Consider the following 144179-nt stretch of genomic DNA (forward strand, 5'->3'; position numbering starts at 1 on the left):
AAACCCATATATACTCTATTTTATGTTCACCAATTTCCAAAATTGTGCCCCATATTTCCATACCATTAGTACCGTGTGTCCTAGAGCGTGAGCTAGGCTCAAACAAAATTATGATTTTATTTGGACCAATGGGAATCTCTAAGTTGAATTTTGTAACTCTTAAACCATTGTTGTGGTTAACACAAGAAAACTTTGACAGGCAAAAAGAAAGAAAGTAAGCTCCCACGAAAATGTATTTGTTTTTATGACATCACGAAGATCGAGACTCACAAAAAAAATGATACTACATTACATACTACTTTAAAAAACCAAGATAAGAAAGATATTAGTTTTGCTTTTTAAATGATGGAGACAACCTGTATGAGAATTAGCACTGGGATGCATATTCACCAGATCGAGTTCATAAACAATTCCAGCAGTATATATTGGAACGGTATGTACAGAACGCTAGCACCTACTATGGGCAGGAACAAATGCAGAAGAAAAACGTAGAAGCGGTAAAGTGTTCAAAACCACATTGCACAACAGGTGGAGATAGTTGCTTCATTATTGGTTGTCTGGCTGGTTTTAAATCGAATTTCAGAACTTTAATTAACTTTTATCAAGCTGTGACAATGGGAGCTAAGTACCTTTCCCAAGGACGCACAAAGGCAGGTGACCTGGATTTGCATGGGCAGGTACGGAACATGCTACGATTGGTCTGATAATCAACTAAACGAGCTACCCGGACTCACACATTAACTACTTGTTCCAACTGAATGATATATTTCCACATTTGTTTTTAATTGGACTATTGGTAGGCTTTCTTGTTTCTTAAAATGTGCGTGATTTTTTTTTTACAAAATCTGTCATTGTTTGGAATTAGGCAGAGTTGAGAGAATCGCTTGTACCGGACATTACACATTAAGCCAATGGCTAATAATACAGACAAATATTTATTGAATTACATTATTTACATTTGAAAAACTCTTTGTTCACATGATCTTTGACTTTGAACATTTTTTATTAAAGAAACATCGTTTGAAGTTTATATGTCACTGCACAATTCCATAGTCACTTATGATCCTACAAAAGCATCACTTGTGCATTTTCCAGTTATATTATAATTTTTAATCACGTACATATATTTAAAAGTGGGATACAGTATGACGATAATCATAGGGCTGTTTAACCTAATTTGTCCTATTTACCGCAGTTCACCACAAAAAAAACAAGTGTGTGTGTGTTTTGGATTTTTAACGTAGCTTTAACAATTTGTCAGTCATATCGATACGATGTCTGCAGTGTGACTGTTTATAGTGATGTATAGCATTGGAACATCTTGCCGCAGACATGTAGCATGATGTCAAACACCAGGCCGACCAGTCCTAACAGTACAGTGAGTCATCTAACCTCTTAATGCTGAGCGCCAAGCATGTCATCTGTTAGCACCATTTTTGTAAGTCTTTGGCATGACTCGGCCGGGGATCGAACCCACGACTTCCCGCATCCGAGGCGGACGCTCTAACCACTAAGCCACCGGAGCGGTTCCAAAACATGAACTGATTTTAATGATATAATGGGGAATATGGCAAATAAACTAAACACAAGTTGAATGAGGTAGAGCACGCACCTAGTCAATGTCTTACCTATACATAGTTGTCAGATGTACATTAAGTCTCACTAGCAGATGGACAGAAACATAACATTTCTAATTGTTTAGACTAAACTGCAAAATTTATGTTATTATATAATGTGTGCATGTTTAGAAACTGTAGCAAACACTGCATCCTTAGGTGAGAATAAGGCAGACACAGGTGGAAATGAGACAGCCAGAGCTCTATTGGCACTTTTTGCTTTTGTGAGAGTTATTTCCCTTCAACCACCAATGTTTAGTTGCCTTTGACGATAAACAATTTTTTAAAATATAAATCTTATGATGAGATGGGTTCCTTCCCCTTACATAAAGTACAGTGATGTCATCACTTCATGTCCTCTTGTATTAATTTTAGTGATAAGATGGTTTCCCTTCCCATTATCTTCAGTGAAGCTTACTTTTCTTGGCATGAAAATTATTCCAAAATGGCTCTACTGTGTTATCCATGTTCATTAAAATCAATATTAATCTACAAAAAAAAAAAGGAATTGATCTATACAGTCCTATATAAAAAGGCAAAACAACCGCCTATTTTACATGTTGAGATACCTACATACAATAAACAATGAAGAATAACTTGTGAAAGACTGCAGCGTTAACGTTGGACTAGCAATAATACTATAGTTTAAAAATAAAGCACACGCTGTGTTGAATGCTTTACTGTGTGTAAAATATGTAAAGTGTACATTCAGGTAAATCTGTTCCGATATTCAAGTTGCTCCTAATAAAAATAGGTCCTATCATTATGATAATTTTTCAACAGTCAACATGAGCAAATTGTAATACTGGTACTTTTAAATCAGATTGAAACTAAAACTGTTATTGTCAAAAATGTGCACGTATGTACATGGACTAATTTTTTAAAACGTTCACTTATACTATTTTGCTGAATTCTCTTATATTTCTACTTGTCATTTTTCATTGTGTTACTTTGAACGTCATCAATATTGCCATAAAAGTACCTATTAGTTCCCAAAAGACAAAATAATGTTAAAAACTAAATGTACAAGTCAATCATTATTGTAAATAGGTGTACCATGTATACGCAAGAAATCACCTCTTAATTGCCATGTGAAAATCCCAAACCGGACCCACCACCACGAGGACAACAGGACCAGCAGTTTACTTCATGATTTACTGCAAAGGAACCTTAAATACTGCATTTCCTTCTTGTATACAAAAGTTGTCAATGTCGATCCATGCATATCTCAAAAATTGTATGACAATAGAATCACCACAGAATTATACAGCTTGGAACGTTTCCTCCAGAAACGAAAATCTGAAATGACGAATGGATGGTTGGACAGACCAAAGGAGAAACTGAAACTGAAGTATTTTGAAAAAGCAAATATGTCGCTAGTCTAAAATAATTATAAAGATTCACAGTGATATTTTGGAACAATTTTGAAATTTTAAAAGTGCATGGTGGACGAATGAGCAAACGGATGGAAAAGTTAAACATATTGTATTAAGTACAAGACAAATCGAGACCAAATGTTCAATATGTGTATTAAGTGTAAGGAATCATCTCTTTTGGATTTATGGTCTGGTAATAAAAAACATGATTGACGAAGGGACTGACAAATTGAAGGAATTCATTTCTAAATCCCTCACTAACTTTGTTGGGTCGTTGCTAATGATAATAAACCTTGATGAATACCATAATTCTCAACTGATAAATGATTCTAGAGCATACGCTTATCCCTCATTTAAGATGCATCCCTAACTTAGGACGATATGATTTCCATATGTTGTTATGGACACTTTCCAAAATGATCATTTTATCCTATTTCAAAATGCAGCATGGCCTAAGTGCTGGATAACAATAACTACGAATTTCTTGTTACAAGTTGTCAGCTATTGGGTAAAAGCAGCAAAACCTAATCCTCAATTTAGTCGTAATGATTTTGTTATCATTTCTGACAAGATTCATGACTTATTAGAGTTGCATCCCTTTATCCATCCATCAATAACTTTTAAGCTGACTCAGAAGTCTATTTTAATATTGTCTACATCTCAATTCATTTTTTTTTTATATTTTAGGATTTTGCGCAAAATAGTTATTAAAATAGGTTGTAAATGAAACTGAAAAATGAATAGATCACTTTATAAAAAATTAAATCTTACTAGGAGTCCCCATTCGAATCAGTTATAATTATACTCGGTCTAATGTTTATCTTATTACTTTGTTCTGAAGCGGGGCCCCGAGTGGCCGAGTGGTCTAAAGCGCTCTCCGTTCCGGATCACTGCCATTTCACTTCTGTCTGCGTGGGTTCGAGTCTCGGATTCTGCCAATGTGGGTATGTGAGAAAGCTTGCCAGAAACTTCTCGTGGGTCGGTGGTTCATCCCTGGGTTTTCCAGGGTTCTTCCTCCACCGGTTATACTGGCCGCCATGTATAGCCTATCTTGTGCTGAAAAATGGCGTTAAACCCTAGAACAACAACTTTAGCAAACTTTATTAACGTCAGCTTGACCAAGGCAAACTGTCTGGAAAACTGAACGTGTCTTTGGGGATTTGATCTTGCCCAAAAATCTGACAAGATAAGTAAAAATATATAATGTAAAAGAAAATACAATACGGCACGTTTCAATGACATTATATTACATTTGTTCTAGAATATACCATACATGTTTTGTTTTCTTTCGATCTTTAGTTACACCTATAAACCATATGTCGATATTAAAAAGTTATGAAATAAGATACATGCAAATGGCACATGTCGAAGGAAAAGAAGACAGGATTAGAATGCAAATATAGTTAGAAGAGAAAGAGCAGACATGCATTTTTACAAATTTGGGAAATCCATTATCAGGATAGATAGATCCGAGCTAAAAGTACTTAAACTAAAATTTTATACAGCCAATTGCAGAACTGTTGAAATTATTATCATATATATATATATCATGTGTGTGTGTGCGTGTTTTCTTCAGGTAGTGTTGTTTCCATTAACATGTTTACTTCAATGTATATATCATCCATTTTTCATCCTGAAATCGGCGACATGCATACAAACAATGCATGACAAGCCAACTTTTGGCAACGATTTGATACCACCCTTTCTATCTATTTAAGTATTTTCCAAACAGTATATTACTCTCCTGTAATAATTACGTAAACGATAAATTATAAATTCTTATTGATGGGTATCAGGTGACTAGTCGTTAGAGCCTAGTGTCTTTTATTTCCTAACACACCTGTAAAAGTAATCTAACGAGTCCGTTGATTAACAATTATCACCTAGTCAACTCGAAATTGGTGTCTTGCAACAACCAATCTCTGACAAGCTGTTTATATAGAATCGTCTATCTCTACGCATTCGGAGCTCACAGTTGTGATCCTGCCTAGGTTAGAACACGAAATTAAGCAACTGCCATCTAACATACACATTTTGTAATTAAAACATATCTGATAAATTAACATATCAATATTTATTTCCTATTTATCAAAACTTACTTTAAATAGTAAATATTCATATTATCATGTCTGCATGAGAAAATGCGAGACTGACCCTGGCAATGAATACAGCATAGAAATGAATCTTAAACATTATGTAATATGAAATAAAGGATCAGTAGAGAAAAAGAAAACGAAAGAGAAAAAAACTGCGTGCAGCTATGTAATTGAAGAATACGGCCTATATAAACGCTAAATAAAGGTCTTTATATATGTGCTGTGGCAATATTGTGGAGAATAAACGTTCCAGAGCATAAAGCATTATGAACTGGACATTCTCTCTCTCTCTCTCAATTTGTTGATTTTACTACTCACAAGTACCTTGCAAACTTGAGTTGCCAAGCCGAATTTCACCCTGTACTTGGCATCAGACAAGAAGATTTGTAAACCCATGTGCAGTACAAATAATTTAATTAAAATATGATAATAATTTCAAGAGCCCAAAGTTTGCAAATTTTGTAAAAGAAAGAAACATTTTTGCACAAAACTTTAAACACTGATATTGTATGAAATATTAGAGCAGATGAACACACTAATAGACACTATTGTACTTACATAGTCACTTATAAGTGACATTGATCTGCTACATCATAAATCACCGGCAGATCAGGGTCTATGTTTTTCTTCTACTGATTACTCCTTACAAACCGAATAGATTCAGACCTGTCAGTGCATTATGCTACATAATATCTGGGTCTATGTAGTTAGCAGCTGGATCTGACTTAAACACAACTTTCCCAGTTGTCTGGATAATTTGCATAATCTTAAATATAGAATATACTTAGCATATTATCCACATTATTTTCATGCGTCTTGCATTACAGTTGACTGTTGGCCACAATATGTTTTAAAAAGTCAATATAACAGATACTGAAACACACTATTTAAAAATAAAACCATGCCTAGCATTCTTATTTAACTTTCTGCCAACCAGTCAATATTTGCACATATGTATTAACACATATTTATTAACACAAAATGTTGTAATCATCAACAGTTTACAGGTAAATGTCAAAGGTCAGTGTCATTTGGGTAAAGACTAAATTCTGTTCCATGCAATACAAATCTGGTTAATAAAGTAATTTCTACCTCTTTGTAACAGAGTCATTTACAGTGAATACCTGCTATAATCCACTTTGTAACAGAGTCATTTACAGTGAATACCTGCTATAATCCACTTTGTAACAGTCATTTACAGTGAATACCTGCTATAATCCACTTTGTAACAGAGTCATTTACAGTGAATACCTGCTATAATCCACTTTGTAACAGTCATTTACAGTGAATACCTGCTATAATCCACTTTGTAACAGAGTCATTTACAGTGACTACCTGCTATAATCCACTTTGTAACAGAGTCATTTACAGTGAATACCTGCTATAATCCTCTTTGTAACAGAGTCATTTACGGTGAATACCTGCTATAATCCACTTTGTAACAGAGTCATTTACAGTAAATACCTGCTATAATCCTCTTTGTAACAGAGTCATTTACAGTGACTACCTGCTATAATCCACTTTGTAACAGAGTCATTTACAGTGAATACCTGCTATAATCCTCTTTGTAACAGAGTCATTTACGGTGAATACCTGCTATAATCCACTTTGTAACAGAGTCATTTACAGTAAATACCTGCTATAATCCTCTTTGTAACAGAGTCATTTACAGTGAATACCTGCTATAATCCACTTTGTAACAGAGTCATTTACAGTGAATACCTGCTATAATCCACTTTGTTCAAAATATAGCATGGTCATGACATGGCTCCCTAAACTTTAATACAAAAAGGCTTTAGTGCCCCCCCCCCAAAAAAAAATGAGAGCTGATTGAAGGATTTGGCAAGATGTGATGTTTTCTTTAAGACACAAATATCATTGCTTCTTGCTTCTTTTTAATGATGCTCGCTAATAATATTTAGATGAATTATTATCGAACCATCAAAATAAAGACAGGAAGTATTCACTGTGTTTGTCCTCAATGCATCCTATGTATAATTATTGCTCAAGCCATCCAGTATTTGCCCAGTCATCCGATATACACAATAAAAGCACCAACCTATGCTATGAATAAAAGTTTCTCATCAGAATTAATAAATTAATTAAATTACCTACTATTTATGGGAGCATGGACCACCGATGTCTGCACTAATCAGTCTTCATACACATCTGAATTGTCAGGGGCAGTTTTGGTCATTACCACATACATACACCCCTTCCCCCTTGCATTAGTCCTTTCGTACTTACCAGCAACAAATTCAGACCATACATTCAGTTTGCTATAATATACACAGGCTACATGTCACTCTAAGGCTAACACTGGTTGGAACAGAAGTATTTAGGCTGCAGTGTTGAAGAGATTTACTATTATAATAAAATACACTGTTCCCTGTATTTGCTCTCCACTTGTAAAAGTCATAGTTATAAACAAAAAAGGTTCGATGAAAACTAGATGTGTTTTACATATTTTTCCTCTTTTGCAGAACGACTCCATTGTTTACGCAGACAAGTCTTCACCCATGCAATAGAATGGTTCAGGTCGTTATACCAAAAATGTTGAATTGTTCATCTAAAGTGCATTATGAGGACAATAATATTCACCTCCTATATGAATTTCAGTTAAAAGTATTTAAAAGTCTAAGTACATGTCTCTTGAAAGTTCCACGATACTGCTACAAATACATTGAGATTAGCTGGTCAGTACTTGATGGTTGACACGATACTGCTACAAATACATTGAGATTAGCTGGTCAGTACTTGATGGTTGACACGATACTGCTACAAATACATTGAGATTAGCTGGTCAGTACTTGATGGTTGAATGTTGTACTGCAAATACTAATCTGTTAAAAAGCAAAAAACACATCCTTGCCTTACGATAGAGCATAAAATGTAGTTTTTGTGGCTTAAAATTAGTTTAAATAATGAAAAAATGCACCTGCCACGGTTGCCTAGCTTACCTTTTCTGGGATGAAAGTGCCCTCTTCCACACTCATAATTTCATCCTTCCATTAGGTGGAATGTTCCAAAATTTAGAGAACAGAAACAGAACACCTCCTATTTAACTCCCATGTCTAAACACATACGGAATATCTTCCCTATTTTACTTCGACCTTGACTACTCTTAGGATATCAGAGTAGTGTGTGTATGGGGCAGTCTCGCAGTAGTCACTGACAAGTATTACATTATATCAAAATTTGTTTTACCCCTACCCCACAATGACATTGTTGATGACAATAATACATGTCACTATTAGCTTCCTGAATTTGGAATTCCCCAGTTTGAAAGGTGACAAATTTGCTAAAGAAAATATGGCATAACAATGATATAATTTCCAGTATGGTAGTCCTTTACTGTGGTTTGGCAACAGGTAAAAGGAGAAGAAAGAAGTCTGTAATTACCAAAACGCGGCTCTCGTACCGTCCTTAGATGACGAATGATTAACATAGGCCCATGAATCAGCAGTAACCGTGACTACATGAGCCTTATTTCTCATGAACAAAAAGATCCCTCTTCGCGATGGACTGATAAGTTCTCTTGATAATGAGGACATTCCACCTGGAAATGGTAAATGTTGTTGTTGTTGTGGGGTTTAACGCCATTTTCAGCACACGATATGCTATACATACGGCCAGTATTAATGGTGGAGGAAGAACCCGGGAAAACCCCGGAAAGAACAACCGACCCACGAGAAGTTACTGGCAAGCTTTCTCAAATACCCACGTTGGCTGAATTCGAGACTCGAACCGACGCAGATAGAGGTGAGATGGCAGTGATCCGTAACGGAGAGCGCTTTAGACCACTCGGCCACTCGGGGCCCCTACTGAAAATGGTAAATGTTGAGATATATCGGAGGCCATAAAATGTAGAAAATGTGCTTCTGGCCCATTAGTGTTCCTGTTTGAAGCGGCCAGACGGAACCACATAGCCCTGATTGCACAGGGAAGTCTATCTTGACCATCCCCAGTACATATACGACTGAAACTTGGGATCTTGATAGAGAGTGGAACTAATGAGGGAAGCTGGCTTCCTGCTGGAAATCCAGATTGGCAATTGGCAAAGGAGAAACAAGCTCATAATTACCAATGAACCACAAACAACCATTTCTATAGACGAAAACATGAAGCACGTGTATTTCCTCGCAGATCATAAGGAAAGCATGAAGACAGTTTGAAGCGTAATGTTCCCGAAAGACGCTACATCTTACGGTTCATTTGCAGAGGTCAATGTTACTCAGTGGTTACGTGTCAGACTCGCGATTAAAAGAGTTCATGGACGAATCCTACCATCATAATAACCTGGGTCAGCTAATGTTGTGTGTCCTTGGACACAATGCTACTCCAATTGTCTCGGCACTAAACAACCAACTCGTGCCGTAAAGCGCCAAACCAAAATGTTTATAATGCGGTTTTCATAAAGCCCACAACACGCAGGAGAGATTCGAGATTCCATCTAGGTATCAATTTACAAAACACCAGTCTTTGAAGATCACAATACTTAAAAGGATCAGAAAGATAACGGTCCCGACGAATAACCAGATCCATAGAACTTGAGCACTTTAAACACGGCTATATTATATCCCTTATTTGTACAGAGCAAACGATCTGTCTCTTTGAACAGGAAAAAAAAAGAACATCTGCCCTGCGCGTAGAGAGCGACAGCTAGTATCAATGTGTTTCCTACTGCACGAATCATAGAAGACTCTACACTTTGTATGGTAGACCTTGGACTACCGACGTGGTGTCGATAGAAACCACGAAAGAATGATTCCTTATTTGCTGACAGACCTTTGTAGGAATTAAAAATAACCCCTCATTTACAAATTGTTTAATTAAAGTGTCGCGTCTTAATGGAACCACGAGCCCTTAATAACTACCCCTTATCGCCTATCACCCGCATCAGTGTACATATAGGAGTGGTGCTCAGCGAAGGCAATGGAACTTCAGTCAGAAACCAGTCCAGACTGGTCCATCAACTCAGGTGTTGAAAATCTGACCCTAGAAAATCCGAACTGACAGGTGATCTTTGTACAGCTTTTTTGCAGTCGGCAGTTTGTCATAAGGAAAAACAGGAAAGGGCACACATAGGAGGGTAGGTATAGGAGAGCCATCAATATCTTGGCAAGATGTGCCACCAAAAGAGGCAAGACTCTGGCTGTCCTGTCCAGTGGAGCACGAACTCGCCCAAGGTTGGTGAGAGAGTTCATCCTCACGGAAATAAACTCTCGGAAATGGATGTGCTTCGACTTATACAGGCTAAATCCTACAAAGATCACTGCCAACCAACAGTGGAGAAATCTCGTAGAAGGGACTCTTTAAGCCATTGTGCAGCAATCACTTGTCTAAATACTGGAATATAGGGATTCCCAGAACCCTCTGATGGGTGGCGACTCTTCAAATCACCCTGGTAAAACACTCGCCAAAATGCGAAATGTTCGATGATAAGCCAAAGGTTTCTGCCTTCTTGACAGACCAGTTTATTATGAAAGTACAAGATGGAGACTGTTCTTTTTCCACCCATTCAATTGTCCTTTCTACACTTCCCTTGACAAAGGGTTATTCTCATCTTCTCTTATTTGAACAAGTGTTGACTGGTAAAAATGATGATCTCGGACATGAAGCCGATAGCCTTAGTTAAAGCATAGCAAAGACCTGAGCATCTTCTGTGATGCCCAATCAGCTTCTGAAGAAAGGCTAGCAAAGCACGTATGGAGATCCCGGAAAGACGACAGCAAAGCAGGAGTGAACTACTATGATTCGGTCAAGGCATTTGCATGCATAGCGTCGTGAAGTGGAAGAAAGATTTGCTTCACTGAATCAATGTCCCCATATCCCAAAGGGCTTAAAAGGGATATTAAAAACGGGGGTTTGCCTACCCAATCCCCCTTTCTAGTCAGACGAGAATATACCAACTCACAATCCTCAACATGATTTAATGGTAGCATACAGAGAGGGGGTGTATCAACCGCTGACCTCTGACTTGTCACAGGGCAAAGATCAGTCAGGTGACTCTAATTTGACGGAGGAGCCATCCTCATAAATTATAGAGTGCGATCCCTGCTCCCCCATTCCAGGCGGGAATGATTTTCTCGTCACCTTCACTAGACTAAGAGCCATGAAAGGGAAACCCTCCATAACTGGGGAATGCGACTCAATACCAACACGAGTATTTCCAACCTTGATATAAAAACCTGAGTCAGATCATATCCAGGAGTGACATCATCTTAAAGATTGTCAGAGATTCTTCGATCTTATTCTCTGAAACAGAGAAGATCCTATACCTGCCTGAGATCAACGAGTCGTACTCCGAGACCCAGAGGACTCACAGAAAGGATTCCATACCTTTCTGGGATCAAAAAGTACTCTTCTATAATTAAGAGAAAAGTCCCACAACATCCTGGCATTGAAGAGAATGAGATCCTATACCCTCCAAGTATCATGGAGATGAAAAGCGGGAATGGTATTTTATTTTACCCTTATAGATACGCCGACTCTGTGCAATATCCCAAACCACATCAGATCAGAGGCATAAAAAAAGACAAACATTCATCGTAAGTGCGCATAAAATACACGCTAAGCATGTGCAGTGAGTTTCCCATTAGGCTTTATTGTACCCACTTTCACACAACTTTTAAACAACTAATACATAGCTAAATTATCCTCTATATGTATGGGTTAATATCTAGAAGAAGTAACGAAGTTTATTTGGGTCATGGTTTTGGAATTTCCAAAGTGAATTTTATAGGTTATGGTTTTGATTTTGTAAACATCAGGATCATTCTAGATGGTTATTTTCCATTAGGTAATGAATTTTTTGGAAAATGCTAATTGTGACCTGAGGTCAAGTAGAGAACTATATAATCTTGTAATTGTGAGGGCTTGGTCATTCCTACTTTAATATCTAGCACTTTTAAGCTGTATTATATGTTGTGACCAGGAGTTTTGGGGTGAAATCCTTTTTGTTCAAATTATTGAATTCAAGTGAATATTTTCTCTGGAAATACAAAAGTGACCTGATAAAATTCTTGGATAAAGACATTCACTGGAATCAATATTGAAATCAAAGCTGGAACTATATTTCTGTGATTCAACAAAAGACTGTTGACACATCAATACTTCAATAGCTACCACACACACGTCATCGACTTCAGTTATGGTATATTTTCTGGACTTTTACTAAATTTTATTCAGGACTTTAAATGTATAGGACTTGTGTCTCCGTAAATTTTTTATTATTTTCGGATTTAATTCGCAATACCGTATGTTGTTTTCCCTCATTTTTACTTTGTATTTAAGGGAAATACATTATTTGTTAAATTTTACAAAGCTTGTTGTCTTTCGTTCTTTTCTGTTGCTTATTTGAAGAGCATCGACTCATATCAACTGAAGCGAGCTTGTACAGGAAAAAAGTGAAAAGGTAAAATAACGAAGTCCACTCATAAACATAATATCAATCGAGAAAAAATAAAAAGTCATTGATTCAACTTTGATCTGAAACTGAATTAACTTTCAGAAGCAATAATAAGAATAGGAATTTTAAAACATGAAAGATTTTCGACTTGAAATTGGACTATATAAGCCCTACGAGTAGTAAAGTTGACGAGTGTGAAACTGTCTCTTTTGCACGGCACTTACCTTCAACCACTGCTGGCGTCAGAAGGAAATTGTGTTACAATCGACGACGACGACGACGACGACGACGATGATGATGATTGAAATCGATACGTTTTTGCCACTTTGTGTGCAGAGGCTCGCAGAAGAAAACGTGTGATATAGGATAGAACTTTATTGCACCAGTGTTCTACATCGGGAAACAGGATCATACGCATTTGAGAATTATCTACTAACATTTTATATGCACATTTGAAGAGGAGGATTCCTGTGCTGTTATACGAAGGAAAGCACTACTCCAGGATGGACACCATAATGCAGGGAATTCATCATAACTGTGCGTCTGAAATAAAAGGAGTTCTTGCTTAATAGTTTTGGTTTATCTACAAATTTACACGTATATATATATATATATATATATATATATATATATATATATATATATATATATATATATATATATATATATATATATGACACCTCTCATATTGTACTTGTAAAGGAGGAATTGTTTATTGTTTACCAAAATCTTGAAACACCATAATCAGTGTCCCCACTACTTTCCCAGGTTTATAACTTTGTACACCCTAGGTAGCTCAAACTGGAGCACAGCTAAATATTGGGAGTGGGTATTGTGGAGAAAATAAAGTAGCATCACTCAGTGGCGTCACTGGGGGTGGGGGTGCGGGGGGGTGCGGACCGCACCGGGTGACACCATCAGAGGGGGTGACACCCAAATGACTGTCTATAAAATTTTCGACTTTTGTGCAGGAAGTGTTCCATGGGGGTGACACCATGAGTTACTGTACATGACTGTCTATAAAAATTTAGAATTTTTGTGCAGGAAGGAGGTCCATTGGAGTGACATCATGAGTTACCGCACTGGGTGACACCAATCCTAGTGACGCCACTGGCATCACTGCACTAGATTAAAGCAAAATAATAAAGAAATAAATAAATCAGCAAATAAATAGATACTTCATAGCATGTTTGCAATATTTCTTCAGAGGAGTAATGCTAGTGTACATACGAATTTGGTAGTAAGCTATTTAACATCACAAAATTTTACAACTGTTAGTCCCATTTTTATTTCTTCAGTAAGTAATAACAAAGCTCACTCTAATTATTTTTTTTCATCTTCGTATTTCTTTACTTTCCGGTTCCGGACTATGCAACGATAACATGTACATACAAAAGAGACAAGGTGCCAGTCTACCTGTAATGACCAACATGGCGACTGTACGTGTGTTAACACCCATGAATGTCAAAACAATTACACAGCCGTACTTGCTCATGTTTTCTTTGTTATGAATTAAAAATTGGTAGAAATTGAGTGACGACAATATCACGATGCAAATATAGCTCTTATAATTAATTCTGTGCATACACCGGGTTTCATTTTTTCTGGACATGAACGGCATGTATACGGCCGATGTTTTGTTCTGGCCAGGTGCGTACAATGCGTGATTCACATGAACTTTTGAGTGAATGGGAACAATGGTGATTATTTATCAGGTCACATTTACCTATTTACATTCCGGTTAAAATATCCAAAAATTGGGACTTTAGATGATGATATGCAGTGTATTGATACATCTATATGGTCCATTCTGTGCACAATGAAAAAATGAAAACAAGATGAAAGCAGTCATTAAGACAAAGTACAAAACTATATATTTACACATATGCAGATGGTTGCTATAATAGAGAGAGAGAGAGAGAACAAAAATTATTTTGTTTTTGTTGGTATAAAAGCATTTTGAAAACAGTACTGTCAAAATCATGGGAGGGAAATGGGAACTAAATTTTTTTACTAAGGACACACCGAAGCAGCCAACCCAAGCTAGCTTGGGTGTGTGTCAAATCCGTTACCATTGGATCACAAGTCTGATGTTCAACCATCTGAGCTACTGCAGTTTCCCTGATAGAAAGACGTGCAGACAAATAAAGGAGCAACACTTACTATTTGGCATCTTCCCTATGAATACCTCTGTCGTTCTGTTGATATGACTCTAAATTCATACAGCCAAACCTTCTAAAGTGACCATTTGCGTTTCACTCACCGATGAAATCCAATGTACTTCATGTAGAATTGGCACATAAATCCAGTCCATAATCACGAAATTTCGTAGAAACGACAAAAATACCAAAATCTGTTCATTCCAGATCAAATGGAAAAGTTGTTGCAATGCACATTGATGCACAATATAACTCATTGAATTTTAAGTAGACCAAAACGCCATATTCGTTCGAAAGTTATGTCTAGCGTGCGACTAAGTTCAGATTTTTCTGGGCGGAGTTAAGTGCGCAATAATGTTGTTGTGTAATGATGAATCTGCACTTTGTTTCGTGTAGTGTAGCTTTGTTTACATAATTAAGCCTTCGATACAATAATAAAATGAGCATATAATAAAAAGGTTACTGCAATTGTATGGAAAAATTTGAACTCGTTTTGTCGGCAGGATATACTCCACTCCCAAGGTCGTGCATTATTTCCATCAGAAACACTCGTTCATATTTTCCCATACAAATGCAGTAACCTATAAATACTAAAGACGTAAAAAGGATACCTGGTAACAAAATTGTAATAATCACACCTCATTCAAACTCGGTTCCTTAGAATCATTGATTGTTGGTTCAATGCAGTTGAAGGGCGGAAAATAAATGTTTTTGTATTATATTTTTCTGACTTAATAATTAAAAAATATCAGTAGCTTAAATGCTATATGTGTATGTTGACTAACTGTGTACAGCTTAAAGTTAAACAGGAGAAGACAAAAATAATGTATAACTAACTTAGTGATTCAATTTTCCGGGATGGAGGCTGAGAGGGAGAGGGAGGAAATCACTCACGCAAAGGGATAAATAGGGTCGATATGGCCCCTCCAGGGTCCTTTTCCTCCAGCTCTCAAAGAGAGAGAGAGAGAGATAGAGAGAGAGTAAAAGAATAATACTTTTACTTTTTAGCTCGCTAAACTGACCTCCAAAAAATAACTAAATCGGTACACTAAAGTAAGAACGCAGGGAAACATGGGTTGTGCTTATCTTGGTAAGGAGCAAATGAAGGTATGATGCCAAAGTTACGAGGCCAACGCAAGGTAGATAGCTCCCGGAAAGATGGCACAAAAGAACAAAAATATTGCATAACACAAACACCAAGGGGATCAAAAGCAGTTTACTAACATCTGCGAGAAAGCGAAACTTAACATGTACGGCAAGCAATAAATACGTTGTATTTTCTTGTTTGGTTTTGTGTTTTTTGACAAATATTTCCTTCTTCTTGCATATGACAATGGAAATTTAGATAGGGAGGAAAAGAATACGGAGGCCCTTGAGACAGAAACAGATGGAAAAATCGGATCCATTAGGGGAGTAGTGGTTATAGGGCGCCCATCTGTTACGAGCCAAACTAAGAAATTCTAGCACAGGACCTTTTTATTTTCTAGTTAGGTTTAAAAAGGAATAAAGTTAAAACAATTGAAATTAATTTTACAGATCATTTACCAGTCCATACAAATATACCGGGGGAAAAAAACACCGTTACAGTACTAAACACATATAACATACAATGAACAACAAAATTATTCCAGGCAAGGATCACAAATATTAAATATATACGAAAAGGAAACCAGCCGAAAGGCAAATGCCTGAAGAAGGGAAGTTAGATTCTTTCGACGTACTTTTGGCCAGTTTGCAGAAGAAAAGAGACCTTGAGAAAGAACCCCAAACGATTACGGACCTATTTAAAAGAAAAATGAACCCAATTAAAAAAATTAAAAATACAAAAATTGTCTATTCGAAATTATTTTTGATTTTTTTTTACATATACACACAACAACAGTCGAAGGGAAAATACATATATAAAATCCTTTAACATTGTTTTAGAAGAGGGTCTCCTCAAAACTTTCCAATTTAATATAGCTGGAAAATAGAGAGTAGTCCATAAATAAATTTCAAGGTATTCTATCTCTTATTCATTTTGGTTTCTAGGAGTATATTAAACAAATTATATAATATTTATTTTCTTCTATTAATCTGTCGATGCAGCGCATATAATATATGCTCATAGCAGCAGCGCACATCTATGAAATGTTTACGAAAGCTATATTATATTTATTACAATATATACTTTCTCCTTAAAATTGCGTCTTTCTTTGCAACAAACGTTTGGGATCTAATGTAGCTTTCAGTTTTGAGAAGTTTTCGGTTTGCTGAGGGTTTCGCTGACGTGATAAAGTATATTTATAAGTGCTAATGTTACAAGAGAGAGGGAAAGAATGTAATTATGATAGAACATCTTTGTATCTGTATCTAAAAGTGCATGAATTAAACAAGCTGTTTATTTCTTTTAAAAACATTTAATGAAAATAAGCTGAACAACGTATATTCCCGCAAACAACAGTTGTTCCACATACACATTCATCGTCTCAAGAAACATCAAGAGAACTAGATTATTTTGAAACTTTACTGTATGTCTATTTGAACTATCTATGTTAATCCATTATGTATAAATAATCTATAAAATGCTGTATCCTTCTCCTAGTTTCTTGAACGTATATTTTGGCATACATTCATACTCTGGTCAGACCAATTATACCCCGTAAGGATATTTCAATATCACTTATAACACTTAGCTGATCGTTCTGACACATTGACAAACGAGTATGTATGGTGCAGGGCCGGAACAGGTCAAGTGTTTATTTTGGGTGGGTGGGGAAGGTAGCCCAAACATATCAAAAGGGACCTGACTTTCTTCGAATTGCACTAAAGCAAACGTCTCGGTCTCTATTTACTCAAAGTATGCACAATACCCAATAAACTTGCGCAAGAATAAAACGATGGTCAAATTTCAAGTGACCAGTGACTGTACGTTCGTTTGTGTGGGGGTATTTTTAGTCTGTGGGAAGGGGTCCGGAAACCCTGGAATCTCCAGCCCTGAGTTGGGTGTTGGATAGTCAAGGTGGTTGATGAATAGTCGTTATGCTTAGTCATTATCATTCTACCTAATACTTTTCATGACACTCTTACGCATAGGGTTGTTGGTGTAGGTATTGGTCAGTACGGGTTAGTGTGTGTGTGTGTGTGTGTGTGTTGGTGAGTAAGAGTGGATCCTCCTCTGTAAATAGGTCCTTTTCAGATATAATGAATGTTCAGTTTTCTCTTTTGGCCAAATAATAATTATTATGAGTCTATGCTCTTAAAATAAGTAACAGAAAAGAATGAAAGACAACAAGGTTTATAAAATTTAACAAATATAATTTATTTCCATTGAATACAAAGTGAAAATGAGAATAAAGAACTTACGGCATTGCGAAATAAATCCCAAAACAATCCAAGAATTAGAGACACAAGTCCTAGTAATTTAAAATCCTTAGGTCACAATTAGAAATTTTCTATAATAATAAAAAATACCTAATGGAAAAAACCTTCTAGAATGATCCTGATGTTTACAAGACAATAACCTGGATTATTTATAATTCAAGTAGGAAATTCCAAAACTTTGACCAAACTAAACATTTTTACCTGTTCTATTAACAATAATCATGATATTAAGCACATACACAGAGAGAATAGTTTAGCTACGTATTGGTTGTTTATAATGAATAAAATAAAAAAAAGTCAACTTGGGTCAAGCAGAAATGGACTCATTTTTGGACAAGGTCAAGTCCAGCATACAATGTTACATTACAATAGCATGTGATGAAATAATTTAAAAACAAACAAACAAACAAACAAACAAACAATTAAATTTAATAGACATAACATAATATTGACGATTCACACCTTGTGCAAGGTTCCTAAACAAAACGTTCTGAAATCTTTTCAAGTTTCGTATAGGGAACCACACTTTTGAGTGATTAATCCAAAACAAAGTTATAAATAATTTAAAGAAAATTAGTTTATGCAAATGAATTATTAAATAAACAAATAACTAGAAAGATAAAATTGGATATAATTATTTTTCTTTACCAAAGATAATACTTGCAGTGCATTTATTGCGCTATGAAATTAACAAAATAACAATAACGATTAAAATTACACCTACAACCTAATAAATAAATTAATAAAGAAGGAAATAAGACTATATGCTTTTATAGATTTCTTTTCATGATACCCCGTAAATTAGTTGCTTTTCCAGTGGAAACGATTTTGAAGGTTCACTGGATTGAATTACGAAATATATTTTTGTCACCGCTCTCATTATACATCGATAACATTATAACCAAGAAAACCAAGAAATCTGATGCGCCGGTTTTTTACTCATTCGGTTCAGTGCTACGTATAGCCTCATCTCACGTAGAAGTACCGTGTACAACCCCTACAAAATGCTAATATTTTTCTTCATGTGTGTTTGCTTATGACATTTTATTGCCAAGAGTTAGAAATGAGAGTTATGTTTCTATTGCCATTTTCCATGCGAATATACACTAAACACAGCAGAACACAAACGGTGAACAAGTGACCTTACATGGACTACTGTAATGACTCTGCTACTTCAGTCTGTTAAACATGTTACTAGTCAATACCTTTCAGCCTATTATTTAAAAAATCTGCTTGTTCCGAATGAATAGCAGATATCTTTCATGTCGTGGGTGAAAAACTCGACTATCGCCATTCGTGAAACTACTAAATTTATTACCCACTCAATCAAATAATCCGTTATTCATTCGAGAAAGTACATATCCGCTATGAGAGCGATGATATTCGCGAGGGTGCCGTGCAGAGACTATTTGCACGACCACCGTGTATTTAATTTACGTATTGTGTGATTGCTGTGTACCTGATCTGTGAAATATATAAAGGATCTAAAATGGGAAGTGATTTAATATTGAATTTATGAAACGAGTTGAATGAAGTCCAGCTTTTGAGAGCCATTTATTTGTTGTGTGTAAAAAAAGATAATTCCAAACAAAGTTGAACTCCTAAAAGTAGATTATACGTATCTCTAAACTATAAATCAAAGAACAAGCGTCCATCTGATTAAACAGAATATTTTCTAATGACAAAATCGTTATTTAATAGAGAATGTCCAATGCTTGTAATGTCACATTGTTTGATACGTTGCACAGTACCAGTTATTATCACTTTCACAACTAAGCATTACATTGTTGCGATATTTATGTGAAAAGGGATTACTGGATGCAGAAATTCCCATATTTACTATAATGTATTTGTGACCGGACATTTGCAGTATTTAATTTGGAACAGTAGACTGTAAAGAAGACGTAAACAAATTTCTTTTTGAGCCGGATTTGCATCACATATTTACCGCGTAAATATGCTGTGGTTGGATAAAGCTCTGTCAGTTGGGAGACCAGTTATGTCCACATTCTTTGTGAACAGATGTGAGTTTATTTACTTCTGTAAGTTAACATTAAAACTAAGCTTGTATATAGGGGATTCTATGTTACAGGTATACCTCCCCAGCCCCTCCATCCCCAATCACCCCACACACCTACTGTCAAATGAGCAATACCCTTAGTTTTATTTCTTGTTATTGTCTTGGGGTTTTACACTATTTTTCATATGATGATATTTTTATACATGACATAACAAACCCCTGTGTGATAAATTGGCCTTTACAGATCACTCACATATCTGAGTTCGACATTTTCGCCTCGACCAACTTGGGTATGTGTGAAGGTTTGGTTTTTCCGGGGATCTTCCTCAACCAAATAAACTGGTCGACATGTATAGCCTATTGTGTGCTGAAAAATGTCATTTATCTCCACAAGATCAAGTATTTCGGGTTTTGATTATTTCTAACGCGTTTTTTATGGTGTTTTACATATTTGATTTGCATTGGTTTTTATTTTTATTTTTGTTGTTCTTTGTATCATATGGGTCATGTGAAACTTGTATTTTGTAGCTGACCTTGTCCAAAATCAAATTCAGTATCTACCTAACGAGAATTATTGGTTCTTTTTAAATATGTTAACAACTAATCCATAGCCAATGCTTACTCTGTGAGTGTGGGTTTAATATTATGATCATTATCAATAGAAATAAACATTTTTATCTTGGTCTGAGTCAGGGACATTGTGTTCATCATGTTCTTTACTATAATTTTAGTAATAGACCTTGTCTAATTAATAGCTTGGATTGTACTGGAAATGAACTTTTGACCAACATCCTTCTGCTTCTTTTCTATTCTTTGAGACCGTAAAGTCGTACTAACAGGTCCGTCCATTTAACCATACTAATTTAGACGCCTGCCTATTAAGATTTATGTTTGAAAAGCGTCTTTGCCCTTATCGTAAATGTAAACTCAAAGTATGCAGCATAAATTAAGAACATAAACATGCCGAGAATGTGACCATTGTGTAAAAACCCAGAAGATGTCCTTGAAACTTAAATGCGATAGACATGGAGGCGCCCTAAAACAAATTGTAACAATGCCAAAATTAGCATGCGTTCAAGCAGATACATTTATATCTTATAAGGCATTAAATTACACCTTTATCATGTGAAAATCTGAAAGAAACTTTCTGATAGTGTCTGACTTTAAAACTCGTCGAAAAACCACACCACCCAACTTCTCGAGAAAGAGTATTCCAACTTTGAATTCCAAGATGCGGCAGAAAGTTCTTGAGAAATGAACATTTCCAAACTATTGCCCAATAACTTAATTGTTTTGTCTGGGTTCCTGCTTTGATTACGTTCTGGGTTGCACTCCGCTCTGTGCTATTGCTTCGTATAGGACAGTATGCTCCGGACAGTATACAAAGCAGAGAACCAGACTACTTAATTTTCGTCTTGCAAATATTCATAGCTTCCATTTTCCAAACATAAGGCAGGTTCTATTTACCTGTGTATTTCGCAGAGAGAGAGAGAGAGAGAGAGAGAGAGAGAGACAGAGACAGAGAGAGAGACAGAGAGAGAGAGTACAAGTTAATTATTTTGCATTTTAATTGTTTTCTGGTACGTGACTGCATTAACAATTAGGAATCGTAAATGCTCTGCGATGTGTTGACTCACTTGGGGGTCAGCTATGGATGACTCATTTCAGATGACTATTAATAATTGTAGGTTTAGCTCTTTAAGTATATAAACCTACAGTACGTTCTCCACAGAGTTATAAATTATTAGATGGGCCTTTAGATGAAGTACGATTAACCGCCATTCCATGTATACACGTGATTATGCATGTCAGTGCTGCGACACCATAATTGGTTATATTATGACCGTTTCTTTCATTTTTCAGGTCGGAATCGAGAACTGTAGAGACTGAAGGCATCAGTGGAGAAAAATAACCATCCTTCATACAGATTTTATTAACTGCTTTTCCATGGGTGCTACAAGGCAGATTTCATTCTTTTTATTTTTGTGCTGTTCTCTCTGGTCAGTTCTGCTTGTACAGTGTGATACCAAAACACGTAAGTAACACAATTTATGTAAAAAGTATATTATGGCAAGTTTATCAGTTTGTATTGATGAGTTGTTTGAAGCTATGGTTATGGTCTTGAGAATTGCATTTAATTATTTTCTTCTTACCCATGCTATGGCTATACAAAAGTTTATGCTATATCCAGTGTTGATAAGATGTTGGGTATTTTGAGCATTGTATCCAAAATACCATGACATGAAAATGTTATTATTAAGTGTATTGTTAGTCCTTGTTTTTGGATACATGTATGCTTAAAGAAGTACGTTTCTTCTTTGGCACTCATATCTACCCAAATATTTACTCGTAATTACAAGATGTAAGGGTCAATCTTAAAGAGCTGCTAAGACAATTCTAGCCTGTAAAATATTACAGCTTTGTCATTTAATGTTAGAGTGTTAATTTTTATTTTGCAGCGGACTTTAAATATAATCGGCAATGATAATGACCATCTTTAGATTTTTGCAGGGCTCAAAATTACTAGCACCACTTTGATGGTTGTAATATTTACCAACAAGCACAATTCAGATAGTTTTAAATGTCCACTGTCATATTTTATATTAAAAAAAATTAAACACATTTTTAAAATATCACTAGCAACAAACTTCTAGTTCATTTTTTTCAGCTATTAGTATCAGAATTGTAAATAGCAATCGCTTGCTTACTAGCATCAATTTTGAACTTGCTGCTAGTCATAGACAGAAGAATTTATGGGATAGCCAGTTGTTGACCATCTGTTGTCTTATCCTGCCATTAGCATAAGTTTTAGACCGCTCTGGTGGTCTAGCTGTTAGAGCATGTACCTCGAATGTGGATGAGGTTTTGGGTTCAAACACCGGCCGCCCTTTCTTTTGCCAAAGTGACCTACCACTCTGATTGGCCTAGTGGTTAGAGCATCCGCCTCAGTTAAAAACATCTACAAAAAAAAAACAACCCACCCCCAACATAAGTATATTATTACTACTCCTTAACTACTGGAGGATTGCCATGGAATGTAATACACAAATTACATTGCAAGGTCTTGTAGGCCCTAAATGAAAATGGTACATATAGAAAATCTTATAGTCTTTTTGAATTAATGAAAATATCAGCATGGGGTTTCCACTATGCATCTTCTCATGATGTCTAGTTGGTCCTAAATTAAAATGGTGATAATATGGGCAATCTTGAAAATCTTACTCCTTCTTGATGGCTGGTCATGTAGGGGTTTTCAGCAAAAGACTTAGAGAGTTTTTGGTACCAAATGCAAATGGTGCCAGTCTAAAATCTAGTATGGTTGCAATGTTGAGAATCTTGTTGTTGCTCAGAAATATCAGAAATGGTTTCAACACTCAGCAGTTAAGAAAAAACTGATTTGTCTTGGATTCTGGTAATTATAGGCCAGAAAAACTTTGGGGATGGTGTGTTTTCTGCCATCCATCTGTCCATTAGCATGTTTGTTATTGCTACTCTTTCTAAACTACTTGGAGGATTGCAATGAAATTTTACAAACACATTCATCCCATGGTCTAAATGGTCATGAAACTGGTGCTGCACGCACATCTATTATGGCTGCCACAGTGGCCATCTTGGAAGTCTCTATTGCTATTCCTACTACATGGATGGTCGTGTCAGTATGGGAGTTTTCACTGTAAGACTTCTTGCAATATCTAGTTGGTCCTAAATGAAAAAATGCCAGTCTGACATACTATATGGCAGCCATCTGTTATTGCTGCTTCTAAATGGATGGGCATATCAACATGAGATTCTCACTGATGAAAAGACCTTTTGTGTTGTATAGTTGGTCCTGAACAAAATTTGTGCCAATCTGACATCCATTATAGCCTCTTTGGCAGCCATCTTTAAAATCTTTTTATAGGTACTGCTTCTGAATGGATGGTCATATTATGATGGTTTTTTAACTAAAAGAATGCTTATGATGTCATCTGTTTACTCTTTAATGAAAATGGTGCCAATCTGATGGCAGCCATTTAAAAAATCTTGTTATCTTTATTGCTCCAGAATTGATGGTGATATCAGAATGGAGTTTTCACTACAAGATATTTTATGATGTCAGCTTGGTCCTCAACAAAAATGGTGCAGTTCTGTGGTCCACAATGATCTCCACAGTGGCCATCTTGAAAATCTTACTACTACTACTAATAATAATAAGTAGTAGTGGTAGTGGGAATGAGACTTGCGGCTTTATTATTATTTTTATTTTTAACATTATTATCATTAGTAGTAGTAGTTGTATTTTGTTACTGCTTCACGGGGTTTTCACTAAAGAGTTCTTATAATGTTTTGTTGATCTTAAATTCATATGTGGCCATCTTGAAAATCTCCTTTAACTACTCTTCTCAAAAGGAAAGTCATTTTGAAATGGGGTTTTCAACAGAAGAGATCTTACAATTTCTAGTTGGTTCAGAAGGTAAATGACTAACGCTCAATACGGCCACCATGTTGGCTATCTTGAAAATATTGTTATCACTACTCCTGAACAGATGGCTATATCAATGTTGAGTCTCCACCAGTATGCTTCATATGATACCTAGTTGGTCCTAACTGAAAATGGGGCCAGTTTTACATCCAATATGGCTGCCGTGAAAATCATTTTCTCACTACTCCTCGAGAATGGATGATCATTATAACATGGGATTTTGACTGAAAAAGACTTCTAATGATGTCTGCCTGTCCTAAATGAAAATTAGGCCGATCTTACATCTAGTATGTCTTCCACAGCAGCTTATTTGAAAATCTTATCACTGAAAAATATCATAGTTTCAATACAAGCAGTTAAAAGGAAGCAGTGGTATTATTTTTGATTCCAGGTAATTCTCTTTGCCCAGTAGAGCATTAGTTCCCTAAAGGGACTATTGTTCCTAAATGTTGTTGTCTACTGTATCAAGCAGGGTAATATAATCATCCTTTATTTAATTAGCATGTTCTGAATCTGCCTCTAAGTACTTTCAGTTTGATTTTCCAGCTCAGCTTAATTTAAGATGTTTGACTATTGTGCAACAAATGGTAGCAATTGATTGCTTGTTATCCATACAAATGTGAATAAAACCTTTGCTAAAACACTGTTCAGATTCCTTGCAAATTTTTTTTCCTTGAGTGTGCATATTCAGTTAAATCCCTGTACAGCTATATCTTGACATTGTCTGTCTGCCTGCCTCTTACTTAGTAGGTATGCATGTATTTGGCACAGCATTCCTTTACTATATACGTAAAATACATGTGGAGTATGTTATTTCATACTTCACAGAATTTTATGAAGGTGTCATGCTAAATGAAAATGGTAAGCAGGGTTCTCGATAACCTGGCAACCCACGTATTCTGCACATATTTAAAATTCTTGCACGAAAATTGTGTGCAGTTAAATTCACATGTGCAAATTTCCTGTAATACACATGAAAGTAAATAAAAATTTATAAGCATCTACAGCATATACTCTCTTTTATGTCTAGTCAAACTACAAACTGCATAGACCCAGATTTGCTATTGCATAATGCACTGACAGATCTGGGTCTTTGCAGTTAGTTAGGAACATTCAGTAAAACAAACAACATATACCCTGGTCTGCAGGCACATTATGCAATGGCAGAAAATGATCTTTTATATTTACCGCTTTATTTGACCTATAAGTGTGTATACGTGGTTATCAGTCTTAGCAACAGAAGTAACAAAAATGAAAAAAAGATGTATTTTCTCCAGCAGGATGAATGTTAACAAATCCAGAACAGTGGTTAAGGAACTGTCCACGCTAGTGAGTAGTCTAAAGTCATAGTTGCATTGCAGCGTGGCTGTTTATACCCATTCAGTATTTTACTGTTTGTGGCACAGCATGGCTGCTGGTAAGCTAACACTTTGCCGTAATATTACATGTTACAGATGGTTAACAATTTTTTGGACCAAAATTATGACATGCACAGCCATTTAAGAAACTGAATAGAACTGGAAGACAGAGATTTATTGATCACATTGGTCATCCACTGAAATTGCCTTGTTGCCACTATATCACCTTGGAATCAGAATACACCCTTCACTGATTCATTGATATACTACTTTCAGTGAGCACATCTTTACAGGTGACGTTTGATTTACAGCATAGATATTGTATGTTTCTGATATTATGGTGTAATTGAAAGTAAATTTCCTAAATTATACTTTGTAAATTAAGGAAGTTCTTGGCAAAATTATAACTGAGTGTTAAAGTAATGATTTTTTATGCATTATTTTCAAAGTAATTAATGCATATATATATATATATATATATATATATATATATATATATATATATATATATATATATGTGTGTGTGTGTGTGTGTGTGTATGAGTCACTGTACATGACACCAGTGTCACATATTGAATATTATTATTATAAATGGTCTTAAAATTAAACCATTTAAATTTAATTGGCTTATATTGCACATTACCTTTATCTTATTTCTTCTGTCCAGATTTGTCAACATTTGAACACTCAGCATTTAAAATCACATTTTCATTACACATACTTGATTTATCATAGCGTAATGGCTAATTGATAAATTGCAGAGTAGATAAATTAATATTTACGTATACATACAAATTTTAAAGAGGCAAGCAGGTAAAAAGTTTGTGTGGAGTGAATAAACTGTTGTGATTGTCACAAATTGTGGAGAGTAATGAACTGTCGTGATTGTTACAAATTGTGTAGAGTAATAAACTGTTGTGATTGTTACAAATTATGTAGAGTAATAAAGTGTCATGATTGTTACAAATTGTGTAGAGTAAAAAACTGTCGTTTATGGTGATTGTTACAAATTCTGTAGAGTAATAAACTGTCATGATTGTTTCAAATTGTGTAGAGTAATAAACTGTCATGATTGTTTCAAATTGTGTAGAGTAATAAACTGTTGTGGTTGTTACAAATTATGTAGAGTAATAAACTGTTGTGATTGTTACAAATTATGTAGAGTAATAAAGTGTCATGATTGTTACAAATTGTGTAGAGTAAAAAACTGTTGTTTATGGTGATTGTTACAAATTCTGTAGAGTAATAAACTGTCATGATTGTTTCAAATTGTGTAGAGTAATAAACTGTCATGATTGTTTCAAATTGTGTAGAGTAATAAACTGTTGTGGTTGTTTCAAATTGTGTAGAGTAATAAACTGTTGTGGTTGTTTCAAATTGTGTAGAGTAATAAACTGTTGTGATTGTTACAAATTATGTAGAGTAATAAACTGTCATGATTGTTTCAAATTGTGTAGAGTAATAAACTGTTGTGGTTGTTTCAAATTGTGTAGAGTAATAAACTGTTGTGGTTGTTTCAAATTGTGTAGAGTAATAAACTGTCATGATTGTTTCAAATTGTGTAGAGTAATAAACTGTTGTGGTTGTTTCAAATTGTGTAGAGTAATAAACTGTCATGATTGTTTCAAATTGTGTAGAGTAATAAACTGTTGTGGTTGTTACAAATTATGTAGAGTAATAAACTGTTGTGATTGTTACAAATTATGTAGAGTAATAAAGTGTCATGATTGTTACAAATTGTGTAGAGTAAAAAACTGTCGTTTATGGTGATTGTTACAAATTCTGTAGAGTAATAAACTGTAATGATTGTTTCAAATTGTGTAGAGTAATAAACTGTCATGATTGTTTCAAATTGTGTAGAGTAATAAACTGTTGTGGTTGTTTCAAATTGTGTAGAGTAATAAACTGTAGCGAATATACCTAACAGTTTATGTTGGGTTAAGAGATTATACTGATTATGAAAGTTTGTGCATAGTGAATTAATATACCAATTAAATAAGTAATGTGTAAGTTTGTGCATAGTGAATTAATATACCAATTAAATAAGTAATGTGTAAGTTTGTGCATAGTGAATTAATATACCAATTAAATAAGTAATGTGTAAGTTTGTGCATAGTGAATTAATATACCAATTAAATAAGTAATGTGTAAGTTTGTGCATAGTGAATTAATATACCAATTAAATAAGTAATGTGTAAGTTTGTGCATAGTGAATTAATATACCAATTAAATAAGTAATGTGTAAGTTTGTGCATAGTGAATTAATATACCGATTAAATAAGTAATGTGTAAGTTTGTGCATAGTGAATTACTGATATCAGGACAGTGATGTGATTATTAACCATCTTTATACCTGTGATTCGAAACTGTTACTCCTGATGTTATTCCATTGATACACATATCATGGATTTCCTTTGATCTGAGGGCCTGGGTCTCTGGCATTTCAGTCAGCTGCCAGGATGCATGTGTTTAAACCCCAGCATCTTGATAGATTTCCATTTTTGTAGTATTTAATTTTTTTAAAAAATACTGTATTAGCTAAAGGCTTTATCTGTACATTGTCCCCTTTTGAAGCTTTGATAGGTCGATTGCCCCAGTTACAGATGCTGAAATAGCTGTCTAAAAAGACCTTTATCATATGATGTAACTCCTCAGCAATGCAATTCCAAATTGCATTGTAGGGTATTATCAGTGACTGATGGAAGCTGTGTAGCTTTCTATAGATCGAATACTTGATTTACTACTGTTGTCATTGAAGTCTTTGTTTTTCCTGGTTTTTCCTGATATTGTTACTCAAGTCTTTTTTTCTGTTTGGTTTAGCAAGTTGTAAATTTGCTTCCGATTTATAAATGTCCAACGAGTTTTATTTTGATTGTAAAAAATAAACTTGTTGGCATTAGGTGGCTGCAAAATCTAGAACTAAGCTGTCAGGGCAAAAATTAGTCGGAAGTCAAACAAAAGATGGTGCTCAGATTTGCTAGAAAAATTCCCTTTACTAAGTAAGAACCAGTACCTTGCAAGAGATTTAGGCTGTTTGTTCTTTATATGTGTGAAGTGTGGAAGATTTTTTTCATTAACAGAAGTGTGACATTGAAGCTTATTGCAGTTGCTTTGAACGTTGCTGAGAGGAACATACGTTTTTATTTTTTGTAATAAATTCATATTTGTCATTTATACATATCATGGTTTTCATATTTACAGCACTGAAATGCCCCAGTAGTTTCTCTGTGTCTCTTTTTCTATTTTTTGTTTTCTTTGCACAGCATACATACACATTTAATTAAACCCAATCTTTTGCAGCAAAATGGTTCTGTTCACAAACATCACGGATACAGCTCATTTTTCTTTGATTCCTTGTTTGCCTCTCCAGTGTTGTTATAAAATCTCTCTTTGAGCAATACAACATTAAAACCTATATTCTTATTATATTATGCTAAAAATGTGAAAAAGAAAGGTGGTAATTTAGCTCAGAACATCGATTTTGACAGCGGGGCTGTAATTTTATGATTTGGTTGTAGACTTGCAGAATTTTCCTGGGGACTCCTCTACAAGTCCTTTACTCTCGGTTTTCAACAAAAGGGAAATCCTTGCATATATGTATTAAAAAAGTTAAAAAAATTTACTGCAGTATTTGTAATTGAGTTTAATAACCCAGCCATACCATGATGGTGTTTAATACATTTGAAAATAAATTTGATGTAATTTACAGATGTTACATTTACAGTTACAGGAAGTAATTTATTTTTGTAAAATCTGTTAAATAATACTTGTATTAAAAAAGTATTGGAAATATTTATTTTAAAAACTTTTTAAAATTAAAACTCGTAAATGCAGATTTGGAAATATTTATGCTTTCTTTCACTTTTTCTCTCTTTATCAGGAATTTAAACTCGAGGCAGTTGCAGTAAATGGAGTTAGACACTGACCTAAAAAAAAAACAACTGAAAAGCCTAAAATTACATTTTTACCTTAAAACCTATATAAAAAAAACCTAGTAATAATGATGAATAAAACATAAATTAAAACAAAACAAAATTTTAAAAAAATGATGAATGACTACCCTGACTCCACATTAAATTGCTTGTTCGTTTTAATTTGACTTGTTAGACTAGCCTAGTGGTCAAAAACTCATTCAAGTTGTGGAAATTAAAGACATCATCATTTTATTCTATCATTCATTTGATAGACTATTAATAGCATATCATTTTTTTTTTAAATCAAGGGTGTTAGCATTACATTCTTTTGAATCTTTGCATAGTTTGAAGTCCATTTGTTTCTACCTTTGTAAGGATAAAGTGTTTTAAGACTGTGAAAGTGACTAGCAATAGTAAAACTTTTTCGCATCTATGCTGGCTTTCAAAACCAGTCTTCAGACTATGCTTGATGGTTGGAAAGCCATTGATGATGATATCATAGAAATAAAAAAATAAACTTGTGCTTCAAAAAGACATTAAAACATTATAAAGCAGCAGCTGACAGAATGAGCCCAGTATTACATTCATCACCAAAACAAATGCTTTTAGAAAGTTTCCATGGGATAAAGTAGAAGAAAACAAGGCTTTTGAAAAACACCTGGATGAGAAGCTTCAAGAGCTGATAAAGAAATGTACCAGTAATGGCCCTGGCACAGGTTAATGTATACAGTGTAGAGCAAATTGTGTATAGTATTAACTGTATAAAACTGCAGGCCTAAATATGACATTGGCTAAATGTTGACATTTCTTTAATGGATCATTTGCTGGACACTATGCAAGAGGAATTTTAGTGGAAATTTCTTAGCATATGCAGGTATTTGTTTTTTTTTTCTCTTTCTTTCTTAATTATTAATTTTCACTTTATCTATATTTTAATTTTGTTTAGAAGCAAACTTAGAATATACATTGTCCAATTTCTAATAAATGTTATGTTCACAATGGAGATAATCTTGTAGCTGCTTGTCTTAAACGTAAAAAAGTTAAAACTGTGACTTCCCCCACCAATCCCCCTCAAATGTTAAAATTTAATTTCACTTCTAGCCCATTGTAAATATACTACTTTTTAGGACAAACTCTTCATACCATGAAATTGTATAGTGTTGCTTTCTACATGTTAAGGAACCCAGATTACCGCTGTTATTCATAAATGTAACTTGTATGTCTGTAATCCAGCCACTGTTATTCATAAATGTAACTTGTATGTCTGTAATCCAGCCACTGTTATTCGTAAATGTAACTTGTATGTCTGTAATCCTGCCACTGCTATTCATAAATGTAACTTGTATGTCTGTAATCCAGCCACTGTTATTCATAAATGTAACTTGTATGTCTGTAATCCTGCCACTGTTATTCATAAATGTAACTTGTATGTCTGTAATCCTGCCACTGTTATTCATAAATGTAACTTGTATGTCTGTAATCCAGCCACTGTTATTTGTAAATCTAACTTGTATGTCTGTAATACAGCCACTGTTATTCATAAATGTAACTTGTATGTCTGTAATCCAGCCACTGTTATTTGTAAATCTAACTTGTATGTCTGTAATACAGCCACTGTTATTCATAAATGTAACTTGTATGTCTGTAATCCTGCCACTGCTATTCATAAATGTAACTTGTATGTCTGTAATCCAGCCACTGTTATTCATAAATGTAACTTGTATGTCTGTAATCCTGCCACTGTTATTCATAAATGTAACTTGTATGTCTGTAATACAGCCACTGTTATTCATAAATGTAACTTGTATGTCTGTAATCCAGCCACTGCTAAAATATTTTGGTCCCAATACATTTTTTGTACTATTTACTAAACCTCAAAATACTAACTATGAAGTTGCTCTGGATAATGACTGGTTTGGATTTATATGACAATATGTGATCATTAAAACCTATCAGAATATTCTAATTAACAAGAAAATCTTGTGATATAATGACACCTTACAAAGGTGTGATGGAGCTATGTAGATGGAGTGGCAACATGAATTAAGAGAGTGCTGAGGAAAACAGTAATTGCCTTTTGTGGAATTTGTTAAAGTTAATTATTGTTACCTGCCTGCAGTTGCATCTTGACAGACCCTTTATTATCTAACATAAAGTGCACATCGTGTGAACTACATTGGAACTAGGAATGCACTCAAATTTGTATACAAATTACTGTTGTCTGGAAATTGTATGACATTTTTTATCAGTTATTTTGTCAGTTGTACAAAAAATTACAGACAAGTTATTGTTTTAAGTTCTCAAAATTGTACATGTACTAAGAATATATAGATTACATACCTGTACCAGAAAGTAGAGAAGAATATGGATTGAAGGTATGGGAAAATGTGAGGGATTGGAAATGTACAGACATAAGAGTAATAGAAAATGAATATGGATGGATGGTGTATAAAAAATATGAGGCCAGGGATTATTCCATCAAAAAAGATTTTGGCTCCCTCTCCCATAACCATGAATTTGGGAATTGCAATTAAACAAGTATTGGGGGCATTTGCAACACATTTATGCTTATTGTTTAAAGCCTTCTAACTCTCATTACTCTTTATTTTTTGTTTCAGTTTCTTTTTAGATATTCATTTATGGCAGACTAAAAGTTTTATTATAAACCAATATTAGATAAATTTAGTAGAAGTTGCTGATGTTGTGTTTTTGTATTAAAAACATCTTTTTGATAACATGTTCTTAATATGAAACATACAAGTTTATTCCTCTGACGATATAAATTAGTACTGCATCATAATAATTATGTTTGTTACTTAACATGTGTCATTGGAATAAAGGTTCCCTATGATCATATGGCACAATTAGCTTAGTTCTATTCACAGGATAGTAATCTTTGCAGCATATTTATAAAGTAGATACAAGTCAGCAAATTAGAATACTGGCCACTTTTGAAAACTATATTCCATTTTTAATAAAATTACATGACATAGAATGTCAAACAAACATGAGCTTGGTTCATTAGAAGTAAGATAGTGAAAATAGTTTTTTTTTGTATCTCATGCATGACCAAGCATTACTTGGCAGACTAGTCTTAGGCCATATGCCGAAATAAAGCACAAATTCTACCAACATGCACATTCAGCTATCCAAACAGCTGATCCAAAACAAAATATTATAATTAAGGAAGGGCTATAAATCCATTTTTATGAAAATGGGGAGCCGCCTGCTTTCAGAAACCATTTCATCAGTGTATAGACTGGGTATGATGGAAAATCAAATACTAGTATTATCCTCTTACTATGGCATGATTGGGGGAAATAGTCACCGAAACATGTCCAAAAGGAGAAATTCACTTTTGCTTCAGAATGATTTCATGACTACCCCCCTCCCATTTTGTTTCAGTTCAGTGCATTAATAATCAAAATGAACATTTTCATGTTAGTTTTCCTTTAATAGCAGAAGATGGTCAGAAAGAAAAAGAAATCTTATGTTCTTTAGCTGATTTTGGTGCTATTTGTTGATCATAAATTCCAGAAATTACATTGCTGTCTGTGGAATTCTTGCCAAAAATTTAATTTTCATACTGCAATCAGAAGCAGAGTGTGACTCAGTGGACCTATTCAGATTCAGATTCGCTATTAATATTACTAATTTTATAGGGTATTTTATCATATGGAAATATGAGAAGAGAGCATCTGTTGTGGAAGATAATGCAGATTTGGTTTTTACTGTAAGCCATTTTCAGGGTTGATGTTGACTTGTACAACAACTGTAGTGGAGCAAAATAAGAAAAAATAATGCTACATGTATCTGTATAAATTTTTATTAATATTTCGTTGTCATTTTAATAATCTGACATGAAAGTGTGCAAAATTATTAGTGACCATTGTTTACTTTCTACACCCTGTTTATTTTTGTTAACTATGACATTTTGTGCTGAAGAGAGGTAATTTCACCCAAATGTTATTGTACAGCTTGAACAGTGACTTATTATGATCAAGACACTTTGCCAGGATTTTGTATGATTAAGATAATTTATGGTAAAATAAAGGTAAACGTACAGTTCATATTGGGTAGCACATATTGCAGGTAAGAATGAAATAAGAGGAAGGTTCTGGCAATCAAGATTTACAAACTTTTTATTGGGATATTTTGTAATAAATATTTCTTTGCCACCAATGGAAATTAGGGTCACCTGGTGGCCCTAATTAATATGGCAGACTCATCCATGTAAGGAATGGAAAATTACAGTCATTATTATAATATAAAAAGAATAAACTATTGATGTTGGTGTATGAAAATTGTGAGAGAATGGAAAGGTACAGACATTACAGTAATTGTTTACACCATATGCACAGATGTTTAAGGTTCATCTTAGCTGCACCATTACACAGTTCATTGTTGTTTTGTACTATTGTCATTTCCTACGCACATATTTTATTTTACATGTTGTGTAAATCTTTGTGCCATAGTGACTATAACAACTGATGGGGATTGTGTTAATGGTGGTCAGACTTTGGAAGATGACGATGTGATGTACATCAAGTACGACGGCGCCATTGTTCACAATTGTGAAATTTCTGTCAGAGCAGAGCACAAGCAGGGCAAACATGACGATGAAGTTATATGCTTCCAGGCAATCAATTTTGATGTGCAATGTAGTGTGCTGGTTCAGTATCAGGATGGAATAGACGTTTTTAGTTTTTATACAACAAACAAGGTAAGATCATATATTACATTACCTTTTAATTTTACATGCTTGATACAGCTGTTCAGCCCATATTTCTCTATCACAAACCCATGTTTGAACTATTTAGGTGCCTTTTATGGCCTCACATTGATACTTATAGATGCATTGAATCAAACTTTTATAAGTCCCAGTGTTGTTTTTTAATTCATTCAGTGAAGCTAAAAAGATTTAGAAAGAGTAAAAATAGGGGTATATAATAAATACAAAGCCGCATTCATGTTTTGTACTGCATTGGGGCAAAGAACTTGTTTGATATAGCATGGGAATACATCTCAGCCTGACAGCTTCGACATATCCCAACACCATATCATACTTTTCTTTCTGCTGCGTAAGGACAAAACTGAAGTGATGTTTTGTGTATTTCAATGATGATGATGATGATTATAGAACTTTTACAAATTGAACACTTTTTATATATTAAAAAATGCTTTAATGTTTATAATGTGCCTTTTTTGAATAATTTCAATATTTTAATTTATCAGAAATGGCCATGTTGAGGTAGCCAAAATGCTGGATAATCCAAGAAAAGAAATACAGGACCCATGTTTTGTCTGTCTGTTTGTAGTATTATGACTCGGTGGTCTTTAACTAAGTAATAGAAAAGAGTAAAAGCCATCAAGTTGAAATCTGTAAAATTCAACAAATAATTTATTTCCCTAGAATATAATGGTAAAATATAAAATTAACTTATGTTATTGCAAATTAAATTTTAAATAATTCTGTTATTTCTAACACAAGTCCTAATGCTTAATGTTCTGAATAAACTTAAGTGGGATTCCAAAATATATCTAATTCTGAATGTGTTGATGTGCCTGTAGTGGCTGGTAGTCACTAATGTACTGATGGCCTGATTTGTAATGATGTTTAAGTCTTTTGTTGAATCATAGAAATATAATCCAAGGTTTCCTTGTTTGAATTCACTATAATTCCCAGTTAATTCTCTTTCCAGGAATATTATACAGCACTTTGTATTTCCAGAGAATAACAAATAATTTCACCCAAGTCACAATCATAATACAACAATACAAATAATTTCTGCCCAGATGTTATTGCAAGAATAAATAATTTTTCCAGTAAAAGAAGATTGTGTAAAAAAAATTAAACAAGACTAGTCAGGATACAGGACAAAAGTTCATTTCCAGAACAATCCAGGCTATACTTAGACAAGGTCTGTTACTAAAATTATACAAAGAACATGACAGATAATGTCCTTGACTGAGACTAGGTTAATAATCCTAATATTTATCCTGTTCTCAGCATATAAATATAAACTTTGTCTTAGTTGTTTACAGAATAAAAAACAAAATCAATAATTATGGTCAGGTAGACAATGAACTTTATTTTGGACAAGGTCAAGTACAAGATAGAATTTTACATAACCCAAGGCATATAGTGAATTTTTTTAAATATAAATTATTACAAATCATATTGATTGCTGATAATACATTTATTTCATATTCAGTTTTTTTGAACGTCTTTCCTCTGTTCTTATTATTTGAAAACATTTATTTTTGTCTGATAATTGCATTGAACCAGCAATGTGTGATTCAGAAGTACAGTGTGACCTCGCTATAACACGTTAGTTGGGAGCCATAGAACCTAGCCATGTTATAGACTGAACTGTGTTATAAGCAACCAGGTCAGTTAGCCGAAGATCATGCATGTACCCAAAAAAATTTGCGGGGGTGGGGGTATTAAATGCTGGCGGTAAAATATGTGCTTCATCAGCACAGTTACCATCATAAATTAATGCATATTAAATGAGAAATACGCCTGTAGTAAAACAGAAAGCATAAATATTTTTTTTAAATTTAGAGAACCATGGATTGGTACGTATACATGTATACTGTTTATATATACAGTTTAATGTATAGCACCACGAATCTCGTCACAGACATTGAATCCACAATACAAGTAATTCCATCAAAATATGCACACACACATTTAAAATATTCAATAATTTTGCCACAGGTTATATAGGTCTGAATTCAGTGGAAAAACAGCACAATCACATAACAGATGATGAAGCACATATGCCCTAAGTCGGTAAAAGTTAGTTTGCAATTTAAGCCACCGGTGGTAGCATTTGTAAGCATAAACTTTATCCCTGCAAAAAGGAAACTTTCATGGGATAGTAAATGTGTTTCAGTCACGTTGGAAAATCAATAAAACTCCATCAGATTCCAGTTATTTATTTAAGTTTGGTACTGACTTCCTTTGGTGAAAGGTTCTTTCTTTTTGTTGAAGATTATATATAGTTGGCTTTCATTGAAGTCACCACTAAAGGACAGCTTTGGAAAACCAGACAAATGCCCTTTTCTTATTGTGGTGGCAACATCAAATAATTGTATTGCATGATTGAGGCTGATTTTTTTTTCTTCATTTGCTTAGTACTTTTTCATAACAATCAGTACTTCAACAATAATCTGTTTTCTTTGAAATTTCAGCAGACTGGTTTATCTGGGTAGGTTGAAAATCCCATGAACGAAAGATTACGAGATAATGCCATATCACTTGATCTCTGTTACCAGAAATGTCAACAACAAAAAAAAGCAGATATCTCATAACATACCGTACTAATGCTAGATGTCAACATAAGCGGATTATGATATAACATGCACTGTTAATATGATTTGTCAATATGGACAAAGAATTTGTTTATGTGACAATAGATAAATTTCAGTGCATTTTATATCAAATTTGTGGCTTAATTTCATGGGGCCTCTGAATTTCTCCACTCCAAACCAATGGTTGTATATACAGGTTTAAACAGCCAACTATGTCGGCAATAAAAAAATAATCAGCAGGTGATATATTTTGCCGCCAATAAGGAAAAAATCAGTTTGCGACATTGGCAAAAACTTACACGATCCAAGAAAAACTTTTTTATACTTTGTTTTCTACTTTTAAGAAGAAAAGCTATTTTGTGGGGTGGGGTACGAGAAAAATACATATAAATTTCAGGACCCACACCACGATAGTCTTGTGTTATTCATAACCCGATCTCTTCTCCAAAATGATAATAAACTTTTTACAATTTTTTCATACTTTAAGAAAGAATTTTTATTTTCTGTGTATGCCTGTGTTATATCCAAATTCGTGTTATAATGGAGTGTGTTATAGTGGGGGTCATACTGTACCAATTATGAATGAGGTGTGATTATCCTAAATTTATTACCAGGCACCTTTGGTCCATTGTGCATTTGCTATTTACCAATTATGAATGATGTGATTTATCAGGCTTCTTTTGTACTTATGTTTATATCTGCAGTGATAATGCAGACTTATTTACAGTGAAACCTGATTTACTGACCACTGACAGACGCCTGCATAGAACAGACATGTCTATAGAGAACAACATTTATGAATTCATTATGGCAAACTTTTGTGTTACCTTAAATGTACATTATAGACTGGTTTCCTTACATTTATTTAGATACGTAATTCCATTTGTAATGGTTATAATAATGACTAAATTGTAATTATGTTTTTTTTTTCTGATATATCTTTGTTTAAAATCTTGTACTTTTATATAAAAATATTTTCAAAATTCAGTGTAATTATATAATGCATGAATAAGACAATAAACCCTGTGAATAATGGCCAGTTAGGGATGCATCTGGTTTGAATAAACAATTGAAATTTAGTCTGTTATATTGTTTATAGTTTTTGCATACATGTAGTTAGACCTATTGAACTTCACCTTTGTACACGTCATTGAAATACAGTCTCTGCTTAATAAGAAAGAAAATCTGATTGGACATAGTGGTCTGCAATTATTATGACCACTCCGGTGGCCTAGTGGTTAAAGCATCCACTCGGATGCAGGAGGTCGTGGGTTCGATTCCCGGTCAAGTCATACCAAAGACTTACAAAAATGGTTCTAACAGCTACTTTGCTTGGCGCTCAGCATTAAGAGGTTAGTATTAGGATTGGTCAGCCTGGTGTCAGGATAATGTGACTGGGTGGGACATCATGCTACATGTCTGTGGCATGATGCCCCAGTGCTAGACATCACTATAAACTGTCACACTGCAGACATCGTAGCGATATGACTGAAAAATTGTTAAAGCTATGTTAATCACCCAAATCACACACACACACACAATTATTATGACATACATTAGTGGTAGCATGTTTACATACACACACACACACACACACAATTATTATGGCATACATTAGTGGTAGCATGTTTACATACACACACACACACACACACACACACAATTATTATGACATACATTAGTGGTAGCATGTTTACATACACACACACACACACACAATTATTATGGCATACATTAGTGGTAGCATGTTTACATACACACACACACACACACAATTATTATGGCATACATTAGTGGTAGCATGTTTACATACACACACACACACACATACACAATTATTATGGCATACATTAGTGGTAGCATGTTTACATACACACACACACACATACACAATTATTATGGCATACATTAGTGGTAGCATGTTTACACACACACACAATTATTATGGCATACATTAGTGGTAGCATGTTTACAGCCTCCATATTGGCTGTGGCGGTGGGTAGACTGGCTTCTTGTCTCTTCTACACTGTGCTTTTGCTGGACAGTACAGAAGCCAAAGTAGCATGCATATAAACAAATTTTGTAGTGAAATACGAGATTTCAGACTTACAGTTAATGGAGGCATTGGTGTTCCGTAGTTTTTTTTATCGAAGAAAAAATAGGACTAACATTTGTAATATTTTGAGTTTTTAATAAGTTACTGCTAAATTTGTCTGTACACTAGCATTAAATGCAAGGCTGTTGTGATTTGTTTTGTGCTAATTTATTTATTTCTTTTTTCACAATGCACATCCCCACTATTTGTGCTGTATGCCAGTTTTAGCGACCCAGGATGAAAGTAGTTGGAATGCAGGTACATAATACAGGGTGTGACAGATATATATGTAGACTTTTAGGTAAAGGCAAGCTGTTTAACAAACTATTTTTATTTCAGACATACAGTTGTAATCAATTCCCTGCATTGTGGTGTTCATCAGGGGGTAGTGCTTTACTTCGTATAACCGCACATAAATCCTCAAGTTCAGAAGTGCATATAAAAGCCTATGTAGCTGGTAAGTAAATATGATGCTCACATTCTTATATGTGCATGATCCTCTTTTCCATGGTAAAACACCGGTACAGGATATCTGAATCCTACCTCACACAGTTTCTCCAGTGACACAAAGTAGCAAAAACATTTCGAATTCCATCATCAGTTGAACATTCTTTCACAATAATTACGATAAACAGTAATAGCAACATATTTACATTCAGCATTGAGCACCGATTGAAGTTAATTGTACTGCAAATGGGCTTTTTCACACTAGTCATCTTTTCTTGATGAACCTCTTCGTTAGTTCAATTTCAAGTTGATAAAGCCATTGTTGTATTTGTTAGTTTTAAAAATATTATTTTTAAAGGTAATTCAGTTTTGGATCAAATTTGAATGAAGAACTGTTTTGTTATTTTTTTGGTCTATCTTGATTAATGATATGGATGACGGTAAACTTCATTTTTTTTTACCTGTTCACTTTTTTATCGTTGCACAAGCCATCTGCCATATACAGTTCAGACAAAATATTTTGGAACATCATTAAAGATTTATACTGAACTTTTCAGTGTAAACCCCACATTTTAATGGCAGAAGGACATACCTGTCACTATTGCTTTGCTTACCTTTCCAGGACCAAGATAATCTCACCGAGGCTCATAATTAGATCCTCCAACTGACTTCCATCTCTTGTTAGATTTTAGGAGTCTAGGAGTCTTCAAATTCAATTATACCCTTTTCCTTATTTGGTAATAGTGTAAATATTTGCTACCCAATGTTAATTCTGTAATTTTTGTTTCATTTCTCCAGCAAATTATTGTATTTACTATTTTCATTATATTTCCTCGTTAAGTGTGAAATAACGCACACTGTGGGAAAGAGGGAGCACAAAAAAGTTCAATGGGACACAAACTATACCTGTTTGGTGTGTACTTAATGTGTATGCTATGCATTCTGCTGTCTCTGGTCTGATGAAATTTGAGGCATTGTTGAGAGTCTGTGTACCTGTAAGATTAGTGAACCCGGGAGGGTATGGGAGTTTTCTCTTTATTAGAGAAGAGTACTTCTTGATCTCAGGAGGGTATGGGATCCTTTCTTTAGTCATGTGAGGCATAGAGTAAAACTCCTTGCTCCTAGGCAGGTATGGAATCATTCTATTTCAGAGAATAAGAAGGGCCAAGGATCCCTGACAATTTTAAATATGCAGTAAATATTGGATAGGATTCGATCCAGGGTTCCTATAAAGGGAGGAAATACTTTTGTTGACAGTAAATCACATACCCTGGTTAGAGAGAAGCCATCTGCTAATGTGGAGTCATAAAACAAGGAGGGTAGATAGTCCCTCCCCAAACAATCTAGGAAGGATGAGAAGCATTCTGGTCCTTAACAACAGACATGCAGAGTGGACACAACACTTTGAGAGAAAAAAGGCGTGAATTTATTAATGTTGAAGTATTTCAGTGAGAGACTCAGTTCTACTTCATTTTCTCACTGTTACCTAAATCTGCATCATCAGTTGAACTTAAAGTGGAAACAGAGATACAGAAAAATATTTATTAAAACATAAGTTTAACACAGTTCTGTACTTGGCTGTTTCATTTTTCAGTTTAAGGTCTTTTATCTAAACATCTCTTTCTGTTAAAAATCTAGCTATTTCTCAAATCCTAATGTGCCTAGCTATGTATATATTGTTATACAGGTATATGTCTGTCTCTGCTCTTCTAACTATATCAGCATTCCGATCTTTTTCCTTTTTTCCCCATCATCCATGTATCTGCATGTACTATTTATGTGTATCTTGTTTGATAATTTTAATATTGAAATATGTTTTTAAAGTGCAAGCAAAGATGAACAAAAAATAAAAGGCCAAAATTTTTCTGAATTAAATATAATGTGATTTTCTTCAAACATCCTGTATTTTATTTTGCCATATATTTTCACTTTAGTTGTGATAATAATTTTGTTGTCATATTTTGGGGCAAGCTCGAATACCCAGAAAGCAAGTTCATTGTTAAGTGCTTCAGAAAAATTAACAAGTTAGAGCCTACAAAAAATATCATACAATAGACAATGTTTAATTTATTAAGCATGATTTGCATGGGGACTCCAGGTAAGTATTAATTTTTTTTCAAAGTAATTTATCCTTTTATTTCAGTTTCATTTACTATCTATTTTAATAATTATTTTGCTAGATTGTTTAAAAACCTTAAATAGAAAGTCAAATGAGATACAGAAAATTTAAATTAGGGTTCTGAGACAACTTAAATGTTATTTGATGGAGAAGGGATGCAATTCTAATAAGTAAGGAAACTTAACAGAATTAACAAAACCATTAAGACTGAACTGTGGATCAGGTTTTGCTGTGCTTGCACCCTACCTACAGATGACAGCTTGGGATAAGAAATTTGCATTTATAGTTGCTCAGGAATATAATTTTTTTGAATTCCATTTTCAGATGGAGATGAAGCTTTCATCGAAATTGCAAATAAAGCTGTCATAGCTATTGGAGTTGTGATTGGAATTGTTGTAGGTGTCATAGTTCTTGGTGTTATTGTTGTAATTATCATCATATGCTGCTGTTGCAAGCGTCGTGGGTCTAGGGGTAATGTCTACCGACAACCACAGCATGCAGCAGCCATGACTGTAGTGCATACGCCCATCTCACAACCTGCCCCACCAACTCAGCCTGACTACCCCACCCAGCAACCAGGTTATGGTCCTCAGACAACACCGGGCAACTATCCCATAGGGTCCCAGCCACCCCCTACCAGCTACCCGATGTATCCATCTCAGCAGCAAGGCTTTATCGTCTACCCACCCATGCAGAATCAAATGCCCACAGCAATGCCAGTGCCAGATCCATTTACTAAAAAAGGAGACCCAACAGGTAATGTCTGTTTTTAATGCTATGTCTTTTGCTGCATTGTTTTCAATTTAATTACTTGGAGGAACTACTGGCCTTTAATGTAATCGTCAGTTTGGCTTAACCCCCTTGTGTAAATCTTCACAAATAGGTCAGTGGTGGTAGTCATGCTGCATTTTGAAATAGGTTTAAAGGTCATTTTAGAAAGTGTCACTAACAACATATGGAAATCTTATCCTATGTTTAAGGTTAGAATATATGAAAGTGTCACTAACAACATATGGAAATCTTATCATCCTATGTTTAAGGTTAGAATATATGAAAGTGTCACTAACAACATATGGAAATCTTATCATCCTATGTTTAAGGTTAGAATATATAATAGTGTCACTAACAACATATGGAAATCTTATCATCCTATGTTTAAGGTTAGAATATATGAAAGTGTCACTAGCAGCATATGGAAACCTTATCATCCTATGTTTAAGGTTAGAATATATGAAAGTTTCATTAGCAGCTTATGGAAACCTTGTCCTGCTAAGTTAGAGGTGCATCATCTAAATGTGTGGTGGCTTTATGACTGGAATATTTATCATGTAGAGTTCCCATACTGCCAGGACATGTGGGGGTGGGGGGGTGAGATGGGAGAAATTGCATTTCTTCACGACCAGCAAAATTACTTAAATTTTGCAAATATTGATGAAAGTAGGCAAGAAAAAGCCCACATTGTCCTGTCCTGCTTGATAACAAAATGAAATATGAAACTGGGTTGTAATTGAACTGATTGTAAGTTAAATTTATTGAGTTCTAACCAGAATATTCAGAGGTTGTGGTTTGGATTATTTGGGTGCTTGTTGTTATCATATTTGCATAGTGCATCCAAACACCCAGTCGATTAGATTTGTCTAGTTGACTGGTTGGTCCATAGGCAGATCCATATTGGTGTAACTCCACAACAGATTAAGGTATCTCCCTTTAACTTGCTACACATATTGAACTCTTGGTTTAGTTTTGCCTTTTGCTGTTCACAGTAAGTTTAACTATTTCTTCTGTTCATTCATTCACAATTTAAAAACTCCAAAATTGTTCCAAGATATCTCTGTGAATTTTTATCATTATATTAGACTAGTTGTCTATATGATCCTTCGGTTATTTGAAATTCTTCAGTTTTAGTTTTCTCCTTTGGTTTGTCCATCCATCCATCCATCATTTTAGACTTCTGTGTTGAGCCATATTCCCAAACTGCTGTAATCTAGATATGCTTTTCTGTTGAGAAGGTTGATTATCCCCTGCATCCAGGCTGACAAAATTAGAAAGGCTTTAGTATCTTTGAAGTACTTTTTCTATCCATCTGTATGTTCATCCATTCATCAAGCACATTTTGGTTTCTTGAGTAAAATATGCTAATGATACCAATAATGCATTGAACCAAGTTAAATAAGCACACACACACACACACGATCCCTTTTGCTTCCCTATATGCTTTGTTAATGTGAACTTCCTGCAGATTTCTTCTGTTTTTGAACTGATATTGGGAGAAAAGGCATTGAATATTAATGGCAGTCTTCTTCTTGGTTATAAACCAGGGGCTCAACTCAAACCACCCTGAGGGCCACACAAGGGCATTTTTGATGGCCCAAGGATTGCACCACCTTTATTATCTCAAATGACACCTTGTGATGGCAATCATTTTGCTGGCCACAGGATATGGCTTTGCGGGCTGCTTGTTTGAGACCCCTGTTATAAACCATTGTCTGATTAAAATTGACTAGAGTCGGATGTAAGTGTAACCTAGAGGAATGCTACATCAGGCTCACTTGTAGCTCTTGTTACTAGTCTATGAATGATTATGTTGCCAGTATTTTTAAATTGAATATTAATGCATGAAGAACATTGAAGAAAAATCTGTGACTATGTATTGAATACTTCTGTTAAAATAGTATCAGATTTGTAAAATAACTACTTCTAGCTTTTATCTTTTGTAAGTGATTTCTATTAGGTGGTAGATGGATTGAGTTTTCATCGAATATAATTAACTGCTTATCATTTCTATGTCATTTTATCACCTTTTATTTAAGAATCATTTGGCAGCATCAGTGGCAAGCTTTTTTCAAAATACATATATTCGTACAAGCCTTTAACATACCTTGTAGCATTCAATAGAAGAGTTGCAGACTTAGGCTGGGAAAAGGGAGACATTGTAATCTGTGGAACTCTTGTTTATATTTTATTTTAAGAAATCTTTCTTTTCTTTTTAGCATCACCTCCACACAATGATCTACCACCACCATATCCTGGCAGTTAATCCATCTATTGGAAGCCTGTCAGTTGGAAAAGGATTATGTGCTTAGATTAGCTGTGTCATGGAGCAGTCTTGAAATACTATATGTTTGTTCTAAAAAACGGGATCTTATAAGTTTGAATTACTATTTAATGTGCCATCTGTTTGTACATCACCCACCAATATGCCTTAGCCATAACATTGTGAATATAATGGAATCTGTGTATGACTTTACACTGAAAAAAAAAAAATCTGTCAAAGAATCACATTTCACATTTCTTTTTTATCTTCTATAACACTGAGACTGGAATTTCCTGCTGTAAGTGCAGTTGTATGGCATTGATTAATTTGTCACCTGTTTGTTATCAGAAGCTAAAAGAAATCAGTATTTTATATTTATGTTTCTGTTGTATAACCTCATTGATTTGCTTTTTTTTGTGCAGATCTTGGAGTGATATTAACATCATGTCAAAGAAATGCTCCCAAGGTGTGCGATCATGAGATTGATTAAAAATTTATACAAATCTGTGCACTTGGAAACTGGTTGTACATGAGAACTACTTCAAATTAATTTCAAGTCACGCATACAATAATGTACTTGGTGCAGTATAAAACTTTATTCAGCTGTTCACTCTTAAAGTACTTGTAGAAGTGGTAAAAATATTGTAGCGCTTGTCGCGACTTGTTTTGTCGTAACTGTTGACATATCTGGTTTCGTCAGCTTAACTTAAATGGTTGTTAATCTAAGTCAGGAAGAATATCAGATTATATGAGCTTGGAAAGGTTAAAGGATATGCCAGTGAGTGATTTTGAACCCTAAAAATGGCATTAATTTTGAAATTCGATGTACATGCTGGATGGACCAAAACAGATGGCATGACGGTCAAAGGCAGAAAAGGCAGACAAACAAGCCAAATTAAAATACAATTTAAAATAGAGTACACTCTTAATTTTTTTTCTACTCATAATTTAGCCCAGTGGAATCGTGCTACAGAACGATATAGCCTTAATATAAAGGTTACGATAAGTCTAATAAATAAGTATCTAAAAATGAAATTAAAAAGTAAAGATATTTCTTTGATTAAAATACCTCTGTTTGAACAAGTAGACCATGGCAATAGTGGACTTACAATCCTAGTACAGCATTACAGAATAGTAAATCTAGCATAGTAGTCAGTAGAGTGCTAATACAAGAAAGTTAGACTTTGGCAGAGCTTATGTTAGTGAAAAATTACTGTGAGCTTTGAAAGGGTGTTCTCAGTACAGAACAATATTCATACACAGATATGAAACCAACTAAGCTGAGAAACAATGAACAGATTAATGCCTTTACAACTAGATGCAAAATCTGTTAAAGATTTTGATTTTAATAGGGGTCTTAAAGTGGATAAGGAAGAAAGAGATATGGATATTTTGAAGTGTTATGTAAATAATGAAGTATGTCCTTTTCCTTCTCCCCCTCAATTTTGTTCTACTCCCTCATATTTGGAACAATGGGGGAAATCCCCCCATATGATAAAATCCTGGGAGCATCTCTGATGTCATTGAAGGGCATATTAACATGTAATGACACCAACAAACCATGAGACACAATCAGAAGAAAATGAAAGAGATCCAAAATTAGAAGATTAAGTCAAGAAAGCAAGATTTGCAAATCTGCCACATTTGTTTTTACCTAATTGTTTTTTATTTTCATTTAAGTGTTTTATGTTTTAATCCCAGTATGTTTGATCAGTTTCTTTTAGTCATATGCATGGGCAATAGTGGCACATGATAGAAAATGACCTACACACTTTCCCAGTGTGGTAACATGCATGTGACATGGATTCCAAACTAATTGTGAAATAAATAAGCTTGATCATATTAACTGACCTAATTGTGAGATGAAATGCTTAACATATAAAATAGGTAATAAAGCATGAATTTTATGGCTGTGTAGAAAACTGGCCCAAACTATTTGCGCTTCATTGCAATTGACAACATGGAGGTCAGCAACACCTCAGGGTAAATGTGTATACTGTCACGTTGTTGGACCAAGCATGTCTAAGTAAAACATTAACACTATGTACACACTCTGTTTCACCTTTTCAGTGCTGTAAATTTTTGGCTGACAATTGTCGAAACAGTTGCAAGTCGCAGCTCTTTGTATACTGTATTGGCATATCATAGTTCTTCATTGTATTAATGTTGTCCATTCAACTATGATGATTCTGTTGACAGAATATTTTTTTTTCAGATATCTATGGATAGCTATGAACAATTTTTATGTAGTATTTGAGGTTCCTTTACAGTAAATAATGAAGTAAACAACTGGTCCTTCTGTCCTCATGGGGAGGTCGGTTTTGGGTGGATAGGTAGTTTAATAGTTTACATGTCAGCTCAAAAGTTAAATGTTGAATGCACATGGTGCAACTATTTACAACAGTTTTTGACTCGAACAGTTCATTATTTACTTTGTCTTTTGGGAATCAGTAGGTAATTTTATGGCAATATTAAGGACATTTAAGGCAATACAGTGACAAATGATAGAGTGGGAAGAAAGTACAGCATGATGTTATAGAAGCGTACACATTTAAAATTAGGCCAAGTACATTTTTAAAATAGCATTTTGAGTTTTAATCTGATAGAAATGTGCCAGTAACAGTTTGTTCAGGATGACTACTGCCAAAATCATGTAAAGATTGGACCTTTTCTGTTTGAATCAAGTTTACTTCCATTACATAAAAAAAGAACCAGTAGTTTTGCAGGGTCTATGCTGGACTCGGGCTGAAACAACTTCTCTCCTGCCAGAAATAAGACAAAAGTTACATAAAATTGTGTGGTCTAAAGTGCTGTCTGTTATGGATTACTGCCATCTCACCTCTGTCTGCATGGGTTCGAGTCTCAGATTCAGCCAATGTGGGTATGTGAGAAAGCTTGCCAGTAGCTTCTCGTGGGTCGGTGGTTCTTTCCGGGGTTTTCCCCGGGTTCTTCCCCCACCATTAATACTGGCCGCCATGTATAGCCTATCGTGTGCTAAAAAATGGCGTTAAACCCTACAACAACAACAACATAAAATTGTGGGGAAGTGAGTCTGGTGTGGTTTGAACTTGCAATATTTAAATTATTCCCTTGAAATATTCATTTTGCTAAACCTTTGAGTCAAATAATATGAAATTTAAGGAAACACTCAACAGACTTTCTGAAAATGTTACAAAGTTTCATTGTTTGACTCAGCAAAATTGCAGTCTGATTTGATTCATGTGAAAGGTGCTAACTTGAAATAGGTTATTCTGAAAAACAGGTCACATTTAAGGTAGAAGCTTTTTTGCCTTCTTTCATATGAAATAAACTTGTTTTTCTTAAACTAGGAATCAGTCAATAATTCTCCATGGAGTAATCGTTTCTTATTGATTAGGCTGCCAGTGCATGGGGGGCCCTGAGTTGCCGATTGGTCAAAAGCGCTCTCCATTGCGGATCACTGCCATCTCACCTCTGTCTGCATTGGTTTGAGTCTCGGATTCGGCCAGTGTGGGTATGTGAGAAAGCTTGCCAGTAGCTTCTCATGGATCAGTGGTTCTTTCTGGGTTTTTCCCAGGTTCTTCCTCCACCATTAATACTGACGGCTATGTATAGCTTATCGTGTGCTGAAAAATGAATGTTAAACCCTACAACAACAACAACCAATGCATGGAATTTAACTATTTCAAGTTTAGTGTCTAAACTTTTTGGTGGGAATCATATAGATTGAAGTATAATTGCAGACATAAATAATCATTACATTGACAAATTCATAAATGGAATAAAAATACTTTAAGTTTTGTTTTATTGTTCTTTGAACAGAAAAGAGACACTAGACATAACATTGTACTTGCAACACAAAAACACTCAAATTCAGCTTTGCTTTTTCTCTGTTTAATCACCCCCTTGTACGGACCTTGCTTTCTGTAATGAAAAGCAAAATTGTGTTTAAAAGACAGTTAATGTCTAAGATGTAACATTGGCTTCTTCTGTGGACTATTAAATCCTAGCTAATCGATGAGATTAATTTTTTATTTACGACTACTATGCCAAGTGTTGTCGCTGCCTATCTTTTTGCTATTTTATTATAATCTTTATTTAATGTGATGTACAGTTTGGTGGATAAAGTTGATTTTTATAAATAGTTGTGATTCATTTTGTTGTTGATTTGCACACACACAAAATAAGCACACATAACTTTCATGTATTCGAACATGAGTATGTATGTGAGTGCACCATTGAATTTGATTAAGTTCTGTGTTCAAGTTATTTTGGCAGGGACTAAATAATATATATTGCAAAAGAAAGGGTGGCATGGCATTTTTATATCATTTACCTATAGAAAGGTTGTATATGTGCTGCAAGCTTGCAGATAATGTGTAATGTGTTTTATGAAAATTAGTACAAGTTTTGTAAATAAGACCTGTCTAATAGGATTTTTTAATCTTTTAATTAGAAATGTCAGAAATTTTTTAGTATCATTTGTTTCAATTGTACCAGGGTAACGACTGTTATCACTACACAAATAGAGAGAACTTGGTTGTGGGTGAATTTCCACATATTCTTATATGGTGGTTTCTGCAGTTGACTTTTTAACTTGTGACAGCTCTTATTATTCAGCATGGATGGTCCTGGCTTTTAAAAAGTTGTTGCCAAAAATATCGCTAACCTCAAAATTTTGTCACCAATTTTTTTAAAATTTCACCAAAACAAGTAGTGAATATTTTTCCAAGTCTATTAATGTAATAGGCAATGAAAATTGAAAAAGATGGGAAAGTTATTACTTTATTGACAACAAGCAATACAACCATGATATTGCAAAATAAATTATTACATGACTGTTTTGCACTACAATTGGTCTTTGCATCCTGCATCACCATTACTGCATAGGTATGACTGTTGTCACCTGAAATAAATGCATTATCAAATGTAAAATATCTACTTTATTTACATCTACAGTCTCTCTCTCTCTCTCATCTTTTTAATAGAAACATCAGGTATTAAGCAAATCTATGAGATTGTGACTTCCTTTTGTGGTCCCATTGAATGTCTTCACTCTAAATCCATGATTGTATGTACAGATTAAACAGCCAAAAAGGTTGTCGCCACAAAAATCGCCAGATGATATATTTTGTCACCAATAAGGAACAAAAATTGCAATTTGCGACATTGGCAAAGCCCATGATGATCCCTGATTCAGTGTTTTTAGAATTTGTATGTTTGAGTTGCTTTAACTGTAGTCAGCACAATCTTCATTCAGTTTAATGTATGTCTTCTATCTGAAACAGATAACATTGTTTGGTACATTTTCTTTGGCATCAGAATGGTTCTGGAAATAGTTTATAGATGGTCACAATATACTTGGGACTCATACAGTTGTATCTACTTTAGCCACGATCATTATTTTAAAAGTTATTTCAGATGGTATTTGGAACCATTTTGATGTCAAGAAAGTTGCATTGAATATAATGGAAAAGTTATCACTGCACTTTATACAAGAGGGAGGGGAGTGAGCTCAGAACCATGCTTTATGCAAGGGGGAAGGGATCCATCTCATCATAAGATTTTAAAAAGTTAGAAACTATTTTCTTCCTTCATTTTGATCATCTAATGCAACCTTAGCAATGGCTGTTAAAGGGAAATAATTCTCATCCAAAATGTGCCAATAGAGCTCTTGCAGTCTTATTTCCACCTGTGTGTATACTATTGTTGCAAAAGGATGCAGTGTTTGCTACAGTTTGTATACGTATACGGTAACCAAAATTTGAAGTTTAGTCTAAACAATTAGAAATTTTATGTTTCTGTCCATCTGCTAGTGAGACTTAATGTACATCTGACAGCTACTTGGCTGTAAGACATTGACTATGTGCGTGCTGTACCTCATTCAGCTTGCACATACCGTTACCATACACACTGCTGGAATGTTTTATGAACTCTTATCTGATGAATAAGCCTCCCAGTGTTACTTCTCATACAGGTTGTCTTCATCATTTTAAGAACAAAAAGCTCTCCTGTCTTAATTTTCTTAAGCAGAAAGTTATGCCAGAAAGTGATTAAATGTTTTTTTCGTCTTTAATCATATTTTCTTTGTAGTTCACCAAAAATTCATGATATGGTTTGTGTACTTGATAAATTGACTTTAAAATATTTTATATAAGAATCCAATATGCAAAGGATGTGTGTAAATTCTTGCTGTATTGTCATTATTGAGGTATGACATAAACTTATGTTATTTGTATTGATCTATGCTAAGAAGTAATTTTGTACTAATTTTTCAAACATGCCAGTACATAAATATATTTTTCCGTTCATTTTTTTGTGTGCAGAGAACTTTGGATTTTAATCAAGATTTTGCAATTGATTTTTCGTCTTCAAGAAGTCAGCAAGCAATTACTGTTTTATTTTGCCTGTAATTGATTATATCACCCCACCCTAAACCCAAGTAAAATAAAATGTACACAGTTTACATTTACTATGGTAATTGCAATAAATTTTGGTTGTTTTGATGGTTCTTTATTCTTCCAGACAAATGGAATATGTTCTTACATTAATAAAACATTTTTTACACTATTTTTATTGTCTTTAAATGCTGTCATCCATACACAATTTATGACTGCCAGTGATTTTAATTAATCTTTCATTGATATTGTACCAAACATTAAAATATTTGACATGTGTTATAATTCCAGTAAGACCTCTGCATGGAAGGTTTTGACAGACTGCTTGTTTTCTGAATACAGTAATTCATTTTATGCAAGTTAAGGCACAATAGTTCACAGGTTTATCAAAAGATAAACACCTTTCATAATATTGAATTAAATCATAAACACCCATATTTTTATAAATACGTTTCATGTTTTGAGGTATAGTGACATTTATCATTGACAGCAACACTTTATATTTTTAAGCAGTTTTTGGCAACTTTTTAGTTTTGTAGGCAAACTGAAACTGTTCATTTCAGTTGGTATTGAATTTGGCATGAGCATTTAGGATATTTTATATTTTGTAATGTTTTTATGTGTGCTTATTGTACAGGTTATATAAAGATATCTTTGGGCACCTTCATATAATTGCTTAATTCAGTAGGATCATTATTAGTTATGATATAGTCTCAGATGTTTCTCTTTTGCAACCTATTTTATTTTGCATTTAATATCTCTGTGTTATTGCTTCTTTCCTTAATTTTGAAAATAAAGTTTTAGGTTTTGAAATTTACGCTGTTTTTGTGCTTTGTATCCCTTCCTCCTAACTGGATGTACAGGGGGATATAGTGAAAGTGATGTCCATTTCTCCATCCATCCATTCATTTGTAGACGAAGTATTACTTAAGTTTCCTGTGGTCTTTTTTCTCTCAAACCATATATGTAGCTTTCTCATAGGTATAAGGCAGAAGCCTATCAATTTTGGCACGACTACAACCAAGATCAGGGGAGCTGAAAATGTGATTTTCTGTTCTGCATAAGTTAATTTTCAATTTGTAACATCTATGGTCAGTCAAAATGATCAATTTCCTTTTTCCTTCCATCCATCACAGGTTGGGTAGGTTTTAAATTCAGGTCATTTTCTCATCACACAGAGAGGGATGATGAGGCATTTGTATCCATGTTGACACAATTCTTACTGCATGTAGAGACCTCACAAATCTGTTCTCTTTCAGGGGAAATGTTAAGTATTATTTTAGCATATCTATCATCTTAATGTGTAACAGGCTTTTTGATTGGTTTAGTGCACATCAGAAAATGCAACAAGCTATTTGATTGGTTTAGAGCACACCAGACATCAGAAAATGCAACAAGCTATTTGAGTGGTTCAGTGTAAAATAAGTGGCATCAGAATCCTCAATTATCTGTTTAGAATTTTGATTCCAATTAAAGAAAAAGGTGCATTTTAAGTAATATCCGTATACGGATTCTGGAAATGTGTTTTTATAGCAGGGATTATAACAAAATATAATATGTAAATGATGGTTTTAGTTTTGTGAATATCCACTTATATCCACTGGTTTCACTTCAGAAAATGTTAGTGGTAAAAATATTTGCAGTAGATTGTTATCCCTGAATGACTTATTTTCATGTAAGAACTGTTTTGCATCAAACACTTGGAGATATAAATTTGAATTCACGTGTCTTGCATGTCAAAGAGCTGATATGTTTTGTGGTTTTCTTGTGTTGTTGTTTCCTCCAACATGTATGTGCTTCGGCTATTAATTTGGCATGAAAGTGGGTACTGGTAGAAAAGTGAGGGCATTTCACTCTTGTTGTTTTTCATAGTGAAACGCGTTTTTTTCAATAAGTCGTATTTTTCGTTTCTTGTGTAAACAAAGAAATGATACAAAACACTATTTCATTGATATCTTATGTTGCTGAAAATAAAAAACTAATGAAATTTTCAATAATGAAATCACCTTAAAAGCTTCCCAGAAGAATTTGTTTCAAGGAACTTTAGGAAGGGCATTTTTCATTTTGCAGATGGGAGGAAGGTAGGGACTGAATCACAAGTACAACAAACAGCACTGACCCAGATCTACAGTTTCTTAATATGCCAATATATCAGAGTCTACTGTTTGATTGAATCACAAATACAACAAAACAATACAGAGCCAGATCTGCCAGTGCATATGCAACCATTACAGCAGATCTCGGTCCATGCTCTTCATAGCGTGTTTCACATTAGGCATGTATAAGTACAGTAAGTTGAAAGTATGACTGAGAATTTGGCTTAGAGATAATAAAATTCTTAAGCTTGAGTCTGAGTTTGAGATTTGTGGTCAACCCTTACAAGAGACTTTATTTTTTAAACACCTTTTCTGATTGGCTAGATGTAAATCTCAAACTTAGATTCAAACTCTGTGTTTTAAGATCTTTATTCCTGATGTCAAAGGAGAAAATTCAAATTTTCAATGAGAGGTGAGTTTAGTTGTTACGTGGATAAATACTATCTTAAGTGATTCTGTTGAAAGATTAGATCTTTGTAAATGATAAGTTCGTAATTTACTTGCAGTGGACCTGAATAATTATTTGACCTGTAACAGAAAGAGAGAGGTTGAAGATGATGACACACTTTATATCAGCTTTAATGGACTGATCGCAGGTGGTCAGAGTTCATGTGAAATTAAGCTGGAGGCTGAGCAGAAGTTCTTTAGTTCCTACAGACTCTGTGTCGAAGCAGTGTCATATCATGCCAGTTGCAAGACGAAGTTGAAATATTATGATGGGATGTTTTCAGGAATTCCAAGCCAGGTAAGTTTGTTTTGCGTTTTACATTTTGATCATACTTTGTCTAAAGTGTAGTGAGTGCGCCTTCATATTCTCCTGTCTGTCCCTCTGTAAATCAGTCTTCATTACACCGCCTACATCATCTTGCCGATCCATCAGTCTTCCTTACAACCCCATCATCATCCTGCGGATCCATCAGTCTTCCTTACACCCCTACATCATCCTGCCGATCCATCAGTCTTCCTTACACCCCCTACATCATCCTGCGGATCCATCAGTCTTCCTTACACACCCTGCACTGTTGTGCCCATCCATCGGTGTTCCTTACACACCCTACATCGTCCTGCCCATCCATTATTCTTCCTTAAACTCCCTACATCATCCTGCCAATCGATCAGTCTTCCTTGCACTCCCTACATCATTCTGCCAGTCCGTCAATCTTCCTTACACTCCCTATATCATCCTGCCAGTCCTTCAGTCTTCCTTACACACCCTACATCGTCCTGCCAGTCCCTCAGTCTTCCTTACACTCCCTACATCGTCCTGCCATTCCGTCAGTCTTCCTTACACACCCTACATTGTCCTGCCAGTCTGTCAGTCTTCCTTGCACCCCCTACATCATCCTGCCCATCCATCAGTCATAAACTCCCTACATTGTCCTGCCCATCCGTTAGTCCTTCCTTACACTCCCTGAATTGTCCTACCAGTCCGTCAGTCTTCCTTACACACCCTACATCGTCCTGCCAGTCCGTCAGTCTTCCTTACACTCCCTACATCATCCTGCCAGTCTGTCAGTCTTCCTTACACATCCTACATCGTCCTGCCAGTCCATCAGTCTTCCTTACACTCCATACATCGTCCTGCCAGTCCATCAGTCTTCCTTACACACCCTACATCATCCTGCCAATCGATCAGTCTTCCTTACACTCCCTACATCATCCTGCCAGTCCGTCAATCTTCCTTACACTCCCTATATGATCCTGCCAGTCCATCAGTCTTCCTTACACTCCCTACATCATCCTGCCAGTCTGTCAGTCTTCCTTACACACCCTACATCGTCCTGCCAGTCCATCAGTCTTCCTTACACTCCCTACATCATCCTGCCAGTCCATCATCCTGCCAGTCCATCAGTCTTCCTTACACACCCTACATCATCCTGCCAATCGATCAGTCTTCCTTACACTCCCTACATCATCCTGCCAGTCCGTCAATCTTCCTTACACTCCCTATATGATCCTGCCAGTCCATCAGTCTTCCTTACACTCCCTACATCATCCTGCCAGTCTGTCAGTCTTCCTTACACACCCTACATCGTCCTGCCAGTCCATCAGTCTTCCTTACACACCCTACATCGTCCTGCCAGTCCATCAGTCTTCCTTCCACACCCTACATTGTCCTGCCAGTCCGTCAGTCTTCCTTGCACCCCCTACATCATCCTGCCCATCCATCAGTCATAAACTCCCTACATTGTCCTGCCCATCCATCAGTCTTCCTTACACACCCTGCATTGTTGTGACCATCCATCGGTGTTCCTTACACCCCCTACACCGTCCTGCCCATTCTTCAGTCTTCCTTACATACCCTGCATCATTCTGCCCATTCACCAGTCTTCCTTACACACCCTGCATCATCATAGCTGCCAACCCTCACGAATTTGGTGTGAATTTCACAACTTTTTCAGTGATTCACGGATTCATGCCGCAAGCCAAAAGTTCACAGATTCTCCAATCCTCAATTTTTTTAAATCTGTAATAAAATAACCAGTTTCCCGTTAAGCGCTAGTCGTGATATTCGCAGTTGCCGAAATGGTCCGGTACTGCTGGTCATGATATAAGTAGATCTACAGCTGATTAGTACAGTTGGCCTGGTAGTAAGCATTTTAGCCTATTTTAATCTATATGTATAAGAGTAGTTTTACAAATGCTTTTGAGAGACACTGGGGCCTAACTGGAATTTTGCTCAGCGCATGCATCACCAAAATGGATTTGAGTTACCATTCAGCATCGCATGTAAGATCTTGAAAATGTCTTCACCACCAAGGAAAAAGAAATGTATTACTCAAAAAGTCAAGTTTAATTTGGAATATATCAAAAATTGGCAGTGCATTCTGCCATTAAACCTTGATATTCATCATGCTTTTTGCACTCAGTGTGCCATCGCATAGACGACGTGAGGAAAGCACGTTGGTTGCAAAAAACACGTAGAAGTTAGGAAAATTAAGAATTCGCAGATTTCAGCTCTGGAATATTTTAAGCCATCGGCGGAAGACCTGCAGGCTACCAACACCAAATCATTATTTGTAAGTTTTCTTGTCAAACACATTCTACCTTTATCAGCTGGAGACCATGCTAAACATTTGTTCTGACAAATGTTCCCGGACTCGAAAATCGCTTCCATATTTTCCAGTGGAAGAACCAGATGTGCTGGAGCTCCTGTGCATTCCTCACAGCAACAGTGACAGAGAAAGAGTATTTTCTCTAGTGAGGAAAAATAAGACAGACTTTAGGGTAGGGCCTCCTTATGTGCAGAAAATTTGTCAGCAATTTTAGTCACCAGTATCATGTCTTGATAAATAAATATTTCTGCATATATGTCGTGTTTTAGTTTTATATTGCGAACTTGATATAGTGTAGTATTGATGGTCAGAGTGGATGGAGTTATTGTCATGGTATTTTTCACTAATTCATGAGCAAATTCATGACTTTTTATCCCTATTTTCACTAATTGTGAGCCTGGAAGGTTGGCAGCTATGCATCATTCTGCCCATTCATCAGTCCTACACTCTCTACATTATCCTGATCTTCTATTAGTCTTCCTTACACTCCCTACATTGTTCTGCCCATCCATTAGTCTTCTTTACACTCCCTGCATCATTCTACCCATCCATCAGTCTTCCTTACATGCCCTGCATTGTCCTGCCCATTCATCAGTCTTCCTTACACTCCCTACATCATTCTACCCATCCATCAGTCTTCCTTACACTCCCTGCATTGTCCTGCCCATTCATCAGTCTTCCTTACACTCCCTGCATCATTCTGCCCATCCATCAGTCTTCCTTACACTCCTTACATTGTTCTGCCCATCCATCAGTCTTCCTTACACTCCCTGCATCATTCTGCCCATCCATCAGTCCATGTGTGCTTATGGCATGGCCTTGGGTCTGTACATCCATGTTTGTTTTTTACTTTCTAAAACCTGCATTGTTAACTTGGATCAAACTGGGCTGGAATGTTGCTTTAATAGGTCAAGCTGTATAAGAACTGTGTTTGGAATGACTCCTTTAGCGACATTATGTTTTCTCCATTGAATAGTTTCCCAATTACATTAATGTTAGGAAATAAATTTATGAACTCTCAAATCTAGCTGTCATGGACAGATCAAAATTTAATCTTTCATGTCTGTACACCTTTCAGACAAACGGAAGCAACTCACCAATTACCTCCCCTTCCCACTGAAGGTGTCTGTCCTTGTATTAAATGCTTATTATTGTAAGTTTTTGCTGCAGTGAGATCAACATTGCACAACACTGCCTCGTATTACCTTCAGAAAATCAGTTTGAATTCTATCCATCTGTGTAGTATTGATTATAAGAGTATCTGCTACATATTGACAACCTTATGTTGGTAATTGAGTCAGTAATTGTGTAAATGTTTTCAGTTTGTGGAGTTTCCTTACCTTCCTGTCCAGTGTGGTATGGTTGGTATTTTCTTTTGGGTGTCTTACTCATGAACACTGCTGGGATTTTTGTGCTTGTATAATGAGTACGCTGTTGTTGAAATGAATACACATGGATCATTTTCCATCATTTTGGCCATTCTTGTGCAAGAAGTGTAAGGTCATCACAGGTGTTGAAGGGACATTCAAGTAATGCCTGACGAGGACAACCCCCACAATGAATGCAAAGATAACCTTTGTACATGAGCTTTCAATACTCTGACCTCACCATAGAGCATAGTTTCAAAGCAGCTGTTGAGGAGATTTATAAAATCATGTCTTCCTTTGAATGCCCTGAGCAAGGTATATGCACATAGACTTTGGGGATGAGGATGGATACCCTACATTCAGTATACTTCTGTAGTCAGTGAGGACTAAAGGAATGTCTGACAATTCATTAGACAAAATCTGAGACCCATACAGTTCAAAGGCTATCTTTTCTACATGTCAGTTACCAGCACTATTCCTATCCAGTTGTTACCACACACATGCAGACTTGGTGCTGAGGTGTACTGAGTTTGGACTAGAACATCACTTGATCTGGCATCATTTGCTTTCCAAAGAATTGGGCAATTAGCATTCATTGGAGTCTACTGCCCACATTGCCATAGTGATTAAATGGACCACACCCTGATATCTTTTTGCAGTTTGGATTTTGGTGAGACAAGATGCCTTGTCTTCAGTTAAGCTCAGTTATTCATATGCTTTATGCACACACTCCTTTGGTCTGCCAGTGCTCTACTGTGGCCATGTTTTGAAGATGTGCAGAGGCAGGTGTCACAAGAACCATCTCTTCAACTATCCTTACCACCTCTTCCAGTTTTTCTCCCATTCAGTCTCAGAGATAATTGTAGCAACAGGAGACAAGGCTGAAACTCAGCATAACTTATGTCTGAAGCAGGTTTTGTGTTTCAGAAGTTGTATATTGAAAGGGATAAAAACAAAAATTCTCCTTCCCCAACCATGAAAACAATCTCTTATCACTATGTCACCTGTTCTTCACTCACCAGACAGGCAATGGAGAGATTTAATAACTGAACTTTCTGGGGTTCAGTTGCAGACTCTTTCTAGTACCTAAGCCACTACAAAGCCCAGACTGGTTATAGACCTCAGCTGACTCAAAAATGACATAGTCACACCAAAGTTCAAAATGCAGATAATGAGTCAACTACCTTAACTCCATTCTGTCTGAGCTGGGCCTTCTGGTGAATTGGGAGAAATCGAATCTCATCCTTTCCTAGCATTTTGTCCTTGACCTATCTCAACCTATATAGTTGCATCAGTTTTTAAATTTGTAGAGTGGGATTCTTAGCAGGAAGTGGATTTCTGCAAGAGCTCGTGCAACTCCTCACTGAAACTGAAATGTGACAAAACATCTTTCTTGATAACCCAAGCTTTTTTGAGCAGAGTGATTGAGTGGTATGCCCATTCAGTGGACCCAAACTATCTCCAGATCAGGTCATACAGTTCTGTGGTCCTAGAATAGGTTGCTATCTGCAGGCAAACAAAATGTGGCCATTTTTGTGCACTCTCCTTGATCAATACATCAAGAGAGATGACAATGCAATATCTTGTTTTTGCTCTTAGGCTCTGCCTGAAATGCATGGAAACCAGTTATAGGACCTGAAAATGCCTCTTGTTTTTCCTTTTAGGCTCTGCCTGAAATGCATGGAAACCGGTCATAGGAACTGAAAATGCCTCTTTTTTCTGGTAAAGGCCAGGAAAAATGACATATCTCCGTGTTCTTGTCAGTGGTACACTCAGGATATGCTGAAGTCTTTCGGGAGCAGATGCCTCATTTAAACTTTGGCTTGTGAGAAGTTAAGTGAGCTCTGCACGCTTTGCGTTCAAAGCAGCATTTTGATAGAAAACATCACTAAAGTGATTGACTGGCATGCAGTCAATCTTCTCATCCTTCTGTCACCAATAACTAGTATCACAGAGAAGTGAAGTGAACCTGGTCCAGCTGCCATCCATCCTGTTGACACAAACCATGTTAGTTGCCTGGTTGCCAGTTTAACTGGTGGGTCTGGTGTTGGTTGTCTGTCCGGTGGATAAGTACATCTCTCCCTTGATAACTCATGCACAACGGGGTCCAGAAACATTGACCACACTATAAGGGAGGGTGCAATTTATCGAGGGACCTCCATAACAATATGAAATGATACACTACTCGCTTTACATTGAGAAAACTGGAGGAGCAAACTGTTCTGTTTAATGGCTGAATACTCGTTTTCAAATCACATTGGGAATACTTGTCACTAAAGTTATTAGTTTTTATGCAAAAATGAAATTCATTATCAAGATGTCCAACCGCTGAGAGATCTTTAACATTATACCAACTGGTTTCAACAACCTTCATGTGTATGCGAAAACATTGTGTATTACATCACTGCTTTATGTTGAGGTTGAATAGTCTGGTTCCCTGATCCATTTGCTCCCTGCCTTGCTCTCTACTCTTGTGGAATGCAACTCAAGGAGCATACTAAGGAGGGAACCACACTAGTTATTGATTCAAATTCACAATCAAGCAAGATTCCTTTTATCTAAAAAAACAAAAAACAAAAATGGAACATCTAGTTTGTGAAGCAGCTTTGATCTTTAAAAGTTAATTTTTTGTTCTGTAAAAGAATATTGATGTTCCATGATTTCAATGCAAGTAATAGTGAAATTTCTTCTTATCTGTGAGGAAATCTCTGAGTGCCAAATCAGGAATTACAAATTAACTACAAACTCTCAAACTAACTTTTCACTAATAAAACGTATCTGTGAAAAAGAATTTTATGTCATCACATATTCATGTCAATTGGTTGTCATGCTATCTTTGATTATCTTTGCGAATGAGTATGGTAATTTTTTTTGGGAGGGGGGCATCCCTTTATATATATATTTTTTTTAAACTACTGGCATGCCTCCTCCCTAATGTATGATTACCAACTGGCATAGTGTTCTGTGAATGCTTTATGATCTTTAGAAGGATTATTTTTCTAAATTTATTTGCTTTTGTTTCTTTTGTATTTATCAGATTTTCTGTTTGTATGAAAATCTCTCTCTCCTTCTCTTTCACGTGTCAGGTGTGTCCATTATGGATCTTTTTTTAACTATTTTTATTCAGACGAGGGAAATATTGGGTTCATGGATTTTATCTTCTAATTCCTCATCATAGTTGAGTAGGTAGGAGCTTTTTCTTTTTTCCTCTAGTTCTTTTTATTTCCTTTTCCTTATCTCCAAGCCTTCACTATTCTCCTGTGTTTCTTCCGTCTTCAAAGTTGCATAATTCCTTTTAGCTTTCATTCTTAGTCTTTTCTTTTTTCACTCTTTTTATGCATTTTATTCTTTAAATAGCCCATGTTTCTTTTTAGTTGTTTTGTGCTTCGATTGATGTTGTTGTTATAGCATCTGTGGGTTTTTATTGAGTTGCTGCTCATTTTCTTGGTGTTGTTGTTTTTGTTTTATCTGCTTATTCTGTCTCCCTTGGGGTACACAAACTGTTGTTTCTTGTTGTTGTTGTTGTTGTTTTTGTTTCTATTGTGCCTGCACATCTTGTAGGTTTTGTTTCTTTTATTGTTTGTTTCTTTTGGTCCTTTTGTTTATAAATGGGCCACTGTTGTTTGTAAGGGTATTTCTAATGGTAAGACCGATAGATGTAATCCTGTAGTCTTTTTCTTAATTCTCTTTAATAAGCACTCTCACACCTATGATGGTCATTTCCCTGTACAGGAATATTGGCTGAGATCCTTTGGGTCTTGGTATATATCCTTTAATACCATTCCTGTTTAGTGCTTCTGTCAGTTCTGTCAGGCTAACAAATTCTCATTTCAAATTTGCATAGCTGCCATTACTGTTGTCATGTTTGGTCTTTTTTCCAAGGTTATTCCTGTTATATCAGTTTCCTGTGTACCTTCTTTGCGTGCACATTCTAAAAAAGTTCCATTCTCTGTTTCAATCCCCCATTCTATTTGCAGAAAAAGTCAATCCAAGCCTGCTAAACATATAAACGAGTCTGGTGGCTTTCATGAGATTTGTGGTGGATGTTCAGAGAGTAAGAGAGGCAGCACCTGTGCTCTTTGTCTGATAGGTGTTATGAGATCATAACTTGTTTCAGAGGGTCTTTAGGTTTTATTTATCCAGCCCCAGCCCTAACCCCATCCCTTCATCTTTCTCTTTTACAACAGAGGTTTTATTTATCCAGCCCCACCCCTTCATCTGTCTCTTTTACAACAGAGGTTTTATTTATCCAGCCCCAGCCCTAACTCCATCCCTTCATCTTTCTCTTTTACAACATAGGTTTTAACAGATCCTCAGAAGGAGGAAACTCTTCAGAAAATGATCAGCTCATTGCTCTCCAAGTGAGTGGACTGAGTTTGCAGACTATATTCTTTAGGGTTTCATTCCGAGCATTTTCCTTTGCCAAAAACATACTGGTAAGCTTCATCAGGTGAGAGGTCTGAGCCAGCTCAACCAATACAAAGCTACAATGAAATTCAGCATGGAGATGACATGGGTGGTAAGGCTTCCATCAAAAGAGATGAATTTGCAGTTGGTCTTGATAATGAACAATGCATGTTTCCATGTTCCTATCCATCTGGTTTAATGCAAGCTCTTTCGATTTGCATTTCAAGGAACAATATACCATATTCATGCACTCCATTTGTTCTCAAGCTCAGTTCATGGATATTTATAGCTACTATTGACTGCATCTTAATCCTGTTTGTGTCAGCCAGGTCAACAGCGTACTGAAATGTATGTAGAAGACACATTCACCAAAACAGGGTAAGTTATATTTATTTCTTGCAGGACATGCACAGAGTTTATCCCTTTTCTCAGAGCAGGATTTCATGTGAATTGGGAGAAGTCATACCTCACTCCCACTCAAGCACTTTGTCTATCTGTGTATGGAATTTTGTAATCAGAACTTTTCTGCAATGCAGATTGCATGGATTATTGTGCTCATAGAGTCTGTTTCCAAAAGGGAATGCATTCTGTGAGTTTTTGAAACTTTTGTGGTTTACTCAGTGCAGTGACAGATCTAATCCTCCTCAGCTGTCTTTTTAAATGTGCCCTCTGCAGAGTGCCTACTGACCCCTTAGGCATCCTGTTTCAAGTTGTCTCGATTTTATGACATTTTACTCAATGCAGAGACAGATCTGATCCTCCTCACATCCCTCTTTATGCACCCTCCACAGAGTTGCTACTGACCCATTGGGCATCTCCTGTTTCCGGCTCTCTAGATTTTGTTATGATCTCAACAATGGTTCATGTGTCAGTGTCTTGACAAGCAATCGTTATGGCAGGAATACCTGTGGATAAATCGCAGTTGGAGATTACAGCCTGTATGATGCCAGTTTATATGGTGGGGGGACCCATCTGTTGCCCAACTTCATTTCAGCAGCAACTGTGAGTTGGTCCCTCACATTAACCTTCTGGAAATAAGGCTATATCAATGCCCTTCATTTCTGGAATGATAAACTTGAAATGGTAATTTATGTATTGTCAGACAACTCAGAGGGGCTAACCTAACTCCTGAAAAAGGTGGTGGGGTGGGTCATATCCCCCTATCATTGTATCATGGTCTGGGATAATTAATGCAGCTGCAAGAAGCACAAGATTACAGTCCATCTAAGGCACTTTCATGGCAGGCTCAATACAGTAGCTGATTTGTTGGCAAGAAGGGGCCAGACTCTTCACACAGGGAGGTCCCTTCATACATCAGTTTTTCATTGGATTTGTACACTTTGAGGCAGCCAGTGACAGATCTCTTGTTAACAAGGTGGAACCACAAACTGCCCAGTCCCAGACGCAAAAGCCTGGACCCTAAATGCTCTGTTGGTCATTTGTGATGGGTATTGGGGCTTTCCCATTTCCTCTGAAGTGTTCTCATTAAAATTTCAGCTAATGAGATGTGAGAAATTTCTGAAAACTCCACATTTGAATGCAGTGTTTCAATCTGAAACATGACCGTAGCAATTGAGTGGTATGCACAGTTATCCTTTTCTAGCTTTTGTGAGATTTAGTATTTAGGAGAAGGAAACTTAATTTGGTGGGTCCAGTGGCTGCAGCTTAATTAGCCTGTAATTTTTCTAGGTGGGAAAACACCATTCATTTCTCATTACTAGAGTATTTATGACATTGATTGTTCTGCCTACATGTTTTTCCTTTATATAGGGACTCCAGCCATATTTCCTTTGAAGGTACCTGTTCTCCAAAAATTAATGTATTATAAATTGTATAGTATATTACGTTTCTCTAAGAATACTTACCTGATCATGTTACTATATAGCCCTCCAATACCTCCTCACAAGTGCAAGCATCTGTATTGATGTTTCACTCATGCTTAAACTGGAAAGCATTTTGCATCTTTCCACGAAGGCTGGATTTGAAAGGCAACAGAATTTATTTCCTAATTTAATGTGATTGGGGTGACATAATTTATTAAAAAATTGTCTAGTATTTAGCTATGTCTGATTTTATGTGTTGGATGTCTCCCTAGCTGACAGTGTGGCTTACATAGCATCTACATTAACAACTCCATTTTAAACTTCTTCTTGAGAATGGTTGAGCCAATTTTGATCATATTATGTTCCAACACACTCTTGTTCCAGGATGACATGTTACAATGGTGTGATACCACAGTAGCTATATGGAAAACACATTTTCAGTTCCTCTTTTGGATGGCTCATGAGGTAAGGTGTAAGCAACCACCATTTCACATATTACTTAATTGTCTGATAATAGCCACGGTGATGTGTTAAGTCCTTTAAAGACTGCTTTAGGGGAGCCCATTTTGCTAATTTGCATAGGTAAAGTTCACAAAGTGGAACAACTCAATTCATTATAAGTTACAGGTATATCATAGAGATGCTAGGTGTGTGTTGAAGAACAAAAACGATTAAACATCACTGTCTTGAATGAGAATGTATAAGCCATCTGTATTAAAGATTAATGGCATGTTTGTGAACACCATTTCTTTCAAGTTTGAAATGACTGAGTAATACTTGGTAAAGTGGCAAGGCAGAGAATTGAATTCTTGAGGTAATTCTATGACATCCATGAAAATAGTGGCACCACTTGTATGAAGCATTTAACACGCTGAATTGAGCATTCAGATTAGTTCATTTATTATTATTTGTTATTTTAATTTTTAAAAAAATACTATTAATTGACCCATGGTTTTCAGGATGATTTCAGCCATGAAGTAGATTGATTGAAAGACAACAATAAGCACATGCTTATGTTTGCATAGCTATTTGTTTTGATAAAGCATTAAAACCCATACTGGAAAGAGTTATTTATTACTGTTAATTACCTGTAAAGTTCCCATTAAACTTTAAAATATTATGTCCCCTCCTCTCCCTCCTCTTGCCCCTAATGAAATGGTCAGTCCCAAATGTTTATGTTGCTATAGAGACAAGCATATCTTATAATCATATAGTCAAACAGAAAATGCTAATGGTATGGTTGTCAAGATGACTGCTCTGGTGGCCTATTGGTTAGACAACCACCTTGGCTGCGGGAGGTCATGGGTTTAAATCCCAGCCGAGTCATACCAAAGATTTTTAAAAATGGTACTATGTAACATCTGCCTCACTTGGCACTCAGTATTAAGAGGTTAGTATTAGGACTGTTCGGCCTGTTGTCAGAATAATATGACTAGGTGGGACATCATGCTACATGTCTGTGGCACGATGCCCCAATGCTGGACATAACTCTAAACTGCCACACTGCAGACATCATTGCGATATGACTGAACATTTGTTAAAGCTATGTTAAAAATCCAAATCACACACATGGTTGTCAAGAACAACTCAGTTTTTACCAGGATTTTCTTATAGAATCCAGCTGGAAAGTTTAAACACCAGCACCAGCCAGACTAGTGAGTGCAGCAGTGAACCCTAATGACACTTGCATTATACTCTTTGAATATCCAACACTGTCTGGGAATATGGCAGTATGAAATTGACATCCATAAAAGTAAATGATTTCATGGTAGATTCTTTTCTCCACCAAATCAGTATTGTATTAGTTTAAAATGAGATACTGATGGCAAGAATCAGATCAGCACAAGATGTACTTTGCATTAATTGATAGAAAAAATATACATTTTTCAGACCTACAGTTGTGAAAGCTCACCCCCAAGATGGTGTTCCACACAGAAGTATATTGTCATCAAGGTGGAATCCAGTGGCACAGAGAAGCAGACTGTCTTTCTTAAAGTCTATTCTACAAAAAGTAGGTTTCCATAAATATTAATGTTGATGTTACAGTTAGTTTGCATTATGCTCTCTTTAAAAATATTGTGATCATCCATGTTTCTTGAGCAAATTATTACCTGATCACATTACATTACATTAGGGTTAATTTTCATTGATACCTCTGAATCCAGGCACCAGGCAAAGACAAAAGAGTCCCCTCATTTGGACATATATATATATATATATATATATATATATATATATATATATATAGACACATACATACAGTAAAACCATTTATGAGAGAAATGCCCCTTCTGCCAACAAAAAACGGTCTCTCTAGACAGGTGTTCTTTCATATCAGATTTGTACAAAAAGACCAGTTTCCAAGGTCCAGTTTCAGAACAAATTCAAGAAAAATAACCACAATCACTGTACATATTTTCTATTCTTTATTAAAAGTTCTTGCTAAAATATTGTATGCATTCATCTTAAAACAAAATTATATCACAATAAAGATATTCTTTTATCATTAAACATGAAATCACATTTACATTTGAAGATCACATATTTTAGGATATGAAATCATTTCTGAATTACTTGTTTTCCTTTAAAATAACCTAAATTGGTTTACACTGACATTTAAACTGCTTTTTTGCAAGTGGTCTGCTTTTCTCTCTCACTTTTTTCAGATCCAATAATTATTTTCTCAAGCCTTAAAATTTGTCTCTTTTTAGCTGGAGGTTTGACTATTGTTATTAAGGTTCTAGATCTTAAAATTATTAGTGCTCAATTGTAATATTGAACGTAAAGACGGTTTTGACTGGGCTGTGGGAAAATAAAAAAAATCTATAATTGTTTTGCATATCTAAGAATTAATGAAATAAAAAGAAACAGTTATCTCATCCAGAAACAGAACCATTTACATAGAAACAAAAGTCAATGGCTTCATTCAAAGATGACATACAGAGATTAACTCTATAAGCAAACTGTATAACCCGGTCAAACCAACTTGAATAGAAGACAGCTTTGTGATTGGGTTGTAATCACTTAACATTGGGGGGGAATACAACAAAACAATACAAGACTTGAACACTATCAATCGAATCCCACAAACGATTCTCACTTGCTGGTTTAATAGACAATGACCTTATTCACCCCTGGCAATACGGATTAACTCTAAAGACAAACAATATATGCGACCACTACTTCAACTTTGGCACTACAAGTACAACAGCAGTTCGTGACATGTACATTAGCCTGGTTTACAGACTCTAGCATCTGTCATCGGCAGCAACAATCCTTTTTTTTAAAATATTCCTTTTATGTTTGTTTTTTTCTTCAGAACAATCATTAATAATCAAGCAGTCTTTGTAGCAATTGATTACATATAGGTCAGTGGTGTCTGTCTGTTCTCACGATACGGTCATTGATAGGGATGCCGGGTCCTACAATAAGGCCGTGAAGCAGGCTAAGTGCAGGAATAATTAGTCTGGTTCCCTGCTTTTTATGCTCCCTGTGTTGCTCACCCCTATAAGAACTATGGAAAACAACGCTGGGAGCATACGAAGCATGGAACCAGACTGGGAAATAATCTACACATACTTTAGTCTGGTTTATGGCAGAAACTATTAAACACTATAGGCATAGCTATAAAAAAAATCAGAATTTGAAGCCAGCCTATTTTTTAAGAATTTTTTTTAAAATTTAGAACGGTAAGAGTGTTTGTTTTTACAGGGATTAGATAAAGGTCATTGGGGTTTATCCTTGTTTTTGTGATGCGGTTGTTCATAATAGTGTAAAAATGCATATCTGGCCAAGACATTGCGCTCACTGGTTGCTCATAACAGCATTTATGTAATAAAATCAATCTGTGCATTATGATTGTGGTTGGAAATTACAGGTGATCATTCATAGCAGAGGTCGCTCATAGCAATTTTTACTGCATGTATAGATATATATTTTATGAACAAAAGGAAGACACTCTTACAGATTAATTTGCCTCTGCTTAAACAAGTTTTTACTTTTGCTGCCTAATGCTAAGATGTCCTCTAAACAATCCAGCTAAATTCTGTAAATCTGTAACTTAAATTTAATCATTCATATTTGTTTGTCTGTGGTACAGTAAGTCAAAGTTTAGTTTTATGTGGTGCATATAACATTTTTGTTAAATCCGATGAATGTATACTTTTTTAAAAACAAAGTTGTGTACCGTTCATTATTGTAGCATGTGATTTAGATCGGTTGAATTCAGTTTCACAGGAAAATGTTTGGGTGCTCTGCTTATATTCTGTTACACTTCTAAGTCATACCAATAATGTGGTTTACATTATTTCGTATATATATATATATATATATATATATAGCTAATGTCAAGGAACAAATGTACACCACTCCCAACTACATTCTCTCCAGTCGACCTATCAGACATGTTTGCAAATTTTCTCCATGACAAAGTACAGACCATTAGAGATAAGCTTGACACCACAATTTCAGTTGACTCGTCATCACCATACAGTTGGGATACAGAATTTGAGCAGCAACCATTAGCAGCATTTGAACCTGTCTCTATGGATTTTGTACATACAATCCTTATGAAGAGTGCACCAAAGTCGTGTGAACTTGATCCAATTCCAACATCACTGCTGCTTGAGTGCTTAGATCCAGTATTGCCTTCACTAACTGATGTTATAAATATCTCTCTCTCATCCGGGTAATTCCCGTCATTTTTCAAAACTGCCATTGTAAAGCCTCTGCTGATGAAACCAACACTAGACCAAAACTATTTAAAGAACTACCGCCCAGTTTCTAATCTCCCAGTCATATAAAAAATCTTAGAAAAGGTTGTTCTATCTCAGCTTGTATCTCATCTGAATTCAAACTGTCTTTTTAGCAATGTACAATCTGCATATCGCCCTTGCCACAGGACTTAAACTACTCTTCTAAAAGTAGTTAATGACATTCTCTCTGCTTTGGATAGCGGAAAGATTACAGTCCTCACCCTTCTTGATTTGTCTGCAGCATTTGACACAATAGACAATGATATATTACTTCACTGTCTCCAGCATGTATTTGGCATTCATGATACAGCCTTACTGTGGTTCAAGTCCTACTTGGTCAACAGGACACAAATTGTGCCTGCAAATGGAATACACTCCAGCCCAGTTAATATATGTTGTGTTCCACAGGGGGTCTGTTCTTGGACCTGTTCTCTTCATTCTATACACTCAGCCACTCGCAAGTGTCATAGATCATCATCCAGTGTCTCGCCAATTGTACGCTTATGACACCCAAATATACAAATCTAGCCACCCAACTGAAGTTGATGCTACCATCCAAGGTGTAGAGAGGTGCATTTCTGATGTGAAATCATGGATGACATGTAACAAGCGGCAGATGAATGATGATAAAACTGAGGCCATTCTGATCACAACACAAAGACTTTCTCATTCACATCCTTTACCTCAAACAGTAAATATCAGCAATGCCAACATTAAATTCACAGTCAGTATGAAACGTAGGTGTTACTCTGGACAGTACTCTCACATTGCACCAACATGTCATGAACATATGTTAGGCTGCATATATTGAGCTGAGACACATCAGCTCCATTTGCAAGTATCTTTCAGTTGATGCTACTACAACACTTGTGTGTCCATCAGTACTTTCAAGACTTGACTATTGTCACTCAGTTTTGTCTGGTTCATCTCAATATCTACTCCAGAAACTTCAAAAAGTTCAAAACACAGCTGCTCGGATCATACTTAGAGTACCATGAACAGAGCACACTTCCCCGCTGCTCTGTACCCTACACTGGCTATCCTTTCGATCCAGAATCAAACACAAAATTTGTTCTCTGTGCTACGTTTCACTGATGGACTCCAGTCCAACATACCTAGCAAGATACTTATGCTCTTCTGACAATCGTATACTCATTATTCCCACTATGAAAACAAAGTCATATGGACAACGTAGTTTTGCATACCAGGGCCCAGCAACATGGAATGAATTTCCCATTGAACTTGGACACAAATACACAGTGATCCCATTCAAGAGCTCTCTAAAAGTCACTTATTTTGACTGCAAGAACAAACTTAAAGACCTAATAATTCCTACCTTAAATATTTTCAGCATGTTTTTTATGTTTTCTAATTTCATGGGGTTTGTTTTTTGTAATGGTATCATTATATATGTGTTTTATGTTATAGGTGTTGTTTAATGTTGTAAAGCGCTTACAGCACCTAAAGATTAGGCCCTATACAAAGTCCTCATTATTATTATTATTAACATATATATATATATATATATATATATATATATATATATATATATATATATATATAGACACACACACACACACACACACACACACACACACACACCACTGCCACGATAACTTGTGCCCTGATAACTGACAAACTTGCTTATAACATGGGGCCTGGTGTGGATCCCATTTTGTAAACCAGAAAATATAAAAAAATGGTCCCTGTTTGTTGAACTTGAAGAAACCCATGATCAAAACTGGCAACAAAAATTTGATAAATCACTCATTTTGTTGTCAAAAACAGTGGATAGGACCTGGAAGTTTAATCAACATTATGAAATATCAACTTTTAATAAGAAGTCATATAATCTGTTATATTTTCTTTCCAAACAACATTCTTAGTACACTGTAATTAACAAAACTATGATCAATGAAAATGTTACGCCTACTGGAGGAAGTACTTTAATTAATAAATACCATACAAATAATTTTTTATCAAGTGAAATTTGTGTTCTAGTTCTATCTTTTAGTTCCTTTAAATGTAATCATCATAAATGTAATGTGACCTTTCTTGTAACTTAACCTAAAATGTGTCAATCTACCATAACATCTATGCCCGCAAGTATTTCTCTGAGAACCTAATTAAGTGCTGACTGTGTTTTGATATCTGACTAGAGGAAGCATTTTTTGTGTTGTATTGATTTAAAAGCTGACATCATTTGTATTATCAGGTTAATTACATCTTTTGAATCAAATAAAGGAGGCAGAATAAAAACAAGTTAACAGTCATGCAAATCCTACATTCTTAAGATCTAGCCACCCCAGTCATATGTTGAGTGAACTCTTTTCAGTTGATCAGTCAGACACTGTTATAAATATTATTGTGTACAGAATCTAATTAAATCTAATTAAACTACCTTAAACTGACCCACTCAATCAAAACTGTGATCAAAGATAGCAAGGCAACCAAGTGAAATGAATACTTTGTAAAATATAGAGCTTTGTTTCACAGATACGGACCATTGTGAGGAAAACAAGTTTCAGAGAATTCCTGAATTGGCACTTAAAGATGTCCTTGTGGATGATAAGACGTTTTGCTATTACTTGCAGTGAAATCACAGACTCATTATTTTACTAATTGAACAATACAAAAACTGAGTTTCGACATAGACGAAGGTCTCACGAAATAAAAATATCAAATTGTTTTAAAAATAGGAATCTTGTTTGGTGGAGTATCAACAGTTAGTCTGGTTCCCTGCTACCCAGAATCCCCGTTTTGCACAATAGTATCTATCCCACTCTGGGAACCGGACTAATCAACAAAACAAAAAGCAGTGACATAATACACAAATGTTTTTGCATTCATGTGGTGGATGTTACAACCAGTTGGTATAATGTTAATGCTCTTTCAGATGTTGAACAATTTGAAAATAAATATAATTTGTACAGAATAACAAACGACTTAATCAGAAAAAGCACTTTATTGACTATTATTTCCGATGCAGTTATAAAATGAGGATTTAATCATTGTACAGCCCAGTTCCCCCTCACCCATGCATTTTTTTGGATGTCTAGCAGGTTTTTCAGGAGGTCCCTTTTTAACTCACATCCTCGCTTATAATGCGGTCTATGTATTTGGACCCCATTGTGCACGAGTTATCGAGGGAGAGGTGTATATATGCTGGACGTGTTGTACCTCATCTTCATTCTTATTTGCAGAGATGACAATCATGTGCAAAAAGTGTAGATGATCGAAAGTCATGGATGAGAGACACAAAACTTGTCTATGCATACAGTTGCTCCAGACTGCTCCCTTTTCCTCAGATTTGGACCAAGAACAAAATGATGTTCGATCCAAACTGTATTAGAGGGTATCTGGATTTAATTATCTAAACCCCTTCACTTTCAACATCCTACCTTCCTGAAGGAACTCCCAAGAGATCACTTGAAGAGGTTTATTTTTATGCAAGAAAATTGTAGTACTTTTTGTTTGTAAAGGGTGGTGTAGATAGTACAAAGCCCACAAGTGGAACTTTTACTCCAGAACTTTTCTGGATAGAGATGTGATGAGTATGTGATTGTTCTGACTTGTCCAACATGTACTTCAGTATACCAGTTCATTGCCTTAACTGCACGATGTCCACCGCACCAATTCATATGGCCTTAACTGCACAATGTCCACCGCATCAATTCATATGGCCTTAACTGCATGATGTCCACCACAGCAATTCATATGGCCTTAACTGCACGATGTCCACCACAGCAATTGTAAGATTCCTGCATAAAACACCGCAAAAACACTTGGTAAGTTTGGTTTTTGGTTCACAACATGAACAAGCTCATTCCCTCACTGTGTGGTGAATTATCAGTGTAGAGAAGTTGAACCTTGCCCCTTTTTAATCGTTAATGCATCAGAGAAGACATCATCCAAGACACTGAAGTTGTACATTTAAGAAAATGTTACACAAAATGACATCCTAGTTGAAAATTTCCTCTATACAGAAGGTGGGCATTCCTGGACAACAAACTAAAGAGTCATTCTGTTCGTATAGTTTTGGCTCACAACATGAACCTTACTTCCCTCATTTGCATTGTAGGGTGGATAATCAGCGTAGAGAAGTCTGGTCTTATTCCTTCTCAGCATTTTGTCCATCAAGATATGGAACTTTTAATGCATAAAAATGGCATATTTCTCCCAAATCCATCAGACGTATGACTTGTGCTTCAAAGAAAGCATCAAACAAGATGTTGTTAGACAAGGAAGTTTCTTACAGCTTCTAGCGTACTCACTATGGGGATCAGCCATTAAAATGACAGTTTTAACTGGACCTGTTGTTCTTGTTGAGGTGTTTAACACCAGTTTTCAGCACACGATAGGCTATGCATGGCAGCCAGTATTAATGGTGGAGGAAGAACCCAGGAAAACCCTGAGAAGAACCACCGACCCATGAGAAGCTACTGGCAAGCTTTCTCACATACCCACATTGGCCAAATCCTAGACTCGAACCCACACAGACAGAGGTGAGATGGCAGTGATCTGTAACGGAGAGCGCTTTAGACCACTCGACCACTCGTGGCCCCCAGCTGGACCTGTGATTGTCATTGGCATATGGACTCTTTAAATTGACCTGTTGGAAATGAAAACCATTCTCAAATACCATCCTTGCCAGAGTAGAACGTATCCATGGAAACATGATCCTGATAATTATAGACAATTTAGTTCTGATGGCATATGTCTGCAAGGGTAGATAATCACCAGACCTTGCATCATGGTAGGGCAATACCTTCATGGGTACTTCCAATACAGGTAATATTCAAGTCCGACACATTACTGGTTTGCTCATTGTCCTGGCTGACTCATTATCAAGGAAGGACAACTGCTTCATACAGAGGTGTCTGTCTGATGCTTGATATTTTTTTTCCCTCTGACCTTGGAAACATGGGCCATACTTGTTCTTTAATCACTTGGGAGATAATGTCAGCTTGGACATTTCTTCCACCGGTTTTGATTACGAAGACAATTAAGAAAAGTGGGACTCAGACTTCAGCATCTCTGATTTCATATGTAATATGAAACATCATGGATCAATAATCTGCTCAATATAGTGGCAGATGCACTCAGATGAGTCATAGCAACCTCCGCTCTGTTCAGGTAGTCATTAAAGAGGTGAATTTTGCTGCAACAAAGTAATCTCCAACTTGACCAAGTTCACTTGCACTATTCCCCAATGGTATTCTCCTGTGTTATTATAAGACCAGACTCCTCCAAGTCTGAGCCATTGTTTTCCCAACAGATATCATTTGTGACTTGCAGTTTATGATAACACTAGTTTCAACATGCAGAGTAAGTGAGTTACATATCATTTCTGTAGTTCTGAACTACATGCAGTTTTGTTCTTTTGATTCAGTCATTCTAATGACACAGTCTGGTTCCTTCCAAAGAACAGATTGCTGTCACTAGTCAAAAAGCAATAACTGTTCGTTCCTTTTCCTTGATCTGTCAAGAGAAGCAAAGCTGAATGACCATTTTTTCCCTCAGTGTTACCCGAGATGCACAGACAGTATCCACATCAACTGTAAAAGAATTTTCCTATCCTTGAAGGCAGATTTTCATGATGTAACCCAATAAGTGCTGGCCAACTGGCTAAAGGGAGTTATTAAATGAGTGTACTCTTAACTCTCACAGGATTGGGTACACTAATGAACATTTCAGCTCATGAAATATGAGTGGCTGCCATGAGGCTGACCTTGAACGTAATGTCTTAGTTCATTACAGAAGCAGCTGACTGCCATGCCCAGTCAGTCTGCTTTAGCATCCATTTTCTTGAAATGGCCTTGCTAACGAGAGAACTAATGGTAAATAACATTAGGTTAGTAGTAGCTGCATAGACCGGGACCATTCCCCATTCATGAAAGCACAACCTTTGACCCAGACATGAATTTGCTGCTTTCACTCGATTTGCCTAGGAAACGTTTGATGGTGAGACAATAATCATGTGGGATCCTACAGGGATCTCTCACGCATGTGTATAAACAAATTGTCTCTTGTTCTGCTAAACTAATCTTGGGAGAAGTTCTTCGTGTTAGTAACATTTTCCATTAGAATCAAAAGTTGCTGTTTTATTATAGAATATATATTATATGCATATCCAAAAATCCACTTTTTTTCCATTCTGTCCCCTTTAAACATGTACAATTTCTAGAATGAATATTGTTACCTGCTACAGCCATTTGCAGTCAGTGAAACTAAGAATAGATACCTTCCTGTATAATAGGTTATGATGCCGTAGCTTTCAACCTTATCACAAGGCCTTCATTGGAGGAGTGTGTCTATGTGTGCATGCATGTGTGTGATTTGGATTTTTAACATAGCTTTAAAAATAATTCAGACCTGTTTCTAGGATGTGTGCATTTTGGCAGTTTATACTGTTGTCTAGCACTGGGGCATCATGCCTCAGACATGTAGCATCATGTCCCACCCAGTCATATTATCCTGACACCAGGCTGACCAGTCCTAACACTAACATCTTAAAGTGCCTAGTGAGGCAGCTGTTAGTATACTTTTTACAAGTCTTTGGTATGACTTGGCTGTGGTTCGAACCTATGACCTCCAGCATCCGAGGCAGATGCTGTAACCACTAGGCCACTGGAGCAGTCTTATTAGAGGAATGACTTTTGGACTGGAGTCACATGATCAACTAAATGTCGATCACATGACAAAATCCTGAGTCGTTACAATAGTGAAAATTCCAATCCAGAATCATGAATCAACACTGGCTTGCCCTCCATGATTTGAATTCATTTCAATTCTTTCGAAATGGGCCTTAAGCACTGCTTATTTTGTTTATCAGGGACAATTTTGTCAGAATAAGTTCACGGTGTCATTTGGCTCACCACTGTATCCTATTGTGGCAAATTTGTGTATGGAAGACTTTGAATTCAATGCCATTTATGCTGTGGTCCATTCTCCAGGATGTATGGTTTCATTATGTGGATGACACTTTAACCACGATGCATGAAAACAATATTAAAGAATTCACAGAGCATTTCAATTCCATTTATGTAATATCCAGTTTACTTATGAAATGGAAAAGGATTGGATGTTGCAGTTTTTCGATACTTTTGTTTTCATTGTAGACAATGGGGAAAAAAAGTCACCATTTACAGCAAACTACTCATATAGACTAGTACCTTCGCTTCAACTCCAGCAACCATCATGAATAAAAGAGGTCAGTGGTGAGAACTATGTTGCATCAGGTGAACAGCATTGTTAGTGTTGATGAAAAACCAGATATTGGAGGTTGATCATATTAAGAAAGCTATGAGTTGATCACGTGACTCCAGTCCAGACATCATTCCTCCAATGAAGGCCATGTGATAACTTTGAAAGCTAAGGAGTCTGAACCTATTTTGCTGGAAGAAGATATCTGTTCTTAGTTTCATGTAAAATTTAGATCAATAAAACATCTAATAGTTTAGTGCCGATGTACCTTTTATAAAAACCAAGATTTGTGGGACTAGCCATTTACATTTTAGAATTTTAGACATTCAGACACTGTTTGAGGATTTGAATACTTCTAACTAAAGAATTTTTTTTCTCATAAAGTTGTACATATTTATTTTTAAACTGAGTTATTAATATGAAGGTCTGTTACAAATATAGGCTTGAAAGATGACACATCTGCTGATCCTGATGAGTGACTGGAGGGTTATGTGGTGCTGTTCGTACGATTTCTTAATAATTTTCATGCTGGGCAAGAATTCCTTATCGACTTGCATTTCATAAAAGAGGATTTTAATTTGAAATGTTGGGGGTACAATTTTTATATACAATAAAAATATATGAATATTCCCCATTATGTTTTAAAAATTGAGTGTGTGATAAATAACTTGTAATGAATGTTGATTTTCATTATTGGAACAGAAGCAGCAGTCATATATACATCAGAATTCATTAAAGCTACATGTAACACCAGAAACATTAGCACTGAATACCAAACACTTCATATAACACTAGAAACATTACCACCAAATACCAAACACTGCATATAACACCAGAAACATTACCACCAATTACCAAACACTGCATATAACACCAAAAACATTACCACCAAATACCAAACACTGCATATAACATCAAAAACATTAGCACTGAATACCAAAAACTGCATTTGTGCCATTGTGCAGACTTGTCAACTACAGTTAGGCAGATTTAATTTTAATAATCAGATAATCAGTGAAAGAATCTCATTGCTTGGTTGCAAAAATCTAATGCTTGATCTAGAAGTCAAGGGCTTACATGATAAAATTTAACTTTGTTAATATAGATGACTGTTAAATATTTCATTGCACTCATGGCTAATCAATTTGGTCCAATTTTGTTCACTTTTAATGGGGAGGTGAATTAAAGGTGATTCGTGAAATCACATGTCATGGAGAATAGACTGTAAAGATGAATGGATTTTTCTAAAAATAATTTTTCTTTTTAAATGATCACATTATCATTTGTATTGCAGGATGATTAGTAATTTAAGAATTGTTTAAGTCTGAAATGCTGTTCTAAAAAATCAATAAAGATAATGTTATTATTTTCAGTTTATGGATCTGGATCTGGGGAAATTGGACATGTGGCAAGGACGGCTACTCTTGGAATTGCAGTGGTTATTGGAATAGTCATTGCCTCAATTGTGGGAACAATCATACTTATCGTTTTGATTGTATGTTGCTGCTGTAAGCGCCGCTCCACCCGTGGAAATGTAAACCGTCAATTTCAAGAAGCTACCCCTATGACAACTATGCAGCCCACATCGCAGTCAGCCTATTATCCCCAGCCTGTGGTTTATGGTGCCCCACCCCAAGGGGCCTACTACCCGCACCCTCAGGTAGGAGGGCAGGGTTATCAACCTTACATGGGTTATGGTATGGGTGCTGGAGGAAGTGGAGGGTCAATGGAAGCTGGACCGTTGCCTATGAAAACAGAACCTACAGGTGAGTGAGATAAAAAGTCAGAAACACCAGCAGTGGACTACAGAAATAGGGTTGGATGTGGACTTCAGTAGTCCGTATCAGATCCATTTCAGAGAGGTCTAGGTGGACAGTGTTCCTCCAGGAAACCCACATCTTGTTGAGATTTTATCTCTGGATAAGGCTTTCACAAATAAAAACTGCCAAAACTTTATGAAAAATTAGGGAGGGGCTTTTCTCTATCAAATATATTTCTCAAACACATTAATGTTAGGGATATAAGCTTCACTACCACTAAAATCCAGCAATTCCTTAACAATAAAATTTGTCTTTCATGACCATATTACATATAGACAAAGGGAAGAAGTTGTTATGCATTACCTCCCATTCACCCCTGCTAGGTGGTTCTAGTTTAAGCTTTCACTTAGTACAAGTAACATTGTCCTGCATTGTCTCATGAAATCTGTCAAGACTGTTTGTGAATTTGAACAAGCCATCATTAAGTGTGTTGAAATTTTCTTCATTCTGTTTCTGCAAAGGATTGGTAACCTATGTTGAGATTTTGTGTGTGTATATTTTCATAATTTTTTTTAAGTTTGCAGATCAGGCAAGTCCAGCTTGATAGAGTTCTTCTGAATTGCAAACATGGATGAATTTGATATTTTATGATGTTATGAATAAGCAAGACCAAGTATGAGCTTTCATTTTATTTGAAATGAATGCATAAGTGTTGAGAATCTTGAGAAAATCATGAAAGAGGGTTTATAACCCTTGGAGTCCTTACCTTGTGGTTGAATTGTCTAAATTGTTTCAGAATCAGATACATCTCATGAGAATTTGTGTTCATGAGACTGAAGCAATCTTGGGGAGTCTCATGCTTGAATGCAGTGTTTCCATCTGAGACATACATGAAGCCATTGCTTGGCATGCACAGTCATTCATCTCAAGATTTTATCTCTTAGATCCACATTTAGGAGCACATAGATAGGAATTAAGTCTGGTGGATATAGTGGCTGCAGTCCAAACAGCCAACAGACTCTTCTGAGGTCAGCACAACTGTACATTCACTGGATTCACCTAAGCTTTGGTTTTTTGCTTAATAAAGGAAAATCATCCTTTTCTGTGTGGTGTTGTTGGATGTTGGAGGTCAGTTGGTTGTACTACCATCATATTCGGGGAGTGCGTTTATCCATCTTATAATGAATTCTGATATTCTTCATTTGTAGAAGTTGGATGCTTATACATTTCTTCCTTCTGTTACCTATTATCCTAATGTTAATGATCACTGAACATATTTAGAGGAGAAAATAAACCCTCCCACACCACCCAATAAATGTATTGATGAATGACTCAACTCAAACTAGTACCACCTTGTAGGGGTGAAGGAAAGGTAATTGGGTAAGATCTGGTATATAGACATGAAATGTAAATTTCCGTCTTTATGAAATTGTGGTTATTTAAGGGCTTGTGAAGCATAAATTCCTAACATTAATGTAAGCTGGTAAGTATTCCTGGAGAAACATAATTCACCAAAATATTTGATATCATAAAGCATGGAGTTTTAGAAAAATAGGGTCATTAATTTTGTGACTACAGTGTCTGGAATAATTGTAGTATATGTCCTACATAATCACAATAAAAATGTATGCTCTTATAGGTGAATTCAAAGAATTTTAGAATATTTTCTTTGTAAATTTTAGCTAACATCATGATAATGGCATAGTTTATTTCATTTGTCTAAATTTGGTATGCAATTTGTGGAACTAGAATGACTATACCAGTTAGTGCCTTGACAGTCATTTTATTACTTGAATCGTTTTGCTATTTTGGATGAAGATACAGCAAAAATGGTTTTCTAAATATCATGTAGCATCCAGACTTCATAAGGCAATAAAATGCTTGCCTGGATGGTATGATTTTGTAGACAGGTGGTCTTCTGCAATTTGTGCCTCATTATTTGGAATGAATGAACCAGCTAATGCAGCTTAAAATACCTCCAGTATAATTTTATGCTCATATACAAGTCAGATCCAATCACAAACTGCATAGATCCAGATATACTTTTATATAGTGCACTGGCAAGCCTCGGTCTGTGTTGTTTGCAGTTTCACCAAACTTATTAGTGAGTATATTCAGTACTTTGATGGTACTGTGTGATTCAGAGATCAGAAGTTAAATCATCAAGTTGTATACTGTAGTACTGTTACTGTTTTTCTTTAATCAAACTTTAATGTCTGTTCATAAAACTAACTCACGAAATTAATGTTTGATGGGAAGAAAAGTATTTTGCTGCACAATGCCCAGACAAAGTACATCTTTCTAAATTACAAAATTATTTTTTTGAAAGTATCAGCATATGTGTAATGACTACAGGAATACGGGTAAATGCAGATACATGTACTATGAAAGTATCAGCATATGTGTAATGACTACAGGAATACAGGTAAATGCAGATACTTGTACTATGAAAGTATTAGCATATGTGTAATGACTACAGGAAGACAGGTAAATGCAGATGCATGTACTATGAAAGTATCAGCATATGTGTAATGACTACAGGAAAACAGGTAAATGCAGATACTTGTACTATGAAAGTATCAGCATATGTGTAATGACTACAGGAATACAGGTAAATGCAGATACCTGTACTATGAAAGTATCAGCATATGTGTAATGACTACAGGAATACAGGTAAATGCAGATACTTGTACTATGAAAGTATCAGCATATGTGTAATGACTATAGTCAAATGCAGATACATGTACTATGAAATTATCAGCATATGTGTAAGGACTACATGCATACAGGTAAATGCAGATACTTGTACTATGAAAGTATCAGAACATGTGTAATGACTACAGGAATACAGGTAAATGCAGATACTTGTACTATGAAAGTATCAGCATATGTGTAATGACTACAGGAATACAGGTAAGTGCAGATACATGTACTGTGAAAGTATCAACATATGTGTAATGACTACATGAATACAGGTAAATGCAGATACTTATACTATGAAAGTATCAGCATATGTGTAATGACTACAGGAATACAGGTAAATGCAGATGTATGTACTTTGAAAGTATCAGCATATGTGTAATGACTACAGGAATACAGGTAAATGCAGATACATGTACTGTGAAAGTATCAGCATATGTGTAATGACTACAGCAATACTGGTAAATGCAGATGTATGTACTGTGAAAGTATCAGCATATGTGTAATGACTACATGAATACAGGTAAATGCAGATACTTGTATTATGAAAGTATCAGCATATGTGTAATGACTACAGGAATACAGGTAAATGCAGATGCATGTACTATGAAAGTATTAGCATATGTGTAATGACTACAGGAATACAGGTAAATGCAGATGCATGTACGATGACAGTATTAGCATATGTGTAATGACTACAGGAATACAGGTAAATGCAGATACTTGTACTATGAAAGTATCAGCATATGTGTAATGACTACAGGAATACAGGTAAATGCAGATACTTGTACTATGAAAGTATCGACCTATGTGTAATGACTACAGGAATACAGGTAAATGCAGATGCATGTACTATGAAAGTATTAGCATATGTGTAATGACTACAGGAATACAGGTAAATGCAGATACTTGTACTATGAAAGTATCAGCATATGTGTAATGACTATAGGAATACAGGTAAATGCAGATACATGTACTATGAAAGTATCAGCATATGTGTAATGACTACAGGAATACAGGTAAATGCAGATACTTGTACTATGAAAGTATCAGCATATGTGTAATGACTATAGTCAAATGCAGATACATGTGCTATGAAATTATCAGCATATGTGTAATGACTACATGAATACAGGTAAATGCAGATACTTGTACTATGACAGTATCAGCATATGTGTAATGACTACAGGAATACAGGTAAATGCAGATGCATGTACTATGAAAGTATCAGCATATGTGTAATGACTACAGGAATACAGGTAAATGCAGATACTTGTACTATGAAAGTATCAGCATGTGTGTAATGACTACAGGAATACAGGTAAATGCAGATACTTGTACTATGAAAGTATCAGCATATGTGTAATCACTACAGGAATACAGGTAAATGCAGATACTTGTACTTTGAAAGTATCAGCATATGTGTAATGACTATAGTCAAATGCAGATCCATGTACTATGAAATTATCAGCATATGTGTAATGATTGTATCTAAATGCAGACACTTTGAAAATATCACAGACATGATTTTTCTCCATTTTAAAGCAGATTTAATACTTTTCTCCTGACTTGAGTCAGATATTTCTTGTTTTTTATATCATCTCCAATCCGGTTTTTAAAAAATGGTCTTTCCGCACCCATTCTGCAATGACCCTTGTAAATTATTTGTTCGATATATCAGTTAGCACACAACTCTCATAAAGACTATTCTGATTGGTCAATGGTTTAAATTCATCCAATTAATGAAAATTGATGGCAGTGGAAAGAAGCATGCTTGAAAAACATGGTATCATGAGTTGTTGAGAGACCATGACATGAAAAGTTTAGATAAAGGTTTAAAAAATGTATGGAAATAAGAATGGCTGGAACGAAAAGTTGACAGAAATCTAGTTGGTCAGTTTATAAGAAAACTGAATGCTAGAGGACTGGCATTTTGTGTTCTCTGCAATAAAGATCAGAATTATGGTAATCACGGTTTTAAGAGTTTGGAACAGCACCTACAAAAGAAGCTACTTGAAGCTCAGATGGCCTCTAGAAAAAGTTAAAATAATTACTATAAGAAGAAAGATTTCTTGCATGAGAAAACAGATGTAGCCCTCTGTCAGAATATGTGCACTGCATTTTGCCAATACAAGCACCAGCTTGAAAGGGAAAGGGCTTTCATTGAGAATGAAAAGAAACGATTGCACATTGAGTCAAAAAATTCAGTGGTGACAAAAGGAAGGCTAAATAAATCTTTGCCAAATCCGCAAAAAGAGCTTGACTGGCATATCAACAGATATTGTGAAATTATTGAAGTCAAGTTGAACATTTTTGGTGAGTTATTAGTTTTTCAGATGATTATTTTGGTTTATTTTATTATCATAAGTTGCACCAAGAGCAGTTTTTATGAGTGTAAAATGCATTTTTGGACAACCTGATCAGGGGCACTGCCCCTCAAGACACCAAATTGGGAGAGGACCTAAACCAATTTTTTCAGCTTTTTTGATGGAAGACCAAAATCAGCAGATGTGTAAAGACTATAGCTAAATGCAGATACATTGTCTAATGCTCTATTGCCACACATTATTATGTCATTTTCATAATCATATTTTCATATTAATGACTGTTTAAAAGTAATGATTTTGGTGTATGGTTGTCATTGTTACGGATCACTGCCATCTCACTGCAGCTCTGTCTGCATGGGCTTGAGTTTCAGGCTCAGCTAACATGGGTACATGAAAAAGCTTGCCAGTAGCTTCTCATGGGTCTTTGGTTCTTCCTGGGGTTTTCCAGGGTTCTTCCTCCACTAGATATACTGGCCGCCATGTATATCCTATCTTGTGCTGAAAAATGGTGTTAAACCCTCCAACTACAACAACAACAAGAACAACATTTAACAAGAACAACATTCAACAGTCCATCCATATACTCATTCATCAATCCATCTATCTACTAATGCATCAACCCATCCATCTACTCATGCCTCATTCCATCCATCTACTCATCATCAATCCATTCATCTACTTATTAACCTATCCATCCATCTACTCATTCATCAATCGATGCATCTACTTTTGCTTATCCATCCACCTACTCATTCATCAACTCATCCATTTACTCGTCAATCCATCCATCAATCCTTCCATCTACTCATTCATCAATCTGTCCAGGTACTGATTCATCCATCCAGCCATCTAATCATTCAGTCCTTCAACTCATTCATCAATTCATTCATATGTTCATTCATCAACTCATTCATTGATTATTTCATTTACACATTCATCAGTCTTTCCATCTACTCTTTCATCATTCCATCTACTCATTTATTCTTCCATCTACTCATTCATCAATCTGTCCATCTACTCATTCATCAATCTGTCCATCTACTCATTCATCAATCTGTCCATCTACTCATTCATCAATCTGTCCATCTACTCATTCATATATTCATATATTCATTCATATTCTTCCCCATCTACTCATTCATCAATCCATTCATCTATCCATTCATCAACACATCCATGTACTTATTCATCAACACATCCATCAACTCTTTCATCAATCCATCCAACTACTCTTTCCTTATCCCATCCATCTTCTCATTCAGCCCATCCATCTACTCATTCATCACTCCATCCATCTACTTATTCATCAATCCATCCATCTACTCATTCATCAGTCCATCCATCTACTCTTCCCTTAACCCATCCATCATGCATCAAACCATCCATCTACTTATTCATCAGTCTGTCGATATACCCATTCATCAATCCATCCATCTATTCATTCATCAACCCTTCCATCTACTCATTCATCAGCCAATACATCTACTCATGCATCAACCCATCTATCTACTAATGCATCAACCCATCCATCTACTCATTCATCAATCAACCCTTCCATCTACTCATTCATCAGCCAATACATCTACTCATGCATCAACCCATCTATCTAGTCATTCATCAACCCATCCATCTACTCATTCATCAATCAACCCATCCATCTACTCATTCATCAACCCATCTGTCTACTCAGTCATCAATAAATTCATCTACTCATCATCAATCTATCCATCTACTCATTTATTAACCCATCCATCTACTCATTCATCATCCATCTAACTACTCATTCATCACACCATCCATCTAATCATCAACCCACCCATCTACTCATTCATCATCCATTTAACTACTCATCATCTTCCATCCATCTACTAATTCATCAATCTATCCATCTACTCATCATTAACCCACCCATCTACTCATTCATCTTCCATCCATGTACTCATTCATCAATCTATCCATCTACTCATTTGTCAATCCATGCTCTTACTCATGCATCACTCATATTATTGGTATTAAATTGGCATATCTAGTTTAAGACAAATTACACATGCAAGTGGAAAGACTAACAAACAGTTTACCTGGTTTGAACAATTTTGAAGACATAATCTAACAAATAGTCTGTTAATGATAATAATATAAAACGAGTTTAAACTTTGTTGTATAGAAACATCATATTGTTTATGTGTTAGGTCTTAAACTGAAAAGAAATACAGATCAGAGTTACATGGGAACAAGAACTCACTGGCAAATATCCTGCTTTCTCTAGCAGTAGTTGCCTACCTGCCCCCACATGCGGAACAAAGGTCACTGTGATCCAGTTTTAAGTCATGAAACAAACTTATTCCAAGAAGCACCCTTGTTTTGACTTTGGTGGCAATTAGTGCTGAATTAGGCCCATGGACACATTTTAAGTAGTATTAAATAATGGAGGCTACAGTGACCAAATGTAGGTGTGTTATACATCTTCATTTCAGGATGCTTTCACACTTTAAGTTTGGTGGCAATAGGTATATTGAAAAAGAGTTGCACACTGAATTGAGAAGATGGACATGTGTGGAAGGCTGAATTGATAAAGTGAATCCACCTCTCAAAGCAGGAATATAAATATGCCTTTTTTTGTTTTATTTACTATAACTGTTATTCCATAATTTGTTGTTTTTGTTTTGTTTTTATAGGGTTTAACACCATTTTTCAGCACACGATAGGCTATACATGGCAGCCAGTATTAATGGTGGAGGAAGAACCCGGAAAGTACCACCAACCCTCAAGAAGCTACTGGCAAGCTTTTTCACATACCCACATTGGCCAAATCGGAGACTCGAACCCATGCAGAAAGAGGTGAGATTGCAGTGATCCATAACGAAGAGCATGATTTGTTGTATAACTGTTACTGCATACTTGTATTTACTATAACTTACTGCATGATTTGTTGTATAACTGTTACTGCATACTTGTATTTACTATAACTTAGTGCATGATTTGTTGTATAACTGTTACTGCATACTTGTTGTATTTACTATAACTTACTGCATGATTTGTTGTATAACTGTTACTGCATACTTGTATTTACTATAACTTACTGCATGATTTGTTGTATAACTGTTACTGCATACTTGTATTTACTATAACTTACTGCATGATTTGTTGTATGTACTAAAAATTACTGCATGCCAGTAGTATATACATATATCTTTTTTTTATCCACAGCTCCCCTGATGGGTTCTCAACTCCCTCCTTATCCAGGGCCTTGATGGTTGATTCCTAAATGGGGTCAGTAAAGCAAATGCAGCATCTGAAGAGAAAAGATTGATGTTTAGACGTTGTTTTTATTTTGTTATATATCATATGGCTTTGTTTGTTCTACAAGCGTCTTTAATAGAACTCACATTTAAGCAGGATAACTGAAGTTCTAATCTGAAAAACTTTTGAATACATGTGGTGATGAACATGTTTAAGTTGTGATTTTAGCTGTCATCATAGTTATATCTGAAAGTGATGGATACATTGGACATTGATTAGTTTACATTGATTAAGTGGTGGAAAAAATGTTATTACTGCATCTTTTACAAGATTAGAATGTAAGATTACCAATACCAAAAAGTTCATGTTTTAAATCAGATATACAGAAAAATAGAAACCAGAATGTATTGAAATCTGTTGTTTAATGATGTTACACTCTGAAGTCTGTTTTGACTATTCTGTCAGGTTTCTACAGTCCCCCCCATCACAACTTTGTCCATTGTGTTTGTACATGAATGAGTTAATGAAAATTGATATCTTCAATTTTGAATGAAAAAAGTCATGATACACAATCAGAAGAATTATATTACAAATCTACATTTGTAAATGGTTTCTGTCCTAAAATTATTGCAAAATTTCATAATTTTTTATGTTGGTTTTGTAATGCAGCTGAGAATTACATTGACAGAATACAGAAATAAGTCAACCAAATTGACGAATTTTCCCTTATATATAAATATATATATATATATATATATATATATATATATATATATATATATATATATATATATATATATATATATATAAAGAAAATAGACATTTTAGTAGATATAAGGAAATGTATGTATGTATAGTATGTATATCGACTTGACCTTTTGCAGTATATTGTTCAAATATGTTCCTTGTTTTAATTATAAATTTTTAGTCTAGTTTGTAATATGTTGAACCACAACATGTTTTACTCACTTCATTTTTCAGCTTAAGTGTAATATTAAATTTTGTCCAAATTCATTTTTGTATTTTTATGTAGTAACTATTTTGTGTGTATAATCAATCGGGGTAATTGCCATGAACTTCAAAAAATGCTATCTTACTGAATGCAAATGGCAATTATAATTTGTTTTAGAAAAGGGTCATTTTAACATCTTTTGCAGAGAAACTAAAAATCCATAAACCATCTTTCTGTCTACATAATATGTCCTACAAAATCAATTACAGAAGATTATCCCATTGTATTAAATCTTACAATCTTACAAGTCATAACTAGATTTTTTTTTTAAATCACCAGCCCTGGGCCTGTGTCTAAAAAAATGTCTTTGAGCACTGTTAAATAAGATATTAATACACTTACAAGTTTGAAGGGTGATGTGTATTTGTTCATGTTTTAAAAGCTACTGCTATTGGGCATGACTTTTGGAATTAAGTGCTTTCTGCAAAGTTGTCAAAATGGCCCAATATTGTTGATGATCAGAAACTTGAATTGACATTACATTTAGGTGGGATTGTTTTGAGAAGTTTGTAATGCACCCACTTTGCCATCTAAATAATCCATGTGAAATAGTGGTAATTTGAAATACACATAAGTTCAAGTTTTTCTCTCTCTCTCTGTCTCTCTGTCTCTGTCTCTCTCTCTCTCTCTCTACCTCACTGTTGTAGCATTCCACTGAAGAACATGAACACATCCTGTATTGGTATAGCTTCGTAGTCTTGGTAAATATTAACATTCTTTACTTCAAGGTATCTGTGAATTTTTAGAGTGAATAAATATGATTATTTTAAATAAATATTAGAGTAAGCTTGTTTTGAAAGTTGCTGTTCGTTGAGCATTTTTTTAAAATTAAGCAGTACAGTAGTATGACCTAAAGATTGTTGTGAATAGTTCTTGGCCAGTATCCTTAATCTCACATTTTGTGTGGCAGTGGTGCACTGCTCAAGCATTTACATGGACAGAATCTGCATTGATTGGAACTAAGTGGGGCACACAGTGAATTTTTTTCCAATATAAATAAGCATAAATACACTTGTATAAAACAAGGGCATCACTGCTGGTTGCAGGAAATGTGTTCGCAGGTGTATTTATTGAACTCCATATTTAGCCTGAACAAGTAGGAGTTGCAGTAATAATAATAATAATAATAATAATAATATTAATAATAATAATAATAAAAAACAGAAACCATATTTGACAAGAGATAACTTAGTTGGTTAGTGGAAATTTCTCTCATTAATAAGACCCCAAGAAAAACAAAGCAATTAAAATTATTGCTTATGACAATTTCTGCTATAATGTATCTAATGGTCATAATGAAAGTGTATGACAGATTTAAAACCAGATCTGAATATATATATATATATATATATATATATATATATATATATATATATACACACACATGTATGTATATATGTGTGTGTGTGTGTGTATATATATATATATATATATATATATATATATATATATATATATATATATATATATATATATATATTCACCTTATCAATTAAAATGTGATCTCTACTGCTGTAGAAAATATTTACAAGTCTCAGTTTCTTACATTGTTAGATTTATATTATATCTGATAACATTCATACTTGGTTCATTTCTTACAGATGCACAAGAGTAGGCAGATGTAGGATGTAATACATGTGCTCTATAATTGTATTTTCTTTTACTCCAGTGATTATTTTTATACATGAAGAAAATCCTTTTTGCTCACCTAATCAAAGAATAATAATAGTAATAAAACAATAATAAAAATAATATGAGAAGTAATGTATTTAATAGACATTTTTATCATTAAGCCCCCAGGACAAAGAGAGCAGTTATGAATGACAATTGTTTTTTAACATGTTCATGTGGCACTTATGCATATATCTTTAGGACCTCAGATAAATTTGTTAAGAGCAAGATCTCAGCCTAGTTTGTTAAAGGCAAGACCTCAGACAAGTTTGTTAAGAGCAAGATTTCAGACGAATTTGTCAAGAACAAAATTTCAGATAGTTTGTTAAGAACAAGATCTCATACAAGTTTGTTAAGAGCAAGATTTCAGGTTAGTTTTTTAACGGCAAGATCTCAGACAAGTTTGTGAAGAACAACATCTATACACACTAACGAGGTGATCCAGCATCTTAGTCTTTATTATGACAGCAATTCTATATATTTAAAATTTCCTGTGCTATGCATGCTGGGTGCTTGTAAAAACTGCTATTTACTCTATCAGTAAAACAATTGAAAAGAAGAGGTTGAATTAATTGATAGTAGATAGATGTGAGGACTGAAACTGAGATTGGGTTTTAGGTTTCTAAGGCTGTCCTCTGTGTCAACTAATGCTGCAGTTGATGGAAGTAAGTTCTTACTGAGTGATTGTTCTGATTTTTAAAAAAAGTCTTTGTTAGTATATTTCTTAATTTGAAAGTTTATGAAACTGTGAGTTAGTGTCTAGTTCTGAGTTTTTTTACTTGTAAAGACTTCATTTTTAACAAATCTAGATAAAGCTTGATAATGTACTTTCATCATCTAGATCTCGGTTAAGTCGATTTGCTTAGTTTGTTACCATTCTGGAGATCACATTTCAGATCAGATTTTAATGCCACTTGGTCTACAAAGTTATGTCAACAACATCTGACAGATGAGTGCTATAATGAAACAGTGACACACATTAAGGAGGTGATTATGCATCATGAGCCTGTTGGCACTTTGGAAGCTGTCTTCCAAACAAAAGAAAATTGATCCAACTTGGAAAATATGCTTCTGTCAGCATGATATTTTTTAAACTTTGATGATTAGTCACATCATTGCATTTTGATATGCTTATCTTTTCATTTGTTTGATTGAGTTTGTTGTCACTCTAGCTGTCATATTTCAGATAGGAAATTTATCAGACTTGAGCATATCCCAACAAAAGCTTAGTCCAGTTTGAGTTTAATTGAAAAGTGTGTATACTTGATAGTCCTTTTGGTCATCTGACCAAATTTGTTACCAGTTCTAAAGATCAAAATTCAGATCAGATTTGGCAACATTTTTTAATAGTCTTATCATCAACATATCAGTCCAACTTCTTAGTAATCGAGAATTACACACATCTGTGAGATTATTTGGATCTGATTGTTTGCATTTGTTCTCAGTCATCATAAATTATCATGATTGTGTGTAATATCTGCACATTTGCTGATTTTTCATCTGATTGCACTTGTTTTCAAACTCAGATCAGAATTTGATCAGATTTTAAATATATGAGTGTATCTCATCAAGAGCTTGCTGAGTGGTCTAAAGCGCTTTCTGTTACGGATCACTGCCATCTCACCTCTGTCTGCGTGGGTTCGAGTCTCGGGTTCGGCCAATGTGGGTATGTGAGAAAGCTTCCCAGTAGATTCTCGTGGGTCGGTGGTTCTTTCCGGGGATTTCCCTGGTTCTTCCTCCACCATTAATACTGGCCGCCATGTATAGCCTATCATGTGCTGAAAATGGCGTTAAACCCTACAACGACAACAACAACAACATCAAGAGCTTAGTCCAGTTCGAGTTGAGTGAGAACATTGTGTTCTAATAGTCCTTTTGGGCATCAGACTGAATTTATTACCAATCATAGCTAAGATCAGATTTTGCCAAAACATTTTATTTAGGCTCATATCATCTTCATGTCAATGAAACATAGTAATGAGGTTTTTGGCATTTTGCTATCGAGCTGGAAGCTGAAGGCCTACATCATCACGATTTCAGATGTGTTTGATTATGAGCAACATTCGCACAGATTAATAAAGCCATCTGTCACCTGATCAGCTGTCAGAACTTGTTTTCTGTCTTTCAAATTTTGAACAAATCTAATGCATATGCTTATGATTATGTGTAATATCTGTACTTAACAAGTTTTGTACGAGTCAGATGTGTAATGTCTGTACTTAACGAGTTTTATACGAGTCAGATGTGTAATATCTGTACTTGACAAGTTTTATACGAGTCAGATGTGTAATATCTATACTTAACGAGTTTTATACATGTCAGAGGTGTAATATCTGTACTTAACAAGTTTTATATGAGTCAGATGTGTAATATCTGTACTTAACAAGTTCTATATGAGTCGGATGTGTAATATCTGTACTTAACAAGTTCTATATGAGTCATATGTGTAATATCTGTACTTGACAAGTTTTATACGAGTCAGATGTGTAATATCTATACTTAACGAGTTTTATACATGTCAGAGGTGTAATATCTGTACTTAACAAAGTTCTATACAAGTCATATGTGTAATATCTGTACTTAACGAGTTCTATACTAGCCAGATGAGCCATATCAGGTCAACTAAGGGTCACTTGATCTTAGAAGCATTTTGAGTATTTTAGTCATGGGTTTTAGTACATATTTGTACATTGACCAATAATTCAGATTCAGATTTAACCATGCCATTTTTTCTCATGTATATAATTAAGAGTTATCATGTTATATAAAAAACTATATAATGTTGAATACCTGTATATGTAGTTACATTTTGACTTTACCTGATATCGAACAATCTTTAATCGTAATGGTTTCAGTGGAAATAACTTTTATAAACTACTCTTTTTTTCTTGATATGAACTTTTTCTAGTCTTGTGACATTTTATGATCTGTGTAGTTTCTGTTTTACATGCCGTTAGTTTGCATATATTTTCTTGTGCAAGATATACTGAATGTATTTTTAAAGGTGCATTTTTGGGGGATAACTTTGATGGTTAGTCATATCCATGCATTTTAATGTGGTGATCTTTCTTGTTTGTTTAAGCTTGTTGTCTCTCTAGCAGTCATATTTCAGATCAGAACTTTATCAGACTTAAAATATATTAGTGTATGTCATCAACAGCTTAGTCTACTTTGAGTTTAATTGAAAACTACCTATACTTAATTGTCATTTTAGGCATCTGACCAAATGTGTTACCAGTTCTAAAGATCAAAGTTTTTACCACAGTGATTTTTGTGGGAATTTGTTGTACAAAATACTCTTGTTCTCTTGATGTGAACGTTTTCTAGTCTTGCGATATTTTATGCTCAGTATAGTTTCTGTTTTACAAGTTGTTAATATGCCTCATGTATTTTCTTTATGCATTATATACTGCATGTATTTTTACACATGTATTTTTCTTGGAATGAACTTATTTTACTGTGAACCTAGAACTATAAATTTATGTTGAAAAAAATTTGATAAAGATTTTGTTATCTTAGTTATGTTGAGTCTAACCTCTTTACTAATTAAAATTTCTCATGATACAGTGTGATCTGTTTTACATTGACTGTAGGCAGCTCTTCTTTCAAGTTTTTTTAAAAAGTATTCTTTCAAGGTAATTGTCATAGAACTACTGTTTGTTTATTAGATAGTTCTCTACCAAATTTAGTACACTAAATTGTGTTACTACTAAATTTTGTACCTTGTCTCTGTCACAACCAAATTACGCTAAGTTCAGCTCCTACTAAATTTTGTTCTTATGTTGTGTCACTTTTTTGTTCCTACAAAATTTTGTGCTAAGTTGTGTCACTACCAAATTTAGTCCACTAATGTTCCTACTAAATTTTGTACTCTAGGTTGTGTCACTACCAAATTTAGTACACTAAATTGTGTTCCTACAAAATTTTGTACTCTAACTTGTTGTCACTACCAAATTTAGTCCACTAAATGTTGTTCCTACTAAATTTTGTACTCTAGTTTGTGTCACTACCAAATTTAGTAAACTAAACTGTGTTGGATGTGTATGCCTATTTATAAAAAATACTTTATCACAGAGTTGCTGTAGATAAATAGTGACATATGTTTCAAGATCCTCATGCTGTTACTGTACACTGTTATTAATAAACTTGTCATATTAATGCACACTCTTGTTATTAAACTTTTGATGTGATATACACCCTTGTTATTAAACTTATAATGTTAAATACTTGATTATTAAATTTGTGATGTTGTGTACACTCTTATTATTAAACTTGTGATGTTAATGTAGACAATAATTAATAAATGTATCCTGATTTGGAGAATTTGTTTATATCATGCATACCGAGAGAAGGAAAGGTATTTTTTTAAAACTGTAACTTAAGCCTGTGCCAAAAAAGATGAGAACCTAAAACTCAAACAGTCAAGGCAAACACTTTCATTAGGTTTGTAACACATTTGGTTGGAGAACATATAATGCTGAGTCACCATGAATTAAAAATAAAAGTACTGCAAAATATAATTTTCTTGAATATTGATGGCATTGACACTTGGATTTGCTTAAACATTTGTTTTGGACCTGTCAGAATGTGTACTGTTACAGGCATATGTAACCCTATTGACACATGCTATCGACCTGTCAAAATGTGTACTGTTACATGCATATGAAACCCTATTGACACATACTAGTGACCTGTCAAAATGTGTACTGTTACATGCATTTAAAACCCTATTGACACATACTATTGACGTGTCAAAATGTGTACTGTTATGTGCATATGAAACCCTATTGACACATACTATTGACCTGTCAAACTGTGTACTGTGTTACATGCATATGAAACCCTATTGACACATCCTATTGACCTGTCAAAATGTGTACTGTTACATGCATATGTAACCCTATTGACACATACTCTTGACCTGTCAAAATGTGTACTGTTACGTGCATATGAAACCCTATTGACACATACTATTGACTTGTCAAAATGTGTACTATTGCATGCATATGTAACCCTATTGACACATAATATCGACCTGTCAGCATGAAATCAGCCATTAGAGAGAATGCCTATTTGTTTACGAAGTTGGATAGGATAGAAGTGTGTTAAAGCTATTTGTTTAAGTTTATTCTTCAAGACTATACAAGTATTAATTTAATGATTTCAAACATAAGAATGATATGTTCCAGTATTTTAAAAAAGATGCAGATTTAGAAATTATATTTAGCAGTGATAACATGGAAATCAGCAGCATCAGTACTGATAGCAAGATAAATAAAACATGCAGTGTGAAGGAATAAATTATTTATTTTGTTGTAGGTAAATGCTAAAGTTTCTATTGACTAAATTCACAAACAATTCCAAGATCTCATAAGCGTCACAAGGTTAATCTACCATGATACAACAGAAACAAATAGAGAATTTATGGAGGCAAGGAATTATACACGAAAGGCACACAAAGTTATAAACCTGGGACTGCTGAATCAAAGATTAATTGCACAGTCTAGTATTGGTGGACAATATGGGGCATATGGAGAATTAACTTTAGCTGATGTTAAACCCATGGAAATATCAAATGGGATTGCATCAACTCAACCAGCATAAAACAGCATTACTTGGATTCTCTGCACAGGGTTGGTTCTGCTTCTGTGCTTAAAGATGTCAAGATGGATTAGAGTCTGTACTATATGTTTGCAAAAGTAATTTGGACAGGATTAAAGATTTTAATAACTTTAATGTATGGTACTGAATGGGCATAATGGGAATTTATGGGGTTTAAATTAACTTTATGCCATGTGTTAATACATAGGACTTCAGGAGAATTAAGATCATGCCATAGGTTTAACTTATAAAGGAAACCATGGAACTTAAGGGAAATTAACATTAGTTAATGTTAAACCTATGGCACTTGCCAGATGGAACTATATGGGGTCTACCGGAAATTTAACAATATGGGACTCGTACACGAGAACTACACAGCAAGGAGGATTTTGCTCTCTAGATGGGGGCCCCAAGTGGCTGAGTGGTCTACAGCACTTTCCGTTACGGATCACTGCCATCTCACCTCTGTCTGTGTGGGTTCGAGTCTCAGATTCGGTTAATGTGGGTATGTGAGAAAGCTTGCCAGTAGCTTCTCGTGGGTCGGTGGTTCTTCCCGGGGTTTTCCCGGGTTCTTCCTCCACCATTAATACTGGCCGCCATGCAAAGCCTATTGTGTGCTGAAAAATGGCGTTAAACTCCATAACAACAACAACAAAAAAGCTCTCTAGATGAGGGAAGTCTTCTCTTATTTACTGAAATCTGTGATTGCAAAAGTATTATAAGAAATTATTGTTATTTTTTCAACTTTTTTCATATTGTTATGCATATCTATATTGTGTCTTTGACTTTTGGTTCACAGCTAGATTGAGCTATAAATAGATTGTTGACAAGTTCTAAACTGGGTCTTAATAAAGAACCTATTTACAAGTTCAGGGTAATTTCTCATTGGATGATTAGGTCAGGTGGGTTGTTTTGCAAGGTGGGGATGGATTGTGAAATGTCACATGGGAGGTGTAGCAACATAAGTCAAGTGGGAAAATATTGTAATGTAGAGCCAAAAGATGTATATATGGATAAAGTAGACAGTTCGTTTCTATTTTCTATGTTCATGTTTTAAAGTCAGTCTGCAGATTATTTAGTGTTGTGTTTCAGTATAATTTGAGTGAAATCATTTGTTTGGATTATTTTTTGGGAATTACAAATTCGGAATTTGAAGCAAATAGTAATCCTTTGACTGTTAGCAGAGTTGGCATCAGTGCTTGAAGTTTTTCAACATGGTTTGTGCTAGATTATACTATTTGTGATCAGAAGTAATTCAAAAATGATTAAAGACATTAACTGATTATGGTTGGATTACTAAAGAGTTCAATCACCATAATACAGTTAATATTACTTTGATTCTTTCTGCAGGGTATGTTCTGCTTGTGTGCTTAAAGTTGTTGAGATGGATTAGAGTCTATACTGTGTGTGATCAGAAGTTGTTGAGATGGATTAGAGTCTATGCTGTGTGTGATCAGAAGTTGTTACTTGATTATGGTTGGATTACTAAAGAATTCCAGTGGCATAAAACAGTTTGGTTTTGGTGTTTAAAGTTTGTCAGGATCGTATTGTCTGAGTGTGTGTTCTCGCCCAATTTAAAAACGCCAAAATTTAAGCAACTGAAATATCACATCAAATTTAATGATGCATGGAAACTGGAATTTCAGTGGTTGGAATGAAGTTCAAAGAATATGAATATGCATTTCGCCCTTCCCATAAAGCTGCTTTTAAAATCGAGCACTGTAGCAATGTTTAGTGCAGAAACTCCATCTCACGAAAGCATATTAAATGGGGGCCCTGAGTGGCCGAGTGGTCTAAAGCGCTGTCCGTTACGGATCACTGCCATCTCATCTGTCTGCGTGGGTTCGAGTCTTGGATTCAGCTAATGTGGGTATGTGAGAAAGCTTGCCAGTAGCTTCTTGTGGGTCGGTGGTTCTTTCCGGGGGTTTCCCGGGTTCTTCCTGGACCATTAATCTGGCCACCATGTATAGCCTATCGTGTGCTGAAAAATGGCGTTAAACCCTACAACAACAGCTACAACAACAACATATTAAATGTGACAACAAAAACGCCATCACTGAAATCCAAACAATTTGGCGGGGGGGGGGGGAGAGATTTGGTTTCAAAACTACAATAATTATCCAGCGTGGTAGCGATAAACACCCAAGCATGTACTCTCCATTACCCCCCATCCACCCAGATTTACTACCCACCACCCCAGATTTACTTTCCATCACACCATTTGGAATGACCATTACCTTGTCATTTACTATCCATTACCTCCACATTAATATCCAAGTATCCACATTTACTATCCACTACGCAGTTTGGAGTGATCACACCCACTCGTATGCTATATATTAACCCAGCATGTACTATCCAACACACTGGCATGATCAACACCCACTCATATACTGACCAAATAGGATATAATGCAAAAGACGAGGCATACGATTTCCTTAAAAAAAAGCCTAACTTTCCTATTTACCTATAACTTGACTATTGTCTCCATATTATCAGAACATACACACAGGCCTGCTTCAACAGCGAAAAAAATGAGAAAAGGGTTGGGGTACTCACATACAGACAAAAATACATATACATTATCATCATAATTGAGAATAACAAACACGCTCAGTAACAGGCATTAGCTTGTGTTTACCATCCAAACTGTGTGTTAAAATACATCTGTTGTAAATCCTGTATGGAGTCAAATTGGGTTTATGATTTGTTATACGGTTTGTCATTTTTCTGTCCTAGGTTTAATTCACTCACTTAAAGACTACTTATTGCCACTTGATATGTATTGGCAGAGTGCATTTGAATACAGATATTTTAAGAGCTAGATTTGGCGCTTCGGTGTTTACAGATGTACGTTTCTCACCCTCGAGTTAGTACACCGAATTCATCTTACACTTGTTGTGGTGCTTTTTGTTTGGCAATTATGTTTTTTATTTTTTTAATTAAAGTCTTACACTGAGTTAAATTTGACACACTGTCAATCTAACTCAGAATACGCCATGAAGCTCAGAGCTTACTGTGTGTTTGTGACATTTTCTGTTCATGTTCTTGACAACAGCAGAACTAATTTTAGAAAAGGAAAAACTAGAGTACGTTCAAGTTATGCATCGTACATGAAGATTAAACAGGATGGAGAGAAGAAGAAACAAAACTTACGGACAGGCATTAGCTTAGTTTACAATCCAAACACAAACATACCGGACACTAACATTTACGCTGTATGGATCCATGTGGGTTTATAATATGTAATACTTTTTGCGTTTTTGCCGTCGTAGATTTAATTCCATGACTAAATATTTACCGATTGTGAAGAGCCAAGTAGGGTTTATTATTTGTAATACTGATTTTGCGTTTTTTCCCGCCTAAGATTCAATTCTCTGACTTGACTGCTTCCTATTGTTGCTTGATACACATTGGTAGAAAGTGTATTTCAGTGATCAAAACTTTATGAGGCAGTTTGTTACAAATTTACATTTTGCCACAGTTGATTCAATATACTAATTGACCTTTGTTTACCCAATGTCAGTCGTTAAATCTTTTGTTACGTACATTGAGTGTAATGTAACCTAAGCAGATGCAATAGAATACTGTCAAACTAGGTCAGAATTTTTCATACTATCAGAATTTGTCGTGGAACTATGGATTTGTGTGTGCGTGTGTGTAACTTTGATTTGTAACGTAGCTTTAACAATTTTTCAGTCATGTCGCTACGATGTCTGCAGTGTGGCAGTTTATAATGATGTCTACTACTGGGGCATCATGCCACAGATGTGTAACATGATGTCCCACCCAGTCACATTATCCTGACACCGGGCCGACCAGTCCTAACACTAACCTCTTAATGCTGAGCGCCAAGCGAGGCAGCTTTTAGTACCATTTTGTAAGTCTTTGGTATGACTCGGCCGGGGATCGAACCCACGACCTCACACATCCGAGGCGGACGCTCTAACCACTAGGCTACCGGAGTGGTTCAGGGATTTGTAGTAAGAGTGTGCTATTTTCTGTTTCAGTTTTTTAAAATAGCAATATTAAACATAATAGCAGCAGTTTAGAACTAATACGGCCAAAGGAAAATATAATGTTAAAATGTCCATTGCACAAGTTTGTCTATCTGTTTGTGTATTCTTAATCCTTTCTTAGGATCTTTATGACCACAAAGCACGAAATTCTAATTTCACACTTGCATGGTTGTATGGCTTCCATATATTTGCATATTATTTCTCGGAATCAACTCAACAATTTTTCTCTAAATTTGTCTACCGTTTGGGCGGGTCCCTAATTCGAAACTAAGAGGGGTTGAAATCATAATGCACTCTAAGTAGGTGTTCAATTGGTGCAGATGTTTTTTATGGAATCGGTCTACAAACCACCTCATGTACATCGCCGGTACCTATAAGAAATCTCATACTTCTATGATTCCTCTGGACTAATATCGCCAAGACTGCATTTGTAGGTCCAAAAGATCGCTATAGGTAAAATGTGAGGGATGGGTCAATGTCCTATTTCTTTATGGAGGGGTTGTTCCTTATATGAACTTAAGAAGTAATGTTAGTGTGCGCTTTCTGATAGCTCCCGTATATATATATATATATATATATATATATATATATATATATATATATATATATATATATATATATATATATATTTGTGTATTTATTTTGTCGCCAACTCTTCGTACTGCTGGAGGAGATCCCCGACTAGAAACTCACAGAGTGGTTCAGATGAAAATGCTTTAAGGAAAGATTCACGTCATTGAAAAATTGCTCTCTCTCTCTCTCTCTCTCTCTCTCTCTCTCTCTCTCTCTCTCTCATCTTTCTCTCTCTCTCTCTCTTTCTGTCTTTCTTTCTCTCTTTCTTCAGTTTTGTATACCTCGCACCAAAAAGAATACTTGTATTCCTCAAACTGGGTTAGAGTATGAGCTCTCAGTACCCCGAAAGGTTTTCAAATTCGATGTAGCATTTTGTTGTTTAAAAAAAAGGGCAATAAGTAACTAGTAAGTTATTACGTACTGAATCAGGAATAAGGTAAAAACCAGCCAAATGGATGTGAATAAGGAATAAACACCCAACTGGATGTGAATAAGAAACAAACACCCAACAGGATGTGAATAAGGAAAAGTCAACTGGATGTGAAAATATATGAATAGGAAATACATTGCTGGTTACTTGTTCCATTCTCAATTGGAAAAAGGAATATGTAACTAACCTTATGTCAGTCCATATGCCTGACTCCGGCTGAAGAAAATAATAAATAAATAAAAGTTCGTTTACCTGACAACTGATAATTGTACGTTTAAATTTAAAACGCAAGAGTTTTAAATAACAAGTTGTTAAAAAGACTACCTTTTAACTTTATCGAAGGGTGACAGCGGTTTTCTTTTCTTTAAAGTAAGGGTACCATACAAAATAATTATGAAGGCAACAAAACCAGACGAGAAAAAAAAGCGGATATACTTTTACTTAAATTATAAAAACGGCGTAACAATTGACGATTATATCAAAATGTACGGTCGTATGTATTTGATATATGCATAGGTATACATTCTGACATCAATTATGAAGTATGTTTGACAGAATCAAATACTGTATAAACCTATCAAATTATATAGTCTGTTTTGACGGTATCAAACACTGTATAAACATAGGAAATTATACAGTCTGAATTGACAGTATCAAACACTGTATAAAACAATATCAAATTATAGTCTGCTTAGACAATATCAAACTTTATTATATGCTCATTTTGTTTCCCCGTTAACTTTATATTGTCAGAATCGTGCAATAGTACCCGCTATTGAACGCGCGCGCCAATACACATAGAGCATTCACGTGCATAAAGGAACTACTTTCTACTGTAAACAAACAATGGACGCAGACGCCAGCACTTTTGATTTGTAAGCAAATCATGTACACTCACGTAGAGGCGCTTTACGTTGTGGTTGTTTAAATTTGTTTGTGAATGAACTCAAACAAACGTTTCCTGGACTGTCACATACCAGCTGCTTTGGAACATTTCGCATTGATACAATGTTTCGGATTTAGGCTAGCTACAATATATAACAGACGCAAGATAAGGTCCTTACAAATAATATACAAGTGACAAGTCGTATACTTTCTTCTTTAGTTGGTGATAAGAATGGCAAAAAAATATACTTACAGTTTTACATCCTGAACTTCCTCAGAATGTACTTTCTTAGTTCCGCAAATCCGAATTACATGAGCCATGTCATAGGTTCTCAATCTGGATTACACATTTCGAAATTGTACTGTAATTTCGATGATAAGTGTAATTACATCCTCCTTACTGCACCCAAAATGTTGTTGTAGGGTTTAACGCTATTTTTCAGCACATGATAGGCTATAGATGGCGGCCAGTATTAATGGTGGAGGAAGAACCCGGAAAAAACCACCGACCCACCAGAAGCTACTGGCAAGCTTTCTCACATACCCACATTGGTTGAATCCGAGAATCGAACCCACGCAGACAGTGGTGAGATGGCAGTGATTCGTAACGGAAAGCGCTTTAGACCACTTGGCCACTCGGGGCCCGGCATTAAAAATGAAATAAGCATCAAGTTCTATAGCGTCTTTTTGATAATTGCAATCGAAAGACTTCATATTTTTCCCACGTTATGATTTCAGACATTCAATGACAGAAACAAACACATTTGCAGATGTCAACACGTTTCTCCCTAGCTTCTTCAATCCAATGTATTTCATGTGGAATTGTCACATACAAATCCAATCCATAATCACGAAATTTCCTGGAATCGCGAAAAAAACAAAACAAAATCTATTCATTCCAGATCAAATGGAAAAGTTGTTGCAATGCACATTCATTCGCAATATGACTCCGAATTTCAATTTCAGCTAGACACGCCTTTTTCTTTCGAAAGTTATGTCCAGCGCGCGACTAAGTTTAAATTTATCTTGGCGGAGTTATGTACGCGGTAATAAAGTTGTTGTGCAATGATAAATATGCGCTTGTATATTTAGTTTGGAATACGACATACAATCATTTACTTTGTTTCTTGTACTGTATTTTGTTTATATAATTACGCCTTAGGTAGAATAAAAAAATGAGCATATAATAAAAAGGTTACTGCATTTGTATGGGAAAATATGAACTCGTTTTGTCTGAAGGATATACTGCCCTTTCAAGGTCGTGCAATATTCCATCCAAAAAACTCGTTCGTATTTTCCCATACAAATGCAGTAACCTATAAATACAAGATGACGTCAATTCTATTGAGTCTGTATTGACAGTAAAATACTGTATAAAACATGACATCAATTTTACAGTCAGTATGGACTATCAGACTGTATAAAACATGACGTCAATTACACATTCTGTATTGACAATATCTGACTTCGTGTAAAACATGACATCATTTATACAATATGTATTGACAATATCAAACAAAATATAAACATATTAAATTATACAGTCTGTTTTGACAGTATCAAACACTGTATAAAATTTCAAATTATACCGTCTGTATTGATATTATCAAACACTTTATAAAACATGAAATCAAATATACAATTTCCTTTTATCAGTATCAGACACCGCATAGATCATGACATCAATTTTACAATCTTTATTGACAGCATCAGACACTATAAAACATGACATCCATTATACAGTCTGTATGGACATTATCAGACACTGCAAAAAACATGACATCACTTATAGATTCTGTTTAGACAGTATCAGACATTAAGAAAAAGATAACAAAAAACGACTTTTGATACAGCATGATTACAACACATTTGAAAACTATGGAAAATATATAAAACGCATAACAGATTCGAAAGAGAATTTGAATATGGTGTTGGTGTCGATGGTGTACGTTTCAACTGAGTACTATATGGTGTTGGTGTCGATGGTGTACGTTTCAACTGAGTAATATAGTTATAAAAATGAGTACTGTCATTGGATGTAAAACAATTAAAGAAATCTTAGGACTCGTTAAAGTAGGCTTAAAGACTACTTCATTTGCTGGTTCCACTCCACAGAGTAATAAGCAAACTTTGACAGGATGGTAAAACACTGAAGATGACAAAACAAAGATCAAATGAGTAAATTTTAAGTTGAAAATGGATGATAATGATGATGGTCCTACTATTAAATCTGTTAAAAAGATTCACTTTTGGGATTTTCAAAGGACACAGGACGATTTAGAAACGTTATAAAACAATACTGGCCATAAAATAAACAGTCGTTTATATTGATATTAATGGTAGCAGGAGCTGCTATTGAATCTGCGCTAGCCAAGGTTCCGATATGATAACCCTGTCTACACATTGGTAGATTGAACAGATATTTTAGTGCTTTGTCCTAACGACATCTATTGGATTTCATGAGTTGTCTCTTTGCCAACTAATCAAACAGCGTGTAACAGCTGTGCATTGTACGTCAGCCGGAAATGGTAGAGGCAAATGGACTTAAAAAGGACACTTTGTAAGTTTAATATCGAAAGTATGACTACATACAAGAGGGAAGCCGTTATAGGTGTATTTGAATGAAAGGTATACAAACAGAGAACAGCGGTAGAAAATTGCTTTTTATCATTCTATTCAAGTTGTGTACTGCCCTTGTCTCAATCATCTAGGAACAGTGTTCAAATTTGAATAACTTAAACTTGATTAAATGCGGTGGCTTTCTGCCGATCCAATGAAATTTACAGACCCGAAGCACATAAATATCTGCTCCATACGCCAAGGTGTATAAAGGATTATAATATCGGAACCTTGGCTAGCGAAGATACTGCTACAGTTGACGTTTTAAAATAGGTTACAAAACCTCTAATTCCACTTCGGTGTTCTCATTTCAAGAGACCTCTTAGGACATTTTGCAGATGTGGGTCAGATCAGGTTTGCACGCAAAGCCGATTTGACAGAGCTGTGCAACGGGTTGTTGTTGGCATCAACCCAAATGAGCTTGTGAGATCGAACCAAAAAACTGCAGACGTAAAATGTGGACATCAACGACATTGTTTTAAAGTCGAAAGGCGCCATAGCGACGAACGTCCCGGGGATTACCGAAAACCAGGGAATCAGAACCAGCGAATAAAAAATATGGTGTGTCGGTTGCCTTTATTAATGACTACGTTGATGATGCTGACGCAGCAACGAAACTACATGTAGATTTAATGGTCGCTCAGATGCCATCACTAATGTGTAAAGTAAGTGTATATAGGCCATTCAACAACATGTTAAACAGTGAAGAAGAGAAAGAAAAAAAAAACAGCCTGCGTAGCAAATGGTCGAATTGTTTTATTTCCTGACGTGGATGGCTTTGACCGATCTTGACCTCACATCTTAAAGGTGCTCGAGTCTGTATCGTTTTGAGTAATCTTTTCCGGATCGCAATAGCACGCACAAATACCCAGTTGCAGACTCGCCGTCAAGCGTAAAAATACCCAAGAATTGATTCTACTACAACGTTGTGATTCTCATCAGTAAGTCCACTGGGATAAAATTCTCCGACAGTTGTATTCAATCAACAATAACTCAACCTTTGAAAGAAAGACACATACTAATATTTAGCAAAGACGTACTTGTCTGGGTAACGGCTAGTGGACGAAAACTAGAAAACTCGTTGACGGCACAAAGTAAATGTGTAGTCAACGTATTTTTAAGGCGAACGTAGCAACACAACCCATTGCCGGAGACAAATATTACCCTGGAACACACTTTCTATGACTACTTGACAGTTATATCAGGCAATAAAGCTAATTGGTGAGAAAGAGTGTGCGTGTTGCACCTGCACGTGAGTCGGGACGGGGTCTGTGACAATATTAATAGAAAATTATATATATATATATATATATATATATATATATATATATATATATATATATATATATACATGCATGCATATATATATATATATATGTCTGTGTGTGTGTGTTACTTGCATGTACCATCTATCTTCATGTCAATAACACCTAAACAAAATTCATTAAAATATGATGCATGCAAAAATAAATGTAAACAATACTTGTAAATTCTAGTAACATACCTAGTTGATTAAAATGGAGATGGATTCGAATGCCAATAATTATTTTCAAATAAATTACTAAACTTTTACGCCTCACCTTTTCCTTGTAATATGAAACATCAGGCCTGCAGTAGAGCTATTAACATTTAAATTCTATATACTGTGCAAAAGGCCATTCAAGTAGCATACTGCAGATTACCTGTAATAGCAAACGCGTGACCTGATTTGGATCATTTCTGTGGGGCCCCTGAATTTACACGCAGGGTCCCCTGTGAGCACGGCATTAGGAAATAAACTTTTAAACAAGTTTTATATGATATTGAAGTTAAAAATTTCTTCCATCGGTTTAAAGTTACTTTCTCTCTAAAGATATATTTGTAAAAATTACTATCGCGCAGGGCCCCTGTAAGCGCGGGTCCCGATTGGGTTAAATCGGTCCAATCGGCCTAAGGCCGGCCCTGTTTACACGTGGAGTCATGTATAATGTCAATTTAGTTATTCAGGAAATAGGTATGTTTCGGGGAAAACAAAAATTGTGAGCGTGATAATAAGTTGATTGCAATTTGTGCATGCAGCTTATGGTTCGTGTAGTTCATATATTTTAAAGGAGAATGTATGTACCGCTATGTTAGAGCAACGCGCTTGTTTCACGGGCCTGAGCTGACTTTTATACATCAGATACTTATGTTTCAGGAAATAAATATTATTTAAACTAAGAATTTCTCTTGAAATTAGAACCGTTATCTACTTATTTACTTGTCTCTGTAATTTGATCGATATGATAAGTATTGTCTTTGGCATTTTTAAAAATGAAAGACTTTAAAATATATAAGACATTTAATACAATCAAACGTTCTTGTTTCTCTTCCCCTGCGCAGAGAGAGAGAGAGAGAGAGAGAACGCCAGAAATCACTGTTTTTCGAGTTATTAATTAAGTGGCTTGAGAAATTCATTCCGATATTTTAAATTCCTACTGGTTTACCGCATGCTGACCTCCCTCTGAGCTATCGATAACTGTCAATTCAGTATTATTTATTGTTGATCCCATTGCAGATGATCAAACCCTCTACCACTTGTTAGTCGAACCCAACTACTGCTTTTTTGTCCAACCCTTCTATCCCTTGTTTGTTATTGTCTTCGTATTATGAGCTCTGACACCTGGACATTTCTGACTACCTAAGAAGTACAAATTCACTTAATTATGCCTTTTTTTATCGTTTGTCAAATTTTGATAACAGTTTTAGGAATCACTCAACAGTGCTATACAAGTAGGTATGCAAATGTTTACAACACATTGTTTAATGTGAAAGAAGTTAATATCCAATATGCAGAGTACTTCATATATCAGTAATTATGCTGTAACGGCAGCTACCAACATTTCTTGACATATGGTATACACAAAAGCCTATCCTTCGTTCCTTGCGGCAATTGACGTCAGGTCTCGCTCGACTTCATGTAGTAAAATGATCTCTATATTTCACCACAAGCTGATATTCATATATCACCATAAAAATGATATGCATGGTTGTGCATTAACCACATCTGCTGACCATGTTACGCAACAAGGTCTTTTAAATCATGGTGGCAAGGGATGGAATTGGCAGATATCTCAAAGGATTCTACAATGTGACAAAGATTGTTTTTTGTTGTTTTTTTTGTATACATTTTTTGCTGGTAAAAGTAAGTGGTAAAGCCTAAATTTTCTAAATCAGTCTCGACGAAAGTGACAACAAGGAACTAAATAGTTATTTAGTTATGACAAGCACGCACTTGATTGAAAAATGAATGCGAATGAGCATGCGTCAGAGAATGTATGCTTACGTATAGTAAGTATAACAATCAAGCTTCTTTCATGGGAGTATATTTGTTATGCTGTCATTTGTACGCAGGGTTTCTTATCTGTTTAAGACCTATAGACAAAACAGAAGGACTTCGAGTTTTATCAGGTGGATATTGTAAGTCCCGTTATCTGAGAAGCGTCCGGATATTTTGTGGAATTTAATTTATTTCTCTACTTTTTACGCTTAGCTGTCATAACTGGACCATTACATAACGTGTGCATCATGATAAAATAGGATCGGAAACAAAAACACAAGCTACAATGTGATGAGATCAAAGACAGGACACAGGAAATGTGATCGCAGTTCCACTGAATTTTTGAACCAGTGCTATGAGCGTCGTTATGAGCGTCGTTAATCAAAAAAGCAATAGCCATTGCCTCTACAATTTTCGAAGTCGGGATATTCATGATGCCAGGAAATTTGGTCGTGTTGTTGTTGCCCCAACTATTAACATATCTTTTTAACGGGAATCGTGCAAGTGCATCCGTAATAGATTATTGCAGGAGTATGCGATACAGTCGTCCTGGTGATGTAACGATCGCCGTTTATCTAGGGATACACGAGGCAGCGGCTGGTCGCTGTGGCAAAATATCGGCATCTCAGTTTTCATTGGCCGTAGCTGTTGACTGGATAACCTCTCTACTGAACACAAAAGGAAGTAACAACGAGTCATTCGTCCCAGGTATCCAGTTTGGTATGTAAATTTTAAAAATAATTTCGTTCATAGATTCAATATATTCACCATTATTTGCATTGTGAGATGCACTTATACACCCACCAATCCTAACACGAACCTCTTAATGCTGAGCTGCTAATACCAATTTTATAAGTCTTTGGTATGACTCGGCCAGGGTTCTAACCCGCGACCTTCTGCGTCCGAGGCTGACAGGCTAATAAGTAGTGCTAAATCTGCCCAATAGGAGGAAACTTACGGTGCAGGAGAGACTATTACTATTTTATTTTGAAGAAGAACCTTTTTTAAAATATTGTTTTTCGTATAAGAACCATTGAGGGTGCCTAGAAACACCAAAAAAGCTCTGAAACACTGGAACACATTGAAAACACCGAAACGCATTTCATTTATGTCGTACATACCATATTATCATTGGTTGTGTTTGTATAATTCATAATTTTGATAATTTAATATTAGCTTTAAGAAAGGGCAGCATGTACTTTCCTTTCAACCGACAAGTGATGCAACAGTAAATTTTAAAGGCAAGAACTGGAGAGCAAAGAATCTGGAAACTGCGCATTGTACAATATCATACGACTATATTCCGCTGACTTGTGGGTCTTGTATTAATTATAATGTTTTTAAGTGAAAACGTAACGAAAATAGTGTTGTTATCTCTGTTTATTAATTTAGATACTGATGACGAATGTTGTATGATTAATCCGCTGCCATTAAACATCTTCTTATCACCGTTTGTTTAATGCTCTTTTGATCAGTACGTCTTTAATTAATTTAACTATCTTTTGTAAGTTTGTATCTTTTGTAAATTTAAGAACTGAAAAACAACCTTGAAAGATAAGCCAGCATTTATTCTCTTATTCTTGCATGGAAGTGACGATTAGATAATCGCTAGTCATTGACTATGATTGGAATATCATATTTTTCATTTTGATTTCAATTACTGTGTTTAGAAATCTACATGATATATTAACTTAAAGGAAGGTTTTATGTATCTATAAATGTTCTTAATATTGGCAAAATATATTCATTGGAAATCGGCTCGAACATACACAAAATTTAATATGTGATACATTATGTACACGGTGCATAATTACTATTACTTTCGACTTTGTAACTCCTGACTATTCATTCCTGCTGGTATTCCTAGATAAAGCCTTAATATGGAGTCTGTATCTATGGCTGTCTTGTTTTATGCATACCTAGTTACCTGTCTTCATACATACCTAGTTACCTGTCTTCATACATACCTAGTTACGTGTCTTCATACATACCTAGTTACGTGTCTTCATACATACCTAGTTACCTGTCTTCACACATACCTAGTTACCTGTCTTCACACATACCTAGTTACCTGTCTTCATACATACCTAGTTACCTGTCTTCACACATACCTAGTTACCTGTCTTCACACATACCTAGTTACGTTTTCATACATACCTAATTACCTGTCTTCACACATACCTAGTTACCTGTCTTCATACATACCTAGTTACCTGTCTTCATACATACCTAATTACCTGTCTTCACACATACCTAGTTACCTGTCTTCACACATACCTAGTTACCTGTCTTCATACATACCTAGTTACCTGTCTTCACACATACCTAGTTACCTGTCTTCACACATACCTAGTTACGTTTTCATACATACCTAGTTACCTGTCTTCACACATACCTAGTTACCTGTCTTCATACATACCTAGTTACCTGTCTTCATACATACCTAGTTACCTGTCTTCACACATACCTAGTTACCTGTCTTCACACATACCTAGTTACCTGTCTTCATACATACCTAGTTACCTGTCTTCATACATACCTAGTAAACATGTCGTATTACATACCTAGTTACCTATCAGGACAGTTTCACCGTTTAACAAACGAACTTAGCTAAATTTGACACTAACAGATTACACATATGTATATACGAGTAGAAGTTTTGAATGTTTGGATTTCTATAAATATTCAAGGGTATTTACTTTCTCCTTAGTCCGTCATAAATAGGACATGTCAAAATAAATGATTTTCGTTTTCTATCTCTCTGTTGCATATCAGACATATTCTATCTTTACAGCGTATATATGTATACCTTCTTGTATTTGCTTCAATCGGTAAAGTTCTTGTTCTTAACCAACACTTTAGGTTACCTAACTACGACTATCTTAGGTCATCTAAATATTTACTTTTAATATACATATAAGAACGTAATCAATCTATTCCATTAATCTCATCAGTCAGTTCTTGCGTGAACACATCTTTTCCTGACAGTGTAAACACTTCTATAAATAGCCGTTATTAAGTGACAACTGCCTTAACCAAACATTACAAAATCCATATTTTAATAATATATTTTAATTCATTTGCCAAACAATTACAGTTTTCGTCTCATTTCAATTGGACATTTTAATATTGTCTTGGAACTCTGCTTTTTGTCATATTTAAAATCCGAAAAAATGCTTGGGAATTCGAAAATATCGAATGTTTTTCAAGTGCATTTTATGTCAAATGAATTAAAATATATTATCAAAATATGGATTTTGTAATGTTTGGTTAGGGCAGTTGTCACTTATTAACGGCTATTCATGATAAACAAAAGCACATGGTGTGTTTTTTGACCGACCCAGTATAAATTTACTAATGTGCATCTTTTCTGTATCAGGTTCTTCATGGAAGCCTCGTATTTCGAATTCATAGTTTTAAAAAGACAAATGCTTGTGTCAAACATGTGAAGCAGGGTATGTTAATGTAATCTGCCAATTTTAGATAAACCGCTTTCTAGTTTGTGTGTAGTTTTGCTGCTCGACAGGTCAAAGTTTTCTGATACATGTTCTAATAATTATTTTAGGAGAATATACAGCCCATAGAGTATGTTTCAGTTGTAATTTCTCTTGGCCCATGGTACCATTTCTACGTATATAGCCTCCCCTAAGGAATGCAACGGTTTGTGGTTTTTTCTTCTTAAGGTTTACCGATAATTTAGTTTCCATAGAAAGCAAAACCTACTCAATGTATTAAAGTTTCTTCTGGAGCTAAAACACCGTGTCTAAGAACAGTAATAAATCATCGGCATACAAATATATAAACACTTCTATTATGACAAGCGATCCACAAATGACTCAACGGTCATATTACTCTGATGATCACTTAGAAAGAAAGCAAACAGTACTGGAGACAGAACACACCCGTGCCTTATTCCAGTTGGACATTGCGCAAACAATTATTAGACTTCACAAAATCATTCACATATTTTTAGTATTTTTGGTATTTACAATAGTCCCAGGCCGCATTAGTAACCGCCAAAACTGTTTTTTTTTTATATAAAATTTGTTATAAAAACATGCATGATTGTATCTTTTCGCTCACTTTTATACTTTTTTTTTTCACTTCTGCATATCGCTTTAAAAGCATTACAATGAAACGTATAATCTTAAAGTAATTCAGATATTGTGTTAAGCCGAAATATACCGAGCATCTTTAAAGCAGTGAGATTATTAAAAATTTACAATCTTTGTCAAACCATGGCTCGGATTTCGAATTTCTGCTAACACTATTAACGCCATTTTCCGGTCTTGCAACATTGACTATCATTTCTTACATTATTTAAAATTTCAATGCTTTCTTCAAACGATCCTGTCAAACAACTGTTTGTTATATTTTCTGATTTTTGTGCAAATAAAGTTGCAAATGACTCTACCAATTGTAGTCCTTTTGCTTTGCACCATTTGTACTTACCCATGCCGAGAAACAATGGAATAGTCTGACATGCCCTTCTTATCATAGCTGTCGAAGTATGTAGTGCAGACTACTATTGTCATAAGTATTGATTCTATCATAAAAATGATATGTAATTAAAAATTGGTTGATCAGCTAAAGCATATCGTAGTAGCCGAATTGTCTTTATTACATGTTTATTTTCCGACGTCTGTATCTGCCCCACAATTGCTATTACAAAAATTCTAAGTCCAGTAATTTTGCACGAATGAAGTAGTGTTTCTCATTAAAATGGTTCATCTTCCGTTGCTCTTGGTTTGCAAGATAATCAATAAATGACTCAACATTAGCATCATACTGTTTTATAAAATCAGGTTCTGTACTGGTAACCGCGTTAAAATCGCAAGCAAGTATATATTTATGATATGTGTATTTCCCTTTCGATTTAGCTATATCATTTTCTAAAAATGCAAATGTATTTTCCTATTAGTGAATGGATGAGCGAAATATTCATGTATCCAAAAATAACGCCGATACACGAACCTAAGTCCATGGTTGAATAAAGATTTTATTAGGGCTCAATTGGCTATGACTGGGCCTGCCTACCCTTGAGGCCAGGATGCCACGAGGACTAGCCATTCTGACATTATTGTGGTTGGGTTGCTGCCTGAAGCTGTTTTGGTTATTAGCCACACACCCCATACCCCCATCGCATTTGACTCTTTGATTTTGGAAGGTCTCACTCTAGGTCATGAGCCTTGGTTGATATGAACGTCATCTACAAATATGAAGCAGACAAATATTGTTCTAAGTAGAAATGAACTCCACCAGTCTTATTCATAGACACTAACCAGGCTTTGCAGGCACTGCCAGATTGTATACAATTTTACATCTTCATTGTTCGGTACAGAAACCCATGTGTATATATGAATTAGTTGAATCAGTATAAATGTTTTTGACTGGCCAGGATTGGTTGATAATGACGTATAAGGAATCTTTTGAGAGTTGATCTGTGTTGTAATTGAACAAAACATAGAGACGATGTTTCTTTAGATGAAATTCCAGTCTTTTTATGGACTTGAGTTTGGAAAATTCATTACTGAAATTAGTACATCACTCTTTGGTGCGAATTAAAAACACGTTTCAAGCACATGTAGGTCCAAAATATGCCGCGGCTTATATGGTTTCCTCTACAAAGAAGTCTGCATCACGGATATGTCTATGCTGACAAATATAAGTACTCAGATATGTAAAGTTATTGAAGTTTTGATGTCAATATGTTTCCATAGGTCTATCAAGAACGCTGAATTAGTAGAGTGAGTCCTTTACTACTCTCTACACGGGTTCCCACATGTATATAGCTAGCATGTGCACAAACTTTCACACCAAATAAAGTCACTCATACCTGAAAAGGTTATTAGGCAAACTCATGCTCGCTTTACAGATGTCGTTAAACTGTATGTCGTAAAAGTACAGTTCTTAATTGTATGTTGGATTTATCACATTTGCAGAATAACTTCAAGTGGTTTCACACTGTTGTCTATTCTTAATTTACCGGACGATATCTATCCTAGATGTACCGGACGTTGTATATCCTAGATGTACCGGACGTTCCCAAATAAAATAATGCTGCTCCGGATAATATGAATTTAGTTACAAAACCATAATTTAGTTTTACGTGGAATGAAAATGCACAAGTGGAATGAAAATTCAACTAATTTATATGTGACTCATTTAAAAAAACTGCTAATAGAGTCACGAATAGTTTTTTAATGATTATTTTAACACAATCACAAATGATGCAGAACAGGCTCTTGACATCCTCGTAAACATATTATATAATGCAGCTAATCGTGTTAAAGTAGATTACAGGAAATCAAATATTCTTCAATCGTCGTGGTATAATTTGGAATGCATAGGTTTGAAAACGATGAAATACACTCTTTTACACAAGTTTAGGAGAACATTTATAAAGGTATTTTATACAGCTTTTGGATGATTCAGACAAACTATAAATAAGTGTACAGAAATAAAAAAGAAACGTTGGATCAAATCTGTAAAATAAATTAAAGTACAAAATATTTTGGGATCTTGTAAATTCGACATCTAAGAGCATCTTATTTGAAAATGCCCAAAATTATCAAATTCAAAATAGTTCGAGTATCTTACAAGTGTAGTCTACAGGTAAATTAGACGCTAATTTTGCAGTATTTATTAGCAACACAAATTTTTAAGAAGAATTTAAAGTTACTGTGTGTTCTGTACTAGAACTATAATTTTTGTGTTTCGTTTTGGTTACAAGTAACCCACCAATCAGCAACCATATATCACATGAAGAAATATATATAGGAACAATACAGTAGTGTTTGAAAGTGTTTAGTTTGGATATCTGTTACACGGTACGTTTCCTTGGCTTGTATCAAGGCAAAATCCTTCACATTTTTAAAATCGTTGAAAATGTTGCCTATACGAGATAACGTTATATCGTCTACTTTGTCTGTATCCCATGTCGTGTTGTTTTCTACTTTGTCCAGAATCTGGCTCACATACTTATCTTCACCTCCATTCCAGATACTGAAACTCGAAAACTTTTAAACGTCTCTGCAACATTTACCCACGGTGTAGACGCAATATTGATCTGGGCTACTTGGTCATGTGATTCAAACAGCTAATGCAACTTAAACATTAGGATGTCATTTTCCCCGCGGTTAAGAGTCGACTGAACTGGGTCACATGGTCATGTGATTAATGAATCGCCTTAATGGACGTTAAGAATGATGAGGTGATATTTTTCCTTCAGGGCAGTAAGATAGTACACATTGGAATTTTTCCGTTGTATTTCAGGGGCAGTAAATTGCGACAAACAAATCAAAATGGTAATGTTCATCTAGCATTGACAAAAATGCATATTTAACATTTTTAAAATAATGTACGATTGGTTAAATCAGATATAATATATCCATACCTTTTAACTGCATGGAAAATATATTTTTTATACAGTTTTTCAACTCCTTTTGTTATATTAAGCTCACCCCTTCTGGGCTCGTCCAATATAATAGAACATTTGAAAAACTGCAGTTATTTCGTTAAACATCTAGAATGTATGGACTTATATAGTGAGGTAAAAACACCACCACGACCACCACCACCCCTTGTAGCAGATGTAGAGAGGGCATTTTTCCGCATCACTCCTTCCCTAATACATTTCAGGTAGAGCTGTTTGTAGATACAAGTTAGAGTTCCGTATGCCATTGTCATCCTCCACCATCCGAGTTCCTGAGCCGTGACAAAGTGTTTATTAACATCAGTTATAGCAGCAAATTAGGACTTATACCGATGTATGTTGACGATGTTAACAGTTCTAACCGTTTATATATATATATATATATATATATATATATATATATATATATATATATATATATATATATATATATATATATATATATACTGTATCCAGAATTGCTTTCATTTTGGTAGTGATTCGCTGGATCGCCGAGTTTTGCATGCATCTAGAGCATGGGTCTCGAACTCAAACCACCCTGAGAGCCGCACGAGGGCATTTTCGATGGCCCAAGGGCCGCACCACCTTTTTTATCTCTCACGACTCCTTGTAACGCCAATCATTTTGGGGGCCACAGGATACGGCTTGGCGGGCCGCGTGTTTGAGACCCCTGCTCTAGGGTATCCCCTTCTAGTATGCGATATTTTTCTTATGCTTTTTCTTGCTACAGGTTACGACCTTTTTGACAACTGTAACAACGAGGACCTCACGACAGCGATGATTCTGGATTCACGCCAATATGGAGGACCTGTCAAAGCTGTCGACTGCCTGAATGACACTTTACCTCACAGGACCTATCCAGGTATAATGAATGTTCATTCTTATTAATGGACGACAATGCTAGTGAAAAGTTAAGTGAACATGAAGTTGATGAAAAACGAATAAATTGTTATTTATTATTCTATTTGGAATTGAGGTCTTTCAAGGTTAAATGCCAACATTTTCTTCGTTTGGGTGTTTAAACACACACACACACACACACACACACACACACACTATATATATATATATATATATATATATATATATATATATATATATATATATATATATATATATATTCATATTCAAGGTGATTAATTAGTGTTCTATTAACTAATATGTAAATGATCTTTTCTAATTCTATTTTTTTGTTTAAAAATTGATATAAAATTAGGCTGTGTCTATTTGTTCAATAAAGAAGCAAAACAACTAATTTGATGTAATTAATTAATTTAGGAACAAAATGCAAGTTGTACAGTTAATTTCAGTAGGAAAACCCAGTAAATAATATATAAACGTTATCGCTGTAATTCAATAACAGAATGAAAAATAACTCCAACAAAACATCAAAATGAAGACGTCTTTCCATTCATTTAATTGGAGGGTATACAGTCCGACAATCCTCCTCCTCTTTAAATATGCGCAAATAAATAAGACTAATTCCTAGCTATAACTTTCAGTCACATGAAAACGTGTTGTGTGCATACTCATAATTGCTTTTTCTATAGATTCATACAGAAGACTAGGGTGGAAGACTTTCAGGAGAGTTAACTTTTAGTCATACTTCACTCCGAGTATATTTTTGATCCAGGGATAACATTAACATCAATCATTTTCATGTATGAAATAAAAATCCGAAGAACTGTAAATCTGCATTAAGGTCGAACTGCACTGATATCGGCAAAGGCAGCAGCCTAAAAATGTACCATCTCACTTTTAAAGTTATGAAAATAGAACTCCATAACTATTACAATGCACACATTTTCAAACTTATCAGGAATGGGGAAACATAACCAATGAAAGTATTGACACAACAAAGCTGATTATTATGTGATTACCCCATTAAAGTCACACCATGTCTCTTGTCTGGACTCATGATCATCCCCGAAATTTATGATCCTCAGTCTCATAATTAATTTATGCACAACTGGAGATAATGCCCATATAAGGTAATGATACTGTGTTCCAGATATTACTTTAATTAAAAGGAAAGTGGACCATTACTGGACCGATTTCCCTAAAGATCACTTACTAGGACAGCTGTAGTAAACATAAGAGCAAAATATAATAAAACACTCCCACCCCCAACAAACCATAGCAACCGTTCATGTAAACTTCAGTCCAAAACTTAAACTTAAGTCCAACTCTCACAAACGTGTTTCTGTACTTTAAAAAACCCATATGCATTCAGCTTGAAATAATGCCCTCCTGTTACTACCGTAAATAATGAATGAGGACCGAGAAGATAAAGTAATGATGTCTCCTGATCAGAAAATTACCCCATTTACCAGTTTCAAATTTACCCCATTACTAGTTACAAATTTACTCCATTACCAGTTATACATTTACCCCATCTCCAGTTACAAATTTACACCATTACCATTTACAAATTTACTCCATTACCAGTTCTATATTTACCAATTACCAGTTACAACCTTGCCCCATTACCAGTTACAAATTTAACCTATTACCAGTTAACAATTTATCTTATTACAAGTGCTACCTCATGTTTTCGTTGACTTATTATGCTTCCATTTCAATAAGAATTAATTTCTTAATTAGATTTTTGCTTTAAGTTTTTATGTAGTGGTTAGTTGATTATCATCACATTCGATCCTCTTCAGAGTCCAAACCGGTATGCCGCATCTATATAATGAATAACGTCATAATATGTTGAAAATATGCTATTATGTTAGTTCAAGTTGCGCAGGAAATGTCGACTACTGCTTCACAACTTCCAAGTCTGCAGATAACTGCCGTCTTTGAAGAACGTACACTAATTTCGTAGTTTTGACCCATCATGCTCACAGCTGACGTGTAACTGCTAAAATTAAATTACTGGAATTCAGGTGGATTTTCCAAAATAGCCGTAATGCGATGATATCACATTTGTTTTTATAACGGTAATGCACCAATTGATGGGAGATATCCCTATCATTAGTTACAGGCCTATGATACTGGCTGGTCAGTTTGGCTGGGTACCAGCGAGCAATTAAAGCCACCTAATACATTACAAAATAGTTATGGTTGATTTGCAAACAAGAAACACCATAATGATTCACCATAAATTTCACTTTTCCTAGCATTCTATCTAATTCTAAACTTCACATTATGAAGTAATTCCTTATTTCAACAATCTCAACTTTTCGGTTGTTGCTCTGTGTGTGTTTTTTTTAATTATATAAGTTCCTTGAAGATGATATGGCATACGTTTGATGTAAGCTGTCTTACATCAGTGAATACGTTATTCCCCCCCCCCCCCCCGCCAAGGACTAGATGTTGTAGTGTTGTAGTACAACCATGTAGCTCATGCACGTGCGGAATTGAATGCTACCATTAGATAAGCACGTGTTAGCTACCGAGGTGTGTTCCCGGGTAAGGCACTCTACTTCAATAGCTTCGGCACGAAACAACCTTTCTATGTTGCTTTACCGTGAAACACCAAACCAAACCAAACAAAAACCTCAGCTACACTGTTTCCACTACGTGTCCATTGCCACATTTCACGTTAAATAATGTTGTCTTTACACTCTAATTGCTCTATTTCACCTTTTAAAGGTTGTACGACTCCGTGAAACCTACTTATACAAGGCTATGTTGAACCTTTTCAAAGAGCACTTCTCTGTTATGTGAATATCGTTTTCTTGCACGAAGCCATATGATAGATATCAATCTAGTTATTTGTTTCAAAATGGCGAGCGAGATGGACATTTTTAGCAAAACGGAAAATTTTGATGATGTAAGGGACAAAATAATGATCAGAACAGACATTGTTTATGATAAAAGACCAGATACCGATGATAAAATGTAGAATTTCATATCATGTGGAGTAGAAACAGACAAAAAACCATCAATATAGGGCTGTAGAATGGCACACAGTGGGCAGCAGAGTGAAAAGCCCTTCCATTTCGGTCTTGCTGGAGTAATTGTATGTAATATTGGTTTCAATATTGTTGACAAAATTAACTGTTTTTGCGATAACAACACTACACTGCTTGTGGGTTTACCACTGTAAAAATCCTGGGAAGAACGCCTGGATAGATGCACATATAGAGATTTTGTAGGCATTTTAAGCATAAAAATAATCAATGTTTGTGTTTCAGGTGCTATTGTTACATCCTCCATAGAAACGGCCAAAGTCATCCGTACATTGTTACCAAAAAGCATACCCTTGATTCGACCGGTGTCTTCTGCTCCAGACCTTGATCAATTGCCTAACATTCTTAAAACTTCAAGTCGTTCCGACGCTTACGCTCAGGTAAAACGTCCGCATAACTACTCCCTGGCAAGATGTTTGCCTCAATATGTTGGTAGCGATCAGAACAAAACACAACGGTCCATCCCTAACACCTTCCGTAGCAATCATACACATTGAGTCTAGAAAGTAGACATGCTACCTACATAGTATGTAGCGCAATCTTATTACATCGTTGAGCTACCTTGTCGAAACGTATTTGTGGTTCTTTGAAGAGTTGCAATCAAACACAGGGACAAGATGTATAATTGACTGAATCATTTGATGAAGACATCTAGAATGCAAACGTGTCGCAAAGACATATTTAGATTAGGCATTCCAAGATATGTTACCTAATCAATAATATAGGAGCACAATGCTTGCATAATCCTTTTCTGATATGATCAATCTTGAGATGTTACGTCCTCTTACAAATTTTCAAGTTGCTCATTCTCAGAAACGTCTTAAGAAATCTTACACATGTCATGAGAAAGATTTCTTATTTTGAGTCATTACCAACCAAAAATAACGTACTCTAAAGTCGCTACAATACAAATAGGCGCACACCTTCTAAGGGTTTGCTAGATTACACATACAAATTATACAGGAATAAAAAAGATTAGCCAATAAATGAAGTTATTGAAACTGTATCCTGATAATGACATGTATTAATATTGGTCTCCTGGTTCATTGTTTGGAAAAGTTATGATCGTGAACAATAAATTCTGAAACACAGACTAGAAAAAGATACATTTCCATGGTATGGCATACTAAATTAGAGATGGGTGGGTTCCATTGAAAGATGTAGCCAAATGTTTGCTCTAATTTTCGCATGAATCTAAAATTAAACAAAAGAGAAAAAATATACATTGTCTTCTCTTCTTTACTGCAGAATAAAGAATACTAATGCTCAGGTTTGAGAGAGTAATCTTCACATTTTAAAATACATGTTAATAAGTTATAATTGGCTCAGTAATTACGCAAAAAAATGCAAACTAAATAAATAACAAAAATGAAAGAACCTTCCAAAAGACGAAAAATGTAAAGAAATAAAGAAATAAGACGAAGTAGTTATAGAAAGCCGCCATGAGCAATATAAAGTGCACCGTAGGGTTTGTTAGTGCTTTTTAAGTTTTGAAAGTATTGACCATGAAGCAAAGTCATATTGACTGAATAATCCGTTACTTGCTTAACAGCACATCATCACATGAAAGATTATTTAGTGTAAAAGCGATGGAAGAAAAGTACCTTGCCTAGATAAACACCACTTGAACCGACCCTGGCTGGTCTGGGCAGTATTTGAACCTGCAACCCACGCTAACAACATTTGTAACAAATTATTAACATTACCATATATTGGGCTTTAAATGGTACTATACAGAGATTTGTAATTTATAATTGTATCTAAACATACACACTTTTATTTATTTATAAACTATTAGAATTAGAATGCAACATTCGACGATGATCATGTAAAATTATTAATTTTCATTGGGATTGTTATAATGCAGCAGTCACTTCACTGTGCATGCATATGCGTGTAGGTATAAATTCCGTATGACAGAACTATCATACTCGGAAAAACGTATTAAATGAGACGCAGATAGGTAGTTTCAAAGGAACTAATAAAGCCTTACTTCTATTTTCCAGGCTTTTGTAGAATTACTAAAATATTTGAGATGGAACTTCATATCATTGATATACACCAACGACAGCCATGGACGAAGCTACAAAGATCTCATTCACAAACTGGCTTTCAAGGAGATGATTTGCATCACATCTGAAATCCCATTTACTCCTTTGGAAATGTTATCAAACAATATTGCTGACAATATTGTTGGACAGTTGTCCAAAGACATGGCGACGGCGAAGGATGATAGTTTAGGTGTCGTTTACGTGGGAAGTTTACCCGGGCTCAGGTTCCTTCTCGACCGGGTTTGCAATAAATCCAGAAGCAACCCCTTGCTTGCGTCAAATCTCCACTGGATTTTCGTGGGCGATTCAGGTTTTGACGAATCCGTATACGACTTCAGAAATGCAGTATATAGCAAACGATGTGTTGAATCAGTCAGCAGAATGCCATTATTTATCACTTTAACAGATTCTCTGATAGGATGCGACGATTTTCTTGCACATTTCAACGGCTTGTTGTCTGACTCCTCATACAATGGTCCTCTTTCTTCTTGGATTAAAGAGTATAAAAGCTGGCATTGCAAGATGGGTACATGTACACCGGATACAACGCAGTTAAAACGTTTGGCTGATTCGATGTATAGTTTGGCAACAATGGTGAAAAACCATATTGAGTGTGTTTGGTTGGGCGGGTGCTCAAATCTGGATATAGCTTCAACTCCGGTTACGGTGGATTATCTCAGAAAAACAGTTGTTAACTATTCAACTATAGACCGATATCATCTTCCCCTTTCACTGCGGACGAGCAGATCATTTAAGTATGCTAATGACGGGTATATAGAATATCTCAGTGGAGGGGATGGGATCGAAATTTATGCTACAGAAGGGCCAAACTTGTCATATCTACTGGTAAATAGCAATATACTATTTATTAGAAGAATACATGTTGATATATGTCATAATTTAGAGACGAATAAGCAGCAAATTAGGCGTGGTATTATATTTTCTAACTCAGCTCTACAAAGTAGAGGTAAGCTACTGTACTTTCTTTGTCGTCAGCGTTGGCATCAGCACAGATAACATTATATACATACATTATATACATATATACACCTTCACTGAATGTCAACCATTCTTTCTTCGGAGGTTTTGCTGCAGACTTGAGTGGGTTGCACAACACCTGCCAAAAGGGAACGGGCTGAGGGGGTTGACTTTGCAAATATACATCAGTTGTATAATCATAATATGTACATTTAGATCTGAATTTTGTACACCGTATAAATGATGTTGTACCCGTAACCATGACACTTAGTCAGTTCTGTTTATTATAGAATCATAAAATCATATGACTACATGAATCTCTGTTAGTTCCACATCTGTATCACAAAGGAAGGCGATTGTGATCTATGTTTCACACTTTATTGGTTGGATTCATTTTTTGCGCTTAGCATGTGACCAAGAGAAAGCATTTTGAACCCTCTCTGTATGTATGTATGTATGTCTTTATATATATATATATATATATATATATATATATATATATATATATATATATATATATATATATATATATATATATATATATATATATATATATATAGTTATGGATATCTATATTATGTGTTTCATTTTATATTCATGATTGTTGATTGTAAGAGAGTAATTTTTGCAAAATAGCATAACATAGCTCCATGACTTTGGATTGTACTTAAAGTTGGGTAAATATGTGTAAAGGCCTTTTGAACTTGGAAGGCTATACAAGTGATGTTGTTGACGAATTTGATGGGATTTGAGTTCAGGTCATTAGTTTGCCCCTTTACATTTTGGTCTACATAATTTCTGATTGGTTGGCTTCTGAAGGACTTGACCTTGTTTACAAGTTCGAATGTTCTAGAAATGAATCTGTGACCCTCATCCTGGTTTTGTTTTGTGTCTTAGTTTTCTAGATATGGTAGTGAATAGCAGAATTTATTTATTCCTATCTTAATCATCTGTAGTGGAGTCAGTCTTTTAGTTGTGTTTACGTATTATTTGAGGGGATTTATTTTTTTTAAGTATTGATTTGAAGCACAAAATGATCATAACTTTAGGACTAAATAACTTTTCTGGAATTATTGTGAATTCATTTAAAGATATTTTGAGTTATATAATTGTGATTCATTAAGACTGTTAGCATATCAGCACAGTTCAAGGCTACTGTCACAACGGCATATTCAAGATTGGAGTTCATTCGGAACACAACTGGAACTCATTTAGGATACTCTATACTTTTGGACTTGTTATATAATTTTTGTGACTATTTGGGATTAATTCACCATACTGTAAATTTTGTTTAATTTTTCGCGTCATATTTTAGGGAAATAAACTCTTTGTTAAATTTGACAAGACTTGGTTTTATATCTTTCCTGTTACTTAGTTTAAGACCATAGAGTTGCAACAATACCTGTGTTTGTGTACCTACATTCATGGAACTTGGTGATGAGTACTACATCCTCATAACAACAGAAGGTCACTACGACCTATTCATGTTTCACTACCTGAAGTTAAATATTGTGTTTTAGTTTTATTTCTCAAACTCTGTTCATGGTAGAATCATCAAACAAGAATGATGTATGCATCGCTATTAAAACCACACTCATGCAACAAAGGAAGGTCTTGGTGATCTACAGTTAAAATTTACTGGCTTAGGTTTTGCATTTAGTTCCTAACCAAATAGGCTTTGAACACATGTATGCCTACTGTTATGCCACAATTTATGAAGCATGATACGGGGCTGCTACATCCTAGTCATTAAAGTAGGTCATAGTTACTTATATGTCAAGCTTTACTGATTTTATTTTAATCCCAGAAGCATCAAGCTAGGTGACTGTTTACATCAACAATAGTACCAAACCCCTATAGCAAAAGACAGTTTTTATGACTTACATCATACATACTCATATATATATATATATATATATATATATATATATATATATATATATATATATATATATATATATATATATATATATATATATATATATATCCCTCTTAGTACTACGGTCATACCACGAAAGATCACTGAATTTTTTCCATAATTTACTTCCTTCGGTTGAGTTTTTGCATGTATCGATAATTTTGCATGTTATGCTGACATCATCCTGTTCAGAATCATACAAATTAGGGATGCATTTTTATGAACACTGCTCTTTCATTTCAGTAGTAGGTCATTATGACCTACATTTCACGCTTCACTGACTAGATTTTAATTTTATGTTGGATGCCCATTTTTCAGATTCTGCTCAAGCTAGAATCATTAAATTGTTTTTTTATATTCATTTTTGTTACTAAAAATACACTTACAACAATACATAATCATCGCGACTATGTTTCAGCTGAGGGACACTGGATGGCCGGGTGGTCTAAAGTGCTCGCCTTAACCCATCACTGCCATCTCACCTCTGTCCGCGTGGTTTTGAATCTCAGGATCGGTCAGTGTGGGTATGTGAGAAAGCTTGCCATTAGCTTCCCATGGGCTGATGGTTCTTGCCCAGGGTTTCCCAGGCTCTTTCTCCACAAGTTATACTGGCCACCATGTACGGCGTTAAACCCACAACTACAATATTTGTTCTGCTGTTATTGTCATTCATTAAGCTTTGCCTTTAGCTCTTGACTACATGTGCTTTCGGCATGTTATAGGTATACTATCCTTCCTAGAAACATGAAATCTGATGAGTGAAGGCAGCTTTACAAGTTATTCATTTTTCCATCCAAAAGAGATCTATATGACATATAAAGTTCGTTTATGCTTCGTAGACGTTACACGTTTCGTATCAAACGTTCCTTTATTATGTGTTGGTTATGTTACATTCGAGAGGTTTAATAACTGGACGCATATATGTTACTACTACACTCTCAAAACCAGAAAAGGTCACTTTGACCAAAATATTATGCTCTAGTAACATTGCCTAAGCATTTGTGTTGATGATCGTATAGATTCACGGATGCTAAACTTAAATGCGTCATAGCTTACTCAGAAGTCTCTTTCTGACAAGTGCAGATGAAAGTAGGAATACAAATATTTTTTCAATGGTAAACTTTCCATCTTATTGGTTATACATTGCGTATTATATTTCCCGCACAGCATGTTACAGGCTATATGTGCGGCCAGTATATCAGGTGGAGGAAACACCAGGAAGAACCACCGACGCACGCGAACCTACTGGCAACCTTTTTCACATTATCTTGTTGGCCGCACCTGAGATTCGACGGCACTCCACAAAGTGAGATGTCATTGATCTATTAAGTGGAGCGCCATAGACCACTCGACCACAAGGGACCCCGCAGTGTAACTATATATTGCACACGTGAAAGAGGAGATAATTTATATGGGTGGACTGCACGCTTGTCATGTGATAACTCACATTAAGTGGCTAATTTAAGAAATTACTGATGCATGAACAATGTTGTCACTCCAAGATTACTGAAAGCATGTGCCTTTCAGCCTGTGATGGACAATGACGATAGCTTCTTAAGCAGTCGTTTAAGAGCTAAGATTATAAAAATAACTAATAAACAACTTTAATCTGTTTTTAGAACTCAATATATTACACTTTTTCTTTACTGTCACACAAGACAATTTTAGTGTATTATGCCTTTTATGCCCTATCACAGAAGATAATTTTAGTGTATTATGCCTTTTATGCCCTATCACAGAAGATAATTTTAGTGTATTATGCCTTTGATGCCTTATCACAGTAGATAGGTTGTTTCATACTAAACTTTAAAAAGAATAGAAGTTGAATTGTAAAATTAAAGATTGCGACCAAAGAAAATCTTTGTTAACAATGGGTCCAGGACGACTTTAGTCTCAGTTTAGTGTCTGTATGATTATGTTTACAATAGCTACTGACGACTAGTAAAAGCTAAGTAGAATTGAGTCACGCAATCATTGATTACACTCTGGCTTCTTATTGCTGTTGTTTAATGTTTTGCAACTGACATGATTTTATTGGGGATAAAGATAAGTGCTTTTTGTCAAGAAGTTATGACTCATTGTAAATCCCTTCGCTCTTTTCAGGTTGGGTTATTCCACGAAGGAGAACTTAAGTTAAGATCTAGCGGCATAAAAGATTCCCGGAGTTCCATCTGCAGGTCATCTTGCCCTTATTGTCTTGCTATGACTGAGACAAAGTTTACGTACATTCCCGGGGACTACCTTCTTTTGGGATTGTTCAGCATACATTTGTCAGGAGATAACCCGTATTCATGCGGAAAGCTTCGTCCAGACAAGAATGCTATTATAACCGTATCAGCTTTCATAGAAGCCATTAAAGGTATGAACAGGAAGCATAACCTCCGATTTGGAGGCTTAGCCATCGATGACTGCTACAGTCCATTCAATACTTCGATCTTCCTGTCGGACTTCTTTAGCAAAAGAGTATTGCTGAAAGACCCCATGACGGGATCAGTTATACAGAGTGATAAGGTAGTTGTTATTATTGGCGCACTTTCAAGCAGGGTATCATTGATAGTGGCTGACCAGGCGACAGAGCTTGGTATCCCAATGATATCTTACGCATCCTCGATTTCTAAATTAGATGATCGAAGACAGTATCCCTATTTCATGAGAACTGTTCCTAGTGAAACCCTGCAAGTGGACACTCTAGTACAGCTGCTGAAAAGTTTTGGATTTACCCATGTGGGAGCTTTGTATTATGACACTCAGTATGGCAGGGATGGCATATTGGACTTCAAAACTAGCGCGGAAATAGATGGGATCTGCGTTGAAGAACCTCTGTTAGTTTCAAAAGATGACACTGACGATGACATTGAGAACGTTTTGAGACGCTTATATCAAACAAACTCCCGGGTCGTCGTTTACTTCGGAATCTCAGATATAACGATAAGAATACTCAATGTCTTAGAGAAATCGTTCAGTAACAACAAGCCACTGGTGTTTTTTGCTAGCGAAACGTGGGGCACAAAAAAACATTTTATTGAAAGAAGGTCAGGAAATTTTGCAAAAGGGTCTATCGTTCTTGCGACATATACTAGAACATACGTCGATGGTGGCACTTTTAAACAGTATCTTTTAACATTCAATTCTACATCAACTTCAGAGAATATGTGGCTCCCACGGTTTTGGGAGGATGTATATAATTGTGATTTAAAACAATCTTTCCAAAAGACCCATTCATCCGTTTGTGCATCAGACATTCTTCATACATTAGATGATGACAAACTAAATGCTTTGTACTGGGAACAAAGAGCCATTCATGTCACGCAGGCTGTGTTCAGTGTGGGGGCCGTGTTTGCAAACGTCGCAAAAAGCATATGCAGAAATTTAATGTACTGCAAGGAGCTACGCAATCAACCAGAAAAATTGTACAACGCATTATTATTGGCACAAGTGACTGACGAGAATGGTAAGATATTCCAGCCGTTCAACAGTGACGGGAATGGTAACAGTGGTTTTCACATTTACAATATCCAGAGTGGCGCTGCTTCCAAACTCGAGTATAAAAAGGTACGATGATATAGATTTCCTAGCTTCGTGTTTCTCCATTTTATCGAAACTTTCAAAAGTTTCCGTTCATTGCAAATTTTAGAAAATTGTCATAATGACATAATATGATGAAGGACTGCGCTAATGAAATGTAATTACCAGAATTGCATTAACTTATACCAGATTACAGAAATAAGGGGAGGAGGCTGAACAAATGTGGATTATTCCTAAACCGGTATGCTCGGGATGTTAGAATGTAAATGAGCTGCGGTGAGTTCATATAACTAATTCGTCACACACGCGTATTCCGGTTGACACTAAGAAACTGCGTCAACGATATTGGCGGGAAAGTACATGCAATACAAAGATTTATCGTGCAGGGTAAAATGGTAATTTTTTTCCGTGGAAATCAATACGACAAAGCGCTCGAAGGGTCAAAGAAAACAAATTTTTATGTCAGTATTTTATTCTTGCGTGATACTACATCTAGGAAATCTTGTCACCAAACTTTACAATCTTTCCACCATCACTTTGAATGGACCCTTTTAGTCTGGTGCATGTAACTATACAAAAAAAAAAAAAAAAAAAAAAAAAAAAAAAATTATAGAAAGTTCAGGAAAGTTTTCAGAATTGTAAAGACACTGAATATGCCGGTTATTTACCACAAAAAAATCTTAGTTCTGAACAGTGGAGTCTGTAAATAAATATATTAATATAAAGAACATGACTATCCAGATTAATATATGTAGTTTGACTCATGCATCTGCTCTTATTAATTATACAATAGAGGCACGAAGCTGGAAGAAATACTTAAAATGAAATCAATTTATCGGAACAGAGAGAGAGAGAGAGAGAGAGAGAGAGATACATTTTCTGAGTTGTTACATCACTGACGACTTTTGATGTGTTATTAGGTTGGCATCATGGACATAAACGAGGGATTCACTATTGACACCAGAAAGGTAAAATTCTACAATGAACTTGGACAGGAACACAACCTATCCAGCGAAGATGAAGTGAAGTGTGCAAAGATTCCGCAGTGCCATGACATATGTTTACCAATATCATATCCACAATCGCACACTTCTACAATCAGCACGGCATCTCCTATTGAATCTACTGAGAAACCCGATAAGACGTTGATGCTGACTACAATTTTATTCGGTGTGATCGTTGGAGTTCTAGTTGTGGTTCTGTTGGTTTTGATTGTTCTTCTTCTGCGAAAACAGCCTTTCTCCAAGCTGCAGTATCAGGAAAGGGGGCAGTCAAGTAAGATAAACTCTTCATTTTTTAACGTTTACTGTAAAGCGAAGGAATTATTGTATGGTACTACCCATTATCATGTGTTAGTTTTGATTTGTGCACGACATATTTAGTTGTAGAACATGAACAGTGACAAACTTGTAGCGTGGGCTACTTTTCTGGTACATTATAAGAAAGAAATCTATGTTAGCTGTAAAAGGTCAATAACATAGCATCTATAGTGTGCGTGTATTGTTTGTTTTGGATTTGTAACGTAGCTTTAACAACTTTTCACTCATATCACTACGATATCTACATTGTGACAGTTTATAGTGATGTCTAGCACTGGGGCATCATGCCGCAGACATGTACCATGATGTCCCACCCATTCACATTATCCTGACATCGGGCCGACCAGTCCTAGTACTAACCTTTTAATGCTGAGCTCCAGGCAGGGCAGCTGCTTGTACCATTTTTATAAGTCTTGGGTAAGACTCGGTAGGGGCTCGAACCGTGATCTCCCGCACTCGAAAACATAGTAGCTGAACGAAGAAAACTAAGTTCTTCACGCTATTATTAGATGCGTTCAAATCGATATAGGTGTATCAGATGTCAATAATGGTCTATACATATAGCTAAGTTATTTCTATGGTCTTTTGTCGAAAGCCAAAAGTCAAGGTTGCAGAGACAAACACAAAGCAAATTGCATATATAAATAAACTTGAATTATAAACTTTAAATCTGCACCATAATTAATGGATGGCTTACTGTTATAGCCGGCAGGTAAGTTAGTGTCTTGGACATGATATCGCCGAGGTTAAGCTCAAAACAAACAACAGAAGGAAGACTAGTTTCTACCTGATAATATGTTTTAATTCTCAAAACACTTAAAATGTTGATGGGGCAAGGTGGGATCTTGTTGCTTATGGGCTTTACAGTTTTCGGCTAGCCACCGATGAAGTGGAAATCCTGCGAATGAAAATGACTTATTTGATCGTATCAAGAGGTCAAATGTCAAGCTGAAAGACTAGCACAAGTAGAAACGTTTTCTCCGCATGATAATTGGTATTCTACATCATATCCCTTAACCAGGACGTTCTTTAATTTTGTGGCAATACTGTACAATACTGTACACACGGGTAGTTCATATATTGTACTATTTATATAACTCATGTTAATGTTACTGTACCAAGATTTTTTTTAGATGCCTCGCTCATTTTGCATATGGACATAGCCCCAATCAGCAAAAGATATGAAGTTTTGTACAAACATTTTGCTTGAATCAAAAGTTAGATAAAATCCTACCTATTTGTTTGTTACCTCGTCTTCATTCTACATTTGCACACGAAGATATATTGGTGGAATCGGGGTCTAGTCAAGAACGTGTCCAATTTTTTAAAACTTCAACTAGGACGAAAAGATTGGTTATCTAACATATGAATTTCAGAGCTTTAGCTATCTACCTTCAACTGTCAGGCAAGCTTTCTTTGGCCTGAATTCCATTAGATCGAAACTCACTCTCAATCTTGCATCTGATTTACGTAATGGATACTCAGATATCGAACGATAAGCTCCAGCCACTTACTTATATATGCTCCGGCACACAAGCAATTTCGAAAATGTCGGATTCAACAGCATTAGCAAGAGATTCAGTAGAAAATATTCTCGACAATATTTTTGAAACTTTTCTACCTGACTGCGAGATTCTTTCAGGTCGTTCGTTAAAGAAAGACTTGAACTACTACATATAAGGGTATATTCGTGCAATTAGGACTTTCAATGGCCCAAATCAGGTCAAAGTTGTTGAAGATCAATGAGGAAGAACAAATAACTTGGCAAACTTCAGGAAGACATTGTCCTGGAAGACAAAATAACATAATCTTTCTGTCCTTGCAAAGTTAGACACACTTATTAATTATCAGAATTTCTAACATGGCTTCAGTATTTTGTTTTTAAGTTTAAAATACAGTTTCTTTATGTACTTACACCCATTAAATGTATGTCATACATGTATGATTGTCATATTAAATTAAGTACCTTTTAAAAATCTACAATTAATAATTTAATTACTTTAGGAATCAGAACTTAAAGTTATAAATAAATAAAATAAAAATAATTTACACAAAGTTGGCTGAGTGATTGAAGGGAATGTTTTACGTCCATTACGCCATGTTAACTTGTGTACTCTGTTGGGCGATACAAGATTCATAAGGGTATCACTGATAAACCAGTAATTTAAATTGTATCAGAGTCTTGTAAAACCTAAATTTATCATAATCTCTGATAAAAGATAGAAATAATAATGGCACATTGAAATATGCTACTACAGACAAGTTAACATGTGATATATTTGAACCTGTTTTTATTATTGTTCCCTTGTAAGTTTGACTCGTTTAGTCTTCACTGATATTATAATATTTTGCAAGTGTTATAAAATTATCAATTTTTATAGGCCAGTTTTATTTGATGTGAGCATGATACAATTTTAATAAACGGCAGAATATCATTTACAGTTACTTATAATTTCAAGCCAAAAAAAGACAAAATAGATATTTTATTACAGTTTTACCTCTTCCTAAACTTTCAAAACTTTGAAAACCTTCTAAAAGAAGATTGTATTCATAATAATTCAGTTTCATTTTGTAAAAAATAATTTGTCAAAATCCAATGTTTCATTTATAGATTTGAATAGGATTAGGGCCATTCCATAATTCAAAATATAGGGTGATGTTTAGTCAATTTGACACCATTTACAAGTACATGCTCAATTTTGAAAAACTAGCAAAATCAGCGCTAATGAAGTGTGAGGCAGGATTCCAACATTCCAAATTTAATGTGAAATACAATTTAATGTGTAAAAAAAGGGAAAAATAAACAACATATTCACACATTTTCTTTGTTGCATGTGTGTGTTTTGGATTTTCAACGTAGCTTTAAAAATTTTTTTAGTCATATCGCTACGATGTCTGCATTGTGGCAGTTTATAGTGATGTCTAGCACTGGGGCATCATGCCGCAGACATGTAGAATGATGTCCCACTCAGTCACTTAATTTTGACACACGGCCGACCAGTCCTAACACTAACCTCTCAATGCTGAGTGCCAAGCGAGGCAGCTATTATTACCATTTTTAGAAGTCTTTAGTATGACTCGGTGACTCGGCCGGGGTTTCGAACCCGCGACCTCCCTCATCCGAGGCGGACGCTCTAACCACTAGGCCACCGAAGCGGTTTCTTTACTGCATATACTGTTATCTGACTTAAATTTGATATACAATTTGAATATAAACAACATGCAATTAGTATAAAATTATATTCAATATTTTCACAATCACAACAAATAATGTCATTATTTAGAAATAGTTTTACGTCTTTATATATGAAATATGATCATAAATAATGTATCACTTCCAATGTAAACATTTTTCCATGCTTGTGTATGCTTGGAACAATTTTTAAAGATACCCCTCATAATAACGATAATCTGCAACGTATGTGCCCCAAGCACACGGCTGAACCATTTTTCTGATACATTTTCAGTGATTTTCTGCGTCATCTTTCGAACTCCTCTGCATTATAATAAGAAAGTTATCAAGCGTTGTCTTTTTTGTGATCACATGTGGCGCATGGCAACGCGTATCACGCAGTGAATTCGATGCCGATTTTTGATTAGTCAAAACTAATTAATATGCCAGTTTTGACTGAGAGGTCGGAACTATCCCTAACATCTGGGGTGCAAAGATTTTCTGACAATAAATGAGGCTGGTAAACTGTTCGTTTATCACGTTTGCCAATTTTATTGTATAACGTGTACAAATCAATCTTGGACCCACTTTGCGCCAACTGTCACTATGAACCCAAAATTAACTTAGTAAAAAAGTGGTATATCTTCGAGAGAAAAAAATTGACTTCATGAAAAATGTTATGCTAATATCTCGGAATAGCTATCTTATATTTGGCAATTCGTCAATTAAATGGAACTTTAAACCGGATTTAATCAGACCTACCAAACTCTGCAACAAGCGTAAACTTTGTCGATTACCAATGCAGCTAAATCACGAATATATGTCATGTATTTAAAGTACATGTTTCTATCGTTCAGTATATACTATTACAAAATGGTATAACTTTGCACTCAGAATCAAAATAGCATAATGTATTGACTTAATGATAAAACATCAGAAGACCGGTTTTTAACTCAAAGCTACGCACGACAATGACGAGGGCTGATTCAAATAAAGTCTGTTTACTCGCAGCTTAAGCAGTTAGAACATCCTCGACCATATACGTTTTCCGTCAATCAATTAAAAAAAAAGAAGAAAGAAAAAATAGAGAAGTAAAAACAAACAAGACAATTCTCCTTTCCAAACTTTCAGATGTAATTTGCCACCAATAAAACTATATTTATAACTACTTTTGTTCACATGACATAAATATGGCGATGGAAGGAGACGAACTCACAACTGAAAAATTGTCGGCCTTTTCTGCCGCAACTTATATGGTGCACTCCACCGGAGGCGTATCACAAAAGCCACCAAATTTACATGTATTCCCTCAACTTCATACATTTAATTGATTTCACGACTTGACCGAAATGGCTGAGCGATGTTCTGATCGGTAACTGAAGACCACATCAGGCACATGGAGCACGGAAATGTAAACTGGTGTAATACTAACACCACGGACTGTTCGTTTCTATAATTAACATGAATAGGCATGTTAATTAGTTCTTTAAAACCATACCAATATGATCAGAACATGTACGTCTCAAGTTAATTAAATTATGTATCATAAATACATAGTCATTGTTTACGATGTAATAATTAAAGTCACTACTACAGTGACAAATGGATTTCAAGGTCATTTTATTGGACTGAATAAACAATTATTTTTAATGAGGCTACTTAAAATACATAACTAAATAACTTTAAGGACATAATTTCTTCACATCGAAATCTCACAGAATTACCACAGTGATAGATTCCTTGAATATTTCAAATTGTATCCATGGTAAAATTGTTGTTGCTGATATGGCTCTAACGACATTTTTCACCACATGATAGGCTCTGTATTGCAGCCAGAATATTTAGTCTAGGAAGAAACCGTGATAACTCACTGGAAGCTACTGGCAAGATTTTTGCACACTCACTCAGAGGTGAGATGTCAGTGATCTGTAAAGGCGAGCGCCTTAGACCACTAGGCCACCCGGGTCCTTTGACCACTCAGCCACCCTGAGGCACAACGATGGAATGCAAAATAAACACACTTTAACCGTTTTCTAGACTGTTATATTGCTCATATAGAGGAACCAACAGATTTTCTTACGTCAAATATTTTATATAAAATAGTGTCTAGACTTACCCATGAAAAGGTGGTTGTGATTTATTTACCTACTGGCTATATTCCTTATTCTTGCCATCGCATCAAGGTCATAAATCGAATATTTTCTTTTCAAAACTGTGCATACGCATTTTGAAGTATATCGCTAATATATGTTGTAGTTTTCACCAAATTTAGGTGGGAATGGCGACATTGTAACAACATGAATTCCTGCATTATTTTTATAATGAAACATCTGGGGGCCCCGAGTGGCCGAGTGGTCTAAAGCGCTCTCCGTAACGGAAAGCGCTTTAGACCGCTCGGCCACTCGGGGCCCCCAGATGTAACGGATCACTGCCATCTCACTTCTGTCTGCGTGGGTTCGAGTCTAGGATTCGGTGAATGTGGGTATATGAGAAAGCTTGCCAGTACCTTCTCGTGGGTCAGTGGTTTCTCCCGGGGTTTTCCTGGGTTCTTTCTCCATCATTAATACTGGCCGCCATGAATAGCGTATCGTGTGCTGAAAAATGGCGTTAAACCCCACAACAAAAATATAATGAAACATCCACATGTTTGAGTTCCGTTCTAGAAGCTCAGACAAGCAGATGGGATTTAGGTTCCTAAACCATAACTCGTGAATGGCTTACAATATAATTGGTAATTGGTCCTTTGCATTGCTGATATGCTGTAATTGGTTGGACGTTGTCTATATGTTAGTTTGAAAATGTTGCTTGACATAAATATATTACCTAAAAATAACATCATGTATATTGCTCTTCAAGTCCGAATCTGAACAAGATATTACTCATTTAGGCCAACATTCTACGTAGACAAACATTAGGTCTCAACTGGTACGATTGTTCTAGAAACTGTTATTAACAAACCCTGTTCATGAAATCTCTTATAGAATTCATCGAAGTGCATTTGTAACTCACAATCGATCCCGGATGATTTTCTATTGTTACCATGTTATTGAGACCATCTATTTCTTTCTTTATGACGCTAACGCACCCCGAAAACTTAGATTTTCGAGATCTCTCATTTATTTGCATTTATTTTTACAGCTGCCCCCTCTTTGACTAACATCATTGGAAATATGTATGATGAACCCAGATCTCACGACCCAAGTCTTAGAGGCAGCAGAGGTAACTTGAGCAATGGAGAGTCGATTCACTACTCCGAAATAAGACCGTTCTCACAAAAGGAGCAGACCATGAATCTTTCACAGGTGCTTCCATCCAGTGGATCTAATACAGAAAGTACGACTCCATCCCTGGTTGCGATTTCGATGCCGTTGTCAGCACAAGATGTCAGTGTTGGCAATTCCAGATCGTCCTCCCTGGGCTCGACATTATCTTCTCACAAAAATATTAGGGTTTCTCCTTTGTTAAATATTTCTCAAAGTCCCAGAAATCATGTGTTCACCTTTGATAATTCAAAAGGATTGTCGCAACATACAAGTGCGCGTGATCTAAAGGAGGGTAGCCGTGAACATCTTGTAGAAGAAGATAGTACTGAGGAGTGTGAAACTTATCGTACAAATAGAAAAAAGAATAGTAGAGCTTATGGTACAGATATTATTCAGACGTTGACTTATCTATCTGCTCGAGATCTGGACATGGAAGTACAGGACGAGGAAGAGGACGAATGTGAAAAAAACGATGAACTAGGAAGTCGTAATTCTGCTGAAAATTCTAGAAGAAACAGTCTTGCATCTTCTCCTTTTGGCCAGGAAAAATCTGAACACGTATCAGACAGCAGTCGAAACAAGACAGACACGTTAACACCACCTGAAAACAGTGATACGTTTCCAACAATGCTAAATAAGAGTCAAAATGAATCGGTTGATTTCACGGAGAGCGTGGATTATACAATAGGGGGGCAAGTGGTTTATACAAGAAAAAATAATCCTGCATTGCGGAAGAGGGAAAATAGAAGATCCTTGATGTCTGTTCCCGATATCATTCCCTACGCACCATCCGAGATTAGTGAAGAAAGAAACTCTGTATACATATGAGGGCATTCCTTTATAAATCAAGAAGTGATAGTCCTTTCAGCTAAGTCTGGAAATATCACCAATGTTCTATTATTAGGCCAGCTTCTCCGATCAGCCACTGGGTACATTAAATATATGATTCCTACCAATCATAAACAAGGATGTTCATACATGCGAAATACATACAAGTAGCAGGGAGGCTAACAGACCTGCAGGCTGCCTTTGGGTAAATGTAGATACGAGTTATGTGGTGTTTACATTTTCTGTGAAAGTTCTAGTGCAGAATCTACATTTATGATAACTTTGTTTTGTATCCATCTGCGAGAGTAATAATGAGCACGCACCGTGAATGCACTTCATCTTGGGGACAGCCAACTGTTCATTAATATACAAACAACAATCAGATGCGGTTTCGCACATTCAGAATGGTTGTTGTGGTCGTGTGACAAGAACTTATGTGACTGTCATCAGACTGTCACATGATGAATATTTATGAATCTATTTTCGTGATTCACCAACGCGTCAACTTACAAAATGGGCTGATTAAAAATACATTGTAACCCAACTTGTCAAGTACACAATTAATTAATTCGACCAAATTTAAATTTGACGCGTTGCTGAGCCACAATAATAGTCACATATTCATCACGTGAACGGTATATATTCTACGTGCCAATACAGGTTTGCGGTGATACATCGAACTAACCATATGAAGAGCACAACACTGTATGATACCTTTTAGCTTATGAATTCATATATATATATATATATATATATATATATATATATATATATATATATATATATATATATATATATTACCGCACGTTTTATATTTTGCGCAATTGGCTTCATTTATAACAAACGTTTGCAAGAACATTTTCAAACTTGATGTGCGCACTTGTTTCAAGGACTTACAATCAACGCTGCTAAAGAAAATCACAATATCATACTTGTCCTCCTTCAAAGATGTGTCATTACATCATGCAACGGTGAAGCAGGCGAGAGAGAGAGAGTAATATAAGGAATAATTATTATGTATGATTTAAAGCTTGTTTTAAAGTAAATGCATTTATTAACGGGACCTTTAGTAAAAATAATGCATTTCATAACTGTTTTTAAAAAGATCATATTAATGTGAAATTTTCTATTCTATATTGGTGTATGATAAAACAATCTTTTGTTCTCCAGCGGATTATGGCAGAAGATTTTAACTTCAGTTTGTGTATAATCTAGTCTGAAACCACAGTATTATTTGGTGAGATATTACCATAAGTCCTTCAAGAAGGAAACTGAAAATATATCATTAAAAATGTTTATTTTTTTACTATTGGTATTGGGTATACATATGTCTAGCTTATTACCAAACCTTTTCATGCGTCAGACATTTTTATATGTGGATTACATTATATACAAATACATTAGTGAGGTAGGTTTGATAGAAATTATTTTTATAAACAAAGGAAACACAAAACTCTCAGAGTTTGTAAGAGGAGTCTAAAGCAATGTTTACTGACGTGTTTGGGACATTGATACTGCGCGTTCACGAATACCCAACGTACAATAGTGTAATGAACTTCTTGTATTACCCAACACACGACTGTGAAATGAACAGTTCAAAAATTGCATTACTCAATATGTGTCAGTCCAATATAAATAGGTGTTTATATGATTTTCAGGTCGCTTTGTGTTCCTTCTTCTTTTCTTACATACAAATGAAACACACATCACACTTTTAGAGATGTAGACTTTTGTCTATTTCTATCCATAGTATAATTTTAAAAACCACGTGTCAGTGTCATATTTATTTGCTGTCACGCATATCTCTAAGAACCCAGAGTTGTTGCTGCCATTGTTAATATTTTTGCTGTTGTCATCAAGTGTTCTACATTTGTTGATGTTGTTGATCACGGATATTTTTATTTTGTGACCTTGGTCATAGAATGTTGATTAGGTTTTTTGTAGTAGAAATGTAAACGGCGGTAAATGATTAGAATAAATGATAAATACATTTCAATAAGAATAACTTATACAAATTAGCAAAATAATAGATCTAATGGATTAAAATAAAAAAGGTTTAGAGGGTTGTTTGGCACATCTGAGGACTGCCCTGTATTATAAATTATAATTTGAAGTCTCTATCTCAGTCGGTGTGTATCATATTTCTCGAACAAACTGATCAAAATAAAGAGAAAGCTGGAGAGCTCTTACGTACACGGGCTCAAACGGATAAAATCCCACAGTTACGGAAATTTACGGAAATAAATTAGATCTTTTCGACAATGATAAACTACATCCTCATCTGACTAAAACAAATCGCCCATGCAAATATGGCAACCGTGTTAGAGAAGATAAAGAGTGTTCTGTTTGTTATGAAAAATGGGCATGATGAGAGTGTTAGAGACGCATGATAACAATCTGGTTATAAATTACTAAATAATGGATCAGATGACTAAGTTATATGCAAACATTTGAAAACATTGATGCTTTATTAGTTTGCTATTAAGATTGATGAGGGCGATTTTATGATATTACATCATATATCAGAAATATTTTAATTAAATGGTTACTGCTGTGCTAATTGGAGAAGTTCAAAATAGATTAAAACGTGAGTGCATTTATAAATAAACATGGCACATATTTCCTTATCTGTGTCTTGCTTATTCATGAAAATATTGCAAATATGAATATTTAATTCATAGATTTGTTAATTTCTGCAATTAATATTGATTTTTCCAGCATTATATTATTTGTGTCAATTGTTTTAGTGTCAGACGCCAGCATTATTTAGTATAATGTCCATGTCTGATAAAACAACCACGTCCACTGTTCAGTCTCAGTTACTTTAGTTGACAAGAAAACTGTTACAGTAGCAATCATACTTTAGTCTGACTTAAGGACAACTGTTTCAAAGTATATAATCTAGAAAATTGAATATTAATTCTAGAAATAAATCCATGAAAAGACAAGATGTGATTATTTTTTTCATCCTCTCCTCTTATAAACTGTCCATACTGGGATCTGAATTCCTCGTTCTTGAGTTAAAAAAACTCAACCTCTTCACAATATATTCGAACAAATCTATTCAGCCAATGACATCGATATCGTTATGATTATTTGGCAACGAGTACTTATTCAATTAGGATTGACTCGATTCAGTCTAAAATCAACCATAACAATCGTTTATCTTTATCTTTTTGAGCCTTTCTTATATGTTTTGTTGGTGCCATTAGGTATATTTTGCTGTGCTACTTATTATAATAAACTAATGAAGCAAATCAACATTGAAAATAACAGATACAAAGCTGTCATAGCTATCTAAACGTGCAATCATTATTTCTTTTTTGAAAGACCTGTATCTAAAGAAAAATATATTTATGTTGAAAATCATTTAATTCAGACGTGATCACACCCATCCCTTTCCTATGTGACAACTGAAGTTTCCGTTGTACAATGTCCTGACTAATAATGCGATCCGATAATACAATGGACGTCACATGTTTTTCTCACTTATAAGGGGAAAAAACATACGAAATACATACCCCTTACTGTGTTATGCATATATATATTATGTGTGTTCAGTATTGTTTAATGATTGCATAATATAAAAGTCATTTAGTAGAGAACATATTAAAAAGCTAAGCTTGTCCATTGTGGGTCTGTACATTGGAATAAGGTCATTTCTTGTGAGTAAACATGTTTTTGTGACCTTTAAGACCTTGAAAGGTGCAGAAGCAATCTTGTTGACAAAATTTGATGCATATGAGTTCAGATCATAGGTTCCCCCCACCCATGAGGGAATTCTGGATCACTTTATGTTTGATTGGTTGGCTGGCAGCTAAAGGACCTGGCCTTGCTTACGAATTAGAATGATCTGGAAATGAACTTTTGGCTCTCATCCTGGTTCTAAAATTGTGCCTTAGATTTTCATACAAAGTGGTTATAAACAAAAGTATTATTCCTATCTTAAACATCAGTTTTATTAGAATCAGCTTTTGTTGTGTTTGGTTGAGAGGATTTAATTTATTTAAATTATTCATTAGAATTACAAAGTACTCATAAACTTCGGACTAAGTAACTGTTTTGGAATTACTAGGAATTTATAAAAAAAATTGTTTGTTTATATTACTGTGATCTATCATGGCTGTTAGCGCATCAACAATTCAAGGCTATTAGCACATCATCGCAATAGATTGGACCGTCTTTCAAAACACAACAGGAACTAATATGGAGTACTCTATACCTTTGGACTTGTGATAGAATTTATAGGACTCTTTGGGATTTAATTCACAATACTGAAAGTTCTTTTTTTCAAGTTTTAGTTTGTATTATAGACAAATAGAGTATTTGTTGAATTTGACAAAACTTGTTGGTTTTCACTTTTTTCTACTACATAGTTTAAGACCATAGAGTCGTACCAATTGTAACACAGAATGTATTAGTCCTTGTTAGATCGTCCTGACCAAAGATGATACAAAATCCAGACCCCGGTTATGTTTTGTGTACGAAATAGATTTGAAAAGAACGACCTATTACCCATATTCATACAGTAGACCTCTCTTTCTAACTGTCACAAATGTGTTTCTGCCAATTAAGTTCCTCTTTAAGCATGTTCGGTAAGGTTTCTCCCTTGTGACTGTTAGGTATTTGGTTCAATGTATTCCTGGCCTTGTGTTGACCAATTTTGACATCAGTATTTATAGTGTTCTACTAGATGCTAAATAAGGAAATATCCCATCAAGCACCTGCTACATTCCGCTCATGCTATGAATTTTCTTCCTCTTCCACCTTTTTCTGTATCTATCATCTCAATTTTTCTTCTTTTTTATGCAGTTTATAAAGTATATACTGCACAGTTTGATCTTATCTGAACAGTGTCGATGATGCTGAAGTGATTACAGAACCTGACCTAGCACATTCTGTGCGATGAAGTGATTACAGGTTGAACTTTGCAGTTGGAAGTGTCCATAAACGAACGAATATTGGGTGGTGGACTGTCTGTAGGGTCATTCAGTTCACTGATGTGGCCCGTGTAGTGCTGTTTCGTGATAGGAATTGTTTCTGATCCAACTGCAGAATATAGAGACCTTGTACTTGCCCACACGATATGTAAATTATATTTGAATAAGTGTAACTTTATCCGAAGTAGCGGTTTTATGGACATAACTTCAGCTACTGCCTCCCTTTCAATGGCCGCCCAAACACTGCACAATATTTCCATTTTAAAGAGTCTGTTTGTATTGATGCGAAATGAAACTTTAGGTCATTGGGTTTATTTTACGAACTATAAACAATATAATATCCTGAGGAAATACATATGCATATTAGCCCCTTCAATGTAAGGTATTGACCCTTTTGGATGTGAGTTTGGCTATCAAAACACTGTATCACAACAGTATTAGTCGCTTCTTACGATGATGAGTCCAAGTTCATGGGGTAGTTGTGTGGTGGAACAAACACAACAAACATATTCAAACCTGTATTCTGAGAACTCTGCCTTGAAAGTCTACACTCGATACGTCAGTTAATCGAAAGTCTAGTGTTTTGATCGGTAATGAAATAATACATTTTGTAGGTAGAAGAGAGGGTATGTCTCTCAAGACAGATTGTAATGTATACATCTAAAATGTCAGAGGAAAATGAATCAAAACCTGAAATTAAACAACACAAGCCATATTAAGGGCAACAAAATTACAATCAGATCTACAAAACTAGTACCACGCATGCAGAAGATTATGACACTAACAGTAGCCTCTTTGCTCTGATTTAGATATGAAATATGTGCAAAAATCACTCGTAGACCATGTTGTTAAAAAGAGAGATGTTAGTTTGAAAATTCAGGAGTTCTGCTGTTGCATCCACAATAGGTTATAGCTCCAACTCCGTTGTTCTTATATTCTGAATCTCCAAGGTGTCGGCATACGTCATATCAATTTTGTTTAAAACTACCAGATCATTTAAGGTACATAGCTTCTATAAAATTTTGAACGTGCCACGACCGCGAATCTTCAGATGTAGAGAGATAACACATCCCCCAAGTCCAGGAGTTCAGCATACTCTTCTTTGTGTTTAGTACAGACAAATGTCTGATCTTTTTCATGAAGCTTTCCAAGTTTTTTTTTTGCACGATAGGCTGGAAATACCGGCGTAGAAAACTGTACTTGAAGTGTTATTGTGATGAAAAAGTAATACACTGCTAGTTGTCTTTCATTAATGAGATATGTTCAATTCATTTAGCACATCCAATTATTCAAATGCGTTTGAACAAATCTGATTTTGTGTTTTACTGGTCATAGGCCAGAACAGCTTCCTGTGATAATCATCTTACACTCAGGTCTCTGTTATCACAAGATCTGTATTTCTACCTTGACGACACTGCTTGGAGGATTACCATGAAACTGCACACATTGATATCAAGGTGTAGTTGGTTTCATATGAAAATCATGCTGCTCAGACGTCGGGTATTGCGGTCACAATGACCATCTTGAAAATCTTGCTATCACTGCTAATGAAGAGATGGTCGTATCAATGTAGGGGTTTCACCAAAAGACTTGTCATGGTCTCTAGTTGGTTTTTAATGTAAGTGGTGCTGATTTGACATCCAATATGGTGGTCATCTTGAAAATCTTGTCATAACTTCCAAATCAAAAGTCTTATAGACATTGCTTTATTGTACCAGAAAGCATATTATGGTGTCTAATTGGTTCTAAATGCAGATGATGCTAATTTGACATCGAATATGATCAAAATAGCAGCCACCTTGAAAATATTGTCTCTACAGCTCCAGAATAAAAAAGTTATATTTGGAATAGGATTTTTATCAGAAAGCCTCTTGTGATGTATATTTGATGCTTAATAAAAGTGATGATGACTTGACATCAATTATGGAAACTATGGCAGCCATATTTAAATTTTTTTTTTACCTTTCCAAAGTGAAAAGTCAATACAGACATGGTGTTTAACCAGAATACTTGTGATGTTTAGTTGGTCCTAAATAAATCTGGTGGCAGTCTGACCTCAGATATGGCTGCTACAACCAAATGAACATGCGACAATGTTACCAATTAATTCTGAATTAATCGTCATGTCTACATTAGGATGTTTTTCAACAGAGTATTCTTAATATGTCTAATATGTCCTAAACGAAACTAGTGTAGATCTTACATCAATATGGCAGCCACAGTTACTTTGGCAGTTAAACAGAAGAAATTATCTTCTCTTATATCCCTGAAAATTTTGATTGGATAGTAGAATATAAGGCTCTTTAAGGGATTTGAGTTTCGATTAAAGTTGGGCATATAGTACATAGTATCTTCGGGGAAGTTTGCATAATCTTGACAAAGTTAGTTTTAATGTCCCAAAAGTCTCAAGATATTCTTTAGCATTCGTACCAAATTTTTCAGGGTTGGTTTTCATTAAACTGTCCCAAAATAACAGAATCAAATAAGTACCAATGAAGATATTTTCAAGTTTCGTTGAGCAGAAGTAGATGTGTTGTTATTGCTATAGTTATATATATATATATATATATATATATATATATATATATATATATATATATATATATATATATATATATATATATATATATATATATATATATATATATATATATATATATATATATATAAGAATAATTTAATGATAGAACCAGTTAGTGATTGGCTTCAAAAAGTTATTATTTTAGATGAAATAATACCAATCCCCTTTGCCTATTAATGCTTATATAACATATGGCTTTAACTGTTAATTACTTGGTGATATGAGAGAAATCAAATTTATTTGACATGAATGTATTCTTGATCTCGTCAATGCTAGGGTGTTCGACGGCTTCTTTTTATGTTTCCCATGACATTTGTTTTATAGCACCACAGCAAGGGATGTGACTCGTGGTAACCATTTAAAATCACTATTTAGGGATTACGTGGAGTTCTTCCTCTTGCTGGAGAATGGTTACAATTGTGTACATTTCTTTTTAAAGATAGATTTAATGTGTTGCTAACATCATTAAATGAACATCAGAATGTCCCCTACATTGTCAACGTAGGGGAAGTAATTTTATGAAATATAGTACAATGTCAATGAAATGATCCCTTTTTGCTATTTGTCAAATATCTTCAAGATTTAAGTTTAACGTAACTTAGCTAACTGGTATCTCTTTCAATAAGATTTCATTCATAATTGTTAAATGTTTTGACTTTTGTAGGTGTTCACATAGACTCTCTTCTTGTTTTATTTGTGGACACATCCAAGTCCATCCCAAAATATATGGCTGGACACAGCTTCAGAGATGGCCCCTAAAACAGTTCTAAGATGCCAAAAAGGGCTATACTTTTTAAATTTGTGAAATGTTTAGTTTTGTGACAACTTTCTGCTTGAATCTTTCTATAGAGGTCTCCATTGTTATTTCGATATGTATTCCTAAGATGTATACTTCCTCCAATTTTGTGTTGTGTTGTGTCTTATTGCTGGAGATTTTACGAACTGTGTGCTATTCTCCCGTCATTGCGCATTAGAATATGTGGAAGGTGTGTCTTCTTTCGAGCGGTCTGTATCATTGCCCAGGGTGTGTCTTCTTTCGGGCGGACTGTATCATTGCCCAGGGTGTGTCTTCTTTCGGGCGGTCTGTATCATTGCCCAGGGTGTGTCTTCTTTCGGGCGGTCTGTATCATTGCCCAGGGTGTGTCTTCTTTCGGGCGGACTGTATCATTGCCCAGGGTGTGTCTTCTTTCGGGCGGTCTGTATCATTGCCCAGGGTGTGTCTTCTTTCGGGCGGACTGTATCATTGCCCAGGGTGTGTCTTCTTTCGGGCGGACTGTATCATTGCCCAGGGCTTGAACCTCATTTACAATCCATTTAGTTTACAATTCTGCTAAGAGTTCTGCCACTGTGGGACATCCCTCGGGTGTTATTGCCGACAGGTTTATTCCTTATTTTCCTGTACGATGCTGGGCCAAAAGCCTTTTCCCCTGTTAGTCTTTTCGATAAATGTTTAAAAATAATGTTGAAGGACAGGCATTTTCTAAATTATTGTTCACTCAAATTATTACCAAAATCTGCTGAAATGTTCCAATAATATTGCCACTTATTTAATATAGTCTATCGATAAACTGTGTCCTCATTACATCTTCTTTCTGTCCGTGCAGGGCTGATTCGTACAAACGTCTGAATTTTACTCACGGTTGACAGTGCATGCACATCCTAATTAATTTGTCCAGGTAGTTTTCCATCTAATGCACAAATAGAAGGTATGTATTGCAAGAAACGAAAGGTATTCCTATTCTAGTAGTTTTTTGTCTTTCCAGTGGAATTACGAAGACTTTTGGCATATATATATATATATATATATATATATATATATATATATATATATATATATATATATATATATATATATATATATATAATTGATTTCAGTAGAGCCCTGTATAAAAATGTCAGCGTTTCAGTTAATAATAGTGATACCTATATATACAATACCTCAGTTTCAGTCAAGACAAACAGCTTATAACTGCAGGTGAAGTGGAATGTTTCACTCATAGCAAACTAACTGAGGATACTTGGATTAAAACAAGTAGCAAAGAGATCGACTATATCGTGCAAAAATGGTTGAATATCCTGTCGATACCTTGCCATAAACATGGCCTCGGATGCAGAATAAGGTACATATTTGGGATTAGGGACAACTCAGACCAAACAAATTTGAGATTCAACTCAGCTACATGCACATCGATACAGGCAAGTTGGACTGGAAGATAGCAAGCTTCGGTTCTGATGTAA

At 35.3% G+C, this 144179-nt stretch overlaps 2 protein-coding genes across 6 annotated transcripts; both read left to right on the plus strand.

The window, feature by feature from the left end:
* Positions 1-21374: 21374 nt before the first annotated feature.
* LOC149792624 (uncharacterized) lies at positions 21375-86648 on the plus strand. 4 transcript variants are annotated; one of them, XM_089971255.1, is made up of 6 exons: positions 21375-21493; positions 21905-22076; positions 34251-34498; positions 39530-39647; positions 42081-42512; positions 44747-51984. In XM_089971255.1, the coding sequence occupies exons 2-6, from the start codon at positions 21989-21991 to the stop codon at positions 44791-44793; spliced, it is 933 nt and encodes a 310-aa protein (XP_089827381.1). In that variant the 5' UTR covers positions 21375-21493; positions 21905-21988; the 3' UTR covers positions 44794-51984. The 4 variants fall into 4 exon arrangements, with proteins under 4 accessions (XP_089827381.1, XP_089827382.1, XP_089827383.1 ...); XM_089971256.1 differs by lacking the exon at positions 21375-21493 and adding an exon at positions 21706-21725; XM_089971257.1 differs by lacking the exons at positions 21375-21493; positions 34251-34498; positions 39530-39647; positions 42081-42512; positions 44747-51984 and adding exons at positions 21719-21806; positions 53770-54008; positions 65807-65927; positions 77250-77642; positions 85871-86648.
* A 19054-nt stretch (positions 86649-105702) lies between these two features.
* LOC149792625 (uncharacterized) lies at positions 105703-137368 on the plus strand. Of its 2 annotated transcripts, XM_089971258.1 has the most exons (7): positions 105703-106731; positions 114177-114308; positions 117592-117746; positions 119373-120263; positions 124417-125865; positions 126759-127113; positions 133468-137368. In XM_089971258.1, exons 1-7 carry the CDS (start codon positions 106443-106445, stop codon positions 134418-134420), a joined length of 4224 nt encoding a protein of 1407 aa, XP_089827384.1. In that variant the 5' UTR covers positions 105703-106442; the 3' UTR covers positions 134421-137368. The 2 variants fall into 2 exon arrangements, with proteins under 2 accessions (XP_089827384.1, XP_089827385.1); XM_089971259.1 differs by lacking the exon at positions 119373-120263 and having other exon boundaries at positions 105704-106731.
* Positions 137369-144179: the final 6811 nt, after the last annotated feature.

This window comes from Sinohyriopsis cumingii, chromosome 9, assembly GCF_028554795.1.
Source record: "Sinohyriopsis cumingii isolate HCF-2022 chromosome 9, ASM2855479v2, whole genome shotgun sequence".
NCBI classification, from domain to species: Eukaryota; Metazoa; Mollusca; class Bivalvia; order Unionida; family Unionidae; genus Sinohyriopsis; species Sinohyriopsis cumingii.

Bases quoted from the DNA above. Each gene is read 5' to 3' on its own strand.
- LOC149792624 (XM_089971255.1), top strand. From the start codon at position 21,989: ATGGGTGCTACAAGGCAGATTTCATTCTTTTTATTTTTGTGCTGTTCT. The intron at 34,499-39,529 runs GTAAGATCATAT...TTTTTATTTCAG, and splicing joins GTTTTTATACAACAAACAAG to ACATACAGTTGTAATCAATT. The intron at 39,648-42,080 runs GTAAGTAAATAT...TTCCATTTTCAG, and splicing joins TATAAAAGCCTATGTAGCTG to ATGGAGATGAAGCTTTCATC.
- LOC149792625 (XM_089971258.1), top strand. From the start codon at position 106,443: ATGATGCCAGGAAATTTGGTCGTGTTGTTGTTGCCCCAACTATTAACA. The intron at 117,747-119,372 runs GTAAAACGTCCG...TCTATTTTCCAG, and splicing joins GTTCCGACGCTTACGCTCAG to GCTTTTGTAGAATTACTAAA. The intron at 125,866-126,758 runs GTACGATGATAT...ATGTGTTATTAG, and splicing joins CCAAACTCGAGTATAAAAAG to GTTGGCATCATGGACATAAA.